The 144,179-nt window shown below is 33.7% G+C and overlaps 2 protein-coding genes across 6 annotated transcripts; both read left to right on the top strand.

The window, feature by feature from the left end:
* The first annotated feature begins 42,748 nt into the window (after positions 1-42,748).
* LOC124363102 (prohibitin-2-like) lies at positions 42,749-68,849 on the top strand. Of its 5 annotated transcripts, none has more exons than XM_046818223.1 (9): positions 42,750-43,136; positions 45,244-45,364; positions 47,742-47,967; positions 49,161-49,286; positions 51,881-51,988; positions 52,464-52,541; positions 58,294-58,390; positions 64,584-64,637; positions 68,730-68,849. In XM_046818223.1, exons 1-9 carry the CDS (start codon positions 43,007-43,009, stop codon positions 68,741-68,743), a joined length of 954 nt encoding a protein of 317 aa, XP_046674179.1. In that variant the 5' UTR covers positions 42,750-43,006; the 3' UTR covers positions 68,744-68,849. The 5 variants fall into 5 exon arrangements, 4 of the variants coding, with proteins under 4 accessions (XP_046674178.1, XP_046674179.1, XP_046674181.1 ...); XR_006922520.1 differs by lacking the exon at positions 64,584-64,637 and adding an exon at positions 64,709-64,792 and having other exon boundaries at positions 42,751-43,136; XM_046818222.1 differs by lacking the exons at positions 64,584-64,637; positions 68,730-68,849 and adding an exon at positions 60,253-60,621 and having other exon boundaries at positions 42,749-43,136.
* Positions 68,850-74,221: 5,372 nt separating this feature from the next.
* Positions 74,222-114,229, top strand: LOC124363697. Its single transcript, XM_046818959.1, has 13 exons — positions 74,222-74,651; positions 77,299-77,607; positions 79,035-79,336; positions 80,744-80,942; positions 83,236-83,445; positions 86,208-86,423; positions 88,452-88,605; positions 90,932-91,153; positions 93,948-94,048; positions 98,158-98,245; positions 104,216-104,346; positions 105,505-105,509; positions 113,746-114,229. Exons 1-13 carry the CDS (start codon positions 74,364-74,366, stop codon positions 114,227-114,229), a joined length of 2,709 nt encoding a protein of 902 aa, XP_046674915.1. The 5' UTR covers positions 74,222-74,363.
* The last annotated feature ends 29,950 nt before the right edge of the window (positions 114,230-144,179 follow it).

The following is a 144,179-nucleotide window of genomic DNA, read 5'->3' on the forward strand; positions in this document are numbered from 1 at the left end:
GCTATTTTATTGAAAAATATTGAATACAAGCTCAGACAGCGATAATGTTTTTTTTTCTTACGTGGTGTTGTGCACCTCTACCTTATATTTGTCATAATGAACTTCGCTGAGCGTAGCCAAAGCTTAATCACCCGACGGAATGCAAAGTTTTGTAATTTTCAGTCTGTGTGGGTGGTCTATTTGTCAGACAGCTCTTTACATAAAAATCTTATAGGTATTATAATGGCAAATAGAATATTGCTAGACATAAAATTAAGTAGTTTCTATGATGGTACATGTCTTCCCATAGGATTTGAATGGGTAATTAACAAACATTCTTAGATTGATAGTTTAAATAACCATGAAGGCAACCAGAAAATTGCAGAATAAACACATTAGTAAAGAAAATTAGTAAAATCAGTATATAATATTTTTATAATTTGTGACATTGTAACATATACTTGCTTATGAAATGAGCTTTGACTTAAAATGTCAGCATCAGCGAAGCCTGTTACGCAAAACATTTTGGGGTTATTTCAAACTTTCGTCCGGCGTAACCCAGTAAGTTTTTTTATATATGTTTATTTTATTGCGCTTGATATATTGTGGCTTTTTGTTTATTAATCGTAAAACAGCTGTAACAATCCAGATGTAAAAATTGTATGTATTTACATTCTCTGTCGGAGTCGGTATTATTATTAACTTATACAGTTTTTTTTAATGTGTTAAAAAGATTTGGTTGCCGAAACCTTGGTTAAAAATTGTGCTTTCATTTATTTTTGGTTCTATCAGATTTGTGGGGTTTGCTCTTTTCTTTTTCTTTAGGTTTATAATTCTTAATACACTGTTGCTTAAAAGAGAGAGATATCGAGGATTTTGTTTCTCAATATTAAAAACTTGCTATAAACTTTCATCTTGGAGATGTAAGTTTAATTGATGCATAACTGGATTTCAAAGATGTAATAAAATATTAATATGTATTTAATTTTTGTCTTTAACTAACAAAGTAGTCAATCATCACTCTTCCCTAAAGCTTTCTTTAAAAAAACTGCGATGACGACAATTTCTTTAATTGAAGTATGTAATGATGACTAGAAAAGCTAGTGCTGCTAAAACTAAACGTTTCAAATAAAAAGTTAATAGCTTTCTTAAACTAGTTTCTAAACTTAGTTGCCGGGTAGTTACACGTTATAAGATTTCTAGCTTTAATTACTCCAGAAGGACCAGTCTCTCGTCTATGCTTTGAGGTCGGTTTGAAAACGAGGGTTACTAAAAGGTAGTTAACTTTAAATGGGTTTCATTATACACTACAGAACTTCTTAAAATTGTGCACTTTTATCAGAAGAGTTTGGCGTTTAATATGCTGGTTTTTGACATATAGTTTAAACTTGATGGTATTATTTAGTTTAAAGAACAGATATTTTCTATTAGTTTGACAATATTGAAATTACTTTTATTCTGTGATTTGATTTAGATTTTCTATATAATTTAGATTAATTATCATTATACAACAAAGATTAGTTTTACATCGATTTTAATATAAATACTTATATTCATTATATTGGCAAAGCAGATGTTCTCTTGGTTTCCAAATAAACCATTTTAAGAAAAAAGGATTTCATTTACTGATATAATCGGTTTATTATACCAATTTAAAATTCGGATACAGAAAAATAAACTTGAGTTATTCTCCGTAAAAAGTAATGCTGTATAAAGCAGTGTTATTTTTATCGCAGCGTTATGATGAATGTCTTACTTTAAAGTTAGAATTAATACATAAAAAATTGTTTTTTAATTATTTTAAAAGTGGCATACCTTTTTTAATATCTCAAGATGAAGTGCAACAATGTTGTTTTTTTTCTGAATAACTCATGACGAGCCTAAAAAGTATTAGGTTGCGTAATTATTATATGTTTTAATTAAAATGAGATATCTTCCAAAATTCAACAACTAACTAAATAAGTGCGTACATTTTTAAATTTCACACAATATATAATATAATATATATATATATATATGAATCACTGTCATATTTTTTCGATGTTTCTTGTATTCTCATGATGGGTTTCTGCCAAGAAAGGATTTTATATTCATTGTCAATGAAGACTTCTGCTCCTGTGAAAGAAGCTTACCAGCAGGACAAATTGATTTTGATCCGTTAAAATGCGGGATTTTCCTACTGTTACCACACCATATTAGTAAATTGTTTTTCTCCACAGTTTCTGTATAATACTTCAAAAGAAGATGATACACGTACTTATTCTCTATCATTAGTATGTTTTCAGGAAATAGAGTATATTTTTTATAAATCTTATTTTTTATATTTGACAGTCGAAAAGCTAATAGATACAATTAAAAAAAGGGCTTAATCAGAGTTTTAAACATATAATTCTAAGTTTACATATGAAAGTTAATGGTCCAAAATAAGAACGTGAAACAGTTTTATACTTCTACATTAGTTCGTAGAAGACCAACTCAATGTTGCATTTAAGGCTTGTCTTAAGCAGGGCCGACCTTTACATTTTACTATATATTACTATAACTTTAATTTAATTATCAATAAATAAATCTAAGCTTAACATTTTAGTTGAGTTTTCTAAGAGACTCAAACGGCATAATTTTACAATTAGCGATGTCGAGAAGCAAACTACATTCACTTCTTTGAAAGTTTTGTGTTGAATGAAAACCTGTTTAGAAGTAATGAGACACTCCTGAGACGCCATTACAAGGAGAGTATCTTCTCTATAAAATGCGTTATTTTCCAAGAATTTGCTTATAACATGTTTTATAACATTTATAAAAAGCTATTAATCTGGATTGAAAATTTGAAATTTTATTCTCTTGGGTTTTAATGAAAAGATAGCACATAATATAAAAATGGAAATATATTAGCAATAGTAACAAACCACGTTTATATGAATCGCACCTGTAAATTGAAGAGTTGATATGCAGATAAGAAACTTCTTAAAGAAGTAAATTTCTTGAGAGGTTAACGATTCATTCTTAACTTTTATTTTCAACCTATTTATGGTTAATTTTATTTTGAAACTACTTGTATCATGAATTTAAACATAACAATTAATTATTTATAGTAATATGCATTACTAATTAGGTCTTTGTGAAACTATTTAGAAGTTATCAAATTTTTTACTTATATAAGTATTATAATATATAAATACATATTTTGTTGATTGACTGTATGAATATGATAAATAACACATAGAGTGTAATACTTACAAAAAAAGTTGTTAATTATTCCATAAATATCCTGTCGTAGATGGTTAGTTGGCCAACTAATGTTTAACATATTCATTGTAATCATTTAACATTTCATACAAATCATGTAACTTATTAATAAATATTGTTGTATCGAATGTTATATGGAATATTTACTTAACATTACAATGGTGTTATTACACACTGACCATTTAGCAAATAATCTTTCCTTCACCTCACCGTACGTTATATCGCATTGTCATAACCGTACCCATGTAAGCTTCTGAATTTCATGTATACAGACAGTATTCATTCACCTATACCTCCTTAAAAGGTCAATTTGAAATCAATGCAATCTTCAACGTCTTAACGGAAAAAATGACTAGTCAACAAAATAAAAATGTACTAGGTGTTGTGCTAGGTGCCGTAAATTACAATACTAGGCCTGGCCGTCGAATAGCGTTGTGAATAATTCTACGAGTGAGATAATTATTGGAGAAATGATTTATTTTGTTTACAGCTCTTCTCTGATTGATGAAAGGTTGCAGCCTCAGCCTGATATCCCAGGAGTCCAGGTTCGACTTTCAGCTTGGGTAAGGTATTTCTGCACATACTAACGTGATCTGAGCTTGAAATAATTTACTAACAAATTCTAAACAGAGTTTCGTCATCTATAAAAGGAAACTACAATATTTTTTGCACCTGTAAAATGTAAACGTTTAATATAGTGTTCCAATTTAAGAAGTGGCCAACAAACAAGTTGTGAATACCGCACATATTTTAGAGGCTTAGCCCAGGAGTGACAATTTAATGGTCACTAAACTCAAGTCTCAACAAGGGAAGAAAGTTTTGCCATTTCGACTCTTTACCTGTGAGCTGAAACATAAACTTTCATGTTGGTGTTGCCAAAACACTCTTTGCAATTTTTCACTATGAAGTAAGATTATCTTATTGAGTATCAAAGTTTATCCTGCATTTACTTTGGAAAGCGATTTTATATTGTTACTTATTATTTTTATATTTGATAAAATGAAAAATATACAAGGTAAATATGTCAGATTCTGATAGAATATTTGCCAGGTAATTATGCATCAAGTAGTTATACATCTCACTTTGTTTATCAATAATGTCATATAATGTCTAAATATAGATTTCTTTGAAATTTATCCTGGTGAAATTTGGATGGAGTATTTATCTGAACTGTGAATGGTAGCCTAAACATATCGTAAGTTGTTGTAGAGCAAATTTTATATGGATTGCGGAAATATTGGAAGTAAAACCATTTTCTACTATCATGTACTCTATTAATTATATAGGTTTTGTTTATAACATGCAGCTGCTTAATAACTACGGGCAGAATATTGTATCTTAATAATTTCAATTGATTATAATGTGTGACAAAACGCTACCCTATATCTCCTACTGAATGTGTATGTGTTGGTATAGGAGGTAAAAATAGGATATTAAAACGTATTATCAATTAGTATGCTTAGGAGTGCAAGGTATTAATTAAATATATTAAATCCTACATGATTTTTATATTTTAGAACATTCATTTGAATGCCAAGGCTATTAACTACTGCAAAATACCAGTCGATGGTCAAATTTAAATGACTTTTGTTTCTGATATTGCTATGTTCTACAGCTTGTTTCGTCTGTTTCATTATGTATGTGGTAATCTTACGCGAGGTATTCTGGAAACATATGTTAATAGTGTCGTTGTGTTTTCAAGAGAAGGTAATTGCGTGGGTGGGGGAGCTACCTTCTTGAGGCTTTTCAACAGCTTCTTTATACAAAAAAGATCAGAATACATCAATTCTCTTTTTGATTGGCCTTGTAACGCCATACGCACATGTCTTTGATGTATCAGTCCAACTTACAATGTATAAAACTGTACATTCACAGCCAATTATTTACAATACATAATACAATACGATACATAAGATCTTTGGGATTTTGATAGACTTGTTTATTATGATTTATCACTATAGCATGCCATCAATATTTAATTTATTCAGAGATGTTATTATTTAATTCAATACTTTTTTAATTTACAAAAATAAGAAGTAGAGTAACAATGTTCATTTATCCCACATAACCCAACATTCTATTGTTTAATTCCCTTTGTTATATTTTTCAGTAGCTATAGCTAACATTACAATAGGTCCACAATTAATTTTGGTTGCTAATCAAAGGCTGTGCAACCAAAGCGTATCGTGTAACCATGTACAAGGGCGTGTAATATGATTGTATTGCAGTATACAAGCGAGTAATATCCACAAGAGAGCACTCAAAGCTTGATAACCATCATCAATCACTTAATAATATATCATTAACAATAGCAGGACTGTGAATAAGATACACAGTTAGATCAAGTGACGTGATACAATTACAGACTTTAATATACAAATAATATATCGCGTGACAGTTCTTAGTATAGAATACAGGAAATTGTTTGGCTTGATATTTAATTTATAGTATAGTTACAATTTCTACTATAGTTTGTTCTCTTTGATAATACACCAAAGGGCAAATTGTCAAGCCTAGCAATACTTTTAATGCATACCAATATTAATAGTATTTTGGAGTATATCTTCATTTAAAATCATGTATATTTTGTATTAAGAATAATTTTAAAGGCTAAATTGAATTACGAAGAATATCACAGTTAGACAGCAATGCAATTTTATCTAAACTGTTACCTAACGGGAATATGCATAAAGTTATAAATATTTCAAGTAGATAACAAATTTGAGGAGAATGCAGCGAGTCGGTGCTGTGACAATACTAGACGTCGTACACACAATATTAGACGACGTACACATAATACTAGACGTCGTACACACAATACTAGACGTCGTAAACACAATAATAGACGTCTTACACACAATATTAGACGTTTCACATACAATAATAGACGTCGTACACACAATACTAGACACCTTACACACAATATAGACGTTGAACACACAATACTAGACGTCGTACACACAATATTAGACGTCGTACACATAAAACTAGACGTCACACACACAATATAGACGTTCAACACACAATACTATACGTCTTACACACATTACTAGACGTCGTACACACAATATTAGACGTCGTACACACAATTTAGACGTTGTACACATAATGTGTCGTCGTAATATTGTGTACTAGATATCTTATACATAATATAGACGTTTAATATAATACTAGACGTCTCACAAACCATATAGACGTTGAAAACACAATAATAGACGTCGTAAACACAATACTAGACGTCGTACACACAATATAATCATTGAACACACAATAATAATCGTCGTACACACAATACTACACGTCGTACACACAATTTAGACGTTGTACCCACAATGCGTCGTCGTAATATTGTGTACTAGATATCTTATACATAAATATAGACGTTTAACATAATACTAGACGTCTCACAAACCAAATAGAAGTTGAAAACACAATACTAGACACCTTACACACAATATAGACGTTGAACACGCAATACTAGACGTCGTACACACAATATTAGACGTCGTACACATAAAACTAGACGTCGCACACACAATATAGACGTTCAACACACAATACTATACGTCTTACAACACATTACTAGACGTCGTACACACAATATTGAACATTGAACACACAATAACAAACGTTGAACACACAATAATAATCGTTTAAACACACACAATACTAGACGTCGTACACACAACACTAGACGTCTTACACACAATATTAGACGTCGTACACAATATTAGACGTCGTACACATAACTAGACGTCGTACACACAATACTAGACGTCGTACACACAACACTAGACGTCGTACACACAATAGTAGACGTCGTACACACAATACTACACGTCGTACACACAATTTAGATGTTGTACACATAATGTGTCGTCGTAAATATTGTGTACTAGTTATCTTATACATAATATAGACGTTTAATATAATACTAGACGTCGTCTCACAAACCATATAGACGTTGAAAACACAATAATAGACGTCGTAAACACAATACTAGACGTCGTACACACAATATAATCATTGGACACACAATAATAATCATCGTACACACAATAATACACGTCGTACACACAATTTAGACGTTGTACCCACAATGCGTCGTCGTAATATTGTGTACTAGATATCTTATACATAATATAGACGTTTAACACAATACTAGACGTCTCACAAACCATATAGAACTTGAACACACAATAATATACGTCGTACACAATACTAGAATCTCGCCTTCTTAAATCAAGATATGCCGCCAGTTTGGTCTTTACCTCTCATCTAGATTACTGATAAGGATCGACCGAATATCTCAAATATACGTGTTTGAACTTTAAAACTACTTAAAAGATACTTTAGATCATATCGGAGCCTGGTGTCAGCGGAATGGGATGGACCTGAATGCTGATAAAAGTGCTGTACTCACGTACTCCCAGCTGGACTCACCCACTGTATTGAACTACACTCTCTTCGGCTCCTCACTAAATTAAAGTCTGCAGTTTTAAGACCTTGGGGTCGTTATGTCTTATGATCTCAGTCCGTGGAATCATATCTCACGCATATATGCAGCAGGGCCAACTTCACTAATGGATTCCTATGCAGAACATCGAAAGGCTTTCAATCCCCAACTACATTGGCAACACTGTTCAAAACCTTAGTGCGTCCGATCCTAGAATTTTCATCTGTTGTTTGGTGTCCCTACCTGACAGGGCACATTGATACTCCTTGAGCGGGGTGCAGATCAATTCTTGAGGCTCATCGGACTACGTCATTGGCTATCAGTTTCCTGATGACGCCTGTTGACTGTTTGAGGATCTCCCTTGGCCTTCCACATTTGGCGACTAGAAGAAGGATGGCGGACATATATGATTCTTCATAAGATGGTTAAAACGGTGCTCTAGACTGTCCTCTTCTACTCTCACTTCTCGAGTTTCGAATTCCGACATCCACTCGTTCCGGGGACATATCTTTTTCAAGAGGGCCACTTCCTTCTCTTTTACAGCTACCACAGCTGCATTCCGAGACTTATGAGAGAAGGTAAATGAGGTTTCAGGTGGTGTGGAATTCTTTTTGGATCCTCTTATCAGTCATTTCGATCGCGCTTTGGGGAAGCTACTATGACGGCAACTGTGTTAGTTCTTAATTTGTTGTTGTTTAGATGTTTACTGTTATTATTATTGCGTTCATATTATATACGTGTTGTTATTTATTTGTGTCCAGATTCCATATATATACCATAAACACTATTGACCCTAAAGTAACCCACCATTATTATTTGTATTATATAAATTTTGTTGGTTCTAGCTGTTCTGTTCTATTATTATTGTGTTAGTTACTGTTGTTCAGAATTATATAAATATCATCTCACTATAGACCATAATGTAACTCTCGCCATTATTATTATATTAACTTTTGCTGTTAGCTGTTTCCGTTGTTTATTATTAATTGTGTTCAGATTCTATACGTGTATTATTGTTATATAATTTTTGTTATTTTAGCTGCTATTTTTATTATTATCTCGTCCAACTCTTTACGTGTTATTATTGTTGTTAACTTGCAATTATTGTTGTTCAGTATTCCATAGAATATCATTACACTCATTTATAAACCTTTTTTAACTTGCTAACCTCGTGTCGCGCGACCCGGAAGAGGGCACCTTTCCAGAGGAATAAATAACGTGGTGATCCGCCACTAGATTCCCTCTATCCAAAACCTAACCAGCTTTTATGATAAAGATTAACTAATAATTTTGGATATAGATAGTTCCGAAAGGTTCCTTAAAATAATTATATCAAGTTTCCAGGCCACGTAACACACTCACTACCCGTTTCGCTTGATCGCTGCACAACGACTTCTGTGCACAACTTTCCAGCCTGAATACCTACAGGAACCATCCTACCAGAAACTGTTCCAGAAGAATTCCGGATGGTAGGATCCTATTGTTTGAGCTAGGAGCTAGAGGTCGGCGCAGCTGCTATATTGCTTTGCTGCTACATAAGTATTACGCGCGCCAAATTCAAATCTTTAGCGGCACTCGCCGCAAACTCGCATAATCCTTTATGTTTTATTGTAATTTTTCTTCTGATTGTGTTTTGATTTTGTTGTTTTGATTTAATATTAAGTAAAAATGCTTGGTTATGCATAGCTGCCACTTTTGTGATAAGTTTATGTTGTACAAAATGGTTTACCGTTGAAAATAATAAATAAATACAAAAGTTGTATGAGGTCATCAGAGCAGTTACTAATAAGAATGAAGGATCCTGTATGTCTCCAGGTTTACAAAAATGTATTAGGTATACAAATCAGCGTGTTTCATGACCATTATTATTTGTTATACAGTATATAAGACTTCATCGATTTCAAGTATTAAAGATAATGAGTCACTGTAAGGCCATCAATCATAATCCACTTTCCAAGAGAAAAAGTTAATTTATCTATAAAGTGATATTTTGCATAAATGAATGGCCATTAGGGTTTTGGTGTTAACTCGAAAAAGAAATTACTGGGATCACGTTAAATAATAATGGAATAAGTGCAGTTTCGTAAGAAAATTGGCTTGAGAATTTAAACCATTAATTCAACCATACAGTTAGTTCATAAAATTCATTCAACCAAATTAATTCAAACTCCAATTTCTAGATTTATTAATGATGAAAAATACAACTGGCTATTTTGAATTTTGCTATATAGAAAACTAACAGATTCATCCCATTTGATTCATTTTTCATCCTCCTTCACAAAAAAGAGAAATGTTTCTCAATTTAATTGATAGGCTTTTACATACTAATTTAAAAAACAAATAGGCCTATTATTAAAAGTTAGTAAAATAAAAGAAATTTTGTTATTTCATTGCTAAAAAATTAAATAATGGTCTTTATGATAAGCAAAAAGGAAATTATTGAAAGAAATTCTAGAACAACTCTCTATAATACCAAATGTTAAGAACATGAGAAATGGATATCTGCTTCCTGCAGTAATTTAACTGCAGATATAACTAGAAGTTTTAAAAATCATGCCAATATCAATGTATCTACAAATTCAAAAATTAAAATAAAGCGTATATTAGTATATCCCAAAAATAAACTATAAGATATCAAATTAATTGTAAAAATTGTGATTTAAAATACATTGGCCAAACAAAAAGAAAGTTAAAAAAGGAGAGTTAAGGAGACATATAGCATGTTTAAAATGCCAACAAGAAGAAATATCGGGCTTTAAAAAAATATACTTCAAAATGTATACTGTTTAAAAAATGCAAAATTATTAAAGAAATCCAAAATAAAAAATTCCTTGATGCATATGAAACAATTTTATACTGAACAACCTAAATAATCTAGTAAATAATGAACCTGAATATTTTCAGAATCCACCGTTTCATTTTTATCCAGGTAAATATAAACTTTATTTTTTACTTATACTTTAATATACTTCTCTATTACAAAATATTACTTCCTTGTATTTTTAATGACATGTGTTTTTATTTAAGAACCTAATTGTTGATATTATTATTTTTCACCACTTTTATTTCAGTTATGTGGGTCTGATAATGTGTTTCTAGAATACGTATTACCTCACGAAAATAACAATATTGTATTTTTGTAGTGTTTGTTTTCCAATTAATTAAGAATTCCAACAAGAAAACAGCTCAAATAGTTTAAAAAATTTAACTTTTTAATTTTTTATAACTTTACATTACCATATGAAAGAAAATATATTAAATTATTGTAAATTTAATGAAAGCTCTGTAGGTCTACCCATTACATAAGCCTGGGAATGACAAAAATACTCAAGAAGGATACTGCCTAATTCGATTTACTTCATACTTAGCAAAAACAGTACGTATCAAATATTAATGATTATATAGTAAAACATAAAACTTTGTCTGTAGTACTAATTAAATTATAGTTGTCTTTAGATTCTTAGACTGCGTGGGAATATTAGTAAATTTTCCCACAAGCTGCAGAGTTGTGTTAATTATATATTTGCAATGTATTTACATAACCTTATTTGAAACATTTAGGCAAAAACAGAATGCTATGAAGTTCAATTAAAGTTAATAGAGTAAATTTCCCAAGAGGTAGTTATGCAAAAGCCTTAACGACTCGTGTCATTTTGGTTGAGCCTGGCTCTATTTCTCGCTCAAGAAAATTGAGTTCTGCTATTTCTCTACAAGCTAATCTGGAAGATGGAAAAAGAATACTTTTAGCCATATCAGTGCCTCTCAAAGTTGTATTGTAGGTGATTAAAGAACAATTTCATTTCAAAGGATTGATATTACGTGAATATTAAAATTTTCAGGGTTTTTAACTTATATTTTGTATTATTTTCATAATATAGATCTTTTATCTTCAATAAAATAGGAAGATATACATATTGACCTGAGTTATACGTCTCTTATTCATGTTTGTTTACCAACGTCTACCTAAAATATTTTTGTGAATATTTTTTGAAATGACAGATTAATCCTACTTAATTAATCCTAAATCAGCGAAACCAGATAGAGTGGAGATAAAGAATAATATCCAAATACAATTAGCTTGCCTGAAAGATACCACTGTACATTTTCCTGTGTTTTGAAACATGACATAAATACATGATACTGTGTATGCTGCAGAATATATATATATATATATATATATATATATATATATATATATATATATAATCGTAAAGTTAAAGTTTCTAAATTAAATTTTCATTGTTATATTTCAATTTATCATACCAGTTCTAGATTTGACTAATTCATTATGCGCTAAAAAACTCGAGAAGTATATAAACCGTGCGCTACAGCTTGATCGAGTTATTTCTGCACAATTCTGCTAACTCTAATCTAACCAGATCATATTTTACCCCGTTTTATTTAAATCTAGGCGTCTGCATACGGATATTTAACATTTTGCAACACTATTTAATGCACAAGTATTAATAACTTGTGTCTAGTAATCAAATAAATCAGGTTTTTAGTCCCTCTCCTTGTCAAAAAAAGAACGTGGGGAAATTTTTTAAAATATTTGTCGTACTCAACTGTGTCGATAATATCATATAGTTGTATTTTTAAGCTGGCTCGCCTGATGGACGAATAATGTTGGCGTTTTTTTAAATATTTTGTTGGTATAAACAATAGTTTTAGGGATTTGCACTGCTAGCAAAGGTTAAGGTTTGCACTCATCTTTCAAATTTAAAGCGAAGCACTCTTTTTCAAACACAAACCTACTAATGTGACTATATTTTATAAAGATCCTTCATTTAATTTTAGTAAGAAATTTTTCAAATGTGAAATTTCTTAAAATTATATAAATATTCTTGAAAACTTTATCTTTACACGGTTGAAAAAAGCAGTCATTTTTCTAATTCTAGGGCTACTGAATGAGGCTAATTTAAGATTAATTATATTTCCCAAAGCTATATAGTTTTCTTCAAAACTTTAAATAATCCGTTATTGAATAAATTGGAATAGATTGACAAATTACTAGAACCTGCAGTGGTATGAGTAAAAAAGTCGAATGATAGATCAACTTGCAGAATAGTTATCAACTTTTAATAAAATGTAATAATAAAATCCACGAAGATAGTAATAATTAGTCAAAAATGACAAACCTTTTGGTTTAAAGTCAAGATATTTTTTCAACCAAATAGGCTACGGTATACCCATGATTAATTTACATCTGGAAGAAGCACCTTAAAAAGATTTGAGTGAGTCCCTAAGAGTATTATTGACCAAGAAATTGAGAAGTAATGGGCAAATATGAATAAAATAGATGGAAAGGTTTTCAATATCCTTCTATACAATATCAAGTTATACATTGTATTGTATTAAGAGAAAATAAAACTCGACGGTTTAAAAGTAGTGAGCATCGACACTGTTTCACAGCGATGTTGATGACTACAGTAACAATATAAACTCCATTATCTCTCCAACGTCAATAGTCTGTGACGTCGTTCAAATGTAAATAAATCGCCAACACTGTCAGTGTATGTAACTTTGTTTGCACAATAACAAAACAATCCTTTTAGCCTGTTTACTACAAGGTATCATTATGAATCAATGTTTAAAATCATAAGTTATTTGCTAGACATGAATAGTTTACAATACTCGATCTGTGGAAAGTCAGCTCTTTATAGCAACCTAAAGTGTACAACCGTACACGTAAACCGTAAAATACCGTAACAATAAACTAACCCTTTGGAGTTAGTAAGAGCCCTACAGAAAGTAAGGTACTTATTACGAGAACTTATTCTCGGTATTGCGAGCATTGCATTCATACTAGCCGCACAGTGAGAACTTTGACCTTCAATGAGAACTTTGCTGTCCTTTGACAAATTAAATGGAGTTTTTACCTATACCAAAATGTTTTAAATATCTACGAACTTTTTATTAAGTTTTATGGTAAAGTCGACATTCCAGCGAAAGAATAGACAGGAAAAAACACAAATTTATGTGGGGTTATTTAATTACGTTTCGACTCGTGTAGGTTGGAAAAGCTTTAATGGTTGGTTTAAACCAAACAGAATCCAAATTTAGTGAAACTGTTGCAAGCAGCTGACCGATTGAATCTGAATATAATTATTTATTAATTAAATAATTTCATTACATAAATTGCAGTGATATAGGTACATATTACAGTTACGTGTGGATGTTAAAAAAATCTCAACATATCTTGATGCTACGTTCTGTAAACATTTGACTCTATATACCTTGGAAGTAATAACACAAATAATCATAAATGCTAATTAACTTAACGGCCAATAATAATAATAACAATAACATCTCTTAACGTCTGTTCAACAGCACCGTTGCCTCTCATTGGAATCTTTCCTTTTTTATACATTTACTTTTTATTTCATAACATTTAGTCATGATACCTGATAGTAATATGTTTGGTTGTTCTGTCTGATTCTTTATTTGCCTCTTTAAGTATTTTCTTTAAATTGTTTATATTATTTATGCTACATGAATTTCAATACCGTATTATGTATATATGGTTTTCGGGCTTGTGTGTGTGTGTGTGTGTGTGTGTGTGTGTGTGTGTGTGTGTGTGTGTGTGTGTGTGTACGTGCGTTGATGTTATACGACAATAATCACCCAATACAATCCGTTCAAAATGTCCAGGGAAGTAACCCTTGTCTACGCACAAAATTTTCTGCCCATGTAGGCTCATTTTTAGGCCACTTTTAATTCATGTTTATTATATGTTTATGTACATATTTAATTAGTAATAAGATAATAGAAATTTGATAATAAACTAAGGTCCAATTAGGTACATAATTTAATTCCATCAAATGTTTAGTAACTACATGTATAATTACTTACTGTGGATTTTTGCTATATTTTATTCGAAATTTTCGCAATAATTTATAAGAGTTAGATACGTCTCGAATGCAAGTATTTTTGAAATAAACTATGATTCAATTGAAAAAGTAATTCCAAATCAAGATTTTAAAGAATCCATTTATGTAGTTTAGGCAACGACAGCAGGCGTGTCCTTTAGCTCAACACCTTCCATGCAGCTAGTAAGTGCTCTGCCACATATATTTATTATACCATGTCAACTACGCCTCTTACAAGTTAATTAAAAATGAAATACTGTAAGTTTAGGAACTGTTTATTACATTCTTGGCATTAGGTTGGTTGTTAGTTAATATATTAATGTACAAAATAACGAAAGCAAACAAAAAAACGAGAATATTACAAAGACAATAATACTAGCATTATTACATATTACCAGGTAAATTCACGGGGTGTATATAAATGTACCAAAATTATTAATATTTCCTCTTGAGAACAAATCCTCGCTCTGAGTACCGTGTGTCACACGAACTCCACTGTCTCAGAGTCCCGCGTGAGTTATAACCGTGTACTTAGGTGATATATATTTTCCTCTTGAGAGCAAATCCTCGCTCTGAGTACCGTGTATCACATGAACTCCACTGTCTCAGAGTCCCTCGTGAGTTATAACCGTGTACTTAGGTGATATATTTTCCTCTTGAGAGCAAATCCTCGCTCTGAGTACCGTGTGTCACACGAACTCCACTGTCTCAGAGTCCCGCGTGAGTTATAACCGTGTACTTAGGTGATATATTTTCCTCTTGAGAGCAAATCCTCGCTCTGAGTACCGTGTCTCACACGAACTCCACTGTCTCAGAGTCCCGCGTGAGTTATAAACGTGTACTTAGGTGATATATTTTCCTCCTGGAACTTTCTTGCAATCCTTAATGTGCTACGCTGTAAACCGTGTACAAATACGGTAATATTTATTTACCAAAGTTGATGTATCTAGAAAATTTCTGTTAAGGGTTATTGCGCAGAGGTACGTCACAATTGTATGAAGAACCCAATCGTAACTGTGGGATTTGGGAATACATATTGAATGTTTTTTCGTCTACTACACGTTCCTGATATGGCTCTTTTATTTCATGTTGCCTCTCTCGCCCGGCTTAAAGGCACGGGGTCTCCTCCAAACCTTGTTGAAGTAACATTTATTTAGGATTAGATTATTAACAGTCTTTAATAAACCGATATAACTGAATGACGACGTCTCCGCCAGAACGTAACGAAAGTAGTAGCGTACAGACGGAGAGACTATTCTTTTAGTTTTGGGCCAAAAATCAATATAGCTCGTTTTTGTCCCAAGATGAATGTACCAATTTAAAAGTCTCTAGAGCTTTTCATCAAGACTTATAGCACATAAGGACGGTAAGGTAGACGTAGAATGACACGTTTGTGTTTTTACGTTTTCTCTACGCATGTTTGCCTTAAGACTCCCTAAGGTGACCTGAAATGCCCTTTTCAGATTTTTGTTGCAGCTTTTTGTAAAAAACCGACACAATTGAGTTTCAAAACACCTGACCTAACGTAACGAAATGGGCAGCGCACAAACGAACGAATAGAATAGCCGACTAAAATACTACAAAAGTCAAAAAATATTAATTTACCAGGCAAAGTTAGGGCTAAGAAGCAATCTGTAAAACTTAAACTGGGAGACCACCGACGTATTGGTGACTTTCGAACCACCACCAATGCCCCGGTAAGCAGCCCGCTTGTAGGGACAGGATTACCATCCAGACAGCAGCCTCGCTAAGAGGTGCTTGATTCGTACCCACTACACTGTACCATCGTAAAATATCGTCACACATGGTGCAAAGTGGCAGATTTAAAAATATAAAATAGACCCTTAATGGTTGTATCGGATGAAATATTCAACACTGTTACAATTTACATTATTGGCAGTCCCAATTAATTTAAGAAACTTATACTGAATGAAAAGATCTTTTGCAATAGCTTCCTGGCTCTCCAGGCGAAATAAGGCATCGAAAAAGTTGGCCAGGATATCTGAATTTCTGGAGATGAAGAGATAAACGTCGTTTTGAAAATTCTTACGTAAATCTGAAAAATTTAAAACTAATAGATAGCAAAACTGTAGTTAAGACAGATTTTTCATACTGGCTTGAATATTTTCAAATTTTCGATTTTTTATCTTTACAACATATGATATTTTAATGTTATTTGTAATCAAAATAATTTAAATTCTTATTTACCTGACGATAAAATAAAATAATATTGGAAAGCGTCGTTTTAAAAACTACTAATTTTAAACATTGATTTTTTCCATAGAGGCGGCTTGAAATCCCCATAGTGCTAAAATCCACATAACACGGCAGGATTACCTCGCGTCTAATAGTAATTGGGATATTATTTAATTTTAATACATCGTAAAGTTTACGAGTATATTTTACACTGCATACAGATCGTGTACGATAAACTACCCAGAGGTGTCGGCGTGAATAGGAGAGGTGGCTGAACAAGTTGAAGTTGTCTCATTTGTATTCCCCACGACTTGCTCAATTTATCAAGCTTATCAGCTTCTGGTACTTTGGAAAAAGGTTAACTTTTCACACTGGTTGGAGACTTATGGTTGTGTATAAATACATTCAGCACATTTTATAAACAAAAAATAATGCTGATTTGAATTAACGATAGTGAAAAATACATTAATAGATTAGTTAGTTTTGTTTTAATTTCCAGTAAAACTGTAGGTCTCTAAAATGCCTTTTAATATTTGCCTTTGGATGTAGCATAAATATAATTTTAAAGCATCATAGATTTTGGTTTAAAAGATTTTGATATGGCATAATAAGGTAAGACAAAATTAATACACTACTTAAGATGGTGCCATAAACTCGTTTTTCATATTGCGTTATATTTTCTGATAAAAGCTATAATTTAACGTTGTATTACGTGAAGATATGATAATGTTATCACGGTCGGTGTTTACTTGACGATTGTATAGGCCCTTACACTTAATTTAGATTCTTTTCGACAACAAAGACATCAAGGGACACAACTGAAGTCCAAATCTATAACGTAAAGGTTATTTATTCGTAAAGGTAAAGGTAACCATATCCAAATTTATTTAAGAAATACAAATAACTTTAAATTATATAAGGTACATAAAACTCTAAAATAAGTTTCCACCAACGATTTTAATACCTTACAAAATCTTTGAGTACAGTTTTTTAAACCTGAATTGGCAACAAACCAAACTTAAAAATAATTTCTGGGCCAAACGTTTCATTTGTAGTAGTGAAATTTTTACACGGATTACAAGCAAATTTTATAGAAATGTTGTATGAAATGAAATGAAAAATTGTTTATTTAAACAGGCAAAGTTAGGGCCTCATGGCCCTTTCTTACACTTAAACTGTCTGAACAATAATTAATATTAACACTAATCTACTGTACTAAATACATTAAATTAAACATTAATCTAAACACTAAAAAATTATAAATATGATACTTCTAAAAAAAACAATAAAAATATAGTTATACAATCATAACACAAAATAATACAGAATAATATAGAGATGTATGGAAACAGTTTGATATATAAAATAATAGTTCTTCCTGCAATAAGCACTTTTAGATAGTAATTTGACGCTCAATCATTGTAATTATTATCAAACCATATCAACCCAATACATACAAATTAGGAGTACGCCAAACCATGTGTCGCGAAACAGGCTTCGCTAAAATTGCGTGGAAAATTTCAAATCTGTAAATTATTTCACTACACTACATGTTTTACAGAAAGGTTTCACTTATTAAAATATCACGTTTGTAGTATGTTGTTTAAAAATAACTTTATTATTATGCGATTTTCAGGTTGCTACCTTGTTTGCTCATAAGAATAATGTAGGAATGTTTGCTAGCGTTCAATAGAATCCCATTGGGTGGCATATCATTATAGAACACAAAGTTGCTTGTATAAATAAAGCTTTATGCAGCTGTTTCAAGAGCAATAGCTTCGCTGTATCTCAGCCAACTACAGAACATAATAAGCTACTAATTGAATGTATGTATGATACTGGGAGCCTCTTAAGTGAAGCGGATGGAACGTATGCATTAAAAGAAATAAAACTTATACTTAAAAGTAGTGAATTGAATAATTATACTTTTCCTTTAAGCGTGGGTTAACTTACTTTAAGTGCTAATTTCAACTATATAAATTAGTTAACATAATTTTATAAATGTTTGCTAAAAAACCATATTACGTATTTATATGACGCTAATATTTAGCAGCACGTAGAACAAATGAGGCGGCAGTCACTCATCGTTTTACACGATAACTATTTCATCATCAATTTTGAACTAAATACTCAGGTATCAGTAATATGAGGCCACGGAGCCGCCACAACATATATGAGGTTCTCGCATGTAATGAGTACCTAATTACGTTCTGCATTACATGGTATCTTGCAGTATATGACATGCTGGTACAGTGGCACAATTTTAAAGGTGTTCTAGATTCACACATGACCGACTGAACTAAGAGAACATTATTTATTGAAAAAAAACTTAACACCAAAAGTTTTTGCAAATCTATTATCACTGTGTCAATTAATGAAGACAGAAAGAATTTACGAGTATATACTTTAAAGTACTCTTGAACTAATGAGATATCTCGCTTTAGTTAAGTGTATAGATTAAGAAACTATTAGTCCCAAATAGTTTAGTACGACAAGCATAAGTTGCGTGAGATGTGTATTTCTTATAAACAAAATCACAATGTATAGTAATAAGTTTCTACTTTCCCTAAACTGGAACAGAGAATGCGTGTGTTATATTATCCAGATAATATGCTATATCGGGTTATCACTATACATAGGGTGTTGTCAAAATGTATCAAAAAGGGTCTTGGGTTATCGGGAAAATATGCATTAAGCATATGGAAATAGTTTTAATAGACTTTTGGAATGGTGACTACAATGAAGCTTCTTGCTTTTTTGAAGATATAGACTCTATACGAACGAACCTGTAAGGTTTTTAGGTCCAGACTTTTCAAAAAACTTCCTGAACAATGGGATTTTCCAACTTACGATCTCACGATCTATGGGAACTACCAATCTTAGATCTCAAGAGCATCAATTCCACGTAATTTCACAGTCCGTAGAAACCCCCGTTGTATATAATCTTATGTTCTCCAGAATATAATGACGTAAATGCCCTCGTCTTATCGGCATATGCTCTTGACCATTACAAACAACTGTCCCTACAAAGCTTCGATCTCAATAATAATCAGGATTTATAAAACTCGAGTTTCTATAGATTGCCAGTATCTAGATACACCAGGCTTCTTGAACGCTCTATGTAATCTTTATTACTGAATTACATAATATATCAAGTTTTGACTAGTTCTCGTTTCTTAACTCCCATAATAACATTTACTCCCATCTCATACGTGAAGGAAACAGGATTTTTCCGGACATTTGCCATCGTTCAGTGAAACAAGAAAACAGTAACACTACGTTTCGAGATCTGCAATCTGATCTCTTCTTCAGGTAAAAGAACTAACCTAATACATAATTACAAACTAAGTTAAAATAAACAAATCTTACTAAAGCGTTGTGGCACGCCTAAGTCAGGAATCACAACCTACATGTTGTTGTCAACTTCACTAACACTAAAGACATGCACTTAATACAAAACTATACAAAACACTAATCATTAAAACTAAACTAAACTACGGAATACAGGTCACAATGAATTACATAATAGTCGTAGGTGGTCAGTAGACGAGTGAAGACGCATTCACAATCCTTCCATCGTCAAAAATAACCTTTAAACAAAGAATCTCATACGTGTCATTATATTGATTCAATCATAAAATGTATGTAAAAGTCTTGTTGGAAAAACTAATGGTTTCAAGATTTTAAATTAAGAGTAGTTTAAAAGTTTCATTTTATTCATGTATTACTTAACCAAATAGTTTATTTTCCTTATAAATATCTTTAAATTAGATTTTTTCTACAGTGCATAAAAAATAATATTATTTCTATTTAAAATATATATGTGTTGTTACCACTAGAAAAAAATATCTAGTAATTCTAAAATATCTTTACATTAAGAATAATGTAATTCTTTTACATTAGAACATTTTTAAGTAAATATTTCTTAGAATAGACGTAAGAGATTTTATCCTAGTCAGTATTCGTGTATCCATTCTTTAATCCGAAGGAAAGATAAGATTTTTGGCATTAATAAACATTAATTTAGTTTGTGAATATATAAAGTCAAAATAAATGTTCGACCTTTCAAATGGTAGTAATTTCATGCTATATAATGCCATGTAAGCTAGATTTCTCACTTTTTATCGTATTTTAAAATTTAAAATCTAAACTAGTCCATAAATACAAATTACACTACATTGAATAGAGTATAATACTTTATATCCTTACTCTGACATGTATTGTTTATGCAACAACACAAATTTTACAAAGAGACTGTGGTGGTTTAAAATGTTCTTTTTCGTATCCCGCAGATAACTCGATAGAGAAAAGAAAGAGCTCGGTGCTTGAGCGTGAAATGGAGCGAGGTTCAACAAAGGCTAAGACGAGGTAAGCCATTACAGTTACCTTCTTTTATATAATATTTGTGCCACTGCCATCTTAAATATCTCTTATTATTTTAACTCATTTCGGTTCTGCTTTATCGTATAGTTTAACATTATGGCGGCATATGGTGAAGTTTATATGAATTAATGGATTGTTGGGAAATATTTAATGTACTCAATTCATTTGAGTTTCACAACAGAAGCATAATTTAGTCGGCAATAAAACAATTTTCATTTTAGTGCTATGACGCATAAATACAAAATTTAATCTGTTCTCAATGTAGCACTTATAGAAATTTTTCTACGAAACTTATTAAACGTGACCCTTAGAGCGCAAAGCCACACCTTGTCCCACGTACCCTGTCTCACGTACCCTGTCTTACATACCCCGTCTCTCATACACTGTCCAAGAAACCCTATCCTACATACCCTATTCCACATACACTATCCCTCAATCTTTGCCCCACATACCCTATCTGACATATAATATTCCACAGACCCTGTCCCACATATCCTGTCTCGCATACCCTGTCTCTTAAACACTGTCCCAGAAACCCTGTCCTACATACCCTGTCTCAAAACCCCGTTTCAACATATAATGACCCACAAAGCCTGTCCTACATATCCTGTCTCACATACCCTGTATCTCATACACTGTCCTAGAAACCCTATCCTACATACCCTATTCCACGTACACTGTCCCTCATACCCTATTCCACATACCCTGTCTCACAAACCCTGTCCCACATAACCTGTGTTCAATATATTATCTGGAAAGATATATCGAGATACATTACATACATAGAATAAGCTCTACGATGCGTAATGTTAGTGTCAACCTCATTTGTGTCTGTCTATTTGTCCGCACAACATCTTGAGAACGAAATGGACTATAGATTTATAATTTAGCATGTAGCCTAAGTAGATCACGTGATGTGGCGTACTTCCATCTTGTCAAAACTATATCTTTTATATTAATATTGTTTACAGTTTTTGTTAACACTAAACTTTTATCGATTCTAACATAATATAAAACATATACAATGGAAGGATTCATTGTGATAAAACCTGTGCATTCTCTGATTCTTTACTGGAATGTTGATAAGAGCGATATTGTTTAAAAAGTTAAGGACACAGTATCTCTTGTTACTTATGATTTTACAGTATGGCCTGATTGTAAAATGTTTTGAGCCCTCTAATTACTTGCTCCCTTGTAGACGATATTATTCGCCTGTGTAATACAATACAATTATATTAGAAACACTTACATCTGGTTGCAACTAATGCTTTGTTATTTCGTAGCATTTAACTTCCTATGGGATTTTATGGCGCCACGCTATGTATAATAAGAAAAACATTCTACTTCAATGTACTTTGAAGTGTAAAAAGGTGAAAAGTCAATTTTAATTATTGTATAAAAAGTCTATAAGGTTTCACGAATATTTTAGTAATAATATGAAATATGATTACTTTTGCGTAAACTAAAATGCACTTTATATTTCAATATTAGTTGTTTTGCCAACTCAAAACATTTTAAGTGCATTTTATTAGAAACAGCAGGTTCTTTTCAAATACCTTCCAGTGAGCAACATTTCAAACTTTTAGTGGTGGCCTAAAATGAAGTTTAAAAGTGTGTTTTTAGAAGCAATTTTTCGTTCTTTTTCAGAATAACAACGATGATTATTTAATAATATGATTGTAATTAATGTGATTTCTGTCACTCCAATAAAATCTATTACATAATTGTCACATCTTTATTGAATGATTTCACTTCATTTTTTACAATATGTTTTACGTCTCAAAGGATTTCAATCATATTATATTATGGTACTGCTATACAAATAGTGATTTTATGATATTACAAACATTGCAAAGTTCTTTTACTAAAGAGTAGACACTTAACATTTTGGAACTTTTCATTTATTTTACTACTACTGACTTTTAATCCGCGATTCAGTATATTTACTACCATCTGATGGGACCGATAAACTATGTTTACATTGACGATTAAAGTCTCTGGTAATGTAAATTTAGATGAAAATACAATGCTAAAGTTTAGAAGGAGGAAAATGCAGTAAGTATCCTAGCAAAACAAACATTGAATGTTTGTGTTTCAGCTTAAAGTGCCAAAATGGCTAATCGTTTTTCCCTTGCTGAGACAGCTGAATTTATTGACCGTTAAACCGACATTAAGACGCACCTTTTTAGATAGGCTGTTTGTCGTATTCGATGTTGTTAATGACTTGTTTGTTGACCATGCTTCTTGAATGGGTCACGCAACATTAAACGTTTACAGTTCCCGTCACACAAATATTTCAAGTTTATCTGCTCTTTTATAGCTGACATTAATCTCAAGTACGGAATTTACATCAAGCCTATGCTCAGATGGTGATTTATATGCGTGTAAAATGCTTTTAACCAATCCGAGATTCGAACCCGAATCCCAGGGATGACGCGCTGATACGTTAATCACTCAACTACCAGTGAAGATCTGTATAAGAGTATAAACTGATCCAAAAGTGTCACTGTTAGAATTTTTAGAGCGCTATCGTTTGATTAGACCTAGTACTGCAATTGACTGCTCCTAGCACAACATGTAGTTAATTCATTTCACTAGGCTTAGCTATTAATTTCAGAGAGATATCTACTGTTTTTCTTTCAGGACGAGAAGCTGAGAAACTTATGATTTCACTAAGTCCTAACCTGACCTCTCTGCTTATTTTCGAAGTAATAGGGTATCAGGTTCAGGATATGGTAGATTTATAAATGTTTTATTTTTAATCCTAACATATGTTATTCTTGTTATTGCTATATTAAATAGTGTATTGCTTGTTATTATTCATTTTTGTTGCTTTCATACATTATTTCATATCTTATTTATTCCTGTTATTGCACTTTTTTATAGTTTATTATTGTTGCTATTTATTACTATATATTATATTGTTATTAGTATCTAGTTTTTATTAATTCATGGCTCGCTGCTAATTGCTGTATTTTGCAGAATAAAACTTACATTTGCATAGTTTATGTTTCAATAGTTTATATTTTTGTTTACATCTTGTTGTTTATAAGCTTCATATTGCTATTGTATCATATTCTCTCGATTTATACAATTAATCTTTTTTACTTTTTATTTTGTATTTACATTATCTTATCGCTTTTATCAGCTATTGCGTAATTTATTACGTATTTTAAAATGGGTTTGTCCGTTTATAAATCAATAAATAAAGGGAGGCCAGTGCTGTACCAGCCTCTCCAGTCAAAAGGATAGAGGTAGCACAACCCTTACATCCCAATGTATTTCGATATTTGTGGTTGGTGATTTGCTGCTCCTGGATATCCATAGGGTTGTCCATATTAAAGTGACATATTGGCTGTGCTTTGCCCAGTGTAGGTTCAACTAGGAGTTTATAAGCCATACCGATGTGAACCCTCCTGGATATAACGTTTAGTTTTTTTTTTTATTTTGAGTGTGATCTAAAGAAAAATTAATGAATGTCTCAGTTTATACATGAAATACACAGGAGAAACTGTGGTGGGAGGTTATTAGAGTGACTTCCTCCTATAAAACGTATATTGAGGTCAAGTACCTAGTGTTTAAGAAATGCTTAGTGTTACATGAAATATTTACTGTCAAATTCTACATGGTTTAAAACCCCTAGTCGTTCAGAATATATAGTTAAAGTGAAACATGAAAACTGTATCCTTTGGTTATTAAAAAAATTTCTAAAGGAAACCACTAATTTATTATAAATCATATGAAAACAATGGTTAGGCATTCATATACCGGGGAACTTTGTTGCTTTAAGCCCTCTCTGATCTCCATATTAACACGCCACTGGTCTTGAAATTATGAGATTCATGTAAAAGCGGTCTGCTGCTACTTCTGTATGTATTTATGTCCATAAATTACTGTAATAAACTTTACCATTTGATTTGTCAAGTATAAATAAGCAAGATAACTTCATACAAAGTATAGTCAAATATTGCTTAGATAACGGCTTTAAAACAAAATGTATCCTGATTAGAATTTATCTTATACTGAATAAATTTCTAAAATTGCAACATTTTTAGTCTGTTAACCTTTTTTGAATAAACGTTTCAAACAAATATCATGTCAGGTTTAAAAATGGTGGCCATAAAATTTTTGTAACTAGTAATAACTCAAAAACTCCATATATTTTTCATGTGGAATTTTTAAGGATAGTACATAGGGGTTTAGTTTTTAGATTATTATCTTGATGCCAAGATTAATTTGCTAGAGTAAGTAATAACCGAGTACTAGATGTTTTATTGAGTACCTCATTTCATTTAAAACTTCTAATCGAGTTATTTCTGTTGTGTAATTTCCGATTATTAATTCGCTGATTGTTGCAAATAACAGCAGAGTTGTCTGTTTATTGTTATTATTGTGTGCACTTGTAATTTTTTGGATATGGTATGTGTTATTTCGTCGAATTTATCTTTAAATTTAGTTTTATTTATTTATTTCCGAACCCAAATACCATCTATTAAATATAGAATCTATTTATATCATATTTATTATTATATATTTTCAAGGTGTGAATAATATTCTCCACTAAATATTACGAATAACAATTAGATAGCAATTTTAGCTTTTAAATGTAATAATTAGCCTAAATTAAGTATTTACAGTTTAACTCAATCGATTTTCTTCATTTATTAATGATCAAATTAACTCATGAATAGGAGAATCACAGAGGTCATAAACTAACATAGAAAATACATTCAGGAAATGCATAGCTCAAGCAGGGATGTTACTAGAAATTCATTTCCTAATAATTGTCAGTTTATAATATGTTTTAAACACAATTAAACTCATTTATATTTATTGGAACACATTCACAGCTCCTCACCCAACCCTACTCATATGGTTCTTTCGTATAGTTGTGAAACGAATACCGTATCTTGTTTACGAGATTTCCTTTACATTTTCATATTTAATATTTAATAGATTATCGTTGACATGCCCAAAATTGTATTATCGTGCGCATTATTTTGAGTCTAGCCCATCAAACCCCTATCGTTCTCATGATCTGCTTGATCAAACCATTGGCTGTGGTGGCTAATGCAATCCCCAATGAGAAGGACAGGATGATTACAGTTAGGGAAAACTGTGGATGACCATTAGATATTAGGAGGTTCATACACATTCGGTACACAGTTATAAATTATGAAATTTATTTTTCCAGACATTTTTTTCGTTTCCATCATGGTTACCTGTGAGACTAATTTAAAGATATTCGCTAGATTTCACTCAGCCAAATTGAATTGCATGCATCATCATCTAAAACACTCTGTATATATTAATTAAATTTCAAGTCTAAAGGTCAGTTTCCGCTGAAGGTCAGCAAAGTTTTGAAAATATTATGACGAACCGTTTACAGTTAATAACAGTTGTAACATTTTCGTTTATAAACTTACCTCAAAGGATGGACGAGAGACTAGTTCTCTGGGAGTAGTTCAGGCTGAGATCTTAATTACCTAACGTGTAACTACTCGGTAACAAAGTTAGGGAAACTGTTGGCTTGTAAATGCTGAGATTAAAATATCGCGTTTGTTAAAGCAACACTAGCTTTTCAAAACGCTTAGTCATTTATTAGTACATACGAATAAATCTATTATTATAATAAATAATACATGGTGCGACAACAAAACATCTGTTAAAACGTATTATACAAATTTTTAACAAAGCTTTGGAAACTTCACATTTTAAAATTATTTAAAAACCGTGAATTATTACCTGATTGGTAGAGCGTTTAGCGAAGCCTCTTTCTATCGTTGCTGGTGAATGAAATCTAATTTTTGTGTCCCTGTATTGTAGTCACGGGTTTTGTACGTACGATACGTGTCAAATGAGTTGACAAAGTGGTTTGAAATTTTGTATATAACTTTACATCGCTGTTAAAAATGGTAAAAATCAATCACCTCAAACACTTGTTTTCTGTTAGTTAAAAGATAAAAATTTTGGCAACGTGGATAAACAAATTAAGAAAAATAATATATTTATATTGTTAATGTATAAATATTTTATCAATTTACTTCATAAAAATAAGAGTCATGAAATTTTAGCATAGTTCAGAACTGAGTAACAATACAATAATATAAAATTTAATGATGTTTGGGGTAAAAAAACTTCTATATCCAATCCTATCCTTTGCCTGTCTGGGATAATCACTTTATTCTTCCAGTGTTCTATTATTACTTTCCCAATTATGGCAACAGTATATCGATGGAAGATGCCACTAGAATCCAAATAATACAAATCGCAGCATTACACTAATTATTACACTTGAAACGTTTAGAAAATGCGTCCTTCTATCGGCTAGATAGATTGGTAACACTGCGCGGGGCAGCAGTACTTGTAAGAATAGGCTTTGATTCGGCATAAGGTAACACCCACCATGATAATCAGCCTTACTTCTAAAATAGTGCTGGTGGTGGGTTAGAAGCTATTCTTATTTCTGTTCCACCATGTATATTGACCTCCCCCGACAGTTTTTAAAAGAATTTGTTCCAGTTTAAAATGTAATAACCATCAAAAACATTGTACCTTTCTAGTTAATATGGATTAATTTATTTTAATTAGTCATTATATTAGTTGTAAATATGATGATTGACATTTAGTGTTAACTTTAAACCAAAAATGTTTCTGGAAACCGCTCGTAATAAAAGAATTTTTATTTTATATTTTTTTGTAAAAGTTTATCAAAGTATTTACGTAGTAGATTGAGTTTATTTGACCTAATATTTTAATGTTAAAAGGTAACTTAATTAAGGCCCAAAAGAGAGCTTTAATACATATGCAATATACAACCAGATAATGAATTACATCAAGCCTAGACAGTACAAATATGTTTAAATAATGTTAAATCTATTGGTCCACTAGTAGCGTATATTCTATATATGCAATGCGATAAAATTACTGTACATACGTCTTGTGATATGGTGTCTAGGAAACTTGCATATTTATTCAGTAAAATATTTCCCACCATTGAGCAAAATTCTCCATTTGATCAAAAAAATTAATAAAATTTGAACAAATCAGTATATTTACGTGGTAAAACAAATTAAATTGTCATATCAACATTTCGTGTAACCATACGTTATGAAATTTTGCCAGCAATTTATTCACGGGATCAAAAGAGGTAACATGTAATGCCATTGGTCTATTCATTCGATTAAACATGCAATCCAGTTAATTAAGTTTCATAGTTTATTGATTTATTGTGTTTAAATCAAAATAGAATTGTTATTCTCACTGCCCCCACCCCCCCCCCCCCCCACCCCCCCCCCCCCCCACCCCCCCCCCCCCCCACCCCCCCCCCCCCCCACCCCCCCCCCCCCCCACCCCCCCCCCCCCAAAATTTGCATCTCTTTATAAACCCAGTTGTATAAAAATCATGTTGACTGTGTTAATGTATGTACTGTAATAAAATGTCAAACTGAGCTGATAATCAAGTGATTGCCATTATAATACGAGATACTTCTTTGCAAGCCTGGTCGTTTGCCTTTAATATTTATTAACAATGTAAAGAGATGTTTAATCAAGAATCAAAATTTTAATACTAGTGTTATCGCACAAAACAAATCTTCTATACTCATGCAAAGTTTAAACAATGTATCTCAGGCCTTAGTGCAATAAACAACAGTTTCATTTGACAATAGACAATACACAAAAATTTCTTTATGAACATTATTAGCATCATAGTAAAAAAAATACAAGTGTATTTTACAAAATACAATTTTTTGTAATGATACAAAGGTATACATTGTAAAATTCAAATGTCATATGTTCTTTTGACAAAATTCTTCTATAGTGTAGAAGGAACAGTCAACGAGTTATTTATGTGATGGCAGTTTTGAGTTCCTTCTCTCCTTTGTCTCTCAGTTCTGATGGCAGGAGATTACGAAGTTTCTTTCCCATGTAGGCTTCTTTTCGAACTGTGGACAGTCAGTGTGCTGGAAAGTCATACAAAATAGTTATCTCTGAAGTTGTACTGATACGCATCATCCCACTTTGGTAGGCCTTCTCTTATGCCCGGGTCCACACCAAACCAACAAAAGAAAAAACAAAACAGCAACTCAATTGTTTCCCAACATTTTTGAAAACAATAAGCGAAACATTTCGGCAACAATTTTGTTTTGTTCGTGTTTTCAACAACTTTTTGTTTTCCCGTCGCCTGGCGGTAAAGATCAAACTGTTGCTGTTTTGTTTGTGTTTCTGGCAACTTTGTTGGTCTAGTGTGTACGCTTTCCACAGGAAGAAAACAAAACTTAAAATATTGTGGTTCAGTTTGTCTCGTGCTGTGTGCAAAATGACTTCATCGGGAAAAGCAATAAAATGGAGTGTTGAAAAATACATGTAAATTAATCGAACTTTATAGAGAAAGTAAATTGTTATGGGATGCCCGACACCCTGATTATAAAAATCGTTATAAAAAGGCAGACGCCTTAAAGGAAATAGGAATATTGTGTAATGTTTCTTCAGAGGAAGTAGACAGAAAGATAAAAAACATCAATACCCAGTACCAAAGAGAATACAGAAATTATCAGTTATTGAAAAAATCCGGAGCTGGTAAAACTTTCGTTTCGAAGTGGTTTGGTTATTCACTATTAAGTTTCTTAAAAGATAAAAACAAGCCAAGACCAAGTGGGAATATAGGCGGATTATCGAATACACAGGTAAGATAATTTATTTATTATATTTTTATTTATTAGATATAAAATTTACCATATATTTATGCATTATTTATTTACTTATATTTATTCATTATACATTCTATCATTTTATCCTTAAAAATCAGTACTTTTGCTCAATAGATTAACAAAATTTTAACTGCCATGGAACTTGTTATTAGTTATTAATAATTAGAATAATAAATCATTAAATCAATTAAAAAAAATCATTTTCCCCTAAAAAATCAGTACTTTTGCTCAATAGATTAACAAAATTTTAACTGCCATGGAACTTGACCTTGCTCAGACATAAAATATTCAGCAAATTCTTTTCTTATTTCCATAGCTTCTACAGATGATTTTCTTGCAGTCCTGTTGTAGATTAAAAAACGACTGTAAAGTTTGTTGATCTTTTCTCCATGCGCCATCTTCTAGTGTACCACTATCAATATGTTCTACATCAAAGCTGTTTGGTGGATTATATTTATTTTTCGACAAGACACACCTTAGATAATTATGCAAACAAATGCATGCCAAAGTCACTTTTTCTACCTTTTTCTGGTTGTAACAAGCATTTGGTTTGCGAAACACTCGAAACACAGACGCTAAAATGCCAAACACATTTTTCAACTATTCTTCGAGCACGTGAAATTCGGTAATTGAAGACACGTTCTATTGACCCCTTATCTTGATGGCCGCTATATGGTTTCATAATGCATGGTTTAAGGGGAAAGCATCATCTGCGACTAAAACATAAGGACTTTCTTTGTCCCTTCCAAGAAGAACACGTTTTTGTGGCAAATTTAGTTTTCCTTCAACCAATAGTTTGTAAAATGGCGTATTTTTAAAAACACCTCCGTCAGAGATTCGTCCTTGACAACCAACGTTTGCATACAGAAAATTATAATTTGCGTCAACAACAGCAAAAAGAACTACACTGAATGTTCCTTTATAGTTAAAAAATTCACTGCCACTGAATGTAGGTGCCTCGATTACAATGTGCTTTCCGTCCATTGCGCCTATGCAATGTGGAAAGTGCCAAATCTTGTTTGAAATCATCGCTAACTTTTTCCCATTCCTCTTCACTTTTAGGAGTCTGAAATAAAATACAAATTAAATTTAATTGAAAGTTCTTATTATATATTTTTTTTTAATATACATTTTTTTAATATATTTTTATGCAGTTTTTAATAACATACATTCTTTACTTTTACAGGAAAGTGATGATTCAGACAGTGATGAAGAGGCAAAAGAATCCGAAACAAATGACGATGATACCGCTAGCGTCAGCCAGAGTACAAGTAATATGGGAGAATTACAAGAAAGCTACGAAGATTTGCAGGCTCAAAAGGAAATTACTGATTAAAAAACACCAAAAGCTTAAAAGCAAAATCTACCACACCAAAGAAAAGAGTTCTAACCACTAGTGAGAAGCAAAATGCAGAAGTTTATGGAATGCTACAAGAAGTATATAAAAAAAATCAGCAAGGAACATCTGTACAACCCGATGATTTTGATATATTTGGTGAGCTAGTTTGCTAGAAAAGTGCGAAAACTTCGTACTCCTTATGCGCAAGCTACTGTGCAGCATTTGATCAATGATTCTTCTCTACAAAGCAGAAATAGGAGAATATGACCAACCAAAAAACACAGAAACTCAAGAGCAATTGACACCGTTCCTTCATTTGTCGATCTCCAATTGCAGTTCACACTAGTTCTACAGATACAAACAACCACAATTATATGAGTCCAGATAGCATTCGGTCTTGCGCAAGTACCCTTAGCGTTGGAACCTACTCAAATCCAGGCGGCAATACAACCTTATTCAAACCCACCCAGCGTTCAAACCTACGAGATACTGACTAGTCCGCTTGCTCATCGAATCAACATACCACCCAGATTGATGAATCCTGGCCAGCTTACGCGGATAACAACAAATGAATCAGCTCAGTCATACATGTAATTTTCAGATACATTCCAAATAAAAGTTATTTTAAAAAAATCAGTTTATTTTTTAACAGCTACCTATTAATAATGTTAAATTTTACCTTGACATATGTATTTAGGGCACTTATGAGAGCATCGCAGGTTTCTGGAATTATTACTGATATTGCCTGTTTGGATACTTTGAAAAGATACATCAGACTCTGGTAATACTCCCCAGTTGCCAAAAATCTTAAAGTAATCACTAAACGTTCTGTTACACTAAATGGCATTTCGAAAATTTGTATTTTTCTTCTGTATCGAGGGTCCAATGATTTCTATTAGATTTTCAAGATCAGTACTGGTCATTCTTAAAAGTTTTTGAAGCTGCATCGCATTTCTCCACTAATAACCTCTATCGTCTTTTCTTAAATCTTCCAATAGTTCCTCAACATAGTTTTTTTTTGTCGGTTCTTCAAGCTCGGCCTAACCCAAAAACGTTTTTTCTTTTTTTGGTTTTAGGAATAGAAAACCAGCTGCCATAATAAATAATTCATTGTTCCTGTTGTAATTCCAAATTTCGAGCTCGCCACATTTTCTATCGGGATCACAAAGTTGACTGATTTTTGTTTTCATAATGTGGACAGCAGTTGACAATTAGTTTCCTGTTTTCGAAAACTTGCAGTTTTGTTGTGTTGCTGATTTGTTGGAGTTTTTGTTTTGTTGGTTTGGTTGTGGACCCGGCATTACTGCGTGCATCACAGTTTCTTGAATGTATAATGATACAAACAGTGAAGATCCTTGTGTGTTTTAAAAGCCTCTCTACAGCTGTCAAGTGGTTGCGTCCTGCAAGTATTTCTGATTGCGCTTTTTTGTGTTTTAGGATTCCTTTGAATCTGACCAGCTGAGGTTCCACCCCATGGCATAAAAGCCTTATCTCATATGACCCTCAAACAAAGCAAAATAAGTTGCTCTTGTTGTGTCATCAGTAGAAAGCTTTGACCTTTTTTAATTTTAAATAGGTTGAAAACTCAACTTTGCTACAACCAATGCTTGCAAATAATATGTCTCCTATTAAAGTAGGAGCTTCAAACCATGTTTATCACTAAACCATATAGAAAAATACCATAATCAAAACTTATAAAAAATGTTATATTCAAAGGATAACAAAAAAAACTCACTCTTTGGGGCATAAATAAAGTTAAACAAAACCCACCAGTCAGGAAGATTACGTGTAGATTGTTTGCCTACTACATATTCATATTATACCAGGCAAAAAAATCATCCTAATTTTTTATTTGCACCATTTACAATTTTTATATCACAAAGACAACACAGCATGTATATATATATATATATATATATAATATATATATATATATATATACATATCTTTTGGTTGTATATATATATATACATATCTTTTGGTTGTGAACCTTTGTAATAAACCACGTTGTGGTATTTGCAAAATTATGGATAAGACCGATCAATTCCAAAGTAGTGTCACTAAAAAAACTTTATCCCATAGCTGGTAAATTGGACCTGTACCTCCAACAATTCAATTTACCAGCTAACCTGTAGGCTTTTGTCCCAAGGACTACATTGGGCAAACCTCAAATTCTTTGCGGGTAAGAATGAAGCCCGGTTCACCGTTTTTCTAATCAATCACAAAGACGACAAAAAACCAGTAGCCTTACACGCTATTCACCATAACAAAAGCTTTTGAGGATTGTTACAAACTCAAAGCTGTAAGCAAAATTACTCCTTGTGAAAACCAGCTCTAGAAATGATTTAAATTTAAGGAATAATGAATTGGCACACCAACTTATATTAAAATCAAAACAACCATATGGACTAAACCTTCGCTAAATTATTGTTTTCCACTTGAATAATTAGATTGTGATACAAATTTACCTAAATTCAAAATTAAATTATATTATATTATGTTATTATTGTTAAATTAACAACTAATCAAAACTTGTTTACATGCCAAAATTGTATATTACATTTAGAATGTTTATTATCAGGTGTTTCTTCTTTTGTTTGTTTATTTTATTCTGTGTCTATTAAGTGTACTTGAAAAAGTTGTTAATTACAACGAAATATTGTACAAAATAATTGTAGTTTCCTTTTGAACTGCTTTAAGAGACTATATATATATATATATATATATATATATATAGTATATATATGACATTTAAAGGAATACATAAAACAACTTACCAAACTGTATTATTTTAAAAATAAAACTAAACAAATTTTTGTTAGATTTAATTCACTAGAGGAATTTTAAGATAAGTTTCGGAAAAGATTTATGATAATAGCTAAAACTATTAAATAATAAATATTAACATGTGTTGTGCAACCACCTTCGCTGATGTTCAATGTAAAATTTCAAGTCTATAACCAATTTTCTTATTGCAAGATAGAACATACAGACAATAATATGGCAAAGAAATTTTTACACTCTCAGCAAACAAAAGACAAACAACAGTGTCAGCCTGATGAGTGATAGGCTTCAACAATGCTCAGACAAATTTCATGGTTAGACATGAAACACTATACAATTCAATCTTGTCTATGAAGGAATGAAATTTCCAAGTCTACAGATAACATCTTTCGCGAGATATCTTTCCACATAATACATTTACATTTTGTCAATTAAATTGGGTTTCATATCAGTGTTTAGATAATAAAAGTTCTGGTGAGTTGGGGAGGGTACTGCAACAAAAGAGTAGGCTGAGAACAAACTTTGTCATAGACTTTTAGGTAGTGTTGGGGGTTGGGGTAGTTAGGGCTATATGTATTAAAATGTTAAACAATTTAATACATATTTGGGTAGGGTACGATAAGCGGACCCGGTTTTTTATATCGAAGAATGTAATCATCGATACCTAATATTCGCATCTCAAATCCTAGATTATGAACCGATATAAAAGTAATCTATAGTCCCTCAATAATAATCATAATGTTTCAAATTAAAATATGAATTTTTATATTTACAATGACGAACAAAAATATATTATAACCAAAATTAGGAAAACTAAAGAACGACCAAATTTTGTTCCTCTCACAGTTACAGTTGTTTTTTCCCCACAGATTTCACATAATGGGATAATTTATACGGTACGAGTCCAACATATTGAAGACACGAAAAACATGTCTTATCATCTTTCAAAGCAATGTCGTGTAGCTTTCTAAAATTAACTGCATGCCATTTTTAATAATCAAATGTTACTTATGTAAAATTGAAATATTATCTTACGTGTATTATTTGAATAGTTTGATATAGATTATTTAAGTTAATTGTTCAAAATAATTAATCAGTAATCGATTGATTATATCGATGGTTTATAAGATGGTAATATCGTTTGCCAATTTTCAATATAAAAAACCGGGTCCGCTTATCGTACCCTACTCAAATATGTATTATATGTATATATTAAATATGTATTTAAATAAAATTTAAATAACAAATAAAAAACGTAAATAATAAAAATTTAAATCTTTTATGAATATACTGAATTTGTTTACATAAATATTTATCCTGCTATTTTCTTGTTTCTCAAAAGACTATTTAAAAATATTCACTAACACTCAGTCAAATCCTATTGAGAGAAACGGACCACAATTGAATTTGGTATTCCTCATTTAGAAATGAAGCTTCATGCACAAATCCAAATCTACAGGTCAATTCTTTTTCGATATGTCATGTGGACAGACAGACAGACAGAAACAAAATTTGTCCAGCTCTACAAGTGATAGGCTTTGCCAACGTTCAGCCAACAATATTTTATATTATTTCAAGTGAAGATAAATTTTATATTATCTTATTTCAAGTTAATAACTATTACGAATAACTATAATTGTAATAATTATAAGGACTAGAATGGTAATAATAATATAAGATCACGTGTAATAGTGTAAGGCATGTATATATTTTAAACTTTTTTTATTCCTTGTTGATAAATCTCGTATTTTCTGTTATGTATTCTTGTTTTTTTTTTTTTTTTCTACTTTAGTAAGAACATAAATTAAATCCTGACACTATTCTGGTATATATGTGTATATGTCAAGTGAATAAAGCTGTTTTGAATTGAATTAAATTGAATTGTATTATGACACTAAACAATCTAACAGTCATATGGGCCAAAATACTAGAAAGATTAAACTAGAACCTTGTTTGTTCCGAGATATGAGTACCATCAGTCTACAGCTCAATTATTTCTTTATATATCCAGCGGAAAACAAACACAAGCAGATAGACAGACAGACAGAAGAGGAATTTTGCCAGGATCGTTAGTGATAGCTAAGCAAAATAAATATATAAAAACGTTTATAGCACATTCATGAGATATCATCCACGTTATAGGCTTTCTTAATGCTCATCCAAATGCCACGGAAAGATATGCACCATCATCGAACTCTATCTGTCTGTAAACAAATAACACATTTCAATTTTGGTTCGGTAAATATTGATTTATAAATTTTCAGACTACTGTATTTGTGATAAATAAGCCTCCTACTATCTTGTTTTTACAATGTATATGTCATAGCGTATGATTTATATTTTTATTCTATAAGTTGTGTTTTTGTACACTTTTATAAAAATTTTTGTCTTTTAATTGTATGTTCTATTATGTTTGTAAATAGAGTCTTTTTTCAAGTAGAGCAGTCAAAAACTTTGTATATTGATATATAATATGTGTTGTAAATATTTATTATTACTGGAATAAAGGGTAATTCAAAGTAAATCACGTTTTAACATCTACGATTTTCTAATAAACAATTGTCACATTTTAGTATACAATATAGTCACGATAAATTAAACACCCTAAAATATACATCAACAAGTGCTAATGTTCATTGTTTATACAAAATGCAATGTAATGCACTAGTATCTGTTTAATCTGCGATCAGCCCGAGCAACAGCTGATGATGAAAATAACTTTGCACTTCTTCTTTATCTAAAGCCGAGGCAATGGTAGCAAACAAAACTCACAGACTGTCAAATCGTGTCAATTCTACTAGTTTCACCCTAAAAAAATATATCCACACAGTTTTCATTTATCCGCAAAAGCAACTAAATTTGAGTCGCTTACCATTATAGACACATGCTTGCAGACACTAGGCAGCCAACTTTTGTACTTCTAAAAAAAAAACCGTATTTGTAGACCATAAAAAAAGATCACATGTTTAGAAAGAGGTGCTGTTTTCAGTGTTAGAAGTTTAACTCTTTCAAAATGCAAATTCCCTTCAGTTTAATATTTGGAAATACAGATAGTGTTTTACCCTTCACACCACTTTGTGGCTGGCACTGAGATTCTAAACAAGTTGCTAAAATGAAGTGACAAGGTTTATCGGAAATTTCAATCTATTTTTGTGATTATTAGTTCACTAAGAATACATAGATATCATTTTTGTCAGGATTAAAACCTCTTTTGATGGCTAAATATGTCATAGAAGTGGAGATGACACACCGACTCAAAATGCGTTACTAGCCTACTAGAAGGGTTAATTTACTTTCCCCTAGGGTAGTCTGAGAGACTATGTGTTACCATTAAAGTGTTGTGTCTGTGCATTACGATTCCGGAGTTAATGTAGTGATTGAAAATATAATAATCTTAACTGATAATGGCTTAACACTCAGTCATGTAACTTAATAAAACCTCTTACCTGTTTGGAAATAAAACCCAAAAATTTGTGTTTTATATCCTCCATGTTGAAGTTTTCCATTAGAGACTATTTTATTAAAGTTCACAGTAACACTTTAAAATTTCACTACAAAATAGAAATATTGTGTAGGCATTAAATTGATAGACCTAATTAATTTAACTTCATATAAATGTTTCAGCCAGTATCAACATATAAAACTATTTAATATCATTCTAGCAGGATAATCAGTAAACATGTCAACATAAAATCAGTGTTTTACTTTTTCGTAATGTTTATAAACAAAATAAATATTAATTTTTACTAACTGACACCCATTAGCAACAGAAAAATTGTTTACTAAAACAAAACAGCTGATTAGCTGACAAACGTCAATGTAATATATTCCATCAGCTACTAAAATAATAGCAGTAAGAAAAAAAACAAAACAGCTGCTGTGATTTATATGACAATGGCTTATGTGTGTGTGTATATATATATAACTAATATGAACTAATGTGGTCCTATCATTGGAGACACTGGCAGTTTGTGGTATCTAACTTAGATATATGGGCTTTATCACATTTTACATACTGCTTAATAAACAATGTACCATATCCATACTGAAATAGAATAATAGATACAATGTAGAAGACAGAATGGCACTTAGAATCCTTTACTTAAAGTGCGACTGAGAGCTCAAGCTGTAAAGGACTGTACAAACTACAAAGGACCAGAGTATAACAAATATGGCTCTTTATCTTCTGTCCAAAAACCCCCAACTGTTTTTTATTGTACTCTTTGTAGCACCACTTTATCTTAGCAGAACTGTGTTAGGGATCTTAGAGTATTGACGTCGTTGGACTTAAGACCAGACCTTAAAATAAAGTACGTTCCGTGCTGCCAAGCATGGTATAAAGTGATGAAGATATGAAGATCCTCTACTTTCTCTTATTAGAAGTATCATGGAGTTCCTTCCAGTCTAGCCACATCGATCAGCTTGTGAAGATTCAGAGGCGTTTCCTAAGATTTGTTACCTTCAGATTGAGATGCGACTACTATAGAGTCATAGTGCCTCTGTGGATTTGCTGGCTAATTGTTTTAGTCTTGGGTCATTGGCTTCAAGGATACAACATTTACATGCGGTCTTTCCTCAAGAAAATCGTAACTGGTGATGTTGACAGCCCAGACCTTCTAAATAAAGTTGATTTTATGCCAATATCCACCCGCTCAAACGACCTGTTCTTTCGTGTCTGCAGTTCAAGTCATACTTATATAATAGTTGCATGCCAAAGCTCTACAGAATCATAAATGACATAAAATTAATAAATCACACGATTTCTCTTTCGACAGTGTAAAGTATCTCAAGCATGTATTTTTAAAGTAAAACTTTGATATTAATTTATTTCTTAACTTTTTATCATTCCTCGATTACTGTGATATTTATACAGTTAGCTTTTTATGTCTAATCTCGTTTTTATTATCATTTTTACCTATGCTTGATGTATGATTATAATTGTTACTTGGTTTAATTAAACGTTTTCCCTTTAGTTTTATAAGATTCCATTATGTATTGACATTTTGCACATGATTATCTCTTGTAAAATGGTGTTTATCCTGAATAAATAAATAAACAAATACGGCAAGCGCCGCGAAAGAGTCACTGTATTGTCGATCGCCGCAGTGCAATTCATCATTAGTCCACACTCAGCAGTGTTGTGCTTTTATTTAAGTTTACTGCAATGAGTGTACAACTATGTTAGTAACATAGCTAGGGAGTTATATGAGTACCTTCAAAACATATTCCAAGAACAGTAAAATATCAATAGACCATAAAATAAGGTGGGGGGGGATAATAAAATAATTAATAAAAAGTGGTAATTCCGTTGCATAACGCTCTAGAGTGCATTTACGTCTGACTATAGTACTGTCTTTGATTTACTTACTAGTAAAATAAAATTACTACCCAAGCCACAATATATATTTTTATAATAAAAATTTCAAGCTAGTCATGTGAAATTTACTATCGTACTTTGGATATTTCTGTATCCAAAATACAAATTATATATTTCGAACATTAAAAATTCCTGATTTGCTTGATTTCTTCGTGACTAAAGGTATTTCCCAAACGTACACACGTGTAGAATCTTGTCTTGATTTATCCTCAGACCATTCTCCATTGATCTTCACTTTAAGTTCATCTGCCATTACTACAGAGGGTCCACTGCGGTTAAGTTCTAAATATACTGACTGGGACCAAATTTTCGACCTCTTCTTTGATGAAAACTTGCATTTACACGTTTCCTTGAAGACAAATGGTGAAATAGATGAAGCTGTTGAATTGTTTAACAGGACAGTACAGAAGTGTGCTTGGCAATCAACGCCGTATCAACGGAATGGAACCACTATTGTCCTGAACTACCATCAAAAAAAAAAAAAAAAAAAAATTCCTCAAAAAAGAAGACTTCGTATGATTTGGCAAAATTCCAGGAATCCTCGTGATAAAACAACTTCAATAGAGCGGCGCGGGATTTGAAAACGTTTGTTATCTAACTTCAATAATGAAAGGTTTCAGGTTTTTACTGCAAGTCTAACTCCTACAGAAGACACGAAATATTCAATGTGGAAAACTACTAAACACATGACTAGTCCAAGAGTGCCGATTCCTCCGATTATCTTGCCAGGTGGTGGCTGGGCCAAGAACAACAAGGAGAAAGCTGAAGTATTCGCTACGCACTTACGCGATGTGTTCAAGCCCAATGACTCAGCTCAAGCTCCTGACCCAGAAATTGAATACTTATTAGAATCACCTACCCAACTATCACTTCCTGTTCAGCCCTTTACTCCCTCTGAAGTAACTGAAATAATTGTGAAACAATTGAAGCCGTACAAAGCTCCTGGGTATGACCTCATTACAGGAAGGATTTTAAAAGAACTGCCGAGGAAAGCTATTATGTTTTTGACTTTTGTCTTCAAACGCAATATTGAGAATTGAGCATTTTCCAGCACAGTGGAAATTATCGGAAATTGTCATGGTAGCTAAACCTGGGAAGCCTCCACAATCAGGTTAGTTCTTATAGGCCCATAAGTCTATTGCCTGTGACTTCAAAAGTGTTTGAGAAGCTTTTTCTAAAACGATTTCAGCAATTTATTGATAGCGGCAACCTTATCCCCAACCATCAGTTTGGTTTCCGCCAGAAGCACTCTACCATTGAGCAGATTCATCGTGTGGTCAATGTAGTGAAGGAAGATCTGGAAGCAAAAAGATTACTGCTCGGCGCTGTTTTTCTTGATATCAGTCAGACTTTTGATAAAGTTTGGCATGAGGGTCTCCTCTATAAATTAAAACTAATTGTTCTCATTCTTTCTTTAATGTCATCAAGTCCTATTTGTCAAACAGGTTTTTTCGAGTCAAATTTTCAAGACGAATACTCCGACCCTCCACAAAATTGAGGCGGGCGTTCCACAAGGCAGTGTATTGGGTCCTATCTTCTACACCCTCTTCACATCTGACATACCTGTACGAGCCGATGTCACCATGGCCACCTTTTGCTGATGATACCGCTATACTAGCCTCTCAAGAAGTCCCAGGAACTGCATCCCAACGACTACAATCTGAGCTGGATGACTTATCGGAGTGGCTTGTGAGATGGAGGGTGAAGGTTAATGAAACCAAGTCCACTCATGTAACTTTCACAACAAGGCCTGCTAACTGCCCACCTGTCTCTCTTAATAATGTCCTCCTCCCCCAATCTGAAAAGAAGTGAAATATCTGGGTATGCATCTAGACCGAAGACTAACTTGGCGTTCTCATATCTGGCACAAAAGATTACTTTAAACTCAAAATTCAAAAAAAAAAATCCTGGCTTTTAAACAAGAGGTCGAAATTATCATTAAGAAATAAGTTTTGTTAGTATACAAGGTGATTTTGAAACCTGTTTGGACTTATGGTATACAGCTTTGGGGTACAGCCAGTAACTCCAACATCGAAATTCTCCAACGTTTTCAGTCTAAAGTCCTTCGGAACATCCTGGAAGCTCCGTGGTATAAAACTAATCAATTAATACATCTAGACCACCAAAATTCCCACAGTAAAAGAGGAAATAACTCGCTACAGCAGGAAGTACCAAGACAAGCTGTGTATTCTCATCCGAACTACCTTGCGATGAACCTGTTGGATAATAGTGCGTCAGTTACACGTCTGAAGAGACACTCAATCCTGGACTTACCTCTTAGGTTCTAATTTCAAAACTTTCTTGTTTATATTTGTGTTAGCTCTATCGCTGGATAGAGTCTAACTTGTGTTAATTTATTATTTTATCTAATTTACTTATTGTTCTAAGAATGTCTGAACAGATTGTAAATAAAATTGTAAAAAAAAAAAAAATATTTCGAATAAATATCGTGTGTTTCAACAAACGTTTATACAGTAGGTAGTATTTTTACATTACACGGTTTTATTACAATTTCTGATGTATTTATTATGAAATATCTGGTGTACGCTTACAATTCCAACATTTGTAAAAAAGATATTGGTTTAATCTTTAGTACATTTGTAGATATATGTTACTCATTTGGACACAGGGGTCCCCTAAGTATGGACAAAGAGTTCGAATGGTATACGTCTAGTTTTAGGAACATTGTGTACAGAGTTTTTGGGTGGAGCGTTTGAGAGACATCTCAGGAGAAAAACAATAATGAGTTGTTTTGTAATGCAGGTTTTCTCAAACGTTAATGAACACATAAGTGCATTTACGTGAGTTCATAAGTTAATTATACTCGAATTGTAAAGCATGAAATACACGATTAGTAAATAAATCAAATACTAAGCCATGGACAAATAACGTCATTTGAATCCTTGATTTATTACTGAGATATCTCCCACGTACCTTACATCAGAGTATTTTCGTAAAGATAATTTAAAGCAGCACTATTGAGGTAAGTATATTGGTCGAATATTACCTAAACTGTACTGTTAAGGATTAAACCTTTAGAAATCCTTATCCGTAGACTAATGGATACAGTTTTGGATCTCTAACTGAGATTGTGGTTTATAATCCAGGAAAGGCCTTAACGAGTATAGTCATAATACGCAGTGTACAACAAAGCCGGCATAGCTGAACGATTAGGCTTAAAGGAGAGAAAAAAATTATAATGTTTGAAACTAAAGTATGTAATAAGAACTAAATCAGCGTTATTGTGTTTTAATAATTAATTAGTTAATTTTTCAAATACGTGAGATGTAACTTTTTTCTACGACCTTGTTCCTATTATAGAAATACAATAATTGCTTTTAAACATTCAGTCTCATGCTCTTGAACTTGGTTGGTATTCGGTGGTCTGTTCTTGGTTGTTGCTCCCAGAAGAAGAGAAGACTTCTTTTCTCGATTTCTTCTCGTTCACACACTGGCATCGGGTGATAAAGTTGTTTCTGTATATTTTGCACGCCTTGCATCATCTAAGTTTGTTTCTAAATTGTTGTAAAATTTAGTGAGTGTACGTTAGTTGTGGACCAGCCTATTTGTCTCACTTATATAATAAAAAAGACGAATCTAGGATTGTGATTTTTAGTGACTTTGGTGTTTTACAAATTCTTTTTGGTTAGCCGGTAGGATATTAGGATGGCCCAATCAAAATTTACTGATATGGCTAATCGATTAGGAAATAATCCAAAGGGCTTAGGGACTGGCTTGAAAATACTTGCTGCTGCTGGTGCAGCAGTGTATGGAATAAGTCAGTCAATGTTCACAGGTGAATATTTCTAATTTTTAAGTATCTGTAAGGCCTATTTTGCATCACACATGTAGGCTATATTACTTGGTTAAGGACTAAGGGTAAACTAAATATGAAGTTATTTTATACCTACTATATCATGTTCGATAAGTGGACCCGGTTTTTTATATCGAAATTGGCAAACGATATTAACTTACGTAATCATAACCATTGATATAATCAATCGATACCGTTTAATTATTTTGAAAAATTAACTTAAATAATCCATATCAACAGCTGTAAACACTTAAAAATAATACTCGTAATGTAATATTTCAATTTCATGTAAGTAACATTTGATTATTAAAAATGGCAGTCAATTTTAGAAAACTACATGACATTGTTTGGAAAGATGATAAGATATGTTTTTCGTGACTTCAACATGTTGGACTCGTACCGAAAGACCCATTATGTGAAATTTGTGGGAAAGAAACAACTGTAACTGTGAGAGGAGCAAATATGGTCGTCATCAGTTTTCCTAATTTTGGTTATAATAATTTGTTTGATCACTGTAAATATTAACCCTCCGAGTGTTTTGCGTCAGATTTCTGACGGTTACGAAGCACCGGCCGAGTGTTTTGCGTCAGATTTCTGACGGTTACGCAACGCCGTAGTTTTCTACCGAATTTACAGATTGTCGATAGCGATATCGAGATTATTCGAATACTATGCGATTCTAGAACATCTAGGCTACATGGTGATTGTATAATGCCTTCCGTTTGTCGAAAAATTTGCCGTTTTATTTGCTCTTGCATTTGTAGAAATTCAGCTGTGCCAGTTCATTTTGACATTAGAACGACAAACCTTTGTTGGTGTCTGTAGTGTTTAGTATTGTTTTAGTATTTTAGTATTGTCCACTGCCCAGGATGTAACTGTGGAGTACATAAGGAATGTTTCTTGAACTTACAAACACTACTGGAGGCCCCTAATGGCCCGAAAGATGAAGAAAGTGTGTTAGTGGTTTTTCCCTGAAAACAAGGTTTTTGTACATAGTGTATAGAGTTAATTTTTCATGTTTTTTTACTCAAGGTGTTAAAAAAAGTGTATAAGTGTATATATATTTTTGTTCAGTAATAAATTGTGTACAAAATGGCTATTTTGATTTTTTTATAAAGTGAACAGGAAAAAAATAGAAAAAATTCACATTTTGGAAAGTTTCAGAAAATTTTTTTTGAAGTTTTAAGTTTCTACCCACAGGAAAAATTCAAAATTGAAGTAAGTGTTTCAAACCTTATATTTTATAGTAGCCCACATATTCTAGTTTACAAATATGTATACATGTATGGAATTAATTTTAGTTATTGATGTTTTAAAAATATTTTTTCTAAAAACACTGCAAAAGTCACAAAAATGGCAAAACACTCCTGGGGTATGTAATACAACACTCGGAGGGTTAAATTCATATTTGAATTTAAAACATAGGATTGTTATTGAGGACTATATATACTTTTATATCGATTGATAGTATAGGATTTGAGATGCGAATATTAGGTATCGATGACTACATTCTTCGATATAAAAAACCGGGTCCGCTTATCTTACCCTACCCTATTTTCCCCTTATGTAAGTGTGTGGGTCAGTTTGTTATTAATAGCCTGGGTTTGCAGTGTAAGTAGCCACCAACACAGTTAAATCATGATTATTGAATCATCAATATTCATGACCATCTAATAATATCAAAAACAGAAAACAAGATGTTGGACCAAATAAGCACAGCATTCATAATTCCCTTGATAACATATAAATGTCATCAGCTGCTGAAAGTATTTTAACACAACTTCACAGCTAAAAATAAAAATATTTTGCCTTTATTTTTAATTTTAGGCTTTGGCAAAGTTTAGTAACTAGATTGACAAGTTGTAATAACTGTATATTCTATAATGAAGCTTAGTTTTGTCAAATAGCCGATGATGCACACTTTTCCTGGAGTGGTAACATTGAAGTAGAAGTGAGAATCGTTGACATCCAAGTGGAAAGGGTTGTAAGGATTTTATATAAAATGTAGATGTAAAATAGTATTTGTTATCAAAAGCATAATAATTTTATGTAACGTATTTAAAGCTTTCTTTTTTTTGCCTGTTTACAGTTGAAGGTGGTCACAGAGCTATCATATTCAGCAGGTTAGGTGGTATCCAGAACGACATCTATACAGAAGGACTACATTTTAGGATACCATGGTTCCAGTATCCAATCATTTACGATATCAGGTAAGCTTGATGTCCTGCTAGTATATTTTTTTTTAGCTCAGTAAAAACTTACTGATGTCTAGGTTTGAGGGAAGTAAATATTTAACCCTTTCAGTTCCAGCTATGTTTTAAATGATATCCACACAAAATAACGGCAATATTCTAAGGGATTTGCTAAGAATTTCACCTGTTTAATAGATCTTTTAAAAGAATATTTTTTCATTCATTATTATTTATCTTAAATCCAGAAAGTAATCACACGTTTTTAAATGGTGCAGCAGTGGGTGGAACCACAGCCGCCATGTTGGTGTCAAAACACTGTGGTGTTTAGTATGCATCGAGCTGTAGTTTTGCACGGTCTGTATCTGGTTAAAAAAAAACCATAAATCAATTGAAATCAATCACCAACTATGTGAAGTTTATGGAAATGGAATAATGAGTGAAAGCAGAGTAATGCAGTGGTGTATTGACTTTAAAAATGGTACACCAATGTTCATGACGATAGTCGTAGCGATCAGCCTAGCCTAGTGACTGAAAATTTGATGTTGAGAATCAGTGACAAAGTTCTTGTGAATGACTGAACTCTCTGAACATTTCCCACAAATTTCACGACGTTTGTTTCCATGAATTGTTTTAGGGAAGCTTGGATACCACAAATTTTGTGCTAAAAATCCTTACGGAAGATCACAAAAAACAAAGACTTGCTGCATTGTTAACTTTCCTTGAATACGACAAACATGGTAATGAACTTCTCTATCGTTTTGTTGCTGTTGATGAAACATGGGTGAAGCATGTCAACTGTGAAACAAAAATGCAGTCTATGGAATGGGAGCACACACATTAAAAGAAAAAGTTTTCCAAACTCAGAAAGATAATGGTAACTGTTTTTTGGGATTGTAAGGGTGTGGTTCTGGTTGATTTCCTTGAACGAGGATCAACAATCAACGCAGAGAGGTACTGTGAAACATTGCAGAAGCTACGGCGAGCTAGGGGAAAATTGCAAGACTCCAAATTCCAGGAGTCAAGTCTGTGATAGTATCAGATTCTATATGCTGCACTAAGAAGAAGGTGAACTGGAGCTAAACTCAATTTTAGTTTATCGTATGTTAACGAAAAGATCTGAAAATCCATAAAATTGCGCAGTTGAGGGCTTTATTTATGATTAGGCTCTCCAAAGTGTTATTTATGATTGCAGTTCGATACATTGGTGCTAAACTTCCCAAAAGATTTTTTTATGGAAAATTGTTTTAACACAAAATTATTAATTTTAAATCTGATTTTGTTTGTAATAGGTATTTGCAGACTAGTTTTAGGTATTTTACATTGTACTATCAACACTTACTTTTTATATGTTTTTATTTTATTAAAAACAACGAAATCTTACCTAACCATAACTCTCCTGCACATTTATTAACTACCCTACCCATATTTTAACAAACTTTCCCATATCTCAACACATCATACCCATATCATAAACCTATCTTACCCAGGGCAAGTATACTGATCTTGAGGAGAAAGAAAAAAATCTTGCGCACCTGACTGTCACTCACATACTTCAACTGACTATACTTAAAGCAGACTGCTGCACCAACGTGTTGTGTGTGCTGCACCCTACTGACTCCCCCTTACTGTTGAAATAAAGTAAAACAATACAACAACAACATATTAATGTTCAATGTATGTTTTTTCATTACGATTATGTAAATTTTTGGTTATTTTTAACTGAAAACATGCAAAAAGTAAATGTTATTTTTTCATAAAAACTGGTGTAACAATATATTAACTTATTTGGGTTAAGGGTGGTTTTTTAAAACAGGGTAGCCATTTAAGTTTTTTATTGACGATGGATGGTTTGAAAGGATAATAGTATATTAGACATTGGCTATCATTTTATGTTATGTTACTAAAAGTACACCACTACGTTTCTAGGATTGAAATGTACCCTCTTTCTCAGATGTTAAAAAACAAACATGTACTTAAAACCTATAACACTTGGCAATGAACTGCCAATAAAAATATTGGTATCGTACCCGTCAATAGCTTTTGAAGACCAGACAAGAGAAAATGAATCCAGACATTTTCAGTGCACAGAAGTCAAGAGCACAAACAACACGCCACTTGCCATCTGCGCAAGGTAAAGAGGGTAGATTTTAATCCTCGATTCGTAGTGTTATACATTTTGTAACATATGATAGCAAATGTCCTACTAGGGTAACCATTATTAACGGTAACTGTATTATAATAACTGATCTTGGGTTTTAAAATTTCTGATTAGATGAGAAAAGTGTAATCTTTAAAATCGTATCGTATTTTGGGGTGTTAATATTGTGTCCCAAGGTTATATTAAATCAGTATTGCATTTTGTTTTCTCTACATATTTTATCGTTTGAAATTTCAGGTCCAGGCCAAGGAAAATTTCTTCTCCCACTGGCTCAAAAGATTTACAGATGGTATCAATAGGTCTCCGAGTCCTGTCACGACCAAACGCTTCCAAGCTCCCAGAGATGTATCGACAGTTAGGTCTGGACTACGATGAGAAAGTGTTGCCGTCAATCTGTAACGAAGTCCTTAAATCAGTCGTTGCCAAATTCAATGCCTCACAGTTAATAACAATGAGACAACAGGTAAGCCGAGAATAGAGTTTACAGTTCAGAGTTGATTAAAAAATTAAAACTGGAAGGCCAAGTTTGTCAAATATTTATAAAAAGTAATATACTATGTCTGCCAAATATATGTAAAACGATTGAATAGCCTTTAGTAAAAACACTTTTAAAAATTGTTATGTACTCATTTACTAGGAAAATTTCTTTAATGCTACCAATTAATAAAAAAAAAAGTCTGAAAATCTTCTATCTACCAATGAAAAAGACAGTTCAATTCAATTAAGTATAGATTATTTGTATTGTGACGTTTAACGGCAATCAACTGTTTAATGAGTTTAATTTCATGCATAAAACTAAAATTTGCCAAAATTCCAAAAACAAAATACTACAATCGTGAAATAGTGGCTCCTCACTTTCTTTTTCCTCCAGTCCATTTGTCAAGACAACAATTTTAGTCCTGGTAATGTAAGTTAGTTCATCCATTTTTATCTTGGTGCATAATTAATTGTATCACTCCTTCATGATTTCTCACTATGAAATTCACAAAGTTAATGAGAAATGATGTATTTCAATGAGTTAACAGTTTTTTTTTTTACCAATAAAATCAAATTACAATATTAGCGGTACTTTGGATTGTTGTCACAATTTAAGCTATCACACTAAGTTACTTTGTTGATGGTCCTTGTATAAAAAAACTTAATTAGGACACTATCTGATATGTTTTCCTCATTTTTAATATATTTTGTTATGTAAATGGTACTATGAAAGTTGAGTTCAGCTTCAGTCCACCTTCCTCTTAGTACAGCATCTGGAATGTAACGCTGTCACAGACTTGACTCTTGGAATCTGAAGTCATGTTCTTCTGAAGAGATGCAAGAAAAATCAGCACTAAGAAGCTCGAAATGAATGCTTTACATCGTTTGACATCAGAGACACCTAGACTACAAAATATAGTGTAATCTAGGGGAAAAGACGCTGCACTAAGAGGGAAGTGAACTGGAGCTGCACTTTAACATTCACATTGAATAAACTCTTTCCACCATAGTTAGGTTATGTGTAAATGGCACTTTACTGTGGCATAGTGATGACTTTAAGGTTACTCTTGCAAATCACTTTATTGAAGTAACAACTTAGTACATTGTACTAGCTGTAAATACTTGTCACATAAAGGTGTGTAACCATTTTGCTGCTTAATTTCCAATATTTGTTCACAGGTATCATTGAAAGTGAGACAAGAGCTGATAGAGAGAGCCCAAGACTTCAACATCATTCTAGATGATGTTTCCATCACAGAACTGAGCTTCGGCAAGGAGTACACAGCTGCAGTAGAGGCCAAACAGGTAAACTTCAGCATTTAGGATATTCTGCGTAGCAACAACATTTAATTTATGGTCGACCAAATATAAAATGCTCTCATCCTAGAAAAAAATTATTAATGTACAGTGTTTGATGTTGAAAACACATGCAATGGCTTCCTTCAAGTGTTGTGTGTATTGCCTAGTTAAAATATTAAAGGAAATTACGTCTTGTAACTATTGAAATACGTATTCATCATTTTATTTTCAATGCTCTTTCATGTTGATCTTTACATTAACTATATAGCAACAATAATGTAAATTATTATGATTTCTTTGTTTAAAGGTTATTTTTGACGATGGAAGGATTATGAAGGAAACAGGATTTTTCCGGACATTTGCCATCGTTCAGTGAAACAAGAAAACAGTAACACTACGTTTCGAGATCTGCAATCTGATCTCTTCTTCAGGTAAAGAACTAACCTAATACATAATTACAAACTAAGTTAAAATAAACAAATCTTACTAAAGCGTTGTGGCACGCCTAAGTCAGGAATCACAACCTACATGTTGTTGTCAACTTCACTAACACTAAAGACATGCACTTAATACAAAACTATACAAAACACTAATCATTAAAGGTAAACTACGGAAACAGGTCACAATGCGTCTTCACTCGTCTACTGACCACCTACGACTAAGCCGGGATTATCGGAGAAAATTAGAAGAGTAGGTAGAAAGTACAACATTAGAACCGCGTTTAAAACACACAACACTCTTAGACAAAGTCTCGTAAAAACAAAACCAAAAAAATGGCACACAGGATTCCAAAAACTGTGTTTACAGTATAAAATGTAGCTGCAATAGGGAATACATAGGCGAGACAAAAAGACCACTAAACGTAAGGATAAAAGAACACAAAGAAAACACGAGAAAGGGTTTCACAGAAAAGTCAAAAATTGCACACCATTGTTGGTCCGAAGACCATCATATGAATTGGGATGAAGCCCACATAATACATCGGGAACCACATTTCTTCAAAAGGAAATTAATTGAGGCAACATACATTAAATTGGCAGACCAACCAATCAGTCAACCATCAGTCGAGATTAGGCCGCTTTGGTTGCCAATTCTAAAAAATGAACTAAAGAGAAAACCAAAAGTATCAAACGGATCGGATATTTGTAGTAAACCAATGCGGAGTCACAATATGGTTTTAAGAAGTTCATCTCGCATGAACCAATAATAACGAAAGGGCCCATTCCTGTTCCCCTTCCCTTGTATTTCCGCCATCTTGTTTTAGCCAGCCGTCACGATTGCCATTGGCTAGTCCCTCTGGTCAGTCGTAGGTGGTCAGTAGACGAGTGAAGACGCATTGTGACCTGTTTCCGTAGTTTACCTTTAATGATTAGTGTTTTGTATAGTTTTGTATTAAGTGCATGTCTTTAGTGTTAGTGAAGTTGACAACAACATGTAGGTTGTGATTCCTGACTTAGGCGTGCCACAACGCTTTAGTAAGATTTGTTTATTTTAACTTAGTTTGTAATTATGTATTAGGTTAGTTCTTTACCTGAAGAAGAGATCAGATTGCAGATCTCGAAACGTAGTGTTACTGTTTTCTTGTTTCACTGAACGATGGCAAATGTCCGGAAAAATCCTATTATGATTTACTAAACCTTTCTTTACGTATCGTTCATGTAAAGATACGTTTGGCGTACTAAGCTTTTCAAGATTTAGGTATTCATCAAATATATATGTTGGTTCAGTGAACATGTACATCTAAATTTTAAATCTTCATGTGTCTAAGGGAAAAGCCATTTTTTTGAACATGTCCAGATACACCATTAACTTGATAATTTTGTATTCATTATACAAAAAAGGTCTCTTACACCTTTGTTTGCAGTAAGGCACAAAAACACATTCTTGTAGAAGTTACATTTTACATTGTTTCATGATAGTTATTTTGTATAACCTAAATAGGAAAATCATAATAAAACATGAAACGAATGTGTCATCTTTCAGTAATTCAAGCATTGTATTATAACATTCAACATGTTCATATTCCATTCCTCTAAATGAAAAAAATGTTTTTATAAATAAGGAAATTTTTCTTTGGAAGTTGTAGGCGTTCAAAAAACAATTCAAAATTTTCCAGTGTTGGTATTGACGTATGTCCGTAGGTTTGACTTTTAGGACAATGTACAAAAATTCTTCATTTTGTGCCACATTCTCCTTTGTCAGGCACAGTCAGCCCCAATGCAGAAACACCAGTGTGTACAAAGTGACATTAGTCTTTCTAGTTACAAGGTCAAAGTTTAATCAGGGGGAATGTGTGCTGTAGCAGTAGTGACTGAGATTTGCTGCATTCAAAAAAAAAAAAAAATACAAACACCCTTGTATTAGATGTCACCGTTTATTCAGAACTAATACAAATTCTCTGTTATAACAAGGGTTAATGCAGGGAAATTTGATGTAGCATCATCATTTGATGCTCATAACCTTCTGATTTTACTGCTATTAGTTAGGTATTATGTATAGTTACAAAAAATATATAGTTGCAAAGTTTAGTCCATGTTTTAGAATTGGTATGAAAACATGTTTATTTCCGTAGTTATCAATAAACTAACGGTTATTTTCAGGTAGCTCAACAAGAAGCGCAGAGGGCAGTCTTCGTAGTCGAGAGAGCAAAACAAGAAAGACAACAAAAAATTTTCCAAGCTGAGGGTGAAGCAGAAGCTGCCAAGATGATATCCTTTTATGACATATTTTTAAGTCATCTTTTATTGAGCAAACAATGATTTAAAAATCTTTTTATTGAAGCTGGTACTCAAAAAGTTAAAAATTAACAATATTATAATAACTTTAATTTTTCTCTCTCTCCGAGCGTGTGTAATACTGCAATATGGTTAGTAAAATTTATCCCAATAGTGGTAAAATTAGTAAGTATTTGGAACTGCATAAAAAGTAAATTTGAATACTTCTTTACTAGTTTTTTTACAACTGAACATTAGCGAATTGCGTCAAAAGATTTCTCATTTTTTAAGCTTAATCCATCTTATTTCAATGAAATCAGTCCTATTAATAAAGTTTGTCTTAATCAATACACTCAATTTATAGGTTCCATGTGTCACACAAGAAGAGTATAGTTTGAGGTGTTGTCAAAACAACAAGTTTTATACCCTTTTGAAGTAACGAAGTATTATCCTTAACTGTATTGTTTACTTGGGTATAGCTGTTGGACAGAACCCTGGTTACCTGAAACTGAGGAAAATCAGAGCAGCTCAGAGCATTTCTCGAACGGTAAGTTACAAACCTACTCTCTGATATTGATTTTTGATCAGTGACATTAACATAGATTATTTTATACAATGTTTATTACAACCCTACAACATAGGGGTATATTTCAATATCAAAAATACTAAAGCTGAAAACTTAGATTTACACAATGTGTAATGATTATCCAAACTTTTACATAGATTATACATTATTCTTTTTAAATTTATAAAAATATTTAAACAACAGATATGTTGACGATGTCTTCGCAATATTTAATAAGAATGAAAATCTACAAAACTTTATCTCGACCCTAAATTCATTTTACCCTACAATTAAATTTACATACGAAGTTGAGCAAAACAATACTTTACCATTTTTAGATGTCTTAGTAATTAGAAACCAATCGAAATTTGAATTTGACATTTACAGGAAACCGACGCATATAAATAGATTTATTATCAACGAATCTAACCATCCACCTCAACAAAAAAGAGCTAGTTTCAACTCAATGATTTACAGACTTTTGAATACACCACTATCTATCGATAACTACAACAAAGAGTTAAACTACATAAAACATATTGCTATTTTTAACGGTTACACCACACAACTTATTGACAACATACTTAACAAATCCATCAAAAGAAAATTAAGAAAATCTAGAACAACATTACTACCACTTCAAGATAAGAAACAAGAATACATCTGTACAACATACAGTAACATTTCAAATCAATTGCAAAAAAATTTTTAAAAAACATACAAACAAATCTATCACTTATAAAACAAACAACAAATTATCACAAATATTAGGAAATCCCAAGGACAAAACCACATTCGAAAACAAATCAGGAATTTATGAAATTAAATGCAACGACTGTGATAAATTGTACATTGGCCAAACTAAAAGGAACATCAAGACACGATTTAAAGAACACTTTGCACATATAAAATATGGAAGAAATGAAAAATCTGCTGTGGCGAATCACTGTATTGAATCTGGACACACCATCTCTAATAAAAATTTACGATTATTAAAAGAAGTTACTAACACAATACACTTAATGCTTGGGAAACATTTTACATTAACACAAATCAAGAAAAACTTATCAACAATGAAGACGGACCAATTCAAAATTCAGTTTTACTCTCATCTCAATTTATAAAGAAATTAAAAATGTAATTCTGATTAAATATTTTATACTGGCTAACCATACATCCAAATTGTTAACCATATGTTATTATAAAATTAATTATTATTTAAAAATGTAAACATTTGATAATTTGTGAAGTGCCTGATGATGGAATCTTTGATTCAGAAAGGCCTTGCACAGAATAAAAATTATATATATTGGAAAATGTTGAATTTGTTTATACTAGTGATAGTACGATTAACATATTTTTAAACAAACTTTCAAAATTAACAGAGTTTAAAGCCAAGAATTATTGTTAGTTGATAGGAAAATCAGCAGACTTACCTTGAAAACTACCTTCTAGGGTCTACTGATTTGAAAGAAATGCTCTGTACTGGGTAAAAAACATTCCAGCGCAATACAAAATTTCTAAATATACGAAAAATAAGTGTACTTTTATGTATTCTTTCAAATCAGTGGATCCTAAAAGATAGTTTTTAAGGTAAAACTGTTGATTTTCCTATTAAATAGTAACAAAAATTTCAAAATAAAATTTAATTTGCATTCCCCAGCCACCAAATATATAAACAAAAATCGTAGTTAGGGCAATTCTATCTCAAATTAACACACTCAATATACTTTACCATTCTAGGTTTTGGTAACATTTGTGGTATACTAATAGTGAATGCTGAGACTAAGAAGAATACCAAATTGTACATTTTTATCTCAAACCTTAATCTTAATTGACCTAGAGAATTGGGAGAGGTAATTTTTGAACATTTTTATGCGACATAGACATAGACATACTTTATTTGCACAAGACGTTTACAATATGTACATACACATAGAAAACAGGTGCATCGTCAAACCTTATGAAAATTTAATAAGGTCAATTAGTATTAATTTACAAATTACAGAGAAAATAAAATACTTATCCTAAAAAAAATAAAAAATAAAAAAAACCAAGATACAAATCACTTTCAAAATATTCTTGTAATCAATAAAATGCTGTGTTCAATAGTTCATTTTTCATTTTTCTTTGAACTCTTTTTGGTTCATTTCCTTATATGCCGCAGGTAAACCATTGTACAGCTTCAACCCCGCATATATAGGAACTTTTTTGAAAAAGAGCTAAGCGATGGGATGGATATCTTAAAACGAGACCATTTCTTGTATTATAATTATGCTGAAACTTGAGATGGTCTGGCAAAGCATTTTTTTCAAAGTGAATATAAGTTAAAATTTCATGGATGTACAATCCTATTACTGTTAAAATATTTAAATTTACAAAATGAGTTCTACATGAACTATAGTGGGTTGGAGTTTGTAACTATGCGAATTATTCTTTTTTGGATATTTAAAAACATACTTGATATTTGAGGATTGGCCCCACAGAACTATACCGTATCTCAGGATTGACTCTACGTGTGCATGATAAATAATTTTTATGGTATCAAGGGGGACACAGTCTCTCATATGCAAAAATACAAAAGATATTGACCTAATCTTTTTTACAAACATTTTCTAAATGTACTTTTCCAACTAAGGTTTTTCGTCAAAAAATACTCCCAGAAATTTATGAGAAGGTACTAAATTTGGAACATTTAAAAGTTTCAGCGGTTTTTTCCTTAATGAGAATTTTATAATTTGTGTTTTATTAATGTTTTGTTTTAAACCATTAGCACTAAACCAAGAATCCATAGCATTAGATACATCTGAAATTGAATCAGGGAGCTCAGTATTTTAATCTGTTTTTTACTAATGCTGTTGTATCGTCGGCAAACAAGATTAAGTCTCTATCTATGGCTTTTGGTAGGTCATTAACATAAATTAAAAATAAAAGGGGACCCAAAATAGAACCTTGAGGGACACCTGTAGATATATCCTTCCAATTAGAAAAAAATTTTGAATTGTTATCCAATATAACAGTTCTTTGTTTTCGATTTGTGAGATAAGATTTCAACAGACTAAAGCAATTTTATTTTATACCGTAATCGTTTTAATTTGAGTAACAATACTCCATGGTCCACGCAGTCAAAGGCCTTAGACAGGTCACAGAAAAACACACGCTGTAGCCTGCGACCTGTCAAGTGCCACCATCACCTCATTTGTATAAATTCTGTGAGAGCTGACCTTGTCCCAACATTTTTGCGATAAACCAAACTGTTTACTGTAAAGTAAGTGATTATTTTCAAAATAATTTACAAGTCTTAAGTTAATTACTTTTTCAAATATTTTTGACAGATTACTTAAAACTGATATGGGGCGATAATTGCTTAAATCCTTTTTTGAGCCTTTCTTAAAAACTGGTGATATTTTGTGAATATTTCAATTTTTTTGGGAAAACTCCTTCTCTCAGGACATTGGTTGATAATTAATGTGAGGGGCCCTTGATATTATATGAACAGTGGCTTTTATCAACTTGATAGGTATTTCATCCATCCTAATGAGGTTTTTTATTTTTCATTGATAAGATTATTTTCAGTAATTTCACCAGTATTGCAAGGGTTGAAGCTAGACAATGAAACCCCAGCCTCACAGCAAGTGAGCTTCATTGACATATGAACTCCATTAACGGTGGCTCTCTTTACATTGGTATTTAAAACTATATTTGAAAAATAATCATTAAAAAGTCTCAGCTACAACTTGAGGACTAGAAATGTCTTCTCCATCCTTGGACCCATTCAATTACAATACCAGTTTTAGTTTTAATACTATTGTGGCCAAGTTCTGTATTTACTTATATTTTGCCAGGCAGCTTTAGATTTATTTTCAGATTGAACTATGTAGGCGCTATTTGCCATTATTTTTGCTGCCTTTACTACTTTTTTGAATGTTTTTTTGTAAGAACTTGACATAATTTAAAAACTCTGGATTTCTGTTTATTTTTGCTTCCCAATGAAGTTCCCTTTTCTTCTTACTAGATATTTCAATACCCAGAGTAACCCAATTCAAGACTACCGGTTTAGTCTTGGTGGTCCTCTTAAAAGTTTTATGAGGGAAGATATTATTTCAATGTCATTATGAAGTTACTTAAAAAATTGTTGTAATTTTTATTAACATCAAGGCTGGGTAAAAATTTGAGATACACTTCTTTCCAAGCAGTGAACAAAACTAATAACATTAATATCTGAATATATTCTCTTTTTGATCACAACATCATTTTTGTTCGTATTTTGGATTTTTTTTTGACCAGGTATATTTAAAAAAGATAGCATTATGGTCAGACAACCCTAAAATCCATATTGATTTTAATCTTTGCATTGTATTTTTTATTTGTTATAATGTTGTCCAAACAGGATGATGAAGACTGGGTTATTCTAGTTGGTTCCTCAAATTGTAGAGAACAACCCGTAACACTCTATTAATTCTTTAAAACTTGCTTGAAAATATACTATTTTCTAAAATATTTACATTAAAATCGCCTGTGACAATAATTGATTTATTACTCATTCGCTGTTGCAAAAAAGAAGAGAAGCTTTTCAAACTTTGCAAAAAAATAATTTCTTTACCTCGTAATTAGGAATTGTATATATACAGATATAACAATAGAGTTTTTAAATCAATGAGTTCCACAGCGGAACACTCAAATATTAAATCCCTGATTCAAACCTAAGGAGATATAATTCAAAACTTTATATTTACAACTAGCTTCTTACCAATAAACATGAAACCTCCTCTCAATGAATTTTTCCTAACATAAAAATCAGCTATTCTAAAAATTATTTAGTGTTCTCTAATAACACAATGGAATAATTGTTAAGCCAGTGCTCGTTTATAGATATTATTTTAATTTTTGAATTTAGCTGAGATAAAAATAAACATAATTCTGAAATCTTATGGGGGTTAAAACCTTGAATGTTATAGTGCATTATCAAACTGGAGTGAATATTGAAAGAAGCTAGTTTTGGGTTATTTAAAGAATTACAGTTTGCAGATACATTATCTTTTTCACCTAAAGTCAGTTTAAATTAACATTTTCCACTAGTCCTGTACTATCAGTTATACTACTATTTATATTACTCTTGTTTATAGTACATTTTTGTGAAACTTGGTCAGACTTAACATAGACACATTACTCTGCTTTTGCACATCACCCACTAGCGTAGACCTCACTATTTGGCTGTACTCTTGAGAGCCTGGCACCACCCTCGGGCTCACTGGACTCTGTGTGGTGTTCTGCGTTGTCTCCAAGTTGAATGGGTCTAAGTCTGATTGGGCTGACAGAGGGCGAGTTCTCCTATCTAACAATAAAATAATATCTACATCAGCTTACACTAAATTAATAAGCTAATTACGATATATTTCTATGTTATTAATTCTGATCACTAAACAAATAACATGAAAGGAACCAAGTCCAGGCCAATAGGATTTAAGACTATATTTTGGTTATGATACTCGCAGTTGACTGTTGAGTTGAATAGATGATTAATCTTATGTTTAGTAAGATTCGTGAAGAAGGCAGCCCAAGACATCGTTTTCCTGTTCACTTTTTTACTAGGTTTATGCTTATTTTTACGTTTTAGAGTCTCACATCTAAAGATGAATAATGCTCTCCTGGTTTCCTTTTGACATCCATCGTAATCAATATTAGCAGAAGCAAAATCAAAGACAGGAGCTTAAAGATTGAAATTGTTTTGCAGATTGCCAACTCCCAGAACAAGGTCTACCTCAGTGGATCTGCTCTTATGTTGAACATCAACGACCCTGCTTTTGACGACCTCAGTGAGAAGCTTAAAAGTAAGAAGTAGCGTAGTTACATCTCCTAGTTAGTTATATAGACAGAAATTAGTTTCTCAGTGCCTCGAGATTGGATTGTGACCAAGAAGGGAGAAGGGCCAACTGGAAATGTCATTCAGATAAAACTATTGTGTACTCATATTAGTAACTGAATTTTGTATTTGGAAGTTATGAACTGGTGGTGTCTTGTTATTGAAAAATTGTAATAAAATCAATTAGTTTTCAATTTATGTTTTTCTTACACCAGAAGCCCCTGTACAATACATCGTTGGTGCTGTGCTAGCTTTGAATTGTTATGCATTTGTCAATTTTTCACTTGATTTTTTTAGTTACAGTTACGACTTTTATTACTACTTGTTAATAAAATGTTTTACTCGTCTGTTTTAAGGGTTATTTTTAAGCCTATATCCTTCCCATTGATCCTGTCCTGTGTATGCTTTGGGGATTAAGGTATTTATACTTTGGTAAATAGAAGTTTTCCATTCTTACAATCCAATTTCAGAATTTCCAGGTACTTTATATTACATTTTTAACACAATACATAGTTTTTCGAAGTAACGACCGAAACAATAAATATAATCTCTTTATGTCAAAGAAATAAAAAATTAATTATGTCATAAATCTTGTATTGTGTCGACAATTTTTTAAAGTACGTATACGAGTTTTTTGCTTGGTATATGTTGATAGAAGTTTAAATACCACAATCTCTTATCGCAATTAATTAATTTTAATTTGGTTTTTTGTTATTAACATCATAAATAGCCTTAATTGACTATATTTTGTGGTACGATACTTAAAACAATGATAATGATCTGCGTGTTATTGATACCAATTTCAAAGTCAAGTTGTTAATCTATCATGCTGTTGTCATTTATTGTTATCATATTTTATTAATTAAATTCATGTGGTAGAAATGCATGAAAGTGTACATATAAACAAACCACAGTAGAACCTCAATAATTAAGACCAACAACTGCAGCCCAAAAATCCGGTGAACCAGAAAAAGTCAAGAAAAACAAAAATAAAAGTAAATATATTTATAATAAACAGATACAAAGAAGTGTCGGAAGACCTGATAAAACTTTACAAAGGTCTTACGTAACTGATTGTAGCTTTTTTTAATTTGCAACTATAAACATTGAGTTTTCTGTGATCGTGGCATTGATAAGAGGCATTGACACGTGCATCTCAAACGCGTAGTACGTCTTTGACTTATTAAGTTACTATGTGCATTCTACTTACCAAAACTGGTTCAAGTTAACCAGAGATCTTAGAGGGGTCGAACTTACAAAGGTTCTATTGTACTATAAAATGTCTTAATTCATTCTATGTGTCTATATTTGCACACGATATATTTCAATGAATGATATGTTATTGCAAAATAAGAATGTATTAATACAAAAATAAACAATTCTAAAATTTTGGTTTTGGATATTAGGTTACATTTCGTCTTTCTCATGATTCAGGCATTATCACGTTGGATAAATTTGCACTGTTATATAAATAAAAATTATAAACATAGCGTACATTGTAAAAATCAACATTTATGAAATAATATGATCTTATGGCTTACTCTTTGAAAATGTAGACTTAAGAAAACAATATACGTAGAAATAAAAATAAAATTTTAGTGTAGGAGTTCGTGTATAACCTTTGCAAAAAGAACTATGTCCTAAATGCAGTGTAAAATTTCAGTGGTTATATTTTCTTTAATTTTACATTCTCACATATATTTTGAACTAAAATTAGTAATCAATTGAAATATTTAACAATGTTTTATACAGGTCCAAGAATGCTCTTAATTTTTTCTAATGATAAAACCTGTTCTCTCCAATTCACCCTGAGGTTAGATTGGTTTACAGGCCCGCGGCCATATTTCTCACCCCAACCGGCCAGGGGGGGTGGTGGGGAGGCGAGCGCGGCTGTGACCGACACTGTTCAACAAACGGCGGCGCAGATAGTCACCAGTCGAGCGTAAAGTCCACGTCCACACACATTGTAGACAAATGTACAACTACCTCTTTGGAACTCAAATTTCTTTATTGCGACATTTTAAATTTGGCTTCAGTTAAAAAATAATGCTTAGTAACTTTAGAAGACATTCACAATACTTCCCTGAAACTTAATTTCACAGAGAGCTTCGGACACTGTATTAGTTAAGGGAGTTACTACTGTAGTTTTTGTAATAAGTAATTTTTATGTAAGGGAAAATTAAAATAAACTAATACGTTTTTTGTAGTTTCATTCTAAACCTAAAATTAGATCCTTGTCATCGACAACTCCAAAAATGTAAGTTCTTTGAGATTTTGTAGTTTTTTAACATTTATTTAGGTTTTAGATGTTTGACACGTAGGTTTTCCAAACTGTGCTAAAAGGCTTATTTCTTATTAATTATACTTTTATACAATTAGTATTGTATTTACTTAACCATTTTCGTATACAAAATATTTAAATATCAATCAGTTTCCTCTCAATTTATTCATTTTAGCAGCATTTGCTTATTTGTAGGATAGTTGTGCTTTTAAATGTGTGTCTTTTGTGAGGCTTTCAGTGATTTCTTTTAAGAGGAAGGTGAAGACAGGTAGTCATTTGAGCATTGTACATATAATACATCTAACCATAGTCAACAACACAATTAATGTGATTTTGTGCTTTTAATGAAATAATTACGAAATGAAACAAAATGTCAATTTAATGTTTGATTAGTAGTTAACAACTTAACTCCTAAAACGCTGAATGTAAATTTCTGTACTTCCACCTAACGTCCCAATATCATAAAAAATAAATTTTAATTTGTTTAAAGCTCTATTTGAATTTAGTATTTTGAAGTTATTGTAGGACAAAAAATATAAAATCTGAATGTTTTTAAGGTTTTTTATTTTTAACAGATTAAACTGCATGAAAATACCAAACATGGAATTCGCCAATTTCAAAAGGTTTTCTGAGTATCAAACTGAAGTACTCATCTGGCATAGTTAAAAATCGCTATTTCAAGGAAATAAAACTCCTATTAGTCACCTACAACTGTAAACAATGTGTAGACATAATCATGCAACAGAACACAAGAACAAAGCTTATACACGGCGATCTCAAGAGTTGCATTTGCTCTCTTTCCAGATAAAAAAAAAAAAAACACCAACATAAAGTCCAAAATGGCAGTTGGTAGCTACAAAAATCAGTTTCTGATCAATAATAGAAAGCAAAGAACAATGAAATGAAGCACAGCTGTTGTCTAGTCTTCAGTCAACGTTCTAGAGCATTCTATCATTAGTTGTACAAACTACAATTCAAGGCAAAAAACAAAAATTTAAATTACGATATCTCCTGTTATACGCATTTTGAAAAAATTTAACCACTCAAGATTTTCCATAATACGCTTGAGAAGGGTTAAGGTTTATTAGCGTAATAGTACATAAACAAAGCTTCAACACAAATATATATTTATTTTTCCTTTTACCCATAAACTAAAGTGATTTAAATATTTGTCAATGAAGTAATTATTTTATGAAGCTTTTTAATAGAATACCACTTAAAAGATTAACACAATTTTATTAATCTAAATTGTGCAATCCTTATGTACTGTGGATTAATGTCTTATACAGTGGGATAATATCTATGGCATAATGTAAGTTTTAAAGAATAGTAGAGTAGTTGGCAACTTGTTTTTGTTTGTTACAAAAAGATTAGATCTACCCAAGAAAATTCAAAGTGTTTCTAGTAGATTGAACAATTCTGCAATTTTGTAATAAAGTTATAAATTTTAAGAATTAAAAACCACAATTTCTGCGTAATTAATGATAATGTGTTGTGATGATGGAGAAGTGGTAGTGAATAAGACAAACTAAAGAAAAACTTAATAAAAAATACAGCTGACTGTAACATGCTATTACTTAACTGAGCTTATTGTCACTGTATTATTAAATGGGTTAAATAATCTGTGGAAATAGAAATAAAAATGTATGTATACTTCTGAAAAACGTTTGACCTATATTTTGGTGTTACATTCGTACAATTAAACAACTGACTTGTTCATTTTGACCTCTTCCTCTAAACCCCATAGAACAAGATTAGAAGCACAAGGTAGGTAAAAATATGAACAGTGTAGTGCAATGACGCACTTAATTTGCCAACTGGATTGGTATTTGATGTAATTAGTTCAATCTGATAACACCTCTTCTATACAGAATATAAAAGACAACTATTGTACCTATATTTATCCAAAGAGGTAACAAGGATAGTATTTTTTATTACTATCTTATTGTAATAAAAAATAAGATAGTAATAAACCGATATAAAAGAGCATCGAAAAACCTGGCAGAATGTATCGTAATGAGTTATCGCACAGAGGGACAGACTTCCTTTTGACTCCAAAATCAACAGAGTTCTTCCTTAGATCAAGAGGAAACTGTATACTAATTTTAATGTCTCTACGACTTCCCTATCCAAAGTTGACTTCCCTATCAAAGTTAACGAAGGACAGACAGAAGAACTGCCCTTTGACCTTTTGACCCCAATATGTCTCCACCTTTTGACCTCAGTTCTTCCTTGGACAAAAAAAAAACATGTACGAAGTTTCAAGTCTCGAGCTCTTTTCTATGGTGATGTATTTGCACAGACAGGCGGTCTGTCCTTTGATCCTCTGATCCCAAAATTAATATCTTGTTCAACTTAAGAAACTTTGTAAAATAACTCTCAAAGCAACCTATCTAATCACGCTAAATTCTTGGCAATCTTTATTAACAAAATATTAAATTGGGATGCACATATTAATTATCTTTCTACTAAGTTGTCTAGAGTAATTTATCTTCTCAGACGGCTTACATTCTGTATTCATATATATTTTCTGTATTCATACATATTATGTGAGAACGACTTATTTTGTCTTTTTTCAATCCATTATAAGATATGGACTTGTAGTGTGGGGCAATGCAAGTAAGATTAATAATTCTTTTCATTCAAAAAAGTCTATAAGAATAATTACTAACTCACAGTATTGATATCATGTAATCTTATAATGTAATTAATTAAATAATTAATTGGTCTAAAGATGTCTATAGGTAGTTATAAAAAAAAATTAAGTTAAATTTAAATTTAAGTCATAACTAAATAGTTTTAAAATTTTACTACTACCAACAACACGATGTAAATAATGCCCTGTCAGGTCCTTAATAATTTGTATAAATATATGTATATAGTAAAATGTAGATGTAAATACAGTATCCCGTATTTTATTAATCTCTTTAGTAAATTCCATAAAAAAAAATGTATGAGGTTGTCCTTGTAATAACGTTGTGAGGCTGATATGTCCCTAGCTCGACCACTACGTTTTTGCTAATACATTTTTAATGTAGCTTGTTCAGTAAAAGTTCTGATACGTACAAAATGAATAGTAAGTTGTGGTATACTTTTTTTAAAGAAATTCCAACATGGCCAGACTGGCGTGTTGCTGGCCAAACCTTACACTTTTGATATTCACTGTTTACTGAGTTGGATACAAATTATAATACTGTTTTAAAAATTATTACAAAAAGAGTATTAAATCATGACATAATTATTATTAAATTCCAACATATCCGGGCCGGCTTCATGAACATCAACAAAACTTGAAAGGAAATATGGCTTAAGTAAATGGAAGTTCACTGCAATCATGACAGTTTTACTAATCTAATCTGGATGAATTATACAAGGTTTATTTGGAAATATCGTACCGTTTAAAAAATGAATAATAAAAAAAGTTTTTCAAGCTAATTTAACTTTACATGAAAGAACATTCCTAGAACATAGTTTGCTGTGGACATTTGTTCGCCATTCATTAAACATTCTAACACACTTTCTCACCATTTCATCACTCATTGCACCTACACCGTAAACATCTTTAACTTGACAATAAATTTCAGCCGGTTTCACATTATTTGAATTCAAAAATAAAATTATAACATCTTACAGTTGGTGTGATCAATAATTAATTGTATTAACAATTTTTTATGTGCACAGCAAAGTGGTAACTACTTGGAGCAATCAAACTGGAATCCGTGAGAGCTAGTGGATAAGGAAGACTAGTACGCATCCACAGCACACAGCAGCAGCGTTACAATAAAACTGTACTTATTTCCCGAATACGCCTTGTATAACATTGTATTACATGTATAACTTAGTTTTGCACTAACAACTTACAAAGAGAATGTGGTTGCAGGGGATCCAAGGAAAACGATTATGTCAGAATACATCCGACTAATCAAAGAACAAGGTTAATACATTAGACTGGTCTTTTAGATATTTTATAATTAAGTAAAATAATTGATTAATTTAATTTTTCAGATTCCGTTTTACAATAGAAATTCTCATGTACTTGAACATTTTCAAACAGTGGATTATAGTGTCTGCGGAGAGAGAGAGAGCTGTGTGAGTTTTTCTTCAGACTTGAAATGTGTCAAGAACATAGTGATACTGATATGATTATGAGCAATTTACATTTTTCTGTAGTGCTATAAATAGTGGTTGGATATTATGACATTTAAAAATATTGAGATTCTTTGGTATTATATACACCAAAAATAGAAAATTTTAAAGTTAACCTTTATGAGCGCTCATGTGATAGGGGTGGACGGCATCACCGAAGCCTGCACTGATAGCCAGGGGCATTTCTGATCAGTACTTTTCCGACGGTTTATCATGTTGGACGATCTGACACGTGATCTGACGTCTGGAAAAGTACCAATAAAAATGCCCCTGGCCATCAGTGCAGGCTTCGGCACCACCCCACATTTCTGACGAAAAAAGAAAACATCCCTCGAGATAGTATCTAAATTCTAGCTCAGATCACATGAGCGATCGTAAAGGTTAACTTCGGTACTACTAGTAACATATTTATAATAACCTAATCTAACCTATTTATATCATACAATAACAAGTAGGAGATAGGGACAGAATGGCCTCCTTTAATACCAAAGTACCAGTATTCATATTGGCTCGAGTCAATTTACTTTGTATAAACACATAATTTAGTTTATTGTGAAAAAATATAGGAAACTTACCCCAAGAAAGATTTAATTGACAGCCATGCCTATTTTACGAGGGCAAATCAAATATAAACGGTAATTTTGCTCTTGACTGTACCAAACACGTTCAGGAACGTGATGCAGCTGTGGGCGATTGTAGTTTTGCTTAATAGGAGTGGGGGAACTGCTTGTTCATCACACTAGCGTTGTGTTCTGCCTTCAGTACAGCCATGACCGAGCGAGAGGTACATCCATCTGTTGCGCAACGCATCGTCATAAAATTTTTAACAAATGAAGGTGTTAAGCCTTCGGAAATTTTTACTCGTGTGCAGGCACAGTTTGGGGACACTACTCTGTCTCAAAATCGAGTGTAATGGTGGACCCACGTCTCATCACATGTGACGATGCGCCTCAAAAAATCTTCACCTTCTTCTTGAAAATCGTTGCAGAAGTCTCCCAGCAATCTCCGACCTGACCTGTTTTTGATTTCCGGTCAACAAACCTCGGAACCCAGCGAGCACTAATTTTTCTGAAGCCAAGGTGGTCTGTGATTGCAGACTGAACACTCCCGTAGCTGATACCAATTTCCGACGAGATTTCTTGAACAGTTAACCGGCGATCACCTTCAATAAGCTGTCGAACCGCACTAATGTTGTCATCTGTAAGACTTGACCTTGGGCGTCGACCGTGACTTTCGTTTTCAACACGTTCTCGGCCATCTCTAAATTCTCTGGCCCACGTATACACTCGATTTTGAGACAGAGTAGTGTCCCCAAACTGTGCCTGCAAACGAGTAAAAATTTCCGAAGGCTTAACACCTTCATTTGTTAAAAATTTTATGACGATGCGTTGCGCAACAGATGGATGTACCTCTCGCTCGGTCATGGCTGTACTGAAGGCAGAACACAACGCTAGTGTGAAGCAAGGCAGTTCCCCCCACTCCTATTAAGCAAAACTACAATCGCCCACAGCCCGCATCACGTCTGAACGTGTTTGGTACAGTCAAGAGCAAAATTACCGTTTATATTTGATTTGCCCTCGTAGTTGGGGTCATCAGAGGTATCAATAGATTAACATGAACCTATCTCTAAAGAGCAGTGTTACTCCTGACATCCTTCTGAGCATATACTATGCTTACATTCAAAGCCATCTTAGCTCCGGTATCTCCTTATGGGTAATTCCTGATGGTGTAAAAAACTTTTTACGTTACAGAAGAGAGCAGTCAGGTTAATATGTGGCGCTCCGGATCAAACCCATTGTAAACCTTTATTTCATATGCCTAGGAGTAATTTTCATTGCCATCACTGTACGTCTTCTCAACCTTGTTGCATATTAAAGAAAATATTAATAAATTTAATGACTCAACCAGTATTCATGGCTTTAACACAAGATATAAAAATGATGTAAACACGAAAAGTTGTATGTATACTAGTACACAAAATAGTTTTGAATACATTGGTATAAAAAATGTACAATGTTTTACCAAATAATATCAAGAAATTGCCGTACAATAAATTTAAATCAGCAGTTTAAGAGCTTCCTAGTCGAAAACTGTTTATATGAGGTCTGTGAGTATTTTGACGTAGTTAAATCTAACTTTAACTGGAAAATATTCTAGCCTTAGTGAACTTTGACTATTGTTATGGTGTACAGTCTACAACAATAAAAATCTTGAATCTTGAACAAATGATAAACCTTTTCATAGGTAATAGTTTATTTGCTTTATACATTTCTTATAACCAACTGTCAGACTCATATATATAATGGCAATATTAGTGTCAGCTAATGAAGTAAAGAGACTGAAAGTTGTTATTTTCAGCTAAACCGTTAGTCTTTAATTATTCTAGTTTTTTTTACTGTCTGACGGTTGCTGTGTAAGATTTAAATCTATGAAAAAATTTGATATTTTCAATCCTTTTCATATTTTTATCCTGACTAAACTAGCACAACTGACAATTAATTTTTTCTAAAAAGAATTCCTTTATTGATTTGACATAAAACTAGGTTGCGTGCTTAAATAGTACTTTTATCCCCCAGACAATATTATAAGGAGTGGCTCTTTGATAATACACAGGGGAAAGTGATCTCATTGGTTCATTTAAAGCAGGATCCATTCCAAAACAAGTTACTCATTCCTTCTAGTGAGTAAGGATGGTCAATGTAAAGCATGGTTCTTACACTGTCACAGCTGTTACATCTCTAAAAATACCAAATTACAGCAGTGTACACGGTATGTTGCACTTTTTCAAAAACTGTAAATAAAAACCAGGAAATAGTCAATATTTTTTGCTGGCTTCCACCAACCTCCTCTCCCAACAAGGATATTGGGCTCTACTAAGTATAATAGTTTGCCCTAAGCCCAAAGCAAAAACTTAAAAGGTGCTTCATTACTAAATTCTATGTTTTATGTGAACTTTATTTTAACTACCCAATACTAGAAATAATAAAGGAAATTAAAATTCAATTGAAATAGTCTTTCAGGCCCAGTCAGAAGTAGATAGATTTTCATGTCAACTGGTATATTGATCATTTATTTTTTATGAGATATATTTGTAAACGATATCTAAAACAAATCGTTCTAGATAAAAAAACTTTTATTACACAAGGGTATGAAATGTTATAAGCATTCCAGAACACCCCCCTATTTTATCTCTAAGCCCATTCATTAGCAATGGAGTTGTGATTTTTTTTTAACAGGTGCTATATTGGAACAAAAAGTTGTGCCAAAGTTAAATTTTTCATCTTGTTTGTGTTATTTTTGGGATAGCTATAATTTCCCAAAGCTGTGTTATATATAAACTTTGATGAGAGGGGTGGTCTTGGGCTCTGCATGTTCAGTTGTGCGCTAATCTGAATTTTGATCCGATCTGAGCACATAGTGTTAGCTTTTTGTATCTGTGAATGATCCAACTCGTGCTCACAGAAGAGCAATGCTGTGGTTTGCACATGGTTGCCATAAGTGCGTATGTAGGCATTCCTCACCTAAAACTCGCACCAAGAGTTAATACAGGCTTTAAATTCACAACTTACAATCTCCAATGTTTTTAAGTTCTTTAATGTGTAATATCCCCTACCAAAATAATTTTGCTATTTCTTTTTAAAGATAATCAGTGTATTGTAACAAGTATTTAAACACAAAGTCAGAGTTTGGGCTATGTTTAATGCATATCTAAACTGTGCATAGTTCTTAAATAATCTGTAATAATCTATGATATAACAGAAGTAAAAATTCTGTCAGGAAGTAAACTCATATATTTTTCTAGTTTTTTTTTATTTATTTAAATTGTATGTAATAAAAGTGTGTAGTCATTTTATTAATTCTTATTACATTTCTTTTTCAGGTAAAAAGATGTAATTAAGATGAAACAGCATGTCTCACCAAAACGCAATGGACAAAAATCCACACCGTTTTTAATACTGCTGAGTTGTGTATAATAAAAAATTCCGTAATGATTTTTGCATTATGATTGGAATATTATAATTAAAAATTTTGTATTTTTAGTGATAAATATTCTTTTAGTTACTAAATTAATACTGTGTTTAACTGATTTATCTTTACTATTACAACATGTTCTGCTGTAAGAATAATAACTTTTGTTTGTGTCAGTTCACAAGCAGTATTCTTTGAAATATGTGTTTCATTAAGTATTAATACATGTAAAAAGTACAAGGATTGTAAATTATTGTTTCCATGCAAGACAATTTTTAGAGATTTTTTTAAAAAGATGTTTTTGGGATCTCCTATTTATAAAGCAGTTTATTTGAAATGTGTCAAAATAGTAATACAGGTCTAATAATTGGCTGATTTTGCTACAGTGAAAACAATATAAATGTTTTTACATATTTCATATAAACATTGTATTTTGTATAAACATTTACCATAAATTGAACAATAATGACTTTGATTAAATATTTACTGTTTATATTTGATACATATCAAAGTGGTTTCAATGCAATTTCTCTGTAAAGTTTTAGTAAAAAAGTTATAACAGATTTCATTTTAAGTTTGGGTTAAATGCATTAGAACCAGAGGCAGAGCCATTATAATTATAATCATTATAAATATGTTAATTTGATACAATTCAATATGTAGGTCTAATTTGAAATTTCCTCTAAAAAATAATGGTTGTTTCGTTAAAAAAAATTAAAACACAAAATTAATGTACAAAAAATCACTTTACATGTTCTTGTATTTATTGTTAGTTACAATATTTCAATTAAATCCTACAAATGTATATAAAACAATTCTTAATCAAATATAAAACATTACATTTTAATTTTGAGTACAATAATGGAATTTAAATTATAATAAAGACAATATGTATAGTTTGATTTCTTTAACATTTAGTACGAATATTTGAATTTATAAATATATCTAGACAACTTTTCTATTTTTAAAATTTTTAGTAATTGTTAAACTGAGCACTTTTTTAATTTTAAATAACACGCTTGTTAAATTTGTATGAAATTCTCAAAACTTTTAGTTCATTAAATAGTTTATAGAAAGATAGACGTGTCTTTCGCCCAAGAAGTGTATCTTCATGGCTGAGGTTGCTTCCACAATTTTAAGTCTGTAGCTAATTTCATTGACATATCTTGCCATATGGTACATTCACATTTTTGCTCATTAAGTTAGGATTCATAACAGAATGTTTAAATAATAAAAGTTCTGGTGAGCTATAAAGGTTGTATGATGCAAGGGTGCACTATAGACTCACAATTAACATGGAAACCCCACATTGACCAACTGTGTAAAAAGCTAAGTTCAGGCACCTACTTTATTCGTAGGATAAAGCAGGTGAGTGGCCAGAGCATGGCTAAGGTAGCTTACTTCGCTTTACTTGAATCACACTTGAGATATGGATTAGCTATTTGGGGAGGAGCTAGCAACACCTATAAGGAAAAGGTTTTAATACACCAAAAAAGAGCTCTAAGATGCTTCGCCGGACTTCACTTCCAGGAAAGTTGTCGAGAAACATTTAAACAACTCAAGATCCTCACTGTAGTAGCTCTCTACATTCGAGAAGTAATAATCCATGCAGTGAACACCGAACAAATTAGACACCAAGACCTACATCAACACAGCACATGTAATGATCAAATTTTAATCTACCATTCCACAAACTCAGCCTATACAGAAAAAAACCGTCTTACATAGGAGCACTCTACTACAATCACCTACCAGAAGACTTAAAAAGAGAACCACCACACTGCTTCAAGAGAAGTCTGACTGAATGGCTATCTACAAAACCATTCTACAATGAAAAAGAATTTTTAGACTCATTTGTTTAATGTAAACTTTTAAGTAACTTTGACGGCATGTACTGATCTCTATGATTATGTCAATAAAGAATATTGTCTATTGTCTACTGAAATCAAAATTTTTTTGTCATTAACTCTCTATAGTATTATATTTTCTTTTCACTCTATAAATTAATCACATTTTTAAATCTCATATAATTGGACTTCATTGGAGTTTGTTTTCAAATTTATTTATTCTGCTATTTTGTCTTACTGCTATGATGGTTACTTATAAGACCAATGTTAAAATATTCATTAACACACAACCAAAGCCTTTGGAGTGATATGCTTATTATCAAACTCAGTATTGCCTATATAGAAATGAAGTTGCATACAAAATTTCAAGTCTATAGATCAGTTCGTTTTTGAGATATCATGCTGACAGATAGACAGACAGACAGCAATTACATTTTTCCAACACATTAAGTGATGCCTTTGATTTGCAGCACTGAATTAATGGATCTAAATTTATGCTTACATTTTATCAGTAATAATATCACTTAACTATCACACATTGGTTAAGCAAGTGACATGGTTTAATGTTTTTGCTGTAAATAAGGTAGACATTTTTCATACCATCTGTAGTGCAACAGGCTTTACTGCAGTTTTCATACAAAAATTCAATTCCTTCGTGAGATATCTGGAGTTAGTCTTCACTAACGCTCAGCAGTTGTGTACGAGTTCTCATGGAGTGACTTGGACCATCATAGCACTCTAAATGGTCTATGAAGAAATGATGTTTCGTACTTACATCTCATAAACATTTCAAGTCTATTGCACAATTTATTCTCGATGTATCCCATAAAAGACAGACAGAAGAGAAATTTTGCCATCCCCCTGAGTGATAGCAAAATTTGCAAAACTTCAAGTAGCAATTCAATTCAATTCTTTATTCACACATTTGATTTGTACAATTTTACAAAAAACATACAAATATTGTGTTTTGTCAAGTATGTAATATAATGGAGTAATGTATAATCAATGAAAGACAAGCAAGAAAGAGATACCTTAACTTTCTAATTAAAAATTGAAAGGAAGTCAAAAATTAAACTCGAGGAACTCCTTAAGAGAATAAAACACTGAACTCTTTAGGAGGTTTCTCAGCGATCTCTTAAACCCAGAAAGGAAGGACATTAATAGTTATCGACCCATAGCTTTGGTCTCAGTTTATTCAAAAGTGTATGAAAAGGTTTTCTTATCCCGGTTGACAGCTCATCTAGTGACCAATAACGTAATTACAATAAATCGACATGGCTTCCAAAAAGGAAAGAGTACACTATCAGCCCTGTATCGATTCACAAATGATGCAAAACTTCAAGTAGTTCAATTGTAATCGAGATATTCTGCAACAGTTAAAATCTGCTAAAACTCAGCCAAAATCCAAGGAGGTTTTACACTTTAAGATGATGTACTCCATCATCAAATTAAATTTTTCCTACTATATAACTGAAGATTCTTCTAAATTTTCAAGCGTACGGCTCAGTTCACTCTTGAGACATCCTGTGGACAGGCAGACAGAAAAGATATTTTCTAACAAAATAGAAATAAATGGGGTTAGTTGTAACAAACATAAGAGATGTATGTTCTAATAATTGATGAAAGAAAAGTCACAATTATCCAATAATTTTATTTGTATACACGAGGCCTTACAACATCAAAGATGGCATCGTCAGGTATGCCTGACGATTGCTAGAAAATAGTGTAATCCAATAAGAAGAGCTCCTCCTTCAATAAGAGATGTAATTTCTTGAAAATACAGTTAGTAGCATACATACATTGTATGATTAAGTAAAAAAATAAGCGATAGGCAAGTAACATTAGTTTTAAAAATTACTTTTTTTCTTTTTGTTCTCTTGGGACAAGAAGCTTATAAATTGTACCTAGTCATGTTAGGACCTTTGCGCTGCTTCTGGAGTGTCAGGATATTATGGATAGATAAGGATGGGGATAGGGGTCGTCTCCTATCGAGATCCATGAGGAAGAATTTAGGGCACTAATCTCAAGTCATGTCCCCTCAAAAGAAGGGGATGCCAGCTCTGAACCAGCCTCATCAGTCAAAGCAGGCAGGGGGCGGCACACCCTTATGTTGAGGCTAGCAAGAACCTCACCAACTCCAGCAGTCATCTCTCGCAGTAGACTAGACCTATCGAATTGCCCTTGCGCCCCAGAATCTCGATATTTGTGGTTAGTGATGTGCTGCTCCTGGACATCCATAACGTTGCCCAGATTTAAGTGACACATTGGTTTTTCTTGTACCCAGTGTAGGTTCAACTGAAAGGTATAAACCAGCCAGAAGTGATCCTTGCTGGGTAAAAAGCAATTACATTAAAAACTTAAATAAATTTAATTTAGAAAATATTTGTATTCAAACATTTGCAGATAGGAATAATTTTGAAATTATAATAATAATGATACCAGTTTGATATACAGGGTGTCTATTATTTCCTGGGATGGCTTAATATTATTTTAACCATTACAGACAGAGAACACTTTATGTGTTACTAGTGCACATGAAAAACTATTTTGTTTTAACTATTTTATTCAGTTGACTGCTATGTTCCCAGGGCGTGGCCCGCAAGGAGCCAGAGGAAAAATTTGAATGAAAGCATAGGTTGAGTAGCATATTTATTAGTAGAATGCAATGCCACAAACCTAACCTCAAAAGAACATCCTAACGAAAATGGAAGTCCTATTGAAGTTTCAAAACATTGTTAGTACCAGCATTTGTATTATTTTCATTTTATGTTAAGAGCAAGTACAACACCAAAATGTTCGAACACCAAATTAAAGGTTTTTATCAGTAAATACAATTTATGTTTGTTTATTTATCTGTAAGAAGTCAGTAGTCATGTTTGCATATGGAATAATTAATAGCAAAAATAAAGAAAGATACATTTCTTTCAAGAAAAGTAAAAATGGATTTATATTAAACACGGCAGGAAAAGGACTGTTTGTAAGTAAAGTAAACAATGGTTTTTTTAGTGAAAGTAGAGGACCCGAATTTTCCAGCTCCTAGTGGTGAAATTTATGATCACAGTACTTTATCCATTTGGATTAAAAAGTAAATGAGACATGATAATATTAAAAGTCAGCATTTTAATTTATCCTGTAGCGTAGACCCGTGAATTTGTGATGGTGTACAGAGCACCGGGCGGTTGGAAACCATTGTTTTAAGATTTTCCTTATTATCCATGGATAGTAGTAGAATAAGAGTACATTGGTGTGCAACAGATGATGTTTCACTCAGCCAAACACTTAGTATGTATATATAGAACTACTATCAGCAAAGTCTTTGAATGGAAGTCATTATTCAGTTATACTCATATGAATTAATTTGTAATTAATACCAATACATATAGCATTAATTTTATTACACGCAAATTTTCTGTTATGAGATTACTAACGTACCAGGAAAGAACGAAAACAAACATACATACTGCATTACACCTCAGCAATGAAAGTACAATAAAACAATATATTACAGTGAAAGAGAAATAGTATCATTGTAGCCAATGCAACACACATAGATATTTAACCATATGATATTGACACATTTATTCATGTGGCCCATTTCATTGGAAGGTATGTAAACATCGATAAAAATCACTTTTAGGATAACTAATTGAAATATTGCTTATATCAAGTGTTGATTGTTTAAGAATTGTGGGTCATTCATGGGTGAGAATTGTTCTGGAACACATGTTGAAGATGAGTCTGATATTCACGTACACTTTCACCATAGTGAATTTACGGAGTCAGACCAGTTCAGTTTGGTGGAGGACAGACCAACTTCATCCAGCTCTTCAACCTCCAGCTCCAGCTCCAGTAGTCTTCTTAGTTTCCATTCCGCAGTTACTGAACCATCGAGTCAAAAACACATAAATCGTCTCAAAAAAGAATCACCATCGTTGTGTAATTATTTGAAATCTGAGTCCACATCTTCTGCAGAATTTACTGACAGTGTAAGTATAAATATTAGCATTTGCTATTTTATTTATTTAACTCTAGTAAAGGTATGTAAGTTTTCTGTAGTGACGCAGTAGTGTAGGTCTAATAGTAATGTATTTTTAAATAATTATGTAAACCTTAATCATTGCCCTAAATAATGTAACATGTAACACATAATTTGTTCATAAGAAGAAGCTGAATGAAGTAAGAACTTAACAGTTAAACAAATTTTATTTATAAGTTCTATTACATTTCAAATACCATATAAAGCAAATATGTGTATCTAAATTCTGTGCCATAAGTAACTTTAAAGTTTACATCATAACAAATTCAAAATATCCATTTTTTTCTCAATATTTTGTTAATTTCAAAAATGTATATAGTTTTAGTAATAAATTTATTATGTAAATATAAAAGTATACCTTTATGTTACTTTATGCAAACGTGAGTCATATATTTTTTACTATTTTTACAGAACAAGCTAGAAACAAATAAAAGTACTTGTAAACAAGATCCTTCAAAAATATATGAATACTTTTGGTCAGAAATTAAAAACCTAAAGCAATACATAATGTATTTATTCAACTAGGCTGTATTTACAATATGTACAATTCATCCAAATGAAAAAATGACTCTATTAACAGTCACTGAGCCACCTTCTTCCGATTAACAAAAAACATGTAGGAAGGAAAATAAAACAAACGTTATCAACAAATAGCTAACAACTGCCACTTCTATCTAGCGTTACGATAAATAAGCTTCATGAGAAACATATTATTTGCTTGAAACATTCTTTTAAAACATTTTATTGATTATATATTGTTCAAAATCTGTTTAAGGAAGTTCAGAAGCAATATTCCCTGGAAGATATGTAGTATTAGTTACGTTCCAATACATTTCTTCAACGTAACTTTAAAAAAAGTATGGAGGTCTTATTTTACTAGGATAATTTAGGGGTAAGAAGAAACTGGACACCAACAGACAAAAATGGTTGTGCTCATTGTTCCAACATTGTCTACCAACCACGGAGCCTAGCATTTAGGGTGCCTAATAAGACAGTACAATACTTGTTTCATTCTCGTAAAACACTATTTTGTAGATAGAGAATATTGTCAATAATTTAAATATACGTAAGATTACAGAAACACAAAACTAAACATTTTGGTATTAAAAAAGTCAATAACAATTATGTTAAGCATACTTGAACACAATATGAAACTACCATAAGGAACAAGCACAAACATGACTCCTATCAAAATGTGTTATCAATCATTTCATAAATACAAACTCAGAAAAGCAAATAGTTAAAGTTATTAACAAATACAAAAATCTGAAACCTGGCTTACCCCCACCAAAAGCCATAATCATGGCATCTCACAGAATTACAATCATGCCAAATAAAGTTTAAGATATTTCTAAAACATTTATTTTCATTCAGATTCTTTTTAATAAATGATTGTCTGAGTCAACAACCATCCTAAATGAAAGAAATTGGTAAAATTTTGCAAGTCATGTATAAAGTTGATTTTTCAAATTATGTTATAGCTTGGAAAGGATAAGAAATGAAAATATTATCCTATGTGACAACTGTATATATTTTTATGAATAAGACGTCTTTATGTTAAGTAAATAATTTGAAAATCTCAAAAATATACAAACTTAGAAGAGTCAGTATATGCAATGAAATAAAAAGATGCTTGCAGTGGTCGGTTGGACACAGATTGTATATTATTCTTAATGTTCCCTTTTGGTTTAAGAAAATTCTATTGAAGCTTACCAGAGTTATTCCATCCCACACAACCTTAAGGCCATAACTCGTGATATTTTGGAAGTTTGAAAGTCCTTTAAGCATCTCCGAATTAACTAATTTTAATAAAAACAAAGAGAATACAGTTTTTTAACAAGCTGTGCTAGTTTTAGTGGCTGACAATTAATTTCTTATGGAAAATTCTCTGTAAATACCATGAAAAAACTAGATAATGTGCTTATACAATAAAAATTGGGCTAGAGCAGACATATCAAAATAGTCTGATGACATTTGAGGCAGAGTTACCGTACACTGCTGATCACAATACCGGATGTCTGATGTTGAGACGGATCAGTAATTTTTCATACATGTAAAACTGGCAACATTGTTAGGCACAGGATGTAGAGATGGGATTGAAATGCAAAACCACCATCAGAGTATATTGGTGCAAGCTGATTAGTAGAGTCCTTGTTTGGCTGACACAGTAAACATCTTTGATGAAGCTTGACCAAATCCTTTATAGGTAATATTATTTTGCTTAGTATCTGGTCAGAAAATTTCAATTTATTCTTTTGCTGCACATGTCTGTTGCTTTGGATGGGTAAGCATACAAGAACCCATATTAACATGCTCTAACGATTTACTGTAACTTTAGAAAAGTGTTTTAGACAAATGCATTAAAAAAAATGTCTAGAATTTGATAACATAAATGAAATAATACTCTCTATTTGATATTGTAGCGTAAATTGCACAAAAATGGATTATAAACCAGGTATTAATTAAGTATAATTTCACTAGTTGTTACATTTTGTTTTGCAGCTATAAAACTACAATTCTTTTGTATGGACAGTAGATCAAATATTTTCTACATTTTTCTGCTGTTGTACCTGTCATTAAAACATTGTCCATTACAGCCACAAGAAGGATCAGAGTCTGACATTTCAGAACGCAAAGATGTTGAAGATGCTTGTGCACGGGAAGATGATATTTTCCATAAAGGTGATTTTCCCTTCAAAACTCACCCTCTTATAGATCCTGTTGGGTGGATTAAATGTGCATCGAATCAAGACCCATGGAACAAAGATAACTATTTTACAATGGGTATGTCAAGAAGTTGTGATGGAATTTTAACTCCTGAGTTAATCTCTGAATGCGCAAGCAGGCTTGATAAGTTGCCCGACTCAAAAGCATTTGTCCTGACAAGGCTGCACATCGAACAAAAGGTATCATAATCTTAATTTTCACTATAGTGTATATTTTTCTTAAGTGTAAATTTATTAATGTAATACAGTAGCCTCCTTTTTACCTGGTTACCTTGCGATTACCTGGAGATCCTACCGGATAACGATTTGGCTAGATAAACGCGATGTGTTCTAAAACTCATCAATATATTACAGTTACCCAAACAATAAATTTATATCTGTATGAGCTAATATAAGAATTACATTATTTGCTCAATAGTCATAACATAACATTTCTGTTACTCACTGATTTTTTTACAAACACCGTACAGGATAAAAACAAATAAAAACACACAAATATATGTATATATTGCATATATACTGAACACTAATTAATAATGCAGTTACATCTTACAAAAACGTTCATAACGTACTGTATTTAAAAAAATGGCAAACATCAACATACTAACAAAACTAGACGAGCTAATCAGAAATTCAAGACTGTACAGGAATAAGAAAAAAGCATTCAAGTTGCAAGAAGTATGTATGAGTCATAGAGTTTACCTGCAACATTGCCGGTGGTCATTTCAAGATCACAATCAGTTAAAACAATGTCTTTTTAAAAAGTGCAGGTTCAAAGAATGCTAATGTTTTCAAAACAGAGACCAGTAAAAGCAGTTGCTGGTTAAGAGTGAGGCTACTTTTGTGATCAAAGATAATTCAGTTTATATATTATTTTTGCATAAATTAAATTTTTTGTCAAAAGTAATGTGAATCAGATTTATATGTGAGCTGTTATTAAAAAAAAAACAAAAAAAACAATGCTATCATAGTGTAATTTTTGACGATTGTGCTTAGTTAAGCTTTTAGTAAGTTTAGAAATGTAAGATCCAGTTGGCTTATCTTTGGTTTCTCTGATCGTCTCTTATCTATTCTTTGAAAGTTAGGTTTCCATAGTGTTGTAAATGGAGTAAGCAGTATTATTTGGTTGGGTTTGCACCTATGTCTACGTTTCTGACGTGCTTTTAAAATTGATGATCTAGTTCTAAAAATTAAAAAAAGTATTCATTGAATGTTGAGAGTGAAGCACCGCCCACTGATGCCATGACGTGGCGATAGGCTGATTCACATGCGGTCTATAGCAGCACCAACTCACTGGAGAGTCACAAGGTACTCAGTGACGATATTCTTGGAACAAGCTCGGTCCATTTGAACTTTCTAGGGTTTCTCTCCCTGATTGGTCACCTCCCAAGAGGCTGGCCACGCTATGTGTGTGTGGGGGGGAGGGGGCAGCACCAGCACTCTCAACACTCAATGAACGAATTATCATTTTGTAAGATTTAACTAATTTCTAGGATGTTGTCATAGCCTTATAAGCTATTTATGATCCAAAAAATTCACATGAATAGAATATATACACCAAGATGCTTCTAATACTATTCTTTGTGTAGTATTTGTATTATTTACAGGGGTTGGAAGACATCTCTGTTTTGGAACACTACAAATATTTCCAATATATTGATGTGTCATGGAATCTCCTTGTCAGTCTTCATGCTCTTAGCAATTGTACCTATCTTATATATCTGAATGCCTCACATAATAAGCTGACAACAGTTCTGGATTTTAAACCTCCCTGGTTCCTAACCCATGTCAATCTTGAGAATAATGAAATTAAGGAAATCGGCCAAAATCTGTCAAATTTTTGGTCACTCTGTCATCTCAATTTATCTTCTAATTTCATTGAGAAAATTGAAGGACTTGGACATCTAAAGTAAGTAGTGTAATTATTAATTGAGTGAATAATTTTTTGTATTTAGAAGAAAGAAATGTAGAATTATTAATATGTGTTGCATACATTTTTATCAATGGTTTTAATTAAGAATTTTGCACTGACTGTACAAATACTGCCATACAAGTGTGTAGTTTTTGAGTAAGGCAGAATAAGGGTTAACTAAGAAGAGCAGTCCCTAAAAAAATTAAGCTATTAAAAAATTTAAACTCTTGGGGAATTTAAATACATATGTATATTGTTAGAAAGACGGTAACATATAGGTACACTTAGAAGATGTAACTTCTCTTTTCAATAATAAGTTAAATTAAAGAGATAAAACCAGTTTCAATTTAAACATTTAGTCAGTCAAAATCCTTTAATATATTTTTCTTTGAAACCGGAATAACATAAAAAGTTGAAATAAGGCCCACAAGATCACAGCTGAAGATAAGGATATGAATGTTTTATGGTGGGTATATTAAAAAGAAGTATTTCAGGGAAATAGTATGTTCGTTATGAATATAAATTGTTATTTCCATAATTAGATTTCATTACAAATATATAGTTCTTATAAGTATATATCTTGTTAATAATATGTTATATAAAAATGTCACTATCTGAAATCATAATTCATATGTATATTGCAAAAGTCTGATATTTTACTTATACTGTCTCTCTTATGGCTTTTTTACAAATACTGCGTAATGTCCTACTTTAAATGTCTATAATTTTTGTGGAGTGAGCCAAATTTTGTTTTTCTCTTTTCTTGTTTTGGGAGAAGTTATCTTCAATAGTTGGGGCTCTAAAATTGAAGAAAAGTTTACCTAACCAGAAATGTATTGCATCACAGATTTAAAACAGCTTATAGGTGCATAGTCTAAAACAAAGGACTTTGAGTTCGGGTTAGGAGAAGTACAAGTTCAAATCCTCACTTTTTGCCAGTAACATTTATCTATCACTGTACTGACTTTACACCTTTAATCAGTGAGAGGAACTGACATACTTGGTGGTATGTGGATCCAAAAATCAATTATTCAAAATCAAATGCATTTCTAAAAAGGTTTCAAATTTAAATAATTTTAAAATAAACATTTAATGCCTAAATTATCTAGATGGTATGGATGGTAGATGGTATTGTTGGGCCAAATCACTGTTTAGTGAACAACTAGTTTATTTTATTTTATTTATTTTCTAAAAATGGAATACATAATAGCTTAAGCTACATATAAGAATTTATTGGAAGTGATTTCTACAAAGATCATGAAGTTGTTTATTTTATCAGATTGGTTTTACCTGACCGTTTAGTATTAATATTACATACGAGAATACAAATGAAAAAGTATTCCTTTCTTTTAACAAATTGGAAGCTATAAAATGGTATGGTATTAGTGAATATTGTTTTACCAGGTATTTGAGATATTTAAACCTCTCCCACAATAAAATAAAACGGATAGAAAATTTGGATTGCATTCACCTAGAAGAGTTCAACCTTGATTATAATGAAATTTCGGAGTGCGATATGGAGGAAGGAGGTTTACAAGCATTAGAAAACATCAAGATATTAAACTTGGCCCATAACCAGCTGTCAACTCTCGCACCATTTCAGGTAAAATTGCTATTTTAATTTGTGACAACTTGTACGATGTATTCTAAAAGTTACTGAACAAATGATGCCTACTAAAAAATGTCTATATTTCCTAGTAGGAGTAGTAATATTGCTACAACAGAGGATTCTGCGTAACCATGCCCCTATTTTTCCACTTCACAGTTATAGGCCTACTTAAAATTCTCAGTCATGGAATTGTCCCATCTTCAGACTCAATTTTCTGGAAAATGGCTCATAGGAAAAAAGTACTAGAATTCAAATTACAATTTTAATTTCCATCGTCAATTTAGTTGAGTACAGAATATATTGCCCTTTTTAAGAAAGAATTTCAGAATTTTCTCATGAAATCATCATGTACATTTATATTGTTTTTATGAATGTTTAGTGGCAAAACGTACTCTGCACAAAATGAAGTGAGATAAGTCCAGAGGTCAAACTGGGTACCTCACAGTATGTCTCTGTTCCAAATGTTGCAATCTGCCAAAAATGTTTTAAATATCCATCAGTCACCTTGTTGTGATATTTTAGTTGACTTCATGTTTCCAAAATACATTAATAACAATCATTGGTATATATAAGAGGGGGGCTCAGGGGATTCAAGCCCCCCAGAAATACGGGGCTAATAATTTTAAATTTGAAAGTCACATTAAAACTATACCTAGTAGTTTTCAAGCTAGAACACATTTATGAGGTCTTAAAGCTCAAAAATGCCCAGTATGAAGATTTTTGAGCCGCTATTTTTGGAGGATATTTTATACTTCCTAAACCAAACAGTGAGTCAGCCCCCCTGAACTATTTTTTTATATATGCCACTGATATCAATTGTGTATAATATAAACAATATTTATAAAAAATGTACTGATTATAGTATTAGTCAGTGCTCAATTTAAGGAGGATGCATCAAAACAGCGTTCTGGTACCTTTCTCTAAAAAATTTTACAATTCGAGTAAAAACCTTTCCCCTGTACCTCAGAAATGCATAAAAACACTGTTTTGGGGCAGTCACATTTACAAAATCTTCCAGGGGACGGCCTTATGAACCCATTTCTTGGGGAGGTATTCCTTAACCCTAGAAGGTTACAGTTCTGCAACCTTTAGATCTAGAAATTGAACACTGGAATCACCAGATATTGTGCTTTTTATCTTGAGTATTATCTACATCACCAGAACTATCTAGATGTATTATTTGACTAAGTGAAGTTCTATGAAAAATTTAATATTTTTATATGGCTTTTATCATGTAAGGTAACTTAGCTACTCTGTGTGTAATTAAATTAGTAACTAGTAACTAAACTCTATAATATTTCTATAATATCAAGCAAAACCATGTTTATTTTCAACTGCTTTATCAAGTTCAAACATTACTTTAGTACTTAATTCAGTGTGCAGTACTTTAAAATAAATGGTAAGATGAATTAATACGAATTGTCCAATTTCTTTTACAATAATTTAAATACTGTACCAACCGGTTCAAAATTGGGTTAATTTATTTATCTGAAGTAATTTATTTTAAATCATGAGATGGTTTGGTTTTTAAACAGAAATTATAATACTATCATGTTGTAAATAAATTGAAGATATGGAAAGCATTAAAGTATATAGTTCTTTGAATTAAATCCAAAATATATAATAAAGAAGGTACCCAATTTTTACTATACTTTTCCCTACTAAAATCCCAATAATCTCTGGCTATCGCTATAAATTTATCACTGCATTTTTATTTTGTCAGAGTGACAACTTAAAAAAATGTTTCATACTGTTTGCAGTAATTTTAAAAAGCTTTAGATCCTTATTCCACTTTGATTCCAAATGTAACTACTTTTTGGGTTAAATTAAAATTGTAATGCCTTGATTCTCACAGTGTTTGGAACTTACACTATTGTTTGACTTTGTTGTTACCAGTGTACAATACACTTCATTGATTACAATAATAAACTATTTTTTAAAGTTTCAAAGTTTTTGTTTGCATTTTTTTTGTCCAAAATTAAAGTAAAATTTCTGAAATAAAAAATTTTAATTTTGATTTGTTAATGTTTTAATTTTTTAACGAGTTTTTAATATTTGTCAGTGACTCGAGCAGATAGCTTATAAGCATAACAATAAATAATAGCTTTATGGTATAATATACAAACATCCAGAACCTGAGTATCGATTATATTTACCTCAGTTTTCATATTTGTAAAAATATTATCAATGGAGTTACTAGACTGTGGATATTTTAAAAGTAGGAGTAACTTTAGCTTAATGCGAAATTAATGATGAGTGTTAAGGATATTAAATGTTTGTTACAAAGGACCTGTTCACACTGAAGAAGCTCAACATCAGCTGTAACTGTGTGACGGAACTGTACGAGATCAACAATCTGAAGGGTGACACCAAATGTTATGAACTGAATATTACCAACAATCCTGTGTGCTCTAACATCGGATACAGAGAATTCGTAATTTATTTGTTACCTAACCTCAGGATACTTGATACTGTTCCCATAAAGTGTAGTGAACGAGTAAGTATGAGAGCTTTTCAGTGTTATGTAGAAGTGTTCAAAAAATATACCCAACCTCAGGATAATTAATTGATACTGTTCCCATAAAGTGTAGTGAACGAGTAAGTATGAGAGCTTTTCAGTGTTATGTAGAAGTGTTCAAAAGCTTTCACCAACCTCAGGATACTTGCTACTGTTCCCATAAAGTGTAGTGAACAAGTAAGTATGAGAGCTTTTCAGTGTTATTTAGAAGTGTTCAAAAACTTTACCCAACCTCAGGATACTTGATACTGTTCCCATAAAGTGTAGTGAACGAGTAAGTATGAGAGCTTTTCAGTGTTATGTAGAAGTGTTCAAAAAATATACCCAACCTCAGGATAATTAATTGATACTGTTCCCATAAAGTGTAGTGAACGAGTAAGTATGAGAGCTTTTCAGTGTTATGTAGAAGTGTTCAAAAGCTTTCACCAACCTCAGGATACTTGCTACTGTTTCCCATAAAGTGTAGTGAACGAGTAAGTATGAGAGCTTTTCAGTGTTATTTAGAAGTGTTCAAAAGCTTTCACCAACCTCAGGATACTTGCTACTGTTCCCATAAAGTGTAGTGAACGAGTAAGTATGAGAGCTTTTCAGTGTTATGTAGAAGTGTTCAAAAGCTTTCACCAACCTCAGGATACTTGCTACTGTTCCCATAAAGTGTAGTGAACGAGTAAGTATGAGAGCTTTTCAGTGTTATTTAGAAGTGTTCAAAAACTTTACCCAACCTCAGGATACTTGATACTGTTCCCATAAAGTGTAGTGAACGAGTAAGTATGAGAGCTTTTCAGTGTTATGTAGAAGTGTTCAAAAACTTTACCCAACCTCAGGATACTTGATACTGTTTCCATAAAGTGTAGTGAACGAGAAAGTATGAGAGCTTTTCAGTGTTATTTAGAAGTGTTCAAAAACTTTACCCAACCTCAGGATACTTGATACTGTTCCCATAAAGTGTAGTGAACGAGAAAGTATGAGAGCTTTTCAGTGTTATTTAGAAGTGTTCAAAAACTTTACCCAACCTCAGGATACTTGATACTGTTTCCATAAAGTGTAGTGAACGAGTAAGTTTGAGAGCTTTTCAGTGTTATTTAGAAGTGTTCAAAAACTGTACCCAACCTCTGGATACTTGATACTGTTCCCATAAGGTGTAGTGAACGAGTAAGTATGAGAGATTTTCAGTGTTATTTAGAAGTGTTCAAAAACTGTACCCAACCTCTGGATACTTGATACTGTTCCCATAAGGTGTAGTGAATGAGTAAGTATGAGAGCTTTTCAGTGTTATGTAGAAGTGTTCAAAAAACTGTACCCAACCTCTGGATACTTGATACTGTTCCCATAAAGTATAGTGAACGAGTAAGTATGAGAGCTTTTCAGTGTTATGTAGAAGTGTTCACAAACTTTACCCAACCTCTGGATACTTGATACTGTTCCCATAAAGTGTAGTGAACGAGTAAGTATGAGAGCTTTTCAGTGTTATGTAGAAGTCTTCAAAAATGTTCAAGAAGTTGTTTCAGTTCAATTCTGTTTAGTTATTTTTATATACATTTTTTTAACTTGGTAAGTCACAAACTTGTAGAGACCTTGCCAACAAACACATTGACATAATTTTCGTATGGATGTTCATAATGTAGTATAATTATAAAGTGTATATTTTTTTACTAGTGGAACAGTGGAAAAAATATAAATGTTTAATTTGCATTAAAAAGATTTACATAGAATACAAATTTTATCACAAAACAAAGTATATCCTATTTAATTTGCTGTTATAAAATGGCATACTAAGTGTATAATGACCATTATAGTTGACAATCTAGTATTTAATATTTCATTTTTATACTCATGCTGGTGATTGCATTAATCAATATTAATTAATTACACTAGGGTTTTACAGCAGGTCTTGTTATTGTTTTTATATAATACTAATAGTTTACTTAACTACAAAATATTTTATCCTTTCATTACATTTGAAATAATTTTCATTATGTAAAGAAGGTGTGTAAAAATGTGGCATTAAAAAGAATAGTAGGCTGTAGCTTCTTAACAAGTAGATCAAAAAGAAAATTGCCAACAATAAAGAAGTGTACAAATATTATTTTATATCCAAAATTATGGAAAATTGTGTGTCCTATAAAACATTTTACAATTTGCCACTGTATTGGAAAATGTATATTGAAAAGTATGAATTATTTTTCAGTAAAGTTTTTCTTTGATTTATTACACATATACTACTCATACTGCCATTGGCAATACTTTTGTGTTATCTCCCTTTTTGACTCAGGTAGCAGCTAAAATGTTGCTGGAGCCGGACATTTTTACATTTTTCACACGTGTCCAACTATATCAGAAAATGGCAGTATTTTAAAACTATAATTTCACAGTTTTAATGGTCTCTGAAAAAACAAGTGCAGTTCTCCATTTAAACGTTTTTGTAAATTTAGTAGTTTTTAGGATTTAAAGTGAGCACTTTGTATAGTAAAAGTTATACATGATTTTGTACTCGTTTTAGAAGTAAGTACACGTATGTTTCTACATTTTGTTGTTCTTAAAGTCTTCTCAAACATTTTTAAATTTATAATTTTTTTAATGAAGAAGAAATTTAGTTTACACCATGTTTTGATTATTGTTTAATTTATAAGTAATAATGTACTAATGGTATAAATTATCTTCAGGTAGGTTTTTCTTTGATTTATTACACATTCACTACTCATACTGCTACTGAAATGAATTATTGTCCCTTTTTGCTTCAGGTAGCAGCTAAAATGTTGCTGGAGCCAGACATTTTTACAAGTGCCCAACATCTGCGGACCAAATTAGAGCTGTGGAACCAGTTGGCATTGCGAGAAATCAACACAGAAACTATCCCGTCCGATGAACCTCCAGTGCCTTTGTTGGTGTTGGTAGGAACATTTATGAACGGGAGAGAGGAAATCGCTAAGGCACTTATCCTCAAGTTTCCTAATCAGGTAATTTGTACTTGTAAGTTTTCTACCTCTACTCAATTTTAATGCTACATTTTAATAACCGGACCATGGCAACTACCCTTAAAAAAATATCGCCAGAAAACACTCAACTGCCAATCATAATGAAAAAGTTTTTCACTAATCCCACAGATTCCATTTGAATCATTAAAACTATGATATTTCTAGTAATGAATTATATATGAAATATAATGTGGATGTTTACATCCCAACGAGTGTAGTCTATGTAGAAAGATGATTTTAAACATATAGAGGAGATTAACCTGCCCATAGCTACTATAGGAATGATGTCACATTAAAATGTCTGTTCTTCAAAATATTTAGAAACACTGGTGGCATGTATAAAAAGTTTTATTGGGTGGAGCTGACATAAAGGTGGGTTTATAAAGTATAAAATATCCTCTAAAAATATTAAGTGCAATTTTAATATTTGTCTTTCAGATTTGGGGGGGGGGGCTTGGACCCCCTGAATCACCCCCCTTATATACGCCCATGAGGTACACTGTTTTACCCATATGCTTGTGACATGCACATGAATAGAATTAATAATAGCAAGAATGAATACAAGGTATGAAGTCCTTTTTCTTTTTGCCATTATATTGATGGCAAAAAGAAGAGATGGAAAGATGGTAACTAGGAATGTTGAAAAAGCACAGTCTATTACAAAATTCAAAAATCTGTAAAAATATTGTCCTCTATTAGGCCAATTGTGATAAAGTCGAGACTTTTTATTCTGGTTTTCTCTTTGATCAGCTGAATCCAAATAAATATATGAGACGACTAAACTAGACTTGAATGCCTTATATAAGTGATATCAATAATATTGTCGAAATCTAGTAAATATTGGACTTCCTTTCTGAGGAATAATTCCAATCCTTACAAGATTTCACAAGTTAAACAAAGTCACATGTTCAGGAATTATTTATAAATTTTTACTGCCAGTAGATGTTTGAATATCTCTCATCTCCAGTGGCAGATTATCTATTAAACCCTACAGAACCAGCTAGGACTGCACTAAAAATGTTTTATCATACATACCAAAAGGATTACAAATTCACAATTTATTTATGGATGGTAAACATTATAAATATTTAATTGAAACATAATCAGCTATGACTACTACTTTTGCATACTGTCTTAAAATTATTTACCATCCAAAATTAAAACATTAGTGTTGTACATGGGTTTTTGGATGGGTAGATTTTATTAAGCCTAGTGGTCTAGGATATACACCCTAGATGCCTGAGAATGGGTAGTTAGGAGAAGTCTACAGAATTCGTTGGTGTTGCTCTGTCCCATCAGTGGTAGTACTCAGTCTGGCCATCAGATTGCACTGTGTACAGTTGTGCTGTGAGACCGAAGTTTTCTATGTCTAAGGGAATTTAATCCACCATTGCTTACATATATTATGGCTATTCAGTGATTTTACGGATTATATGATTTACATTATGTGTATATTATTAAAATAATTTCTTGATTTTTGTACTCCAGGTATCCAAAACTATAATTTTTCTGTATATTTGGTATCATTTAAAAATGTTAGACTCTAGATGTGCCTTTTGTGGATTTTAAATACAACTGACTGAAGACATCTGTCTCACCGGCTTCCCAAAGTTCCAATGTTAATAATATGAGGGAATTTTTGTTTATTTTAAAACAGCTGATTACTAAAACACACATGTTGCTGAGGCAGTTATTCTCAATCCATTAACAAAGTAAACATCGTCTTATTGGTTTCAAAATCTACACTTGTTTATGAATCCTTCCTCAGAAGGATTCATAATCAAGGCATATATTAACCCATGTATATCATGTGTGTATATTTCTTTATGGTTTACATTTGTACTTTAGTTATAAATTAATAGTACTTGAATTGCATTGCTATTAAATTTATGCCACACTGAGACTACATTATATAAACTGCAGTATGTTAGTTTTCTTTGTTACAGTTGTACAAATAAAAGAATTATCTTTGTTAGAGGTGTAAAAATGAAAGAATTACTGTTTTTACAGGTGTACAGGTGTAAAAAATACACTACATTGCCATTAGAGAAAAACCGTAATACTGATCACCTCAAATCAGTTTCTATAGATGAGTTCAATAACATGATCAAAACTGGAAAATTGATCTTTTATTATAAAGAAATTGGTTTCTTTTTTGGAATGTGTAAGTATAATTCTTAGCTATTTTTAGAGTCTATAAAGGATGATCAAGAAGCTCACCATACTATTGCTAATTTTTGAAGGACGGCATATAGATTAAATACAATTTGGGAATATATACTGCATGTGGATCAATGCTTATTGAAATTTTTGAGAAAGTCTTGTAGATCTGAATGTCAGAGTTAGGTTAACAGCCTATGGTCATTGTAGTTCCGGTTATGATGATTATGTTAAGTTAACATCCCCACATTGGTAACGCCATTTGTTGTTCGGAATATGATGGTCCTCACATCGAATGTAGTTTAGTGCCCACTGTAAGTCATCACATGCAATAAACAATAAATAAACAAAACACGTAATTGTTCAGGTTACGTTCTATGAAAACTCAACGTTGTGGTGTCGTGTATGAAAAGTCTCAATGTCTGTTGAGTCCCACGTCGTGTTGTGAAACCATTTGATTGTTTATCAATGAATTTACGCCTAGCTCAGTCTTAGTAATACAATATAATAACCACTCTGATGTACTTCAGGTTATTAAAAAACTCTCGTTGATTTAATTTGTATAAAATTTATATACGTACAGTACGTAAATTCGTAGCACCACTTCATTCACTATCATGTAGTTACCATTCATCACACTACAATACTTAAAACCAAACCAAGCAGAATATTAAAATCTCTTCAAAATATTTACAACTTTGAATCACTACTTCACAAGTTTAAAGTAATGATTGAATTCTATGAAACATGTGCTCTTTCACTAGCAGAGCTATGCGTTAGATTCCACTGCAATAGTTAAAGACAGAGTCAAATATTAATTTGTATACACAATTTATAACTTTTAATCACTACTTCACAAATTTAAACTTATTATTCAATTTTACTGAAACATGTACTTTTGTAAGACAAGCAAAACACGTTGTTTCACTGCAATGGTTTAAAACAAAAAAGAGCCCGAGCCATGTGCTCCAGTGGTCAGGTTAACAAGACCGGAAGTGAGTTTAGCCTCCGACCGAAACTACTACGTTTTAATTTAATGTTTGTTAATATCGCTTATAGATTATGAATTTCTTTAGTAGCTTTTGTAATTAAACAATTTAAATTCATCGCAGTGTAAAGTTGGCTTATCTTTTTCTTTATTTACTATTTTAATCTTACGTGTAATCAGGTGTTTGTAACTGACAACTCTATTTTCGCTTACCGATCTTGCCGCGAACTATTTGAAAATTCAATTTGAATTAAACTGATCAGGTGAAATGCTGTGCAATGCTTTGAGTTAAAATGTTTTAAACTGTGTCATAAACATCAAAGGCACCAAGTACTGTCTCTGACACTCTAAGTACATTTTCTCTCATTCAGAAGGCTTGAACATTCTAGCTGAGAAGGCAAAAAGCTCAAAATGATGCAATCTCTTCTTAGAATTCTCGTGTCTAAAATTAGTCATATTCATAAACAAAAATGCTGTTAAAATACTTTGACTGTAAAGCCACTGGCAGGTGTAAATAGGTACACACAAAGTATTTTTGAAATAGCGGGATAGTATAACATGAGAATTCATGCCTAAGCTGTATTTAATATACAGCTCAATAACTATTAAAATTAAATCATAAATATAACTAAATAAAGTATTATTTCAAATACATGTATAAATTACAGGAATAAACATGAAATTTGATAAAGAAATAAATAACAACTACTTACTAAAAGTTTTAAAAATACAATGTTGGTGCTTTCAGAGATAACTGAAAAATTCTAATTGTAAGATGTTGGTGCTAAAAAGAGTCATGTATTTTTGTATGTTATATATTTTATTTTTGATTACTTATTCAAGATGAAATAGAAATAAGGAATATTTTTATTTTTAATAGCATTCAATTCCTTAAAATATCCACCCACCATCAATGCATCATTCTGTTTGTATGTTAGTTAAATAACATTAAAACATTATTTTAATAGTTAATACAAAACTTGCAACATCAAACTTACATAAATGCAGCCACTTAACTAAATTATCGAAGCAAAGTTTTGTTCATTCCATTTTATAAGCAGTTACTTCAGGTCAGGAAATCTTGAGCAATTTTTCAGCAAAATTCCAGCTATCTTTATCCATTTCCAATCAACAAATTTGTTGACAATATACAAGTAGAAAGTTCATTTTTTTCCAATCCATCCAGTGAGTTACTTAATTTGAATAATACGTTGAGCAAACTATCAAGATATAATAGAAATGTTGTTATTTTTCCCATGTCTTGTTAAAAATTGTTATTTAATATGAGTAAAATAAATTTGAATCATGTTTGACACACCTGAACTTTTAATTTCTGTTACAGGTCAGGATGAAATAAGTACATGCATAGTTGAGGGCAAAATTGGTCTAGTTGATACAATCTTGGAAGCGGCTTTGGTAATGAAATATTCTCAGCTTCGCCCATTTCTGGTTTTAAGTGTTACTGAAGATGTTGAAAGCTACAGTGAGAAACTGAAGAACTGCTTCATGGATTTGGATTTGTGGACTAAATATAATCCTGCAGTTTCCAAAAATCTTAACTCTGGTATATAGAACAATTATTGTACTACATAGTGATAATATACACTCTTGAATAATAAGTATATTACTCAAACATAACTTCTGGTACAAAGTGTGCTACATGTTGATACTAACTTTCTACATTTTCGTAGACAAATTTATTTATTGGCTGAGCTTTAGCAAAGCCTATCATTTGTGAGGCTGGAAAAATTTGATTTTTTGCCTGTCTGTCCGCACAATATATTAAACACAAACTGGCGTATTCACTTGAAAATGTGGATGAAGCTTCATTTAAATAAATAAAAAAATCTGTATGTACATGGGGGAAGGTTGAGAAAGATTTCATTTGGTGACTTTTGAATTTTGCATGAAACTTCATTTCTACAGAAACGAGTTCTACGGTGCGTCTTTTTTGTGTCAACCTAATTTTTGTATGATTGTCTGTCTGTCTATCTGTCCACATGACATCTCAAGAAAGAAATGAGCTATAGATTTTGAACTTTTCCATGCAACCACCTCTGCGAAGCCTGTTAAGAGACGTGGTGACATACTTCCGCCTTGGGGACTGTGAACCGATGATTTGCTGTATATACACTTGTAATATTTTCAATTTAGTTGATAGTGACTTTGCTAGACCTTTTAGGAAAAAAGAACAAGCACTGAAAAAATATTACATTTGTTACTGTTTGGTGTGCTAGTTTATACCATTACTGCTTCATACATCCAAAAATAAAGACAAAGCCCTGTGATTCTCATACTAAAAGGAGACTCTGAACCTAGAAGTCTAATACCTAGAATTTATACTAATTACATCTTAATTGTGGACAACTTGTACAAAAATATTCAGTCGCAATTTTACTAACCGAAAAAGCAGATAGGCACTCTTTTTACATATTTACCCCAATTAGGCATAGGGTAGTAAGATAGATTCATATTACTAACCAAGGTCATCAGGTTTTCACGTTTTCTTCAGTGAATCTTACTACATTGAATATCGTTATGTTACAGACATATCAATGTACTTAAGAACTTTATTGATTCTTTCATGTATGATCTACTGGGTCCAGGAGCTGTAATCAGCACAAGTACTCTAACAGCAGCAGTATCAGGACTCATGATACATTTACTGTTCAAATATATTTGTTTTCATGCACTTAAATTTATTTAAGTTAACATTTTTATGGGAATTTAACTTCAAATCACTTGTCTTTGACTTATGTAAAATAGGCACTTGATGGCCATGATATTTAAAAAAACCGAAGGCATGAGCCAATTGGATGCTATAGACTCACACTCAGAACAACGCTTAGCTTAGGCAAACTTATAACAATTAAAAATTATAATACAAAAATATTATTATAAACCTGTTCTCAAACACTGAGAAGCAATAGTAAATTACAGAACCGAATGAAAATATTCAGAAAGTATTATTTATTAGTCATTGCATCACATTACTAAAAACATATTTAATAACTGTAATGGAATTTCATTTGGATTCCCATGAATTCTGCCACATTTTATGTCAAGTAAAATTGAGGGGAATTAGCATTGGAAGTAGAAGAACTATTGTCAAAAGAATACAATTTGGCTAACTAATTCCATCTATTAGTATCTCAAGAGGAGTGTGATAGCTACTGTTTTCCCTGGCATCTCTAACGCCATCAGGGCAGAATTTAACTTGATTGTAAACCGTAAGTGTGTGGTTTTAAAGACATTCTGACCCTGATGGAACTGTGATCCATTCCTTCAAATAACCCATAAATATTAAAAGGCTACCTATTTTAGCTCTGGAATCAAATTAAATTCAGAGGAATAGAAGCACACATCCCAATTGCACATGTGGCCAACATAATAAAGTCATCCATCATCAATATGAATGTTCTTTGTATGAAAAGTCAGTTTTCGTTTCATTTTATTCTTCTCAAAATTATAACTCAATCTATTAGTGAAAAATCTTTAGAGAAAAGCAGTCTAAACAATTTATTTTAGAATATACTAAGATATATTGCAAATTTAATAAAAGTTTTAGCAAGGAGTTTGTTTAAAAATATTGATTTATTGGTGAAATAAAACAAATAATTAAAATGTACCTTTGCACTTGCCAACCGCCCCTGGATGATTTAACCATGGACATTAACTTGTACATATAAAAGAATTTTGCATAGACATCTCCGTGAAAACCACTGATGCGGGATGGGTATTCACAAGTGATATTTTTATTGCAAACCAAAATTGATTTCATGGACTACCAATGGGGAAAAATAATAGTTTGAATGTTCCACACCGTTGTAACCTATAGATAAAATTCTGGATTTAGTTAAATACTCAACACAGTACTTACACACCTATATAAGTATTCATTTCGCCTACCAAGATGTCTCATATAAGATATGTAATTAATTTTATCATACTTTTAGTAGCAAAATATTTTGTGTTAAATGGAAAACATCTAGTAGCTAGTATCGTGTTATGGATTAGTCTCTTTTCCAATACAGCCCCTCTTTTCATTTTAATGTCATGTGATAATTACTTGCATTGGAATATCTCCTTTACTTTCAATTAGTAATGGTATTTTTTCATATACAGAAAATTAAAATTATTTACAATGTAGTTAATATGTTTATTAGTTAACACAAAATTAACAAGTGCTTGAGTTTGTTCACAAGTAAATATTTCATTTTTTGTAAATAATAGTTTTACCTATTTGTAGGCAAAATATGTATATATGGATTATCATTTCATATTTTTATTTTGTATGTATACAGCTGAAACATATGTTTTGTCATTGTTTTATTTCACATAAATATGGATTTTCCTAGGACAAAAACCAAAGCGGTGGTCAGAATCAAAACCTGATAATTTGAAAGCTAAATCATCTCATGAAAGCATCATTAAAACACCGAGCTTCACTACTTCTGATGTAAGTTTTACTCTGTTGGGTTGTATTATTTTCTCAACTCATTGACAACATTGTTTTCCAGTTGTATGTTTAAATGCAAATAAAGCATTAATTAGTAATAGATATTCAGAAATTCAATCCATGCAGGTTGATAAATTAAAACTACTGGGAGTACACTGGCAATCTAATTTGGTTCCAGTGTTTTCACATTTTATTAATTGTAAATACAAAGTACTAGCTTTTGCATGTCTTTTTTGTGAAGCAAGAAATAAAAATTGTAACACTTCTTTCAAAATGTAATAAATATTTGTATTACATACACAAATAAGTAAAGAGCTATTTATTACAGAAATACTGCATTGGTTACTTTACCACGATGGTGCTGTATATAAAACCAATTAACATAGAAGTCAGTGATGATCACGAACTGGGGTTGGGAGAAGCAATCACTGGAAATTCAAGTGGGGTATTACTGACGACCAGACGTGTGATTGTGGCGCAAACAATACTCTCAGACAATTGAGCACATTGTAAACGACTGCCCTTTGCGATTGTTTTCTGGTGGTCTGGCTGGTCTGAGTGGTTTAGAGGATGGGTCTCTAAACTGGCTCAGTAATTTGGATTTAGCTTTGTGACGGGAGATTTTAATATTATTTTTAATTTATGACTCAAGAACTTTGTTCTTACGTACTTTTTAATAATTGTAATTTTTAATTTATTTATTTATGGATAGCTGCCTTTGTCCCCCATACGATATATATATATATAGTGATGATCATTGAAAGTAACTCATGTCCCATTCAGTCCCATCTTGGTACCAAACTAAACCGTTTTCAGGAACATTGCCAGGACAGTGATATATCTCAAGTATCTCCTATCTGGAAAAATTTCCATTTGTATACCATATACTGTCAAACTGCACCAAGCAATAAAACACATGGATTTGAACAGGTTTGACATGATATCCTGAAGTATTTTAAAATCTGTGATGGTCACTACGAGAAGTTCAATCTCCACATTGCATTCAATCTTTCTGCTCCACAGGCTTGAAAACTTGTAGCCTCAAAACAAAGATTTTACAGGGTAGGCAATATATCCCCAAACAATATTTGTATGAGTCAAGGCCAATGCAAGCTACTTAGCCATCTTGTGCAAAACAACCTTGTCCACTTCCTTCCATCCTCTCGTGAGATAAATGTTTCAAAGAATCACAAGCAAGGAGAAAAAGTGTAATCAATCTACAAACTAGATTCTAGACATTGGCTAGACCTTCTGTAACTTAGGGAATGCTCAACCTCCTGATGTTTGGGTGAAACATTTTCTTTGTTTAAAAATTCATTAATAATGATGGATGTTTAAAGTTCCAGCAATGGATGATTTGAAAGGATTACCATAAACATGGGCTACTTTGGCCCACTTTTGAATAATTTCATACGATTTACCTTATAAGAAAATAATATTTTACTTAATTTAAGTCCTGGTAACCTTTTAATACAACTATAACATGTTATATTTTAGTTGCTGCACACTTTTTTACCTAAAAATTTGTTTTGTATTTTTAATTTATTTTTAAGATTTGGGCCAATGTTACCCTAAGGGTAGGGTAACTTTGGCCCAAGGTAGTTTTTCAATAGAAAAATAGTGGTATAAAGGCATGGGATAAAGAAGGACCTGGGTATTTAAAAACACATGTTATTTAATGATAATAGTAATATTTAACACCAATTTAAAAATACATAAATGAGTAAAAAATGTAAAAAACCGTTTAAAAAAGTTAAATTTCTTTCAAAAAAGGAATGTCTTATGTTTAAATGAAATCAACCTTAAAAAGGCCTCTTTTTACAAGCTTTGGTGGCTGAATAACTTTTAAAATGTCACACCATTTGTAAAATAACGTATCCTTCTCTTGGAGCCACTTCCAAAATTTCTTAGTCGGCGCCATACACTCCACTGTCGCTTCCTCCTCCGCCACAGAGAGCACCAACCCTGGGAATCGGAGTCCATTCCAATGAACAACAACAAATTTGTCCTTTACTACAAGTTCCTTCATGTCTTCATTGCTTCCTTTTAGGTCTTTAACATTTGAAGTTGGGACCTCGATTTCGTTTGATGTTAGACGAAAACTTGACTGAGGGTGTCTCTTTAAAAATGACAACCCAGTCACGGCCCGGAACATTGTACAGTCTTTCATTTTCTAGTTAGGTAGGACTTTACGACGTACCTCAAATGAAGTTCATCCAGTGGAAAACCATATTAACACATTTTTGGCGATATGACTAGCAAAAGCTAATTCTTCTTCTTGAGAAAATACTTTAGGATGGCCTGGGGAACTTGAAAATGAGTTCTTCAATTTGTTTTTAATAGTGCTTCTGGGTATCCTGAAATTTTCTGCAGCTTGCCTCTGTCATTTCACCAGATCTGATGAATGATGATGGTATCTAGACAAGTTTGAAGATGTTCGTTGCTGTAGTCAGCATATTTTCGGCTCCTGGGGAGACGTTTGTAGTTGTTGGGCATCTTGAAAAAGCTGAAACCAAACACATGCAATAGAAATATATTCACTACCTAACCATTTTGCAAGCTATTTATAGAACTTTAAACCGCTAAAAAAAACAGGTTTATAACAGTACGACCTACTTTGGCCCAAAAAAAAAGCTGGGCCAAAGTAGGTCGTACTTTGTAGGTTACCAGACCTGATTTAAAAATACATGAAAATGGGAAGTCACTTTGTGTTTCATGAAGGTCTAACTACAGCACAACATTAGTAACTTAAAAGTGTTCTAAAAAAAATACTTACATTAGTAGTTCCTGAAGAAATGCGTCTTCTGCAGGAAGAAGTTTTGAAGGTTAAAATTTCACTTGCTTACACGAGACACATAACTTGTGGTGTTGCTGCCCAGCAACAAACTGGGGAATCAGTTAAACTATCAGGCAGTTTGATTGATACTACCACCTAACGGAACCAAAAGAAACTAATTCAGATACTGCCACAAATCGCTCAAAAAAACGTGTTTCGTTTTATTTTGCTTTTGGGCCAAAGAAGAACCCTAGGGCCAAAGTAGTCCTTGTTTACGGTAAAGACATTTGTCTTCATTATTGGTTGCAACAAGAAAACCCATTGAGGATTGGTATGCTTCCTTCTTTAGGTTTAAAATCTGATAAAATAAGGTTAAAAATGCAAAAAGGTAAATGTTTTTAAGAACTTTTTTAAGTAAAACGTAACGGTTTTTGACGTAATATTACGTTCATAGAAACTGCGCATTGTTATATTGTTCCCATTTAATTCTGTTGTCTGCCATAATATTGTGCATATTCTTTGATAACTGTGCGTCGTGCAAGTTGTTCTTGCGTTTTCTACTAAATGTCAGCACTTCCATAATTTTGTGTTGAAGAGTTTACTTTATGAGTCACACAGTGCAAACACCTACCATGTGTCATTGTTGCATTTCATCCATCCTAATATACATCCGGCCGAAGATACTTCTGGTGCCAGTTTGTTTTATTGTCAAGAAAATATACACATATCCTATAAAGGTCTGAGTTCAATGATACAATTTGACTACCATACATTCTTGTGTTGAGTGTTCTAGCTCACTGAGTGTGAGGTGTTCTAGTTATTGACTCATATCACCTGGTGCCAATTTCAAATTAATTGATGCTTTATTAGTTCTACCATAAACTTAACTATTATTTGGCTCAGTCGGTTTGTAGGCATTTCACTTATAACTGTCTCATTGTTTTCTAATTGTTAACTGCCATATAATATAAATTACGTTTATTTTATATATGTAGGTGAGATGAGGTTTAAGACACATGAAAACGTATGAAAAGGTGAATAAAATAAAATAAACCTCAATAATAATACTAATCAAATCTTTAAGGGCATAAATAATGAATAATCGTATTAGTTTATGTAAATAAATAGCCTTATTGTTGAAGAAAGAGGAAAAGACTTTCATGGTCACCATTTTTGAGTTAGCTGGAAATGCCCAAAATACATATACCACATCCAACTAAAATGTTGATATATACAGTACACTGTAAATTGAGATGCGTATAAAGACTAGAATATTAATATTTGTGTTGGGTCATTTAAATAAATTTTAAAAGGCACTTTTATATATTTTTAGGCTGATATAATGCAAACAAAGGAATGTATAACAAGAGATAATAATAAGATTCACCCATCAGACGTCAGCTACACTTCTAGAGGATCAGGTACGCTGTAAACAAGTTATCTATGTTACTTATACCAATAAACTCAATACACATTTGAGACTTATACTATTGGTTTTCCAATTTATATTACACTACGTAGGTAAATACACTTTTTAACAGTATTAAAATTTGTATCTTCATGGCATAACAGTTAAATCTTTGTAAAGCTTGATGGTTTTTTTTGTTCTTTTAATATTAGATAATGCTTTTATAATACAGTTCTGAAATATCTTGAGATTTGATTACTATATTAATAATACTGTATATTAAAAGTCAGAATCCTGTACATTAGGCAACTAGAAAATTAAAGTTTTGTTTATTTTGTTAATAAAGAACTATTGTACTTGTACACTTTCTTCAACTGTACTGTTTTTATTATTATTTGTCACTTATAATATATTTCTGATTTTCAAAACATTTGATTCTCCTACATATAAGTAATAAATTAATTAAAACAAAATGTATTTATTGAGATGAAATTTGGACAGCAAGATATATTGTTATTCAACTTCAGAATGAAAACAAGAATAATTACAAACACCCTAATACTTAAGATGCATTTTTTAAATATAAAATGTCTTGGATGGGAATAGTAGTTTAAATTATAATAGTATAAATAGCAACAGCTTACTAAGAAGTAGAATTTAAAACCAAATCATACATTTATTTGAATTGTTATATTTCTTGAGACCTTCTTAACTAAAACTCAAATTCATATGTAGTATTCAGTAATAGCCCATTCTTAATAGTAGATTTTGATCTGTTAGTTAAAAAAGATTCAGTCCCATGTTACATGACATAAGATGCAAGTTTTGTTTAAAGTTAAATAGGAAATGCACTCATTTTGTACACTTTGCAATCAGCGACGTAACTAGGGGGGGGCACGCGGGGCATGTGCCCCGGGCGCAAGTTGTTGTTGGGGGGGCGCCAACACGGCCACAGATTTTTCTAATAAAAATTGTTGAAAATATTTTTTAATGCGAGGTGTGTTGCAAAAGAAAATCATTATATTTATTATTTTTATTTGATTTAAGTCTAAGAAAATGCAAAGTGAAATGATGAATGCTATCTGACTATTTACGAATCATGTTTACGGTCTGCATGAACTTGTACAGAACGAGTATGGGCACACTGTGTTATCTGTGGAATGACTCACTAGGACGGCGCGGCGTCAGACACTTCCTTCCCCTCCCGGCTCCCACCCGCAGCTCCCCCATCCCTCTCACCGCACCACACATGCCACATTGCCACAAACACAACACATCGATGCTCGCTGGCCTGACCTTGACTAACAGACTAACTGCGTATGTTGTGCAGTTGTGCACTACTATTGTTGACAATAGTTCATACTTCTACTTCATTATATACATCATCAGTGGTTTCGGTTCACGTAAAGTGGTTGCGGAGCTGTTTCTTTGAGTGTTACTAGCAATATTATTTTCGTGTTTGTGAATATTAGTCATGTCGAAAAAACTGTCTGGTGCGGAAAATCGCAAAAGAGCTAAAGAGAGAAAAAAAGAAGCACATCAATCCTCGTCTCTTCTATCATCATGGCTAAATGAAACAAACAGTAAAGGTAGGTAAGATAGATATACAGTACTTTGTTACTTTGTATTTATTAACTAATACAGATTAATGATTAACTTATTGAAACCTTAAAAATATATCATAATTAACTTTTCTGTAACTGTAGCAGCGTACTATTGATATGAATCTGTGTTTAAAAAATATATAATTGAACACAGGGTTTAAGCTTTCTTCTTCTTAAGCTATTTCTTAGAAACGCTAACAAGCAGCAAAATCTAGTCATCGTCACACTTGAAGACGACATTTCGCTTTAACCAAGAACTAAGAACGTCATAATTTATTTAAAAAAAATAGTATAGTAGGAGATGCTTTGTCGGCAGTATTGTTTAATTTAGCGTTAAACTATGCTTTTAGATAAATACGGCACAATTTAAACAGCTAAGTTCTACCACAAATTGACAAATATACCAATAATATTATTTTATCGAATGAAGGTTAACTCGAATTTTTTATTTTTTCAGATGAAATCAGCTGTAGTACAAGTACGACTTTTGAAGATGGAGGGTCATCAGCTGATGCAGTCCAAGACGTGTTTTCAACTAATGCTAATCTTGGTACGGAAAATCTTCAGCTGGAAGAACTTCCAGTTGTACCAACGGTCACCCAGGATGACGTCGAGGGTGAAGAGATCGAGATGTTTCAACCGGAGCAAAAGTATAATAATGGTACGTCTACGAGTTTGACAACTGATCCAACCCATGGTGAGTCTACTAAATCTATTGATCTAAAAGATCCGGGGGAAGTGGCCTAATACCATTTCGGATGCAGGACAGATGTTTTCTCGTATCGAGATTATTGAATGAAGGGAAAATAGAACCTGATCTTAACAATACTTTAAGAGATGGGAGACAGTTGACTAAAGAGTGGTTTACAAAAATTATGCCTAATGGCTTAAAAGTACATCGAACATGGCTAGTCTATAGCAAATCAAACAATTCCTTGTATTGTATCCCATGCAAACTTTTTTCGCACACTGAACATCAACATCCACATAAGATTTCTGCTTTAGCCAAAGATGAAGGGTTCACTCAGTGGAAGAAATTGAGTGAACGGATTCCTGAGCATGAGAACTCCTTAAATCACAAACAGTGCTTTTGTGCTTGGAAAAATTTAGAATCTAGTTTAAGTAAACGTTCTGGCATTGACAAAGAACTACAAGACATGATTGCACTTGAAGAGGCACACTGGAAGGGTGTTTTGTATGCTATCATTGATGTAATCTTACACCTAGCAAAAGATGGCAGCCCATTACGAGGCTCCAATGAAAACCTGGATTTCAGTGACCCTAGATGCGGTAGGTTTTTGAACACTATTGAACTAGTATCTCATTACCATGCACCTCTGAAAGAGCACATTCTTCGCCATAAAAAAGGCCAAGTCAGTTACTTTTCGCCGCTCATCCAGAATGAATTTTTAGACATTATTGCAGGAAAAGTCAGAGAAAACATATTTTGTGACATCAAGGCTTCAAAATACTTTTCAATTATGTTTGACTGTACTCCCGACGTAAGTCATTTGGAGCAAATGTCTCAAGTCCTTCGTTATGTGAAAATCACCGAACAGGGTCCGGAGGTAGTGGAGAGTTTTATTGATTTTGTAAAAGTTGGTGAAAAAACTGGATTGGGTCTTTCGCAAGAAATTTCAGAGAAAATCAAAAAAGATGGCTTAGATTTGAAGAACTGCCGGGGCCAGTGCTATGACAATGGTTCGAATATGGCTGGCAAATACAAAGGCGTCCAATCTAGGATTCTTGCCGAAAACAACCTGGCTTATTTTGTGCCTTGCGCGGCTCATTCCTTAAATTTAGTAGGTGCAAATGCTGCTAGTATGTCAGGGGAGGTACAGTCATACTTTGGAACTCTTAACTGCTTGTACAATTTTTTTGCTTCCTCGACCAATAGATGGGAGGTTTTATTAAAACATGTCCCTCTATCTCTAAAACTACAAAGTAACACCAGATGGTCGACTAAGAGGGAAGCTGTACAAGTTATATACAAGCATCTAGGTAAAATTATAAATGCTTTAAATGACCTCAGAACCAGCCTAACTACCTCAGATGAAACAAAAAACTGAAGCAGCTAATCTTTTGAAAAATGTCAAGCAGTTTGAGTTTATAGTTCTCTCCTGTTTTTGGTACAAGCAATTGACCCGCATTGACATTGTGAACAAGCTCCTACAAGTGGAGAATATCACCATACATAGATCGGCCAAACACATCAGTCGATTGATCTCTGAACTAGACTCGGAAAGGGCAAACTATTCAAACGCTGCAATGAAAGAAGCCAAAGAAATGGCAACAAATCTTGGCCTTGATCCTCATTTCAAAGTAGTTCGAAAGAGAAGAAAAAAGCGCATGTTTGATGAGAATGCCGAAGATGAAGCACCTGAATTCTCAGAAGAGAAGAAATTTCAACAGCAGCTATTAGAAATCGGTCGATCGCATTCTTTGTGAACTCAGAGAAAGATTCAACTCTATTCAAAAACATAAATCATTTGTTTGGTTTTCTCAACGGAGCTAGCTTTGGAACAATGAGTGGGGATGACCTAAAGGCTAAAGCAATTGAATTAGCCTCCAAATATAAAGAAGACTTGGACAAAGACGAATTGGCAACTGAAGTGGAAAGTTTTCAAATACCATGGTTTGGATTTAGTACCAAATATCCAAACAGCCAATTCGATTGATCTTCTGAAATTTTTGTGTGTGAACAAAATGGAGGATGTATATCCAAACATAATGACTGCCTTACGGATCTTCTTGACAATTCCGGTTTCAGTGGCTTCGAATGAAAGAAGTTTTAGTAAACTTAAAATAATAAAAAATTATTTACGGAATTTGACAGGGCAACAGAGGCTGACAAACCTAGGGATTATTTCCATTGAGCACCAGGTAGCCTCAAAACTATGCTTCAGTGAGATTGTCAGTACATTTGCTGCAAGAAAAGCCCGAAAAGTTAAATTCTAAGAACAATTAAATGTTTAAATCAATATTTTACATAATTTACTATCATAAGTGTTTTAGTATAAATGGTGTTGTTTTGAAATAAACTATTTGTTTTTGAAAATACGTATTCTATTATTTACCAAATATATTTAGGCCTATATACTTTGAACTTGAGGTTGAGTATTTTAAGATCAAGATTCAAGATAGTATTAATGTAGCGTACCCGTGGTACCGATGGACACACCACACTTTTTAAGAGGAGTTATAAGGAATTAGTTTCAGTTCAATTGGTGGGGGGGAGGGGCGCCAAAATAGGTGTTTGCCCCGGGTGCTGAATAACCTAGTTACGTCGCTGTTTGCAATTTTTAATTTGACATTCTATATTAATGATACTCATTAGCATGCAATGTAGAGAAATTGCCCAGGTTTAAATAACAAAAAAAAGTTTTTAAGCTACACGTTTTTATCCTTGGAAAAATATAATAAACAAAACAGTGCTCTTACAGTACTGATTTAATTCCTGTTTATGGAAGCTACCTTATAAATCCATTGGAAAGGTCTACCTTAAATTAACAATAGTTAAATTAGGTGTTGTTGATTGATCACTGTTTTAGTAACTGAGAAAAAACCTGTTTCACATATTTTATTTGACTTTACATACAAACATACCAGAATAAAAAGACAAGTGATTGGTGCATATTAACTTTTTGGTGGTTCCATATAGGTTATGTATGAAAAAAATGTAAAAGCATCCATTTAATATTAATATTTTTAATTTACTTTTGTTGACTCTGAAGCAAAATAAATGTTTCAGAATAGATGTATAATAGTGGATACCCCAAGCTACCAACAGGTGGCTTGCAAAGTGTAATATCATACTTTGTTATCACTATATGCAGATTATAATAAAATTCCACACTTTTCTGTGCAGAGCAAAAATAAATGGTTTTAAGATAACAAATTTTAAGGCACTAGTTTGTATTATACAAAATTAGTTATTGCATCAGTTATGCTAATTATAATGGATGCATTTAATTTAATTTATTATTTAAAAGCATTATATTGTATCATATAATCAATCAAGGACGTAGCCAGCGACAGGGTTCAAGGGGCCAGACACCCCCAATTTTCAATTTTTTCAATTACTTTTTTAGTAAACGATTATTATTATTTTAAATAATTCAGTATTACTGTCATATACTATCGTTCTCAACAAAGAAACAGGTCAAGAACTTTTTAAGGAACAAGATGGGGCCTTACTCTCTTTGTCCACTATGGGAAAATATCAGTTTTCTGGACCCCAAAAATTTTTTCCTGGCTACATTCTTGCATATAATGAACCTTATTTAGAATTAAAGTAACTGATGTACTTTAATATTACCAAGCATTTGAATTTTAATTTATTTTCTCAGTAATTCCCAGCGTTTTTGCTTTTCCATCAGGGTCATTATGCAGTGAGTGTTTGAAAAAAGGATCAAAAAGGTATTTTGAAACTAATTATGACACTCAGGAATGTAAAACTTCCAAAACATTAATGAACAACAGCAATACTTGTACCTCCAACAGCCTTGATGTGAGTTAATATAAAATTATATAATTTCTATCATTTTCGTCTAGGCTAATACACAAATTAGAGAAAATGTTTTAATCAATTTATTCTTGATAATTAGGGCAACCCAATATGAAATTTTTAAATGGCAAACTCCCACATGTGACACATTGTTGGAAAGGAAATAAAAATATTGTTTTGGTATCAAAATATAAGTTGCTATCACCATTCTAAGATGGCAGCCGCTAAATGGGGATTTTAGCAATTTACAAACTGATTTGCATGAAACTTAGATTGTAGGGGTCTTTCAGGTAAAAAAAAAAAACGCATAACTGATATCAGTTTTTTAAAATTACCCACTCATTTTGAAGATGGTGACATCAAACAAGGGGAAAAAGTATTATCCATTGTCTCCCAGTCTTTTATTGGAGGATTTGAATAAAAATCAGGGGCTGGGCGGTTTTTAGGTTGCAAAGAATGAATATTTTTCAGTACCTACACATTTTCAAGTCTCGGCATTAAATTGGGCATGAAACGAATCCCACTCATGTTTGAAGAAAACCATGTCTTTTGTACGAAGAGCCAGTCTTCAAGGGGCTGCTCCCTAATATATTTTGATACTCCAAAAAGTAGGTATTATTAACCCACAAAGATCCCCAAATTGTTACTTTTAATAAGTCAAACTGTCCTAGAAATGACAGGGATGGCCACTGACTTTTGCGTGACCCTTTATGTTATTGAAAACATACTATGGAGTGGGTTGACAGTTTTTATTGTAGTTTGGTACAAAATTAAAAGGTATACCCTTTGTCGAACACAGTAAAAATTTCTATAATTTCAAGTCGAACACAAAATAAAGGTTGTCTAGTATGACTTTGTTGCTTGTTAACATTAAGCACAAAACAAAAAATAAAGTTTTAACAGCTTTAATAAAAATTAACAGTTTTAAAAAGTCTAAAAACTGCTTAATATTTGTAATGGTCCACTTTATAAAAACTAAAACCAATTTTAGGCTGATAAAACTAATATTTTTTTTGTCATCATTGACCATTCTCGTTAGTAGTGTATTGGCTGTGAGGACAGCAAACCTTAAATGTAAGTCTAGATCAGGATGCATATTAATTTATATTATTTGTATTAGATTTTTTCAGATAACAAACTAAGAAATGAATTTATGGTTAGGAGATGTAAATAATTATGTTTCACAAGTGCGTTTACTTCAAATTATTTTGATATTTTCAGGGTCATTATGCCTTGCAGAAGAATAAAACTATTTTAATTAGAATCTCCACTTAATACAAAGGAATTTTTAGGTATTTTTGTTAATTGATGAGTGCATTTCCCCCCCCACCCCCCCCCCCCCCCACCCCCCCCCCCCCCCACCCCCCCCCCCCCCCACCCCCCCCCCCCCCCACCCCCCCCCCCCCCCACCCCCCCCCCCAGCGGACTATGGATATATGGTATGCAATGGGAAAAGCGCGTCACGCATGTTTATGTTTTCCAAGCGCTTTCAAAGTATAATGGGCAGCTTTACCGAATCGTAATTAAACCGTTATATAAACATCTGATCTGAACTAAAAATAATTGACGTAAATGAAAAAATCTGTTAGGAGAGATTTAAAGGGAAATATAAACCACAATAACATACAACATTAGGTATGATAAGGGAAATATCGAACCGCTTCTCTAATACAGTAGTGTTTTACATTCATTTGTTTTCTAGCTGTTCGATCAGTTAAGTTAACTCATATTATTATTGACGTAAATGTCCGAAATATCGCAACGTCTGGATATGTCCTTGCCTCTGCAGACTTTTTCCTTGGCTATGGAATTTTGCAAGTTAGGTTACTTATGCTCCGATTTGAAAGCTGTCAAAATTTACAACATGAACTCATATTCTGCTATTAGCTACGTTAACTTTAACACGGTAAAAAACTTCTAACGCCAAACAATCGTAGCAAAAAGACTAAAATATATGGTAAAAATACTGGTTTAAAATATATATACTAAATTTTTAATTAAAACTACTAATTTATTTATTGATATATCCAACGTAAAATTGATTAAATTACTACTCATCTGATTCTAAATTTGAGTTTCAGCACGGTTAATATTAATTCCTATTCCAGTTCACTACTAGTTTCGTCCTGACAAGATTTTAAAAAAAAGGATTTAAAATAAAATGATTGGATCTTTTGTAGCTAATTTTTAATTCCAGAATTACTTCAGGTTATTAATAATCTTGATCAAAGCGGTCTTAATTACCCGAGATAAAAATATATGGATCTCATTTACTTTGTGAGCAAACACTAAATTGTGTTGAACATCGTATTATTCGTTTTCCACGCCTCGACCACAATGTCTCCGGCAATCTCCTGTACAACGAGTTGATGCGGAGATCTTCCTTGTCATTTTCCTAAATTAGCTGCCCGCGCCGTCCCGACCTGTCGCGCCGTGGCGCGAATCTCGTACCTCGCTTTGCTAGGAGCGCTGAAGCAATCTTCGCTCATGGTCATTGGCTCAGATAACCGCTGTCGTGTAGCAGTAGATGCAAAAAACGATATTCAGACTGAAAGATATTGGCATTTTATCGATATTCAATCTATATAATATATATATAAATGAAACTGTTCGTGTGTAACAGCATCACTCACAAACGGCTGGACGGATTCGCCTAATTTTTTTTTAAATTTGTTCGTCTTGATCTGTAGAAGGTTATAGGATACTTTTTATCCCTTTCCCGATTCAGGATTCCGCCCCCACTGGTTACAGAAATACCCATAAGAAATGCATTGCAGCAAACATATGTTATTAAGTGAAAGAGTCTTTTCAAATTTTTAATCAGCTGTTCTTTGTAAACATATATAATGCGACAAAAAATATATTTATATATAAATTTTCTTTACACTTATAGTTTTAAAAGCATAGAGTAAGCTTAAGAGAAACGACAAATTTTGTTTAAACTGTTTCTGCAATCAAACATAATATATATAAAAATGAATGTTTGTGTGTTTGTCCTTTATAGACTCAGAAACTATTGGACCGATCACTATGAAAATTTGTATTTTTCTATGTAGAAGGTTTATACGCAATGCCCATTGATGTAACTAACCACCAGGCTGTACTGCAAGATATAAAAGTTATCAAAGCGCCTGCACATTATAAACTGCAATTACAACACAGTAGTTTACGTATATTAAAATATCCAAACACTATTTGAAGGCAAAGAAATATACGGGCAAAGCTTAAGAGACGCGTGCGAAGCCGCGGGAAACAGCTAGTATCTATATATATATATAAATGAAACTGTTTCGTGTGTAACAGCATCACTCACAAACGGCTGGACGGATTCGCCTAATTTTTTTTTAATTTGTTCGTCTTGATCTGTAGAAGGTTATAGGATACTTTTTATCCCTTTCCCGATTCAGGATTCCGCCCCACTGGTTTACAGAAATACCCGTAAGAAATGCATTGCAGCAAACATATGTTATTAAGTGAAAGAGTCTTTTCAAATTTTTAATCAGCTGTTCTTTGTAAAACATATATAATGCGACAAAAAAATATATTTATATATAATTTAATTACTATTTTTTAAATTTCTTTACACTTATAGTTTTAAAGCATAGAGTAAGCTTAAGAGAAACGACAAATTTTGTTTAAACTGTTTCTGCAATTCACTGTGTTAAACATAGACTTTTACTATCCAGATAATACAATTCAAATTTGACGTAAAAATTCACCTTTAACTACAATATTTATTTAATATAAACCATGCTCATGCTTGATCAGAAGAGCAATGCAGATATCATAATTACTATCTTACGTTGGCTACAAATATAAAGAATGTTATAAAATCAACCTTAGTTGTTTTTTTTTTGACAGAAGTATGGTTTCTCAAAACTCCGTGTGTACATATTCTCTCGATCGAGACAACAAAGCAAGCTCAATCGTGGCATCGGAGATATAACTAATTTAATCCAGAAGTGAATAAAATAAAAACCATACGCAATTTCGCTTAACATCTGAAGCTCATAATCATTAGACTGTAATAATATATACCTAAAATATGCCTATTTTTCGTTTCAAAATTACCTTGAGCGCCATCATTTATTACATTGTATGTTCGCTAATGAATTCCAACTTTTTGACTCCTGTCCACGATGGTCTAATATTAGTTCAATTGTATTACCCACCGGCTTCGCACGCAAATCTTAAGAACCGAAGTCCTTATATTACTTAGTAAAAGCAATTATGCGCGATTGGCTGCGGTAACAGCTAGTCGATATATAAAAATAACCGATTTGTTTCGATGTACTACATCGATACACTTGCAGCATTTTATGCAGTGCCAGTGCATATTAGTAGGCCACGCTAGTGATTAATTTGTCACTCAACAATCTATGATTACATAATTAACATTACTTAAATTTACGATACAAATCGAAATAAAAAAATCAGTAATACTACGTTTCGAGATCTGCAATCTGATCTCTTCTTCAGGCAAATAACTAACCTAACCACATAATTACAAACTAGGTTAAAATAAACAAATCGTTTAAGTTTATTGGTTAACCAAACTTTTTTTGGTATGATTTGTTTATTTTAACCTAGTTTATAATTATGTAGGTTAGTTATTTACCTGAAGAAGAGATTCAGATTGCAGATCTCGAAACGTAATGTTACTGATTTTTTTGTTTCACTGAACGATGGCAAATGCCCGGAAAAATCCTGCATACTTCACAATCCTTCCATCGTCAAAAATAAACTTCAAACAAAGAACAAATCGAAATGCTATAACACAAAAACCAGTGATGTACTCTGGTACACCTATGAAACTAGGGGCAGAGATAACTACCGGACTGTGAAACACAGAACAGGCAGGAGTTCAATTTGTCCACATTTTTCCAAATTCTATTAAAAGTGCCCCAATGCCTAAAGTAGTTAAAAAGCGTCTAAAACAAGGATTGATCTAAGAAGCATTGTATACTACAGAACCGTTTATGGCACACAAATGAAGGCCTATGAACAAACATAAATGACATAAAGTTGGATAGAATTCGACATTGCATGAGTCTGAATGGATCTTCGTATGTTTGGGTGTGACTTCTGTTTACCGTATGACTGAAAAATATTACATTCTTAACGAAGTTGACTATTTTAATACAATGTATATTGTCTGACGCAATACAAAACATTATTATTTTACATTTACCGGTATGTGGTTACCTGTTATTTACGCATTTACAACATTTATCTAATCTCTTTCTCCAGTCAGTGACCAAAGAATGTGGATCCTTATCAGGAGCGTTATCGAATTGAGCCACTCACAATCTGAAAAACTTCAAAACAACGTTCATCCAAGCGCAAATGACATAGATAAGTTGAATTTTTATCATTTTGTTGGTTATTGAGATAAAATGAATTGGGACACGTGGTAAGTAAACAAAGTAATCACCCAGTTTCCCTATCAAGGTGAATTATTCGTTGTATTAACATTATTAAGAATGTTTTATTGAGATATTTGTCCCCATTTGTATGTAAGAAGACGCTAAGGTTGATTTATTTTGGATATTTTGTTCCTATTCTGACGTATGGCCTGATCTTTTGAGGAACGGCCCCAGTTAACTCTGTTGGGAGTGTTTTAAATTGCAATGAAAGCTGTTAGAGTGATGTGTGGCCTGGGTAGTCGTGGCAGTTGTCGGGCAGTGTTCACTAATGAAAACCTTTTGACTTTGGCTTCACTGTTTATATTTTATGTCTCAATGTATACATTCAAAAACCTGCAATTTTTCTCTACATATTCCACCAGAAACAGAGATTTCACTCATCACTCTGCACCACCCCAGCAACATCTTCAAAAGATCCACGTCATATGTTGGTCCCAAAATATTTAATGCTCTGCCGTATAGGATGACAACTTCTTCAATTGCGACATCCTTTAAAAAGAATTTAAAGCAGTACTTGTTAAAACATCCGTTTTACTCTGTGAACGAGCTGTTGGACTAGGCTCCTTAGCCTGGGCCATTAACAGATGCGTGATAGTCTATCACTTTTTAACGTTTTGTTGACATTGTTTTTTATACTAGCAATTAATATTTTAGGTTATGGTATTTATAACATATACTACTATATAATACATAGTTATGATATAATAAAAAATCAAATCAAAATCGTTTATTCTCCGAAAACAAAATTTACGAATGATATATATTAATATATTCATTGTCTAAAAATATACAATTACAATAAATATTTGATCAAAAAACTATTTAATGATTATGTTTTAAGCATGTATATGTCTTTGAACAATAGATTTTTGTTTTTATTCCAATTCATTATAACAGCTTTCAACAAAAAACCCAACGCAGCACAAATGTGTCACCAACTTAAGCCAAAGTTTAAATTGACGCTAAAGTTCAATCCATTAGAGCACAAACACTCTAGAAAGCGTGATCGTTTCAACCGCTCCAAGCAAAACGCGACTTATCTCCGGAGGTTAAACTGTATCTTGCTCAGGCTCGTCTTTGAACCCGAGGGATAGCCTAACTTATGTTACATTGATATGATCACTATTGTTCAGTCTGTGCTTCGTTAAATTAAGGGAGGTCAAGCACGATAAGATTAGAATTAATTATGATCCCCGCAGCCGGGAATAAACTAACGTCTAGAGTCAACAAATAACGGGGAACTTGGATTTGTGTGCTCGTAACTCAGCAGGTCACGATACAAAGTGTTAAATTGTGTATTCTGTTGTGTTACACAAAGTTCTTTATCCGTTTATTGTGTAGATTTTGTATAACATATCCGCCTGTTGCAATCTATAGCTAACTTCACCGAACACGACATAAGGAAGTTGAAACTTGGTACACAAATTTATTGATCTCAGCTGAGTTCGTTGGTGAGCTTGGTACACCAATCCGTTTCTATGTGAAAGCCGTTGGAATTTTAAAAACTCACAACTCCGTTATTTATAGACCTAGAGAAAAAATAAAAAGTTTTTTTGAAATGCATATGACATTCCCTACACTTTTTGTTATACCAATTTTTTTCCGAACGATTTTCGATGGATGTATCGATTACGTGTAAATCCCATAAGAATTGTTCGATCACTATGACCTAGCGAATGAAACGCTGAAACAAATTTCAAACTTAGTACAAAAATTAATTTTTGAAATACCTCGACGAAGTTCACTGGCCAGATTGGTAAAGCCAGAAGTGGGTTGGCAAGTTCTTCATACACCCGGAAGGATCATTTCCTAGATAACATAGTTTTTCGATAGTTTTTGTAAAACATATTAAATTATTGTTTTAATTTATTAGCAATAATATGTATATTGTTTTCCACTTTTTATTTGTGTAAAAGTGGATGGTAAAACACTTTAGAATGCTGTAGTACAAAATACTAAATTCCGTTTTCCCCTCCTTAGTAAAAAATTTCAATCCTGATCTTGGATGTAAGAGAAACAGGGTCCACATTTGCATTTGGGACGATGGAGATTGAAATTTTCAGATTTAAGACTGTAAATATAGGGTTGCTGGTGAAAATGATTTATTTCCAATGATACAGTAAGATAGGTCGGCACGGCGAGTTCTTCGGGAGGGAAAAATAGAAAGACGGGAAATTCTTGTTATGGTTGGCAATAATAAAAATGGCCAAACGTGGTTTAGGGATATTATGAGGTATTGTATAAAAGAAAGTTGTTGCCGCTTAAGCGGTGTTATTTATTTGTTTATTGTTTTATTGAATAATTATTCATAATGAAGCTTATGTAACGTTTGTTTAAATGGAAAGGACAAATGATTGCTAGTTAAAATTTCCTACATAACGAATGATTGTAGAGAATATTAAGGAAATCAGTTCCGTTCCACATTTAATTGAGTGTAAAATCAGTGGTGCATACATCATTAAAGTAGCGTTACATAGCGAATTCCAGATGTTTAAAATACTTTTCATTACATTTGTCTTTCTCTTTTTCATCCTTTCTTTCTTTTTTAATAGCAGTCTATTGCCACGCGTTCTAGTTTTCGTGCACCGATTATCGTCTCACCTGACGAAGAGGGTGGATTTAATCCTCGAAACGTTGCGTACAATTTTTGTTTTGTTACTTAAAACTATAACAAACGTACGAAATCATATTATCCTTTCTTTACGATAATTTATATAACTATTAAACTATAGTTTTACAATTTTGTCCTCATTAATATAAAACCAACATTTAAAAAACAATATTTATTTTTTATTGGCAAAGATCAGCTCTCATTATTGTATAATGTATTATCTGTTTAATATTCCCCCATTCGCCTTAAAAAGTTTTAGAAAGTTAATCGGACTGTTTTAAGATACCGAGACTTACTAAACATTTGTAAAACATTACAGATTTTAAACACTTATACAAACTTCGTAATCAGTAATTTGCTCAAGTCAATCAAAATATTAATTTTGAGGATTTAGTCATAAAGTATATTTTAATTTTTTAACTGACACTCCTGATGAAGTATGATCATGTTAATACACGAACAGGAAGTGAGTAAAAACAAGGTTCCTGTTGTTTTAATATAAGTTTTAGCGTTAAATTGAGGAAGCAGTGTATTTAAAATTTGTATCGGCAAATATATGCTTATTCTGGCCTTATATTTCTTCAGCTGAAAGAGCTTCTTTTATTCCTGAAACAACTAAAACTGAACTTAATGTTATGGAGTTTCAAAAGGACAATTCACTGCTATCTTCTTTTCCTATTGCAAACCCTGTTTGTTCTATAACTTTATAGCTTTCCCGTGATTCTTTTTTAGATTAATCGTAAAATCTCAGAACATATTTAATTGAATATCTTAAACTATTGAATTCATGTAATTCGCCAACGACTAAACTTTTTATCTATACTCTTGTTTAATCTCAAAACAATTTCATACAATGTTTTACATTGTTAACCCTTAAATCGAAATACCGGTCTTGGAGACCGCTAGGGTATTTTGACTTGTGAATGTTGGTAGTACTACTTGACCTTGAGGCGTACGCGCCTGTGTACCTTCCCCCCACTCTTTTTTCGGTCGATCAACACTCTTCCCCCGCTCAGTTCCAGTCCAGTTGTGAAGCCAGTTAGTTGTGTCTTTTAAAAGTCTGGCGGTCTCTTATACCGGTATTTCTCTTACGCGCTGCCCGTTTTAGCGGTCTTACATACTGATATTTCTGGAATGAGCTCAAAATACATTTTGAACTTTTCTTATTTCTTTGTTTATCTTTACTTGACATGTATTAATAGAGTGAACATTTGTAAATACTTGTAAATTGACTTGTATAGTGGGTGTGGAAATAGTGAAATAGTGGAAGTAGTGGAAAAAGGTCTGGTTCATTCACTATGGATCAACAACCTTCATCAAGTTGTGACCAAAGGATTTTAGCAAGTGATTGGACTTCGATACCAGGATCCAGAGACTCTTGAACGATGATGATAACCTTTCTGATGTTAGTTCAGAAGCTGACGATTCGGATCAAGATCCCAACTATGTTCCATCAGACAGCGACAGCTCCAATTGTGACTACAATGACTCCAGTGATGATGAAGATATAATGCTGGAGGATGCGGTAGGTGTTGTCACTGTAGATAACTACCTAGATTCGCAGCCACAAGTTTTACATGGAAAAAACGGATATGAGTGGAGCACTGTTGAGCCTCCAAGAAAATCGCGAACGCCAGCTCACAATATTATTAGGGGGCTGTCTGGTCTTACTGCTGAGGCTAAAGCTGTGGGCGAAAATCCAACCAAAAAGGACGTTTGGAAATTGATCTTCACAGATAGTATGATAGATACTATAGTGAAGGAGGAAACCAATAGAAAGCTGACGGAGCTTAGAGGAAGAATAAGTGACCACACATCAAAGTATAATTACAATCCTGTGATCAAGTAAGAGGTAAGAGCTCTTTTAGGGTTGTTTCTTTATACCTCAATATTTAAATCTGGACATGAAGATATGAGATCTCTGTTCAACAAAGATCCTACTGGGCGACCAATATTTTTAGCTACAATGTCGTGTAAAAGGTTTGAGATTTTAATATCTTGTCTACGATTTGACGACTCCACGACAAGAGAACAGCGCAAGGCAGAAGATAAGGCAGCAGCAATATCTGATTTATTCAATCAACTAATCTCAAATGGCAGGGGGTTGTTTTTGTCCAAAAGCAAATGTAACTGTGGATGAGATGCTTGTGCCTTTTAGGGGCAAATGCCGTTTCAAACAGTATATGCCCCAAAAAACCAGCAAAATATGGCATAAAAATCTTTTGTATGGCCGATTCAGGTAGTTCCGTATCTCTGTAATGCTTTTATTTACACTGGTAAAAACTGTTACAGTGTTGGTCTCACCAGAGAATGAACAACAACTACTGAAGAGTACGCAGACTGTCATAAAAATTAACAAAGCATATAGAAAGAACCAATCGTAATGTTACTGCTGACAATTGGTTCACTTCCATCGAGCTAGTTGACCAATTGAAACTAAGGGGATTAACATTTGTTGGCACTATTAAAAAAAACAAAAAAGAGATTCCTCCAGAATTTTTACCTCACAGGCAAAGACGTGTGGGATCTTCGCTGTATGCTTTCCACAATAACACAACGTTACTTTCTGTTGTGCCGAAGAAAAATAAGGCCGTACTTCTTATTTCCTCCCCTCGATGCACCACGATATTGAGACAAATTCTGAAATAAATAAGCCTGAAATTGTAGGATACTACAATAAGACTAAGGTGGCGTTGATACCCTAGATATGAAGACATCTATCTATGGGAGTAATCGAAAGACTCGTCGTTGGCCAATGGCAGTATTTTATGCCATAATTAATATTGCCAGTGTTAACGCGTTCATATTGTTTCTTTGCTATCGGGGAAGTCCAGTTTTGACAAGATTTCAGTTTATAAAGCAGCTGGCTTTTGAACTAGTAGAGCCTCATATTAGAAGACGACTAGAAATGCCTAACTTGAGAGCAGACCTGAAAAAGACCATTCTTTCTGTTCTTGGACAAGAACAGGAGCGAGGAGAAGTGCGTGACGATCGCCTACAAAAGAGGAAAAACCTGCAGCATATGCCCTTATGAAAAGAAAGAAAAAACCCAATACAAATGCATTGAATGTGAGAACGCCATTTGTTTTGGAATGCTCCCGCAAAGTGTGCCTAAATTGTGCAAGGTAGAAATGATGTGTTCATCATTCATCCAGGAATATTAAGTTTTCGTGCTGATTACTCTTATTTAAGCTACTTTTTATTACGTATACCATGTTCAATAAACCAAACTTAATGTGAAAAAGTGTCATTTTTTTCATTATTCCTTTGTTCAAATCCAACAAAAATACCCTTGATGATAATAAGTATAACATTCTTTAATTATCTAAGCTTTGCATTTTAATGATAAGATTTAACTTTAAAGGCTTTTCCAATGTAAAAAAAAAAAACAAATACTAGCGGTCTGACAGACCGGTATTTCTCTGGCGAAAACATCGGGCGGTCTGACATACCGCTATTTCCCTGGCGAGTCAAAAGTGTCCTATTTCGGTTTTAAGGGTTAATGGCTGCTAAGCATCTGTTTTACGGCGTTATCAGTAAAAACATCCAAGTCAAACGTCTTATCGCTAAGAGATAACGAACTTGCAACTGCTCATCTCTCATTCGGATGCCAGGTATTCATCCTCAACGTCCATTTGTTTTTGTTAAGATATTATTCTGCAAGACAGGCATTCTTGTTTACAACATATTCTGTTAAAAAGTATTGAGTCGTTCTTTTTACTCGACGCTTCCAAATCATTAATTTTGAGTGCGCGAACTTTTTGAGGCTTGGACTCCGCACATCTATTATAGGAAAAGGATCAATAGTTCTGGGCATGTAACGGATTGTGTGTAACCCATGCTACCTCACAAGTGCGTAAACCATGTATATTATCTGACTTTGGGGCTCCATCCTACTGGAATTTGAGGTTAGAAATTACTTTACTTTAATAAAATTGATATTTTCGATATTCACGTTACCTAGTGGTTGGTCTATAATAAAAGTAGCTCTCTTAGATCCCAGTGCTTCCCGCTCTTAAAGGATTCAAAGCAACTCATGCCAAACATTCAAATTAATTTAAATGCCATTCTAATTTTCGAATATTGTGATTCCTATCCTATTTTAGAGCTGCGACCCACATTCCTTTTAATTCGGGATGATTCGGAACCGGTTCTAGGATGAGGATATCTTCAAAGTGCTTTACGTATCTCAGGATGCCATTCAAACAGTGATTCCTTTTGCGTCTCTATATTGAAAGGAACACAAAGGATTCGACAAACGAAATCAAAGTCTACACAACAAATCCAACAAGATAACCTCACTGCACGTGTTACTACGTCACGTGATCAAATCTCATATGATTTTACTCAGTTTGTTTTCCAACTCGTTTGTTCTGCGATTTTATCGCTGTCATCATTATTACTCGTACGGCTAATGTAGTAATGTTATAAGCTTATTTTTATCTTTACCTCAAAATCAATACGGTCTTCCTTGGGCCAAAAGAGACCTTTGTTACAAGAAGTGTCGGTAAACGGACTGTAGGTCCACGTCATAAAACTACCGGAAGCATTTCTTACCTACTTCTTAAGGGGTGGACAGTAGGTCCACGGTCCCGGCCTGGGACCCACTGTCCGACTCACGGGTTTCTTTTGACGAGGGGTTGATAAGGGATCGTCGTTCTCACACTGCAGCACTTGAATGGAGTTTTTCGAGATCTAAACTCTATATCTGCTAAATAATTTTCAGTACACTACATAAGACAGCTGCAAAAAGAATGAAAACGAAATTATATAACATAAAATAAAGTCAGGTTAGTTACGCCATTTCTAACTAAGAATGTCTGTAACGATTATAGTGTCTACTGGTATATATACAGTATTGTACAAACGATGGTCCAATATAAGGAATAACTAATACAAACTTACTGTAGATGTTTATGATTCATTAGGACAATGCCAACCAAATTAATCAGATAGTAATATAATGCTATATGGAATTCGTTAAGATATAATCCCTATTAGTAATCCACTTCATATGTGATAGCTTGAGTAAACGTTGTTAATATTTGCTGCTTTAGCAGTACGCTGTGCGAATGTAGTGGAAACATCACTGACCAAAATAAAGAATAAGTGCAGGTAGAAAAACTAATGCACGGCCAGGTCAGTTTTGAAAAGTAGGACAGTTAGTCCACAGGTGTCGGCGTGGACTAACTGTCCTACCCTGCAGAAAAGTGACGTCAGCCACCCTCGTCAAACTAGGCGTGGACCTACAGTCCTACAATCAGAAGTGTCAAGTGTGCAATTATTATTATTATTACCAAGAATCATCACACAAGTGAGCGTCTGGTTGGACAGACACCGACATAATTATATGAAGGCTCAGTTGTGCCTGTAATAATTTTGAAATTTTTATTGGTGCTACAAATTTTTGCCTCGCCTTCTAATAATCAGATCTAGAATGTAATATTTTGCTCTAAACGAAGTGCTATGAAGTAAGCTACCAATTCCGTTTTAAAACGAGTGATGTGGGATGCAATAGGAAAATGACATTTGTTTTCAAGTTAACCCCGTACTTAGCATGTATCCATTTAAATACAACCATCCCAGTGTCGTATATACAAAATTATTTTAGGAGGGCTGATTCACTGGGTGGTTTAGGAAATATAAAATATCACCCAAAAATAGGGGCTACTATAAAATATCTACTGAACATTTTTGAGCTTTGACACATCGTAAATGTTTTTTGTTTGGGGGGGGAGAGGGGGCTGCATTGTCACAAACTCACTATAAACCACCAATAAAAGAGATAATATCATTCTAGAACGAATTCGAATATGAATGAATCAGTTTGAATATCGATCGATCTCTTACTGTTACAATGTGCGTCTACAATGTGCGTCTTTAGTTACATCGAATAGCGAGATGACACCAGGGACCTGCGCCGTTCGGTTATGTCGTAATGACACTCGATACTCAGCGACTGCCACCAATATCTCGATATCAGATCACTCGACTCTGTAGCCTAGGTCTAATCTCTATCGTCTAGTATCGCACTCACACTTGCCGCATTGCGAAACTAGGGCATTCTCTGTCGAGATAAAGTATCTACATAAAGGTCAAATGCTGCTTACAACGTCCAATCTTCACGATAACTTGTAAGCGTTACAGAAGCCGTCTCTTGCGTTTGTTTCATCACGTGGTGCAATCGTGATTCGCAGAACAGCTCAAAATTAACTAGAAGTTAAGACGCTTCTTTTTAAATGAATGCTCAGTTTACCTGCAGCTCGCCTTTCTCTTAGTGCAGCGTTTGAAACCTGACGCTGTCACAGACTTCGTGCTTAAAGATCGTGTCTAAAACATCGCAGTGCACTCAATTGTGCACCTAATGAGACAATGAGACTGCCTCTTCATCTAGATTGCACAATATTATTTGTAGCCTGGGAGTCTCTGATGACGAAACGGCGTGAAGAGTTCTTTTTGAGCTTCTTCGTCGCCGACTTTCTTTGGATCTCATCAAACGAACATGACTCCATATTCCAGAAGTCAAGTCTATCAGATTCCAGACACTGCATTAAGAGAGAGGTGAATTGGAGCTAAAGTAAACATTCACATTGAATCAACCCTTCCCACCGTTATGTAGAACTATTGTTTCATTGAAATTAAACGTTCAATGTTTACGTTTATCATGTTCTACCTAGTAAGGGCCTGTACTATAAGTATGGATGTATTTATTAGTACTTTATATGTAGCTACATATGATTTTTTTATTTGTACTTAGCACTGAATAGTTGAGTACGGCACTCTATACAAAGAGTTGAATCGTGTAAAAGGGCCTGTCAGGAAAACCAAATTTTTTGTCTATTCATTTGAACGATGGAAAAGAGATAGAACCATACCAGGTGGATTTATGTTTTGCGTGATGCTCTGTTGTAACAAACTATCAACTAAGAATGGAGATATATTTATATATATTTCGATGAATTGTAGTTTGTGACGTATATGCTTCCCTGGGAATTCGTCGACTATTTTAACATATTTATAAAATGTTGCACTTTCAGATAAACATTTTTCTAAACATTTGTTTTCTAACATTTAATTAAACTTTCCGGCACGTTGCAAATTATATATTATGTTCCAGCTTTATGTTTGGTAATTCAATTTGAAAATGTAATATTAGTTTTAAAAGATATGATTCAGATATGATCGACTAAGGCATGGAACACGTTTTCAAAACTATCTTATGGTGGTCACTGAAATATGAAGATTTCTATTAAATATACCTTAATTAAACCCTAAGTTGTAAGTCCAGTTGAGCTCTTAAGTCAGTAAGTTCTAGCAGAACTGGGCAATTTCTTGCTTTTTTGGGAATACAATTCCATTCATACCATTAAGCAACTTCGGTTCTGTTAGAATCAGTAAGTAATGGAAGAAAGTCATACAAATCATGTGCGTAACATATTTCATTCATTTCGAGAAAGTGGTTTAGTCGAAAATTCTCCAAGAAACGGCTAGGTTCCTTCTATATATGTGGAGAACTAATGGGGCACTTCGGAAAGCCGTTACCATCTACGATCAGGTGATTTCAAAGAGTTGTGATAAATGGCCCATAAAGGAATGAAAATAATGGCACGGATTTTGCCAGGGGCTCCGAAGCACTTAGGCATTGGTCTGATTGGATCGTCTAGACGACATGTCTAAAAATTTCACGCTAGACGAGGCACCGTCGACTTGACGCGACGTACGATGCCTTCTATTGTTCCAGTATTCGACACAATGTCCATTGTGACCGGAAATGTAGCAAGGATGTCTGAAAATACCGTGGCCAAATCACACCGTCTAGATCTTCCGTTTTCCTGACCTACGACGAGTTGATTCATCTGATTGCATCTGCTATTCTGGCTAAGTGCAGTGTTTTGTCTTTTGTTCCGACTGAAAAATTAAGAAGACCGATGTATTTATAACCTCATGCTCACCTTGGGAGAATGTGCGTTATTCCTCAGATCCATCTGGAGAATTGCGCAACCTCGGGCTAGACTTCAAGGTCAATTGGGACTGAAGGAGCTACTACGTCTACTTCCCTCCGCTTATTTCCATTCATATTGATGTAAATGTAAATAATAGTCCTGTTACATAACAACCTCAGCGCACCAGCGTGTTTGTCTTACGGTTTATTCGTTGCTATGTATTGAATGTTATTTTATCGTATAATTCATTTCAATGACGATGTCTGAAATGCTTTAATCTAAGACATTATCTGAGTCAGCTGATGAAGGTATCTGTAATCGGACATTTTTCATTGTTAGATTAACAATAAAAACTACCCGTCATTATAAGCTTAATTTGTAATTTGTTTATGGCATATGTATTAAGGTAGTTATCCACCTGAGGAAGAAATCGGATCGCAGGTTTCGAAACGTTTGTTTCACAACCTTGAAAAATTTCAATTTCAATATTTTTTGACATCGTAGACATCTATTAAATGTATGAAAAACGTCAGTAGTACATTATTGTAACTTAAAATATAAAAATACAACATTTGTATGAAAGTCAACAAGAATAAGAAACTAAACTCACAGTAAATAATAAAAACAATACAAATGATTAATACAATAGAGTTTAGGCTTGAAACTCCCCAACCTGAATAATAACAACCCTCAAATAGGTTGCTCACTAAATTGCAGGAATATAGTTAAACTTTGCGAGTACAGTGTGTTGCCAAAATACGTTCAAATTTTAGAAATATGATAACTTCTTTGTCACAAATATTGTTAAAATAAAAAAAATCAATGCCGTGGCTAACTGTATAATTTTCTTGTAAGGTAACGTTAAAAATGTACTTAAAATTGTAGGTTTGTTTCCTTCGTTTTTTTTTTTCTTCAATGAATCGCTCGAATACCATAGTAGATATTTACACAGATAGCCTACTTCTCAACTGTGGCACGTTAGTTGCTCCCGGCTTGTGCAAGCGTATCTTTAAAGTGATCGTGCTCGCTTATGCAAGCGTATCTTTAAAGTGGTCGTGCTCGCTTATGCACTGACGGATTTCGTTGGAATTGTAATAAAATTATTCAAATAGTTGGTGTCTAGTACATTTTTTATTATTATGCGGTTTTTTATTCGATTTAAAACATTTTCAACATATGCCATTTTGTTAATATTAAATAAAATAACATTTTCGTCTTATCTATTCAAACTTATGTGGCAAATTTGGTTTTTTTACCCTAACTAGTTTTAGAGATAGTAATTTTTATTGAAAATACAAGATGGCGACTTCCAGCTAAATGAGACATTTCTTGACTTATGTTTATATGACTTTTTTTGTTTGAAATGATGAGCACTATCAGCCACAGAAGTTTGAGACACCCTTCGTGAACACCCTGTATATGTACCTGAACATACTGTAGACGTGTACCTGTAACCTATACTATATTTGGCGAGGGTCGACATCAGACAACGGTGACACCGCACATACTCGTCACCACGCCAAGGCCTTCTTTATCTCTTGCCTACTCACTTTTTGTCATATACGTACCTAGACATACTGTAGACGGTGTGCCTGTAACCTGTACTATATTTGGCGAGGGTCGACATCAGACAACGGTGACACCGCACATACTCGTCACCACGCCAAGGCCTTCTTTATCTCTTGCCTACTCACTTTTTGTCATATACGTACCTAGACATACTGTAGACGGTGTGCCTGTAACCTGTACTATATTTGGCGAGGGTCGACATCAGACAACGGTGACACCGCACATACTCGTCACCACGCCAAGGCCTTCTTTATCTCTTGCCTACTCACTTTTTGTCATATACGTACCTAGACATACTGTAGACGGTGTGCCTGTAACCTGTACTATATTTGGCGAGGGTCGACATCAGACAACGGTGACACCGCACATACTCGTCACCACGCCAAGGCCTTCTTTATCTCTTGCCTACTCACGTCATATACGTACCTAGACATACTGTAGACGGTGTACCTGTAACCTATACTATATTTGGCGAGGGTCGACATCAGACAACGGTGACACCGCACTTACTCGTCACCACGCCAAGGCCTTCTTTATCTCTTGCCTACTCACTTTTTGTCATATTGCCTCACTGTCAAGTGTACTTTCTGAGGTCATCTTTCCGTTTGTGAAGGCCAAAACTGTTATCGCTTTGCCATATCTTAGAATCCGCCTTCAATGACCTTCTTCACCTTGAGATCCAAGAATTTTGAATGAAATCAATTCAGAGTGAACTTGGTATTTTTGTATTATTGGCTGAGCTTTAGCGAAGCCTATCACTCGTGGTGCTGGAAAAACTAATTTCTGTCTATCTGTATGTCTGTCACGTTATCACGAACTATCTTGACTTGAGTTTTCGTGAAGCTTCATTTCTATACTAGGAACACTGAGTTCGATTATCGGAAATGTCACGCCATGAGATTTGGCTGAGCGTTAGCGGATATTTTTACATTAGCCTTAAGGGCAACCGTGATTGCAACGAGAAATTAGCAGAGTACATAAGTGTGTAAACAAACTCAATACACCCACAAGAGATTAAAACATGTGACATATCAACACATGTGGCCTAACTATCCCAACACTTAGGCCTACAACATAATTTTATAGTGACTTGGTGTGTAGATTTTTATTTTTTAGACGCTGATATGAAACACAATTTAATGAACAAAATCTGGATGCATTATGAGACAAGATATGTCAAAAAGATTTCTTATGAAACTTCATTTCTACAAGTATTAGTTCTGTGGTGTGTTATTTTCGCATCATACAAGTATTAGTTCTGTGGTGTGTTATTTTCGCATCATACAAGTATTAGTTCTGTGGTGTGTGTTATTTTCGCATCATACAAGTATTAGTTCTGTGGTGTGTTATTTTCGCATCATACAAGTATTAGTTCTGTGGTGTGTTATTTTCGCATTAACTTCGTTTTTGTATGATTGTCTTTCTATCTGTACATGGGCCGTCTCAGTAGAATTGTTTGTTATTTGTTATTATGGAACATTAAACATTTAAGTCACTTTTTTCTTAAAATCCATTAATGATATATTAATAATTTATTTTAGAACTTTTTCAAATAGCATTATTTTGTAGTTTATGTTACAAAAAAAGATTCGTCTTACACACTAGTTTTTTTACCTTAAGAAAACATTCACCAGTACATATGAAATAAAAGAGTGTTAAGATATCTTTACGCGTTCCTGAGAAAACTATATATATATATATATATATATATATATATATATATATATATATATCGCAAAACAAAACTTTCGGTCTGCAGAAGAAGCTTACTCATTTGGAATAAAACTTTAAAACTAGTAAAACATATCTATATTTCGTTAACTACTTCTTGAAACCGTAAAAACTTAAACCATACATAAGTTTAAAAATTTAAGTTTGTAATGCAATTTAGAACAAAGTGATTTTTTAAATTTTCTGAAAAGTGACTCTCAATAAATATTTACGTTCTATTGTTGGGAAAGGCAATTGTAGAATTTCGAATTTAGTCCACTTATGCACATTTCCTAATGCCTAATCCCATGCTCTCATACTTCTCTTCTCCTACAGGTTTTCTACCTCTTAAAGTATAGTCGATTCCTAAATAAAGTTCTTTCTTCTTTGTCACAATGATTGACCACATACTGTAGATAGATACCTCTATTCTTGCATCATGTGAAGTCCATCTTACAGAGTCAATTCTTGGAGTATATTTCTCTAACTCTTGACCAATGAGGTTGATCTTCATTCTTCTCTCGAACAAGAAAACCTTGGCAGCATTTAAAGTATTTTTAAGTGTTGTACAATTATTTCGGAGTACGAAAATCACTCAACGTCTGTGACTCTCGAGAGCGACTCATTGATTTTTCTTCTCTTAGGATGTAGGTAAACTGAAACCCTCTATACAAATATGAATAATTTTCGTAAAATATATTATTTTTAATACTGTTGTTCGCTCTCGTAGGGATTGCAATTGTACGCATTTCTAGGTCAACGATGTTACAGTAAATTAAACGATTGATAGGCCAGTTAAATGCTTTTTAAATCAAGACTTTATGAGCAGCATTTAGCAGTAAATACCAGCAATAGTGCTGTACAAGAGTAATGAAGATTTTATTACCCGTCTTGTGAAAGCGGACTTCTGAACAAGGTTATCGCGAACAATCCAGTCACGTGAAGAATTACTACTAACGTATAAGTACGAGGGCCAAGTTCGTTTACTACAATCATGCAGACAGACGGAAAGTAGCGGGCGTTCTTCGTACGCTGTCAATACTAATCGATTAGTCACGTACGTGATGTTCTCGCGCGCCTCGTGTGTGACTATTACACGCGCATCACCGCTGCAGCGTCTGCACAAGGCGTACGTACGGGCTCGACAGTCGAACGTACAGTTGTGGACAGTCGAACGTACAGTTGTGGACTGTCGAACGTACAGTTGTGGACTGTCGAACGTACAGTTGTGGACTGTCGAACGTACAGTTGTGGACTGTCGAATGCCTGCCCACTAGAGATGTGCCAGAAGAACTGGAACAGTGGGTCTTTTTCGTTTAAGGGCCAGCACAAAAGACCCTAGCTTGCCTATTCAAAACTCAGATCACGCGATGCTTGCCCGCTGCGCAGCGCTTTGCGCTGCTTGCTCTTTTAGAAAAAAAAATTAACTCGAGCTTGTAAAGTCCAAGCCCAGATCAACTCACCACGCTTTATTGAACAAGAAAAACTAAGTACAGTATAACAAAACTCAGACAGAACTAACGCAGGTTTCATTACAGGCAAAAGATAAGCGGCGCGCGTTTATCACTGATAAGATAAGACGAGTTTATACTAGAAGTAGTACCTAGACTACTGCCCTACGAACTAATAACACAAAAAAAACGATTAAATGCACTGTCAGTCAGGTATAGTATGTTTGTAAGGTGCTGGCCCTTAAACGAAAAAGACCCGGAACAGTTCCATCTAAACGTTCCGGAACCGGAACGGACCGGGAACGGTTCACTTCTTCGGGATTCCATGTTCCGTCGGAAGGGTTTCTAGACGTACCGAAATGGTTCTGGACGTTCTGGAACTGTTAAGTGGAACGACTAGGCTGGTAAATGTCCCAGTTCCGCTCTGGATTCCGTGCAACCACAATTTTGTCATGTGACAACTTAATAATTCATATATTAACTTTTATTGTCCGTAAACTTAACGAATGAACTTTACCAAATTACATTTTTGCACCACTATAGCTTAATGCTCTCCAGAAATAAAAATATTTCTTTAGTTTTAAACTGTTTTTTAATTTGGGATGAACAGTAGTAATTGATTAGTAAAGTTTTAGTATTTAAATAATAGAATTTCTTAAAAAATATATAATTTATTTATTTATTTTACTGTTTAAAGGTAACCTTCTAAATATATAATTATGTGTCAATTTCATTCATTATTTTAAAATATGCGAATTTCAATTTATTTCAGAATATTTCTTACTGTGTTTGTATTTGTTTGAATAAAATTGTTTAGTTTACTATTGATCACCTAGGTGGATACTGAGTAGCGGATTTAGAATTTAAATTGATATTTGCGAATATGGGAACTGTGCCTATGATGCACGAAAAAACAGATAGAATTTGGGTTTAATATTCATATATCGGAACATACCTGAACGAAATCGGCCAGAAACTTAAATAAGTAGACAAGCACTGTCGGAACGGAACGTATGGAACTGGAACTATCTCGCGGAACTAGTTCCAAGTCTGGAACATTTCGGCCGGAACAGTTCCAGTTCCGGAACGGTCTGGCACACCTTTACTGCCTACACTATCTGACTTGGTTAGCTTCTGGTTTACCATCTCAGCGGTAATCACGCGCAAACCGCGTATATACCATGTCACTTGTTCTTTGTACCAGAGTCGGTAGTTTATGGAGAATCACTACCGAATATCTGTGCACCCCGAGTTTTAAGCAAATCTGGTACAAACCGCGTATATACCATGTCACTTGTTCTTTGTACCAGAGTCGGTAGTTTATGGAGAATCACTACCGAATATCTGTGCACCCCGAGTTTAAGCAAATCTGGTACGTAATACCGAGTGGGGTGTTCTGGTTGGAGACCGGACAACGATTTTGAGTCGGAAGGAGTTGACTTTTCCACTACTCAGACCTCTAGTTTATAAAATGCCCAACATGACCTTCTTAAACTCTAATAGTCCTCTGCCTGCCTCTCCGTCTAACCATCTGTGTGACAGTGTTGCCAGAAAGCTCCTAGAGACTTAAAATCTGATACGTAGGTTATCTTGGTCCAAGAAATCTGTGGATTTAATTGTGTATTAATTTTGGGATCAGGGACGAGGGCGGTCCGTTCCTCTGTCTATCCGTTTGTAAAACTCTTTACAAGGTACTAGAGACTTGAAACTTTATATATAGAAGCCTCTTGACCAAAAGAAGTACTCTATTGATTTTGAGAGCAAAAGGAAAAAATATGCGTGTCTGTCCGTTTGTTCACCAACTCTTGATAAAAAGGCACTAGAAACTTTAGTACATGCGTTTCTCTTGGTCTAAAGAAGTACTTTGTTGATTTTGAGATAAAAATGAAAAAGGGCAGTCTGACCGTCAGTCTGTCCGTTAGTACGACAACTTTGATAAAGAAAAGGTACTAGAAATTTTAAAACTAGTACATATATTTTTCTTGGTCCAAAGAGGAACTCTATTCATTTTCGAATCAAAAGTAAAAAAGCACAGTCCGTCCATTTGTCTATCCGTCAGCGCGATAACTCTTTCGTCGCATTCTATCGAGTCTCCGTTGTATCAGTCTCTCGGCACCAGAAAATGGGGATTAGGTCATGTATCGAAACTACTGCATGCCGGTATTACCATCTCCCGGAAGTAGGTCCGCGGAGTAGTTCCAATTACGCCCTTACTGAGTCCTCCATCTGGACAATTAGATCGAACCGGATCTGTCGGTTCCAAATAGCCCAGGACTAGTTGGAACACAGGTGGTTGTTTAGTCCGGAGTTACTGTACGTCCAACTATCGAATTTAATATTATATACCGCTGTCTTTCTGGCATTATGAAGCTAACCCTAAAAAAATACCAGTCACATATCCGTGTGCCTTCTTCAACACATTCTTAAGCCCATGTACGGGTTTTATGTTGTAGTTACTCTGTAAATCGTAGGCGAATTAAATCCACATTACGTTATTTATTTTGTACAGTAATCAAAAAGACCCTTTTAAATCAAACCATCTCTATATAAACATTTCTGTTATTAACAATTTTGGGAGGAACTTGACCTTGATTGTGTACTGTGTTTTGATTTAAAACTGCCAATACTACGGATACACTTGTTCAGTAATGCACTGTGAATTGAGGTATTGGATGTGATGAATTTTACAAGTAAGCAGTTTGGACATAGGTACCTCGCCCGACCCTAGTCGGAACTAACCAGTTACAAATACTTAGTTCCGGAACTAAATTGATTGTCGGGCCCGAAGTTATTGCTCGGTTCGATACCAAGGTCTTACCTGACTTCGGTGTTGGAGTAGGAAGGAGTGAATAGGTACTCGAAAATATACTAACTGCGCTTTTACTTTTCATTTGGCACATCTGCCGTTTAGCGCGGGGTTGGCAACACTGCAACGTCACTGCGAGCGTCCATCTGTCTTATCGCGATTTCGCAGGTGCATCCTAAGAAAGCTATTTAAGAATATCAATTGTTTTTCTCCATCTTATCGCGAGTTCGCAAGTGCACATCCTAAGGAAGCTATTCAATAATAAAACAATTGTTTTTCTGTCTTATCGCGGGTTCGCAGGTGCACATCCTAAGGAAGCTATTTAAGAATCACAATGTTTTCTGTCTTATCGCGGGTTCGCAGGTGCACATCCTAAGGAAGCTATTTCAGAATCATTTGTTTTCTGTCTTTATCGCGGGTTCGCAAGTGCACATCCTAAGGAAACTATTCAATAATGACAATTGTTTTTTCTGTCTTATCGCGGGTTCGCAGGTGCACATCCTAAGGAAGCTATTTAAGAATCACAACTTTACTGTTTTCTTTGTCTTATCTGCTCGCAAGTACACATTAAAGAAGGTATTCAGTAATGACAATTGTGTTTCTGTCTTATCGCGGGTTCACAGGTGCACATCCTAAGGAAGCTATTTCAGAATCATTTGTTTCTGTCTTATCTGCTCGCAAAAACACATCCTAAAGAAGGTATTCAATAATGACAAGTCTGTTTATGTCTATGTCACATGTAAATATTATTATATTCACGTATTAGCCCAAACAAGGGGTAAAAAAAAAACACACACACAAGGGGTATATTGCAGGTGTTTTCCTCCTTTGCGGTGAATCTATTTCTAAACTGGGGTGACTTTTCAATTTCCGCCCACAACCAGAAGCCGGCTGACGGATCAAAGGCTTAGTTCGGTGAAACGGGGAACTTATAATCCCTTCAGCCTGCCAACCGCTCATTTACCGACGCCACCGGACTTTTACGTCAACCATATTTAACTTAGAATCCATCTTCAGGTACTGTAGGTTATGGTAAATACATTAAGTAAACAAATAATTAAACCAAATTGACATTTGTTTTAACTATCTTGGCGGCTATACAAATATACATATAATGGAGAATACAAATTAAAATACAACAGTTGTCTAAACCGTATATTGGACAAACCGGCCGATCCTTCAAAATTAGATTTAATGAACCTATAAGCATCGAAGGAAAACATCGTCAAATTTGAAATACGCTGACCATTACAACAACACGTCCTGTCACACAAACATTGAAAACAATCTTGACATTTTCCACACATGTAAAAATATTACCTATCGTCAAATGTAAAACATTTAAAAATTTACAAAACATTAAAAAATTTACAAAAGTGCTAAAATTAAATCTAATGTAGTATTAAATGACAAAGGCTTTTTAACAAACAAAAAAGTATAATTTGATAGGCTTATATACTATATAAATATTAAGTACAAAATTTAGACAAAGTAGTAAAAACATGTGTCGATTTGGTTCAGTTATTTGTTTACTTCATTTATTTACATTAACCTATAGTACCTGAAGATGGATTCTTCGAATCCGAAATGTACATAGTGGAAATATAAAAGCGTTAAAACTTGTATTCTTCTTACTTATATTAAACACATTTCGAGGCTACATTACTAATATATATTTAACTGTTTGAACATATTTCTGTTACAAATTGTAGAAGTTTTAGTACTTCCATTATCGAAATTAAATGAATAATCGTTACTACGAGAAAGAGTTATAAAAGTCATATATGCAGACACAGAATAAATGAACATAATCAACTGTGATTAACAATTTTAGAAATAATGTCTTTTGAAAAAATAAATGTTGTTTATCGTTGAACGTTGTTGCAATTCTTAAGTTCTTATTGCTTAGATAATTTGATGTTTGCTTAAAGGAAAGAAACCACCTCGCTGATAAATTGCTATCGGGGTCATTACGAATTAATAAACTGTTTAGGTTCAACATCTAGTAACTGAAGAGGACTATTCTCAGCTAAGGAAATATCTCGAGATTTTAATCATGTTTGCAATTTGTCGACGCGGTATGAACTGGAAACTAGACGATGATGGTCATGATAAAGGGCCGCGTAAGCATAAGAACTAAGATTAGGCGCAGAGTGCTCGGCATGTAAATATAAATCGACATCGACATTGTTTAGTCGCCAGGCAGCGTGGATGGCATACAAAGCACTTTGTTTGCTAATGAAAGGTCTGTTTGGCTGCTGATAACCAAAACGTTTTGGCGATCTCAAACAACGGTTCGTATTAATAGTTATTGGTTAATTTCGCGATAACGCCAAAAAAGCGAATTAGCAGCAATTACCTGACTAAGAGTGGTGGTGTACTTCTGTAATCCTGATACTTGCAAATCTGACTTTGAGGTTAGGTTGCATTGTGATCGCGGTTTCTCCGTCACCCAGCGCACAGTGTCCGCAGTAAATCTGTGATGGCGCGAAGCCATGTAAAGGTATGTTGTACTGGGTAAATTAGCTGACTGGGAATTGTGGTAAACTTCTTTAATCCTGATACTTTTAAATCTGGCATTCGGTTAGGTTAAATTGTGATCGTGGTTTCTGTGTCACCCAGCGCAACGTTCACAGTAAGCCTGTGACGACGCGAACCCATATTAAAGTACTGTATGTTGTAATCAGCTAACTGGGACTGGTGGTACACTTTTGAAATCCTGATACTTGCAAATTTGACTTTGAGGTTAGTTTAAATTGTGATCGTGGTTTCTGTGTCACCCACCACAGCGTCCGCAGTAAACCTGCGATGACGCGAAGCCATGTAAAGGTATATTGTAATTAGCTGACTGGGAATGGTGATACACTTCTGCAATCCTGATACTTGCAAAGCTCACTTTGAGGTTAGGTTATATTGTGATCGCGGTTTTTCTCTTACACAGCGCAGCGGCCGCTTGTAAACCCCGATGACGCGAAGCCCTTTAAGGTGTGACCGCTAAAGAAATGGATTTTGGTTTTGCAAATTGGATTTTCAGCCTGCCAATATTGCGGATACTCCTTTCTTACTCCATGTAAAACTGTAAGACACCCTGACTTCCCTCGGAATAAAGTGGTATTCAGTTTGAGCCTAGCTCAAGCGGTCCTCAATATAAATAACCAATTAAACTAAAAGGTGGCGTTTTAATTAATGTATCACTGTATAGAGGACTTTTTCAAATAAATAACCAAAACAACGGAGTATCGGTGGACCCGACATAACTTAATAGCAGTCTTGCCAACCAATGAAACAAATTAACTTCATCACTTGTGTTACTTATTTAATTGCAATTTATTAAATGTCAAATACTCGTATTGTACTCGATTCTTGACTTTTTTTAATTCTGTGTGTTATTATCTCTTACCACCATAGTTAAAGTAAGACCATTTCATAAATGCCATTATTTTATTTTACATTTAATTTTACCTTCTCTCCATTTTCTAGTGATAAAAATGTAACCTACACAACAAAGATTCTACGGAACGTAACAAAAGGATTATCGCACAAACATACGGACTGCCCTATTACCTTTAGAATAGAAACCTTCCTTTGATCAATCTCTAGGCCATTTCTATCAAGAGTTAGCGCACGGACGGACGGACAGACAGACAGCGACACGATTTTAAGAAGACTCTGTCGGGGCTTTCGTAGATGAATTAATGCATATATAAAAGTAATGCAGTTCCGATACTTGATACACCAAGTATGTTTTCAAGATATTCGTTATCCCTGAATCAAAGCTTAGAAACACGACTTTTCTAATCTCAGAGTGACTTAAAATAAAATATTTAAAACACATTACTAAAATTTTAAATATACATTTCCTAGTAGTATGGCGATTCTAAACCGTGATGTATACTATCAATACAATCTGTACTCCGTAGATAACTACCCGCCCTTGAAATGCCAGAAGGTAGTAAGTTGACAACGAATTCCTAAGAGCCTCAGCTATCCGTGCAATGCTGCTCTGTAATTTGTCGACAACGTTGCAGCCGCGTTCTCTCTCCCTGCAGCAGGAAATTAATTTTTAAATATAGGGGCAGCGCCACTGCCATTGCCAGTGCCACATATATCTCGGAGACACTCCTCCGCGATATATTTAGCCAGACCAGACCAGACCATTGTTTTCGTTGCAATGGCGAGCTGTATACACTCACTGACCTACTCGCTCTAGCTCCATTCTACCTTCAACATTGGCCCACTGCAGCTATAGTGGTCGAGGCCACTCGACTACCTACTTCTGCTCTCCTGGTGCATTGTTAAACTTGGTCGGGTGACCCACATACAGATACAGACCATGTATATCCTGCTCGGTCGGATTTCTGCATGCACCTTAGATTATTTTTTCCGAAGGAGTGATGGTGATAAAGTAGTAGATGCTTAAGAAAATGCATTAAACATTAAAATGGAATAGACCTCAAAGTGGAGTTGGCAATTATCATTGTTGTTGAGTAACGTCCTTCCTCAACTGAATAATACCGACTTTGCTTTGTTCATGATTCAGACCACATAGATTGAACCTGTTCCTAATTTCATTAAGAATTACACATAACAGTTTTTGCCATTTTTTACTAAATCTATGAAAACGATTTCCCTAACATTCCTTTTTCTAATCAATCTTAAAAATCATTATTACGAGTTGATTAGATTTGCCAACAACTTTCTTCTGGCTATCTTGATAGGAAAGTTTAATACATCATCATTAGTCCAACTAAAAACGTCTTCAGTGTTTACTCAAAAACTAACAGGTATCAAAGAAAAGAATTTTTTAGATGACTGCAATTTAGAAGATGGCTGCATCATTGACTTGAGCAATCAAGCGTGTAGCTCATGGAATCTGATCCTTTGTTTTTGTATACGTTAGCGATATATCTTGCTCATTCACTTCGCAAGTGGAATGAGCATTGTCTCCAATGGACCAATCCAATTCCACTGCAATATATTTAGGTGTTTCAAAATTGCGTTTACATACTTTAGGAACAAGTTCGTAACACCAAAACCAAAAAAGAGTTCATCAGGATCATCATCTACTGTAAGCAAATTGTTTTAGTAGAAAAAAAATCAGAGTTAAAAATCCAAAGGATTGAAGGAAGACCATGGAATTAATCTTTCTTTAACTATCAGTCTGTCAAGGAAAATGCTAGAAAGTGGATCATGAAGAATGAGACCAAATAATTTTGGAGTCAACTCATACATATTCCACACGTTTCTTCTTGTTATATTACTGATAACTCAAAAATGAATGGTTTTCGGACATATGTTTATAAACACTTTTTTCTTTTTTGTAGCATATAATCGACACTATTTTGTTTGTAAATTTCAATTTATTAAATTCTAGCGCTTCACCTTAAGGTTGATTGTAAGGTTGGTTGTTGGCTTTGTGGACTTAAAATAGCCCTGGTGTACGCTATTTTGTTCCAAATAAAGTCTCATGGTCGTCTTGTATGATTGGTAACCAAAGTTTTTCTCATACTTTATTAATCTTATCAAAACAAAATGCTTGAATTTGCAGAACCTTGGAAGTTTATTTCCTCTGCAATCCTATCATAGTGTAGTATTTATGAATTTTGCCAAGCAGACCCGTATAAATTTGTTTTTGAGAGACTTCCTCTGTGGATTGGGGCAAAATTGTGAATCCCTAATTGATAAGTGTCGATTCATGGGGGAATTTGAGTTCATCCGAAAGAAATCTCCGTTTAATCCACCAGTCCGATCACGATAATGTATCGCCCCTATTATTAGCCTATTGTTTAACAGTTTTGCTCCACGACTGCCAAAACCGTCGGGTCAAGGACAACTCTGCCTCTCGCCTTCTGGTTGCTTGTATCCGTGTGCTAGATCAGTAGCAGTAACTCAGTTATACTGCACTGCTGACATTTATTACACCACAACTCCGTATGCAAGGCCGGCGAGGAGAGAAACTAACTCCAGGCCGTGCCGCTCAGCTCAGTCCTGGAACTACTGGAGTCTGACTAATCTCGCTCCAGGAGGTCGTCTGGACATCGCTATCTCGCCGCAACTCGCCTGCGGACACTGAGGTCTGATGGGTCTGATCGCTGCTGGTCTACATGCTTCGCTCTGCAGTGCCTGATCACCCTCAGGCCGTCATTGCAGTTTTCACTTTTCTGGTTCCCTGATACATAAATTTCAACATTGGCCGCATATCCGGCGGCATCTCAAACTCCTCTGAAGTCCTCTCGGTTTCCGCCAGACCCAAATGTACACAAGTATCAAAAATAAGACTCCGAAAGATTTCCTTCGTTTTGTTCAGTTTTCGTTCAATTTTATACTTGGGGATGTTGAAAACAGACCATGTTTCCTACTCGTGGATCATGAGGTCTACAATAAACACAGCTAAAAATGTAACCGACTTTACGTAAAAAAGTTTAATAAGGCACTAGGAGTTTAGAGAGCTATTGAACCCATGCAAATATAGCTATACTCTTATCTTGCACAAAAGGCGAATGGAATATTAGAACATCCCGTACGTATGACCATGGTTTGCTTTATCTTCCAGACGTTGTTCTCTGGTGTGTTATAATGTAAGGCTACTAAGTTTTAGTCAATGAATTCCGAATAGTTGTAGTAGCTGGTTCATTAATAATAATCCACATTAAGTATAATATAAGTTCGTAATATAGTTGCATCATTTCACGTCAAGCTCCTTAAAATACATACTCCAGTATTACCTAACGGGATTTAAGGTAACACAAAACACATCATTTTAAAATGATTGTACAAACATTAGCTGTATTTTACACTTTGAATAGTATACCAGCTCAAAAAAGATTGTGTGAACTAAATTTTGAGAGAGACTAAGCCCGCACGGTCTAAGACGTCGGACTTAGATTCTGAGTTAGAGAGATGGCACAGGTTCAACTCTTGTCTGGCTGTAGCACTTTTTATTAGTATCATCGACCTTGCACTGTTTCTATTCTCCACATTCTTTTTTATAGATCCTCGCAAAGGCCAGTGACCCATAAGGAAGGGCAGGATCACGCTTAAAAGGGGATCGGCCTCTTCTTTTGAAAAAAAGAGGTAAGTAACTTAGAGAATGAAACGTGTAATGGAAGGGTGCATTGCTTTTTCGTAAAGAGTAAGCTAGTACTCAAGGCGAAATGATCTTCCTGCCACTTAACGTCAGCTCAGGGTATCCTAGCTTTTACAGTGAACACTATCTTCTTGTCACCTGACGTCTGCACTGAGTAAGTTAATGCCTACGATAAACACTATCTTCCTGCCACTTAACGTCAGCTCAGGGTAACCTAGCTTTTACAGTGAACACCATCTTCCTGTCTCCTGTCACTTACCGTCAGCTCAGGGTAACCTAGTTTTTACAGTGAACACTATCTTCCTGTCTCCTGTCACTTACCGTCAGCTCAGAGTAACCTAGTTTTTACACTGAACACTATCTTTTTGTCTTCTGACGTCTGCACTCAGTAAGTTAATGCCTACGATAACACTATATTCCTGCCACGTAACGTCAGCTCAGGGTAACCAAGCTTTTACAGTCAACACTATCTTCTTGTCACCTGACGTCATCACTGAGAAGTTAATGTCTACGGTAAACACTATCTTCGACGTTCTGCAACGAGTAAGCTAGCTAGAGCCTACTGTGGATGGGTTTCCGGTCACTTTTGGTTGACATGCAACCATTTGAATGAGTAAGTCATCTTTTGACAAATAAGGGTTATAATTCTACATTAGAAAATGGATTTCAACGGTTTATACCTAGGAATCTGCTTGTTTACCGAAACACCTAACATTGTTAACATTGTAAGATTGGATTCCTATTGGTTGTTGAAATCATTTTAGCCAGTTGACAGTACGATATCTCTCACACAGTATTCCCTTTTCTTGTCCTTTGTCCATATTCGTCTTTTTTTTTTAAAGTCTGATCGGTAGGATTGATGTATTATCCCTTTTTTTTTTTTTTTTTTTTTTTTACATTTCAACGGACATCTCCATTTTTACAGTTTTGAACATAATATTAAACAATGAAAGTAAACAACCACAGTGACAAATAGAGCAATAACGATTAATAAACTATTTAAGTGACGAAACGGATATAAACTATGAATGACAATAACGTAATTAATTATTAGTGTACCGTGATTTGAACTATGGAAAACAACGAACAATAACAGCAATAAATTAGCACGAAACAATGAGAATAAACAAGATTAGACAAGAATTAACAAGACACAATATATATATAACAGCAATGAGAGACGTACAGATAAAGTGTAAGAACGAATGTCTTCCCTCATTGTGCAACTCCTAGGCAGATAACTCATGCAGATCGGCGATCTTCCTCTTGAGCACTGGTATACTGTCCACAAAAAAGTCAACGATGTCGGCGACGCTATTACCAGAACTCTGAAGTCGGTACATCGTATCGTTTGCTGCGTAGTTGGTGCGATGTTGCTGCCTAGCGAACAGGTCTCTGGAGCGAGTGGCTGAAGGGGTCCTGAAGAGGATCTGGCTCAGCATATCGGGACAGTCGATCTTGCCGTTAAGGATCTTTGACAGCAGTACAACGTCAGCGGAGAATCTGCGATCCGCAAGAGTCAGGAGTCCCAGATCACGAGACACTTCCCCGATGGGAACCTGACGATAGAGAAGACCACTCCTGACACCCACTATTCGAATAAATCTTCTTTGAATAGTCTCTAGTTCATCTATGAGAAACTTCTGGTGGGGGTTCTACACTGGAGAGCCATATTCAAGGATTTGGCGTACTAAAGCACAATATAAAGTTTTTAAAACCGTGTCACTTAAGCCTTTTGAGAATCGGGAGACAAATCCAAGCATTTTGTTTGCTCTGCTGCAAATGTTTCGCACATGCAACTCAGGATTCAGTGAAGGTACTAATGTAATACCAAGATCTTTTACCTGCAGTACACGAGTTAAGGGCTCCCTGCGTATATTGTACTCATGGACAACGGGGGAGAGATTCCGATGGAAGGTCATCACTTGGCATTTCTTAGTGTTGAGTTTCATTTTGTTCTCTTCGCACCAGCGGTCGATCGCACAAAGATCTTCCTGGATTCGTAGGCAGTCCTCTTCAGTGGATACGATGGAAAACAGTTTCACATCATCAGCAAACAGAAGTGAGTCGCATTGTAGAGCCTCAGGAAGGTCATTTATGAAGAGTGAAAAGAGATAGGGTCCCAACAGCGATCCTTGGGGAACTCCAGAGTATGAAATGAATTCTGATGAAGTGGCCGAAGCAAACTTGATGAATGAACGCCGGTTTGAGAGGTAGCTTGTCAGCCACTTAATTTCCGTGCTTCCAAATCCTTGATCAAGCAATTTTCTCAAAAGTAGTGTGTGGTCTACCGTGTCGAAAGCCTTGGAGAAATCCAGATATATGGCATCTAACTGATTATTGACGGTGAAGGCTTCATGTATTTTGGACTGAAATAACGTTAAGTTCGACACAGTAGACCTCCCACTCATGAAACCATGCTGCTGTGGGCAGATTAAGCCAGCCAGTTTATGCTTTATACGGTCAAGAAAGAGGTCCTCAAAAACTTTGGCAATAGCTGGCAAAATCGAGATTGGTCTATAGTTAGCAACATCTTCAATGGCCCCATTTTTGTGGAGGGGAACAATGTAGGCTAATTTTAAAGATTCTGGGAAGACACCAGATGACAGTGACGCATTGAATAGATCACAAATTGGTCCCGCCAACAGACCACTGCAATGTTTCAAAACCATCGGGGGAATTTCATCAGGACCCCATCCTTTGGTCTCATCGAGCTTCCTCAGCTTGCTCAATACTTCTTGGTGTGAGATTCTTGAAAAAATGGAGTTTCCAAAGTGGTCACCACTAACAGGTATAAATATCTCCGTGGGCTTCGTATACACTGAGGAGAAAAAATCCCTGAACAGTTCGCACATCCCTTGAGGTTCCTTTGATTCGATGTCGTTGTAAAACATGCGTGAGGGCAGCGAGGAAGAGTTTCTAATAGCGTTAACGTGGCTCCAGAAGAAACGAAGGTTCACGGATACTCCCTGATCCACTTTGTCTAAGTACTGACGGTAGTCTCTCTTCGCAGATAACTTACAAGACGCTCTCATATTGGAGAAACGAAGGTAATTGCAGGCTGTCGGTCGCTCCTTATACTGTCTGTGTAGAGTTTTTTTTTTGCAATTACCAGATCTTTTGTTTCGGCAGAGAACCATCTGGGAAATGGTGAGACACCAACTCTTCTCAATGGTGAGTTCAGCCTGACTGCTTCAGCGATCGTAGAAAGGAATTTTTCGGTTGCTTCATTGAGATCAGTAGAATTCAGGACGGCTGTGAAGTCTACGACTGAGAGGGAATTGTAAGTTTCCCAAAGATTGCATCTTTTAAAGTCAGGCTTAAAGTGTTTGGTGGTGCAACCCTTGGTGTTTCTGTTGCTGCAGTGCAAGATAATGGACAGTGGAGGGTGGTGCCTCTCCTCCGCAGGCAGAAGCGCATCAATTTCTAGAGATACGATAGTGTTTTTATTTGTGCATAAAACTAGATCCAACAGGACTCCTCTTCCGTTGTAAATAGAATTAACTTGTTGAAGGTCGTATAGCTCCATGAGAGATAGCATCACTCTGGAGGCAGGAGTGTGAACACAATTTAGAGGATCTGCCCAATCCACACCGGGTAAGTTGAAATCCCCGATTACAATAATTTCGTGGAATTCATGTTCTGTAGACACCTCTTCAATGGACGATAGAAGACTGTTGTAACTGGACACACGCTGTTGAGGAGGGATATAGCAAACTACTAGGAGCGAGGAAATGCCCTTAAAGGGCTCAATCTTTACCAGCAAATGCTCAATATTGCTCACACCAGACAATAGCCGGGTTGATGCAATGTTGTTTTTAATAGCAACCATGACTCCACCCTTACAGGATTTGGAGCTGGTTAAATGCGATCTGTCGCAACGATAAGAGGTATAGTTACTAGGAGATATTTCGACATCATGTATGTCATCAGAGAGATTTGTTTCAGATAAGTTATATCCCTTAATATAACTTCCCGAACCCAGGGAAATGGAAATTCATCCACTCTTGTTTATCGTTACACAGTCCTTGATTAAGCAGTAATATAAGCCTTCTAGATATCACTCCGTCGGAAAACCGGCTGAAGGTCTGCATATGAGATTTTGCAATATATGAAATATAACTTAAGTGAATGACATGGTTGTAAAGTTGATTCCCAAGCAGTAGCATGACTAGTCTTGGGCCAGATAAAAGATTCAGCATGTGCCATTTCTGGAGTGAACGTGAGAAATAAAAAAAAACCAACTTTGTTTAAAAACGACCCATTTGTTTCAAAGTCACACTTTATTAAAAGCGAATGCTATTTCTTTAAGTCGTAATTCATATACATTTTACAAACAAATTTATATCTTTGTATCCCGTCGATTTAAATAGTTAAATAATTCATCATTGAGTAATATAATGTGATTTATATATTATAGCATCTTCAAAAAGGCATATTGAAGACTCGTAGGCGTAGAATACCAAAAGAATAACTCGACCTTAAAACCCATTCCGCCGCCTTAATGAGGTCGACTAACGAAGGCATCACTTGAAGATTTGATCGGTAATGAAAGTGTGCATTGATTTTATCATGCAATCATAGATTGAATTAACAAGTTTTAAGGTGGAAAGCGATCGTGACAGGTCGTTATAGACGATGTGAGTGCAGCGAAGCGAGGAGCGGAGCGGCGTGTATTAAGTAGGTTTATTGTTTGTGATCAAGATTTCCTTTGCTCTCACTATCACCCTGAGTGAAATGCCAGCCACCTTGCACACCGGCACTGGCAGTGGCCCACATCCACTGTCAACTGCACAGGTTTACCAAGCCTATGTTAATACCATAACTCCACACACCTCTGCGTGTCTTAAGTAGGTTTATTGTTTATGATCAAGATTTCCTTTGCTCTCACTATCACCCTGAGTGAAATGCCAGCCACCTTGCACACCGGCACTGGCAGTGGCCCACATCCACTGTCAACTGCTCAGGTGTGACCATGCCTATGTTAATACCATAACTCCACACATCTCTGCGTGTCTTGAGTAGGTTTATTGTTTGTGATCAAGATTTCCTTTGCTCTCACTATCACCCTGAGTGAAATGCCAGCCACCTTGCACACCGGCACTGGCAGTGGCTCACATCCACCGTCAACTGCACAGGTTTACCAAGCCTATGTTAATACCATAACTCCACACATCTCTGCGTGTCTTGAGTAGGTTTATTGTTTGTGATCAAGATTTTCTCTGCTCTCACTATCACCCTGAGTGAAATGCCAGCCACCTTGCACACCGGCACTGGCAGTGGCAACCATCCACTGTCAACTGCACAGGTGTACCATGATTATGTTAATACCATAACTCCACACACCTCTGCGTGTCTTTAGTAGGTTTATTGTTTTTGATCAAGATTTCCTTTGCTCTCACTATCACCCTGAGTGAAATGCCAGCCACCTTGCACACCGGCACTGGCAGTGGCCCACATCCACTGTCAACTGCACAGGTGTACCATGCCTATGTTAATACCTTAACTCCACACACCTCTGCGTGTCTTTAGTAGGTTTACTGTTTGTGATCAAGATTTCCTCTGCTCTCACTATCACCCTGAGTGAAATGCCAGCCACCTTGCACACCGGCACTGGCAGTGGCCCACATCTATTGTCAACTGCACAGGTGTACCATGATTATGTTAATACCTTAACTCCACACACCTCTGCGTGTCTTTAGTAGGTTTATTGTTTGTGATCAAGATTTCCTCTGCTCTCACTATCACCCTGAGTGAAATGCCAGCCACCTTGCACACACACCGGCACTGGCAGTGGCCCACATCCCACTGTAAACTGCACAGGTATCATGCCTATGTTAAAACCATAACTCCACACACCTCTGGGTGTCTTAAGTAGGTTTATTGTTTGTGATCAAGATTTTCCTCTGCTCTCACTATCACCCTGAGTGAAATGCCAGCCACCTTGCACACCGGCACTGGCAGTGGCCCACATCCACAGTCAACTGCCACAGGTGTACCATGCCTATGTTAATACCATAACTCCATACACCTCTGCGTGTCTTTAGTAGGTTTATTGTTTTTGATCAAGATTTTCATTGCTCTCACTATCACCCTGAGTGAAAATGCCAGCCACCTTGCACACCGGCACTGGCAGTGGCCCACATCCACTTGTCAACTGCACAGGTGTGACTTTGTAACTCCCACACACCTCTGCGTGCCTTGCAGCAGTTACATTTGACACACGATCGCTCTACATTCACACGTCAGCCATTTATTGTTCGTGTACAACTTGTAGTGACTTATTCGAAAGCTTTAAAATCAGTTTGTGTTTAGAACCACTTGCACATACCGGTTTTATGGCTGTAGATCATGTGTGTAGTAAGTGAATAGGGTTTGGAATTGGTCTGTAATTCAAAAAAATCGTAACATTATTTTGTCCAACAATTCCTTACCTTTCAATTATGACCCAAAGTTGAACACAATAAGTAACTTTCAAATATGTTATATTGATGTAATTTTGTTAAACTCGGCTGACAATTTGTGAAATGAAATCACATTAGAAAAATATATACCATAATTACACAAAAGTTGTATCACTTAATATATTCTGAAAATGAAAACTGTAAGCAAAATTTCAGTTGTGGATATTTGCGTATCTGGCTTCCGCGCTTGATTTTATCTGCAATAAACAGAGCGTTTATCTTGAGATAATGCTGACAGGATGTTGAAAACAGGTTGACTGTTTATTACTGGATAAGTTTTATCAAAGTAACTGACCTCATTTGGAGATTTGCAGTTTTTATAAAATAGTAATAAATTTACAGTTGGGTTAGTTTTTACTTAGTTTTGGGGTGACTACTGTTCTTATGAAATTGAAACCATAAATTTCGTTATGTAAGGCACATGTATGGATAAATGTTTTGAAAAGAGCTGTATGCAAATATTGTTTGTATACATTTTTTCACCAGCGGATGATTCTTCTGGGGAGCGAGCATTTTAGTAGTGACCTTTTCAGCGACTGTTCCTTTTCTTGCGGTTTTGTAAAACACTCTAGAAATGTTTTAAGTACCCAATTCCTTTCCAATAGAGAATTTGTGTTGGATTGTTCTTGTTATTTTCTTCATAGTACGCCTGATTATTGGAAGCGTGTCAATATTTGTTTTTTTAAGAAGTCATTAACAGAATATACATGACAGATTTCAAACAGTTTTCTAATCTACCGGATATTTTAACAACTTTTAAATGGTCCAATGGGACATTTCGTTTTGTGCATTTCATTATTTAAATTCATTGCTGAATCGACTTTTAATGTGACACTTTCATAAGCAGGATTTTCCTGGACATTTGCTATTGTTCAGTGATAAAAAAAAACCAGTAACACTTAAGTTTCCGAGATCTGTAATCTGATCTCTTTCTCGGATGAATAACTAACGTAACACATAACTACAACGACGCATAAGGCAGGTATGTCAACAACCATGTTGAGTATAAACGCAATTGACACTAACTCAAAAATATGCACTTAATTAAAACACAACACTAATTAATGAAACTGAACTATAAAATACAGGTCACAATAGGTTTGCACTCACCATCCATCCACATAGAACCGACCAAAGGCTAATAGTGAGTGGCGATCGTCACGGCAGAAACAAGATGGCGGCAAAAATGGGAGGAAACTAGATTGGGCCTTTTTTATTACTGTTAGGTCATTCTAGTTGAACTTCTCAAAATTATTCTGTGATCCCGCATTGTTTTATTACAAATCCCAAAACCGGTTTAATACTTTAAGCTTTTCTTTTTAGTTAATTTTCCAGAATTGGGAACCAAATCGGCCTAATTGCGACTGATGGTTTAGGAGTTTGCTGATCTCGAAACGTAGTATTACTTTTTTTTGTATCACTGAACGATGGAAAATCCTGAAAATAACATTTCTTTCACAATTCCTTCCATCGTCAAACTTCAAACAAAGGATACCTTCACATAGTTACATTAAATTATGAAATGCGTGGAAAGTAACTGTTTTATTAATTGCCTCATTATGGGAGCAATTAATTGTGTTCTAACGAATTCCACAATTTCAGGTTTTTCCAAAAGGTACTTTAACTTTTAAAACACCAAAATTGATGGCTACAATCAGTCGAATGATCATTTATGCATAATATGGTCGTTTTATATCTAAAAAAATAGACTAAATAGGTAGGTATAGACACGGGAAGATTCGTTAAGCAATCAACGCCAATCCTTCTTTGTGGTGACCTACTTCAATGCATCCCTACGGTATCGGAAGGGATCGCATGGCTGTCTAGCGTGCCGGTACTCTACAGTCTACCGCATGGAGTTCCTAGCGGCTTATCTGGAGGCTATCGCTCGCGTGGAACTGAGTGTCCGAGATCGATGAGCTCAGAGCCGCTCGCGGTGTCAATTGTGGAGGTCAAATTGATTGCAGTGCCCAGAATGATCACAGGTTGGTTTGACTTGATTATACACCGACAACCGTGTTGAGGTTAGATTAAATTGATTTGATTAGACTGATCGAGGTAATTTAGCAAACAGTTTACGGAAGGCTGAGATAAATGTTATGATTTATATTTGAAAAGTACAAATCGTGGTTTGGACAACGATACTTCGGACAGGACTGTCTACCGTGTATGCTGCTACTCTGTTAATCAACACGACAATCAGTCTGCTGCTTTGCATGGCAAGGATGGCGTGTTAAGATCGAATACTCGTGCCCACCGTGAGTGTGCCCGGACGGGGATCGATGAGCCCAAGGCCGTGACCGCGGCCTTGGACGATCAGTTGATTGTAGCCCTCAACCTCTAGCTCGTCTTTCCTCTCATTAATATACCACATGATGTATACCGGCTATTTCGGTCTCTACTGCAAAGTAAAGACTATGTGGCCTTGGCAGGCCACCTGATTGTAGTTCTCCGACTCTTAGTGCATCCTTTCCGGCCACACTGTATCAGCTACATCACACCAAGATGATAGATAACTAAAAATAGATACACAAAATTTACATGATCATAATAATTAGTACGACTTTGAGCCGATCACCTGATTGTAGTTCTTTGACTCTTAGTGTATCTTTCAGGACATACTATATCAACACCACACCGAGATGATGGGTAATAAAAATTAGATACGCAAGATGCCATGACCATAATGATCAGCGTAAACCTTGTAGCCGACCACCTGATTGTATTTCTCCGACTCATAGTGCATCCTTACGGGCGTACTATATAAGC

Source organism: Homalodisca vitripennis, chromosome 5, assembly GCF_021130785.1.
Source record: "Homalodisca vitripennis isolate AUS2020 chromosome 5, UT_GWSS_2.1, whole genome shotgun sequence".
Lineage (NCBI taxonomy): Eukaryota > Metazoa > Arthropoda > Insecta > Hemiptera > Cicadellidae > Homalodisca > Homalodisca vitripennis.

Excerpts from the sequence above, each read along its gene's own strand:
- LOC124363102 (XM_046818222.1), top strand. The coding sequence starts at position 43,007 with ATGGCCCAATCAAAATTTACTGATATGGCTAATCGATTAGGAAATAAT. Across the intron at positions 49,287-51,880 it reads CTGCAGTAGAGGCCAAACAG|GTAGCTCAACAAGAAGCGCA; the intron begins GTAAACTTCAGC and ends GGTTATTTTCAG. Across the intron at positions 52,542-58,293 it reads CTCAGAGCATTTCTCGAACG|ATTGCCAACTCCCAGAACAA; the intron begins GTAAGTTACAAA and ends ATTGTTTTGCAG.
- LOC124363697 (XM_046818959.1), top strand. The coding sequence starts at position 74,364 with ATGGGTGAGAATTGTTCTGGAACACATGTTGAAGATGAGTCTGATATT. Across the intron at positions 77,608-79,034 it reads GGCTGCACATCGAACAAAAG|GGGTTGGAAGACATCTCTGT; the intron begins GTATCATAATCT and ends TATTATTTACAG. Across the intron at positions 98,246-104,215 it reads CTACACTTCTAGAGGATCAG|GGTCATTATGCAGTGAGTGT; the intron begins GTACGCTGTAAA and ends CTTTTCCATCAG.